This window comes from Schistocerca serialis, chromosome 9, assembly GCF_023864345.2.
Source record: "Schistocerca serialis cubense isolate TAMUIC-IGC-003099 chromosome 9, iqSchSeri2.2, whole genome shotgun sequence".
Lineage (NCBI taxonomy): Eukaryota > Metazoa > Arthropoda > Insecta > Orthoptera > Acrididae > Schistocerca > Schistocerca serialis.
In genome coordinates, this window is record NC_064646.1 from 344,353,772 (window position 1) to 344,482,043 (window position 128,272).

The following is a 128,272-nucleotide window of genomic DNA, read 5'->3' on the forward strand; positions in this document are numbered from 1 at the left end:
AGAAGGGATGAGGGGGTGAGACATGGGTAAGCAGGCAGGGGCGGGGCGGGGCGGGGTGGGGGGGGGGGGGGGGGGGGTTATCGGCATGACTGCCTTCCCATGGTGTGGCACATTCCCAGTACCTTTGACTAGGAGGGTGGTGAAATTTGTGGGCAAGTTGATATAATTAACCTAACTTACATGTCTCATGAACTTCTGACCTTTTCTAGGCATGTTAACACTTTGCTGTTTTAAGCGTTGCCGAGGCCAACTGTGACATCGTAGGATACAAAAAATTTTGCACCATTACGGAGGAAGATTTTAGGCACTTTGAAACCAAATTTTAAACTTTTGCCTCTGAATGCTTGAAACTGGGTGGATTAAAAACATAAATAAATTGGCCCTGTGATTTCTTTGTGCAGTGCAGTAGGGCAATTACAACTGTGCACTTTAATTTCTGGAACATTCCCAGATTGACTTCCTCTTAGTTGATATCGATATGCATTACAAGTATTGTGTTCAGTTTAAAGACTTGAGTTACTGGCCATTTCCAAAAAACATACAAACATGTCATACTCAGTGTAGTGCTGTGTCATGACATCAGAAGTGCGCTTATATTCCTGAGAATCTCATGTGCTATGTCTTATGAGAAATGAACCCTCATTTCCCATCTTTGTATTACAGTGTAAACTGCACTTTATTTCCTGGGACACCTGCAAAATATTTCAAGGCTAATGCTATACTGTCATTGACCATCAATATGCACCTAGAAGCATTGTATTCAATAAAAATAAATAAATGCCATATGGCTCTCATCATGAGACTGGGTGCATCTTATTCCATGAGTTCCCATGACCTAAAATGCAATGCTAGGGAATCAGCACTGTGACTCCCCACTGCTAACAAATACTTTACACTGGTACTCACAGGATTTGTTACAGGGCTTCTGTACTGCCAACACTGGTGTGAGTGATCAAGCTCAAAGGAAATCACTGACTTTTGCTATTAGAGTGTGTGGTGTTGAAGGCCACGTCAGCTTGTTCATAGACAATTCATTGTGAATAGAAGGGCGGACATTGATTGTGACAGAAATCTACTGCTAGATTACACAATAAGTCTTAGTGTGTCACCTATGTAATCACAACATTAGAAACATGTTTATCTACTCGAGATTCTTGATGGTGCATACTTTATGAGAAAAGCCTTGAGAAGGTCATGAGTTTGAGACTAGGTGCCTTCGTGATCTTCCCTATGTCATGTGTGAGCGAAAGTTTTCTATCAATTACATATAGCAATACATAGTACAGGGTGAATACCACCATTACAAATTGGAATTCATGGTTTTTCCCACGGTTTCAAGGTTTAATTTTACTTTTTCCAGCTGTCTTATTCTTGTTGTTGTACACAAATGATAATGCCTTCCAATCTACTTATAATTGGAATATGTTAATAAACAATCAAATATTCTAAAGTAAAAGGTGTCTGTCTGTCAATATCATATATCAAAACTGAAAATAATAAAGAGAAAAGTAATGCACTGTACTAACCAAGTGTCTATAGCTTAACATTTCTTGCTATACTGTACACACAAAATTTCCATGTAAAGTACTTAATAGTGGTTTTATTTTGTTAAGCTAACTCTTTGCCTCTGTATATGTCTGCTAGTGTCTGTATATGGGTGGATGGATATGTGTGTGTGTGCGCGAGTGTATACCCGTCCTTTTTTCCCCCCTAAGGTAAGTCTTTCCGCTCCCGGGATTGGAATGACTCCTTACCCTCTCCCTTAAAACCCAAATCCTTTCGTCTTTCCCTCTCCTTCCCTCTTTCCTGACGAGGCAACCGTTGGTTGCGAAAGCTAGAATTTTGTGTTTATGTATGTGTTTGTTTGTGTTTCTATCGGCCTGCCAGCGCTTTCGTATGGTAAGTCACATCATCTTTGTTTTTAAATATATTTTTCCCGCGTGGAATGTTTCCCTCTATTATATATACTCAGAAAACAGTTTGCCAAATGATTTCAGGACACAAAAAACATCAAGTTCACTCACTTAACAAGATTGTGTTCATCCTGCAAGGCTTTAAAAAAAAGAAGAGAAAGAAATGTTTCTATTATGAAGTGTGATGAAACACACTTTGCAACTGGTTCTTCTATTTCAGCAGCATCCGCTAAACATCTCATTTTCTGAATTTCCAGTTCTTTGATTTGACTTCTTTTGTATTTTTGATGAAATTTCTCCTCTATTCTCTTTTGTTTATTGATCCACCATTTCACCAAATATTCCTTACACTTAGAATGTGCGTTAAGCATTGAATTTATGAAACTTTTGTTGATTGCTATACTTTTCACACCTCCTGCATATTGGATTGAATCACAAATTCACCGTAGTTCCACGGATTCCTTAGCGTTGATTTTCCAGTAAACACTCTTTTGAGTTCACAGAGAAGCCACACTCAATGTTTGCACTGCTATAGGATAAGATAAGAATCTTTTTAACAAAATCCTTAAAATTTTCACAAGGTTTTTTGGAATTGCATAATAAATTCATCCAAAATTTATCAAGAAGAGTTTCAGACCTGTTGAAGTTTCTAAGGACATCCGTTACTTGCAGTTGACTACGAAGATCCATATATTCTTGTTTTACACGGTCAGCTTTAAATGCCAGAGAGTGTAGCATTAGAAACCAGAATTCCTAAACATAAGATAACCATTTTTCAGCTGAATAAAAACTGACAGCAACTGATGAGTCTAAACAGGAAATCCCCTGTCTAAGCTTATTCTTTAAAGGTAAATGTTGTCTTATTTTGCCCAATATTTCTAAAATGAATGTTTGTATTTCTTGTTTCAGATGAAAATATCCTTCTCTGATGGACTATTCACTTTCTTTAATACTTCCTTTGTACTAAAGTCAAAATCAAACTTTATTGCTGTAACGAAATTGTTTTCATCAATAAGATCTATTTTCCAAACAGAAGGAGTAGATTCTAAAAGATCAGGGCTGATTATATGCCACACCAGAGAAATCTCTAAGGATCGCAAGTCACTGTACAGGAATGGAGCCTTGGGATTAGTCATCTGGTACTCTCACAGAAAAGGCTCAACTAATGATGCTGTTGCACCAAAAAAAGCAAGTTGCAAGTTTTGGTCCAAGCATTTTATCGTTGAGAGCAGCAGATATAGTTTTGAAGCTCTGTGAAGTTGGCACAGATTGGTTTTTTATTGATTCAGGATTTTTTTTTTTTTTTTTTTAAATCAGGGAAAGTTTCCAATGCTCTCTGAGCAACATCAATATTCTCTGTCCACCTGAGAGAACAAAATTTTTAGGGAAGACTGTACATTTAGAATATCCTATATATTTTGCCCTTCTAGCAGGAGAACCTTAAATAAAAAAATAAATCGCCCTTAGAACGGCAATAATTTTACAATTAGTTTTTGTTTACCAACCCTGAATGCTTTATGTACCACACTAAGCTCTCAACTACCTATATCAGGAAGATGCATCCCATTAAAAGATTCCTTAATCTCTGCATTTAAATCTTCGAGCACTTAAGTTTACGTTAGAGCCATCCACGGATAATCATAAAATTTCTATTCAAATTACGCATTGAAACAGAAGATTTTAGGCCTTTCAACAAATCAACAGCAGAAGTGCATTGCATAAAAACAGAATCAAAGAATCATTCTGATATTTGAGATGATTCTGGAATCCATAACCTTTCACCGATGTCCATCTGTGCTTACTGTGCAACAGTGTTTAAACTTTCATCGAATCTTACAACTATATCCTCACAACAGTTAAGTAATGTGAGCAATTATTTGGTAAAATAGGCAACAATACCATGGGCTATACTATATGCCAGTTTCGCTCTGTGTAACTGCATCCTTCTTGCTATTTTTAAATCACAAAACATCAGTGGAAATATGGATGCACATTCTGAAGAACTATGTAGTGAGATATAGTTCACGACCATTCAAAGACAGCAGAGTATTTCTGACTTGGTAACATCATCTGATAACATGAATGACTTCGGTGATGTTGATGTTTCATCTTTCAATGACTTTACATCGATTGTAGAACTTGCAGACGTTGAAGTATTTTCAGGGCAACATGCAACTGTAGTGCTTCCTGAAACAAAAGCTCTACATCAGGCTTATCGCACATACTTAATGTAATAATTTTTGCATTTTAACATTTATAAAGATAGTAGCAGTGAGTGGTCAAAGATTATCCTGCAGACACTTATTTAAAGAGATTCCATAGTGGAAGTTATGCAACCAGGGAGAAAAATTTAGATTTTTTGCAATAAAAATTGTCTGCACTTTCTTAAACAATAGTGACACGCCTTGCAAGGTGATCTTCACGCCTTGCTTAAAATGCATTGTGTTTCTTTAGTTACATATACTGGCAACATTGAATTTGCTTATTCTATTGTTACTCGTTTGTTTTTATAGTACATTACCTATTCGGTAAATTTTCACGAATTCGAACAAATCGTACCCCGCATTAGATAGAGAAATGCTGAATGAAATATATTTGGCTGTCAAGAGGCCAATGCGTGAAGTGACTACAGTAGCTAAGAATTGTCAAATAATCTTTCACAAAACACAAAGAAATTCTGGTAGTATGTAAAGGCTGTTAGCGGCACCAAACGTAGTGTCCAGTCACTTGTGAATGAGACAGAAACTGAAACTGGGGGGTAGCAAAGCAAAAGCTGAAATGCTTAAGCCTGTTTTCAAATGTTATTTCAGAAAGGAAAACCCAAGAGACTTGCCCCAATTTAATCCTCGTACCATGGAAAAGATAAGTGAAATAAGTGTTGGTATCATCGGTATTGAGAAACAGCTGTAGTTGTTGAAACTGAACAAAGTGAAAGAGCCCCATGGAATCCCTGTCAGATTCTATACTGAATTTGCAGCTGAATTAGCCTCTTTTCTAACTATAATCATATCTAACTATAATCTATCATGGATCCCTCAACCAAAAAACTATGCTCAGTAGTTGGAAGAAAGCACTGGTCACACCCGTTCACAAGAAGGGTAGTAGAAGTGATCCACAAAACTGGCATCCAGTATCCTTGACATCAATTTGTTGTAGAATCTTAGAACATATTATGAGCTCAAACATAATGAGGTGCTGCATCTCGAACAGAATGATCTACTCCATGCCAACTGGCATGGATTCCGAAAATGTCGATCACACAAAACTCAGCTTTCTCTTTTCTCACATGACATACTAAAAGCTTTGGATCAAGACCATCACATAGATTCAGTATTTCTCGATTTAGGAAATGCATTTGACTTAGTACCACATCTACATTTACATTTATTGTCAAAAGTACAATTGTGTGGGGTATCAAGAGCAATTTGTAACTCGTTTGAGGATTTTTTGGTACAGAGGACACAGCATGTCATCTTGAATGGAGAGTCATCATCAGATGTAGTAGTAACTTGGGCTGTGCCTCAAGCAAGAGTACTGGGGACCTTGCGATTCATGTTGTATATTAATGACCTTGTGGACAATATTAACAGTAACATCAGACTCCTGCAGACGATTCTGTTACCTATAATGAAGTACTGTCTGAAAGAAGCAGCACAAATATTCAGTCAGATCTTGATAAGATTTCAGACTGGTGCAAAGATTGGCAACTTGGTTTAAATGTTCATAAATGTAAAACTGTACACTTCGCAAAAAAAAAAAAAAAAAAACATAGTATCCTATGACCATAAAACAATGAGTCAGTGTTAGAAACAGCCAACTCATAGAAATACCTGGGTGTAACACTTTATAGAAATATGAAATGGAATGTTCACACAGGCTCAGTCATGGGTAAAGTACATGGTAGACTTTGACTTATTGGTAGTGTGCTGGGGAAGTCTGACATGTCTACAAAGGAGACTGCTTACAAATCACTTGTGCAACCTGTTCTACATTATTGCTCAAATGTGTGGGACCCATACCACAGAGGACTAAAAGGGGAAACGAGGATACTGAATACGCACAGAGAAGGGCAGCACGAATGGTCACAGATTTGTTTGATTCGTGGGGAGAGGAGCAGGGTGTCACAGAGATGCTTAAGAAACTGAACTGGCAAACTTGAATTTAGACATAAAGTCTACTTTTTCTAACTAAGAACACTGTCTTGGCACTTGGCAAACATGTGATCATATTCTTCGTTAGTGAGGAATGGAAAATGTTAGCTGATGGACTAGTCTGGCTAAACAGTTGCTACACTGTTTCAATAAGCAGTCTACAGAGTGAATTCAAAGATCAAGGATGGGGCACAATTGATATGCAGCACACTGACCATGACAAGCCAAATTACTCGACATACACACTTTATCCTAATGAAGTCTCACAAAGGACAGTGTTGCTGGGGGAGTACCACAGTGGCTTATTCAATGCATTCAACACACTTCACGATTCACTGGGTGACGGTACATCCATCAATCCAAATCAGGTAACAACACAAATTTATCGCTAAATCATGACAACATTACTTCAGCCAGCATTATACTACAGACAACACACCTACAAGCACCTTCGCCGTGGCATTGTTAGAAATGTATTTAGCCATCATGACCCCCACCCCCGCCCCCCCAAAATTAAGAACAATCTATAAATAGAAGATAAACCACTATCTATGTTTGGGTTGTGTTTGCATTGCATAAGTTGAGGGCCAACATTTCAGTAATTGGCAGCATCCAGAATTAGCTGACTCTCTGTGAGATGTAAATCCAACGGCAGCTGACAAGAGCTACAAAGAATGGTACAAACCCTGTGACCTATAAGGTGTAATGTTAATTTGGATAAGAGTCTGGGGACGAAAAACAACTGCAAAAACAAAGAAGCATGGAGGAAAATTGATGAAGCCAAGATTCATCATGGGTTGTAGTGCTACAGAAGAAGAAGAAGAAGAAGAAGGTGGTGGTGGTGGTGGTGGTGGTGGAGGAGGAGGTGGTTTATTTGCATAGTCCTCTGCTGCTTTACAAACACATACACTTATGAGCCAAAACATTATGACCACTATTCACAACAAGATAAAATGCCACATAATGGCATCGTGGACATGTGACATGGTTAGAAACACATGGAAGCAAACAGCAATTAATGGGGAATCACTATAGTGACAATATGGGCAGCAAACAGGGAAATTGTCTGATGTAAGCAACACTGACAAATACAGATTGTTATGGCCTGAGGTGGTTTTTCTTTTTCTGGACAGACTTTAAGTGATCGATATATTGTGAGATGCCAAGTTTTCACTCGTTCATATATAATAACAGTTACCTTCTTTACCAAATTTCCCGGTCGACAATTTGTTCTCTTTTGATATTGTGATCCTGCTATGTGGTGCCATGTATTTAACTGTGGACTTCGTTTCCAATTGCAGTGGCCAGGGCTATAAGAGAGCTCCTATATTTAAATAACTCACAACGAAATCACAAAACACTGTTTCCATAATTCTTCTACATTCCAATAAGTTATCAACTCACAAGAACTTAAACATTCACTTTTCTTTAGTCCTTGACCATTTTCATCAGGTCCCTTTCTTCTTTGAAGTCCACAGCACACCCAAAGCACAACCATAAAGTGCAAATGACCCCTCATGGCCAGTCCAAATTACACATCCCTTGTCACTTTCAACACTATGCCTATGTTTTTCTTTCTCGTATCTGCACATAAATTCCAGCAAACCCGGGCACAGTAGATGCTCTGTACTCTACTTCTAATTAAAGTCATTTTTTCACACACACATCTTTCATCGGTCCAGTAAAAGGAAAGTGAGATCGGTTGCTATGCTTTATAGCAAAATGTACCACAAGAGGCCTGGCACCTGGGCACAAGAATCTTGCAAGAAGTAAAGCTGCCCATGTGCTACAGTCATGAGCACCTATGAAAAGTTGAAGCATAATGAGACCATGAATATTTGAATTTTTGACAAGATGTTGCACATCCACATTTCATCGCACTGAATGTGGAAATCAGAGTTTGCCTACTTTGAAAACCAGGATGAGTAATGACCTGTGGCAGGTGTGACAACAGAGTACAATAATGATGCAGGCATAAGTGTTTCAGAGCACAACATTCAGAGCACACTGTTTACCAGAGGTGTCTGCAGCAGACAAACCTTCTAAGTCATCCAACGACATCACCAATTACATTTGCTGTGCGCACAGTATCATTTAGATGAGATGGTCAAACAACAGAAGTGTGCTGCCTGGTCAGATAAGTACATTCCTTGATTTATCACACCAATGGTCATATAGGCAAATGACTGTTCAAAAAATGCATTGTGCCCATGGATGCAGGTGGGGGGGGTGTAGTATTATGCTGTGGGGGAGAAGGAGATTCACATGGACTCCCATGGGAATCTGTGATAGTAATGTAAGGCACCATGACAATAGTGGACTATGCAAACATTAGTGCAGATCACCTGCACCCCTTCACGCTTCATGTCTTCCCACATGGCAATGGTGTCTTCCAGGAGAATAACTATCCATGTCATAAGGCTGAAATCATGCTACAGTGGTTTGAGGAGCTTGCTCTCACTGCTGTCTTGGCCACTAAATATACCAGATATGAACCTAATGGAACACAATCTAGGATGATATCAGCCATCATCTCCGGAGCTCTCAAACCATCAGCTCATAATTCGTGGGAATTGCATGACCTGTGTATAAATGTCTGGTGCCACATACCTCCAGAAACTTACAGAGGATTTGTCAAATCCATGCCATGCAGAATCACTGCTTTACTGCATTTGAATGGTGGAACAAAACACAATTAAGCAGGTGCTCAATATTTTGACCCATCAGTGTAATTAAGTGGCAGCTCATCCTTGACATGAAGCAATCTAGTGGTAGCATCCACCAGCATTTTGCAACAACGACATCACACCATACTCAAAAGGAATAAATAAAATTAGATTCAGGACCACTCGAGGGCTTTGAAGACTGAGCATAAGCTCAGACTTGACAATGACGAAAAGGAACAGCTGCTTTGACCTCATTAAAGGAACCAGCTGCTTTGACCTCATTAAAGGAACCAGTATTAATCTAAAATTTAGAGGAACCACAAAAACTTAACTGAAATGGCTGAAAAGGAGCCTGGATACCACTCCTTCCAAATACGACTTTCATTCATTTATTTACTTGCTCAGCATGATCCATAAATCCCATCAAAAAGAACCCTCAGAGATGTAGAATTAGTCTTGGTATACTCCCAAGAAGGAGAAGCAGATCGCAGTAACTTATTAATCTGCACACTGTGTTGACAATATATTATCACTATACTGCTTAATACTGTTTACACATACACCAGCTAAATTTGATGTACCAAATTAAATAGAAAGTTGTTACTTTGAAAAAAGAGTAGCGTAATATTTGTTCGATTGCACCGGTATTTTTCAAAGAAAATAGTTACCTAGATCTGTAAATACAGAAGCCCATTTCCACTACTACCTTTCAAGGGACTCTTCATGTTGCTATTTCACTACGATGATACAATACTTTGTAAAAGAGTGGCTAAGAAACGTATTTTTAACTTTCTTTTAAACTGTCAGAGATTCCAGTTTTCTTGCTGTATTTTACATGGGAGCTTATTGATTATCTTCATACATGACGACACTATGAATCCTGAACAAGTAGGCAAAACTAGTCAGTTTTGATGTCACATCACTTTTCACCTAGGTGCCACTGGAAGATTCCTTAGCTCTACTTGAGGAATACTTCGAAGAGGGCACAGCAAACTTTTTAGATATTGTGATATATTAACCAAATGGCATGGGAAATTCTACATGCAAATTGACAGGGATTTCCCCCCACCCCTCCCCCAGCCTTCCCCTTAGCTCCGTGTATGTTGGAGCACATCAGAGATGTAGCACTGAATACTGCCTGCCTAAAACAGGAGGCATTTTGCACATGCATAGATGATACATTTGTGGTGTGCCCACGTAGCAGAGAGAAAGCTACAGGAGTTCCTACATCATATCAATGGTATTCAAGATGGAGACAAGAGAATGGAAGCCTACCGTTCTTGGACATTTTGATTAAGAGAAAACTGGATGGCACATTGGGCCACAATCTTCACAGGAAGAAGACACACATGGACCTTTAACTAAATGCTTAGAGTTGCTACCACCCAGCAAAAATGCAACTCAGTACTAACCAATTTAATATGTAGAGACAGATTCATCTGGGACAAGAAGAGCATACCAAAAAGAGTTGTGACAACTGCAGAACAATTTCTGCAAAAACAATTATGATAACACACAAATAAGTCATACATTAAAGTAAGATAAGAGTAGTGAGGACAAACCAGAAGAAGAAGAAGCCAAATGTGTGGCATTCCTGCCGTGTGCAAGGCCACCGACAGCCGAGAAAGTGAGAATAATGGAAAAATATTAAAATACTGTTTTCCATGCAACATGGAAAATTAAGACCATGTCTGGTTTGATCAAAGACCAACTAGCACTACAAACAACAGGTGTTTAGAATATAGAGTGCAAATGTGGGATGCAGTACATTGGACAGGCACAAAAATGCATCTCACAGCACCATTCGGAACACATCGGAAACATTCAACTACGGCAGACAGCCAAGTCCACAATGGCACAGCATAGCATCAACAAGGAACACACCTTCGATTTTGAAGGGTTCTGGGACTTGATTGTAACAGAGGTGGTAGAAATACATCTGCACAACAACTAATAAACTGGGATAGCGGGTTTCAACTCAGTACAGCATGGGATTCTGCAATTACTGACCTACAACAGGTGTTGTCGTCCATAGACAGAATGAACAGACACATGGACAAAATGACCGGCACCAGCACCATGCACAGTTCCTCCCCAGTCACCATGAATGCTGCTTACAAAGGCACATGACTGGCTCATCCACGGAAGAGGCCAGTGGTCCAGCCGCTATATAGATATGCAGAACATGACATCCTGACACTCCGCCTGAAGATGAGGGGTATGAAACTGAAACATTGTGACAAGATGACGCCACTACTGGGCTGATCACCCGAGAATATTTTAGCATTAGAATATGTCGATAAATCCTGCGATCCCATGTATTTTAAATTCTAAGCAAAATAATCAGAGCTCTAACATATACATACTTCCAGGAACATATAAGCTCCTCTACCAACAACATAAGAACTGGAGAGAAAGAAAAAGAGGAAATTTCTTTCAGCCTAAATAATGTATTGCTCTTAAAACGTACTTTTATCATTAGATTTCAATATTTTCTCAGTAAATAGCTTACTGTTTCTAAGAAAAGTGTTCCAAAACAAATTTGATAAAATTCAAGAACATCATTTACACACAAAAAAGTTTTGAGTATCACCAACTCTCTCAAAAATAAATGTTCAAATGATCATAATGAAATCAGCATTAAACAATTAGAAGTTGCTTGACTGATCTATGTAATATATTATATTACTTACGTAATGAATCTTTTTCTAGTGCTGTTTCCCCATATGGGCTTTAATATGTAGATGCAATGATACTTACTAAAACGTGAGCTAAAACAATGGAAAGAATTATCAACCAATCTCATTACTGCCAAATTTTCAAAAACTTTCAAGATCATGTACAACAGCATCCAGAAACATTCAGTACAGAAAAACATTTTCAGTAGTAAACAGCTTCAAAAAGGACTGCCAACTGTATAGGCTGTATTTACCCTGATAGGTGAAATATCACAATCAATAAATTAGAAATATCTTTTGGTTGTGTGAACCTTTATGTCCTCATGAAATAGTTAAAAAAATTACGGAATAGTACCATATTTACTCGAATCTAAGCCGCACTCGAATCTAAGCCGCACCTGAAAAATGAGACTCAAAATAAAGGGAAAAAAATTTTCCCGAATTTAAGCCGCATGTGAAATTTGCGACTCGAAATTCAAGGGGAGAGAAAAGTTTTAGGCCGCACCTCCAAATCGAAACAAAGTTGGTCCATTGTAATAAGAGAGACAATTTAGGTCGAATCGAATGAATGACGATATAGCTACATTAGTTTGGTTCGAGTCGTAAGCTTAGCAGTTAAGCTTTACCAGGTAGCCATTGCTATGCGTCAGGCGCTCCGTCCGTATTTATACGGGTACCCTTCCTTTTTCACGTGCTTCGTCTGGTTTGAATCAATTGCTTATTTTGCTTTGATCTGATAAGTGCCGTTTTCTTTGTTATAGGTGTTTACGTCACTCTAAGCTGAAAATGCATTACTGTACTGTGTCATGCATTGCTTGTCGCATTCTGGTAGTGCGTGTTTACGGCCTGTCACCGCTCGCGGCATGGCTTGCTTTTGTGCGCGCTACCGCCGCTTACAATAAAAAAAAAGAAGCGAGGAATAGTCTCATTAGCAAAACAATGGCAAGAGACTGCTATTTGTTGTTACTTACACTGCTGCTTTCTTTGATAATTATCAACAAGAACAAAATAATAGACTGCGTATGATAGAACATGTTCTGAACGAGAGTTAAGCGAAAATTTTTCTCCGTTTGAAAATCTTTGCGGCGGCTTCTTTAGAACATCAAATTCTGCACAGAAATTAGAGTCATCTTAGATTTAAAAATCTAGTCAGTTGCCGCGCTTCATTTCTGACTGTATCACTATTAGGCATAAGAATAATACGAATATAAACATGACACGATATGTATATTCTTCCGTGTTTGCTGTTGTCTCACTCTAGTTTCGCAGTTTATTAGGCAGACAGGATTTAAATGAGATAGCAGCAAACAAGAAAGAATACATGGCATAATGTTTATATTTGTATCATTCTTATGGTGAAGAGAATACCGCAAGTGATTCACATTTCATCAGGTTCCTATTAGAAAACATCTCTTCTCACAGGTAGGAAAAAATTCAGAACATAGAGTTGGCCATATTGACAAACATCCCAAACAGAATGAAATATTCACTCTGCAGCGGAGTGTGCGCTGATATGAAACTTCCTGGCAGATTAAAACTGTGTGCGTGACCGAGACTCGAACTTGGGACCTTTGCCTTTCGCGGGCAAGTGCTCTACCATCTGAGCTACCGAAGCACGACTCACGCCCGGTCTCACAGCCTTACTTCTGCCAGTATCTCATCTCCTACCTCCCAAACTTTACAGAAGCTCTCCTGCGAACCTTGCAGAACTAGCACTCCTGAAAGACAGGATACTGCGGAGACATGGCTTAGCCACAGCCTGGGGGATGTTTCCAGTTTGGAAGGTAGGAGACGAGATACTGGCAGAAGTAAGGCTGTGAGACCGGGCGTGAGTCGTGCTTCGGTAGCTCAGATGGTAGAGCACTTGCCCGCGAAAGGCAAAGGTCCCGAGTTCGAGTCTCGGTCGGGCACACAGTTTGAATCTGCCAGGAAGTTTCATCCCAAACAGTCTTGCCAGTTGGATTTTCGTAGTACATTGAAATTCTGCTACATTCGAAGATGAACAATACGGAATTTGTATTTACTTCGTTGGATAATGTATGAAAATGCAGTGGTTGAAACTCGGGGCGGAGAAAAAAAAGCTCGTCTTCCACCTTTTTTAAATTTATTTACTGACTCAAGAGGTTTTGGCGCCAGTATTTATCTTTGTGCCTACAAAGCATGCCTGTGTAGCGCTACATATATTCGACGGCAGAACTTAGTTGTGGCGGCACCTACCAACATTTTTCAGAACTTCCGCTTGCTTTGCACTCGATTCTAAGCCGCAGGCGGTTTTTTGGATTACAAAAACCGGTAAAAAAGTGCGGCTTAGATTCGAGTAAATACGGTAAACATAGGAAGTTCGCGGTTTTTATTTCAACTGCACGACAGAAAGTAGTGAGCATCTGTTTCACATTTGTTATGTTGCAAAATGGTTCAAATGGCTCTGAGTACTATGGGACTCAACATCTATGGTCATCAGTCCCCTAGAACTTAGAACTACTTAAACCTAACTAACCTAAGGACAGCACACAACACTCAGTCATCACGAGGCAGAGAAAATCCCTGACCCCGCCAGGAATCGAACCCGGGAACCCGGGCGTGGGAAGCGAGAACACTACCGCACGACCACGAGCTGCGGACTGTTATGTTGCATCTGTCATAACTTTTCCTATGGAGACACAGACAGGCGGAAGATACCTTTTCCTCACCTTGTTAGATATGGACTGTTTCTTTGTCCTTCCTGAACATAAGTATAAAATGAATAAAGACGCCACAGAATAATGTAGTCCACACCAATGTATTTTGAGACTCATCATTTATTTCAGCAAATCTGTCACAAAAATGTCAGCGCACATTTCTCTTCGAGTCTGCTCAGCTTCGCAACTTCCAGCATAGGACAAACAGCATATACCTCTTACTCTTTTGATTTATTTCAAGACAAATGAAAATGAGATGGTGGCAGAAATAAAACTGCAGCTAATCAATGATAAAGAGCACTTGATGAGAAAAATAAAGATGAAAACGTTACATAAAATAACAAAACTGTCATAGACAGGGGAGGTGTGATATGTCACGTGCACCAGACACTCGGATTTGAAATAATCAGATTTGGATTACCAGGATTCTATGCCAAGTTATGTGAACTGGTGTTCTATTTTGGGTCTTCTTCTGTTTGCAGATGATACAAGCACAGGAGTGAAAGTAATAACATTATTCTTCCTGAGAAGATAGCCAATGAAATATTTCAGATCATTCAAGCCAATCATAAAATTTTGATAAGACTCAGTACACACAATTCAGAAATTCTCATGAAACTCCGCAAGGTATAAAACTAGTCTACTATTACAATAAAATACCAGAGGTAGATAGTGTTAAGCTTTTGGGACTAGGCACTGATCACAATCTTAATTGGAAAATCCATGATCTAGATTTAATGAAGCACCTCAGTTCACCTACATTTTCATTTTCAGTATGCACGATTACTACTACAGGTGATTTAACAATTGGAGAAATGGGTTTATTCTGCATATTTTCATTTAACTTTTTTAAAGCTCACCTTACAGGAAAAATATTCTCAGAACAAACAAGCATGTTGCACACATTACATAAAATGTTGCTTCTAGAACATCCAGCAGAGAAAACTTGGTATATCAATAACTGTTTCATAATATGCATATTCATTAATGTCCTTTATCAGCAGCAAAATTTCTGTTTTCCCAATAGATAGGGAAAGCACAAATATGTTTCTAAGGTCAAACACAACCTTAATAAAGGCTTCATTGGTGCATAAAGGTATCAGATAGATAAATACACGTTTTCAACAATCTAACAAAACATTAAATGTCGTTGGTAACATAGTCGTGTTTAAGACTATATTAAAGAACTTTTCGCAGACAAACACCAACTCCACTGAAGGTTTCTTCACCGAAACTCAAATTCCCATGTTGGGTAATATAGCGCCCCTACAACAACATTGACACAATTCAAAACGGCAATATCTATGAAAAACTGACTTAAAGAATTCTGTATCACTTATATTGCAATAATAAAAGCTTTGTTTTAATTTTAAGTAGGTATTTTTTGCAGTAAATTACACTGTGTCCTATAAAACAGTAATACAGGCATTTATTCCTGCTCTCGTAGCCGTATTCTCATGTATTGCATTTTTGAGTTTTTGACACTGTTCTTGCCATGGTACAATATGATAATGTAATCAATGTTAGCATTATAATACTTCAATTGTTCATTTCATTAAATGGCACTTAAATAAAATATACAGCCTTGACTTCTTTCCTCATCCCAAAAACTATTCTTCACAGGATCCACTAAAAATGGTCGATGTAGTGAAATGACTTAAGACATAAAGAGGACAATTTCCATGTTAGTGGACTAGGTTGTAGTTTATTAAGCTCCAACATGGTCACTTGCAACAATGCTTTGCAACTGTGTGCAATACATTCATTGAGTTTATTAACGAGTGTGTGACACTTATCCATCCTTCAAGATCAACGAACTTCACCTCTGAAAAAGTTGTGGTACAACACATCTTACAACTGAATCTCACACACTTTCAATACAATTTGTGTTTGGGAAGTAAGCACTGATCCTGAAATGGGAAGAAACAACAATGACACCAGTTCACAGCAGAAGAGAATGTAGCTTACATCCAAGATATTAAAGAACTATTTTGGATGACATCTCAAGTCTGGAACTAAATCATGATTCCTCAGAGAGTAAAATGGATTTGATCTCACTCCCTGTATTCCTCCAGACATATCTTTGGACACTAACATGTTACACTGTTAATGGGACAAACACTGTCATGTGATTACATGGAGAGGTACAGAAGGGACTTCTTGGTATACCTCCACTTCGACAGCTGCCACCCATTCCATACCAAGTAGTCCCTTCTTTACAGCCTCGTCACCTGTAGTCATCACATCTGCAGTGACAAGCAGTCCCTCTCAGAATATACCGAGGGTCTCACTGAAGCCTTCACTGACCTTAATTATCCTCTCAACCTTGTACAAAAACAAATCTGCCATGCCTTATCTTTCCAGTCTCCCACCACCTCCCGAAGTCTCACACACTGCCCACAGAAGAGCATTCCCCTCGTAACTCAGTACCATCCAGGACTAGAGCAACTGAATTACACTCTCCGCCAGGGTTTCGATTACCTCTCGTCATGCCCTGAAATGAGAAATGTCCTGCCCACTATCCTTCGCACCCCTCCTACAGTGCTATTCCACTGTCCACCAAACCTACACAATTTACTCGTCCATCCTTACACAACCCTTGCTCCCAATCCCTTACCTCATGGCTCACACCACTGCAATAGACCTAGATGCAATACCTGCCCCATAAATCCTCCTGTCACCACCTACTACAGTCCGGTCACTAAAATCATCTATCCCATCAAAGGCAGAGCTACCTGTGAAACCAGTCGTGTGATTTACAAGGTATGCTGCAATCAATGTGCTGCATTCTATGTACGTATGACAAGCAACAAGCTGGCTGTGCACATGAATGGCCACTGACAAACTGTGGCCAAGAAACAAGTGGACCACCCAGTTGCTGAACACGCTGCCAAACATGATATCCCTCATTTCAATGACTGCTTTACAGCCTGTGTCATATGGATCCTTCCTACCAACACCAGCTTTTCTGAATTGCGCAGGTGGGAACTTTCCCTGCAATATATCCTACATTCTGTAACCCTCTTGGCCTCATCCATCCAGCCCCCTCCCAATTCTCATTCCAGCACTACACAGTTGTCATTTCATCGCCACGCCCAGTCTTTTAATTTCTTTTTATTTCTCTTTCTTTCTGCTACTTGCCTCCCCCCCCCCCCTTTTCTCTCCTGCCCTCCGTCTAAACTGCAGCACTTCACTTCACTGCCTGCCACCCCCACCATACTATCCCTCCCCCTCCCCACCCCAGCCTCCTCCTTACCCCCACACCCAGTTGCCACTCCCACCATGCACTGGTGCTGTTGCTTGCAGTGTGGTTCAGTTGCCTGAGACTGCAGACGTGTGTGCGAGTTGTGTGTGTGTGTGTGTGTGTGTGTGTGTGTGTGTGTGTGTGTGTGTGTGTCTACTGTTGACAGAGGCCTTAATGGCCAAATCACGACTCAGCATCTCCACTATATGGTGAGCAGCAACTTCCCTTCCCTAATATTGTAACATAATAATTTGTCAGCCTAATCTCAGCGGTACAGCCTTTTTTCTTCTCAGTGAGAAGTTACATGTCCAACAGTTCCAGACAACTTTCTCCAAAAGTGTTATCACGGATTTTTAACACGTACAATAATTTTAACTAATGTATGACTAATTGCCTGTAGGCAAAGGTAGAACACGGGCAGTAGATGTCTCAAGGGTGATATGGCACAAAGGCTGGAAGGAGATGCAGTGCACTGGAACTAGAATTGCTCACGTGTAAATCCACATGGTCGAGAACTGCATATGGTGAGGGAGTAATGAACAGAAAGTTTTACAAAAACAAAACATGTCAGGAAACACATAGTAATAAGGACATCAGGATAGGATGAAGGCTATGTGGAGTGATAAAGCAGACAACGAGAGGTTAGGAAAATGGGCGGAGGTGTTAAGAAAGGTTTCACATAGTTTCGAACAATGATGCATATCTAAATTTTTCACCGCACTCTGTGGCGCATGTACAGCTACACTGTTCTAAAAATGGTGGTTGTACTAAATTTTTAAATGTTGATTCATGTAAAAAAATTGTAATACTCAAGCGTATGCACCAATTTAAAACTTGTTGGTATACGAATTCCTTATGGTAGATAATGGCAACTTTTCAAAGTACTGAATAAAGTGGAATGTGGGTCATTTTGTAATGAGGGTGCATTGTGGTTGAAACTTAATCTGATGAGTAGGTTTCAAATGAGTGGCAAAGCAGGTGTCTGCTAATGTGGTGACAATTGTATGCTGCTGGATTTCAATAGGCACAAAATAATTATTTACAAATAAAACTACAACAAGCAGGTTCCAAGCAATTGTAGATTGCAGTAAACCAGTTTTCAGGCTGAAGACTAACATCGAGGGAAAAGGGGGGGGGGGGAGGGTGAGAGAGAGGGAGAGAGAGAGAAGAAAAAATTTTGCTTCACTATGAGTCCAGACCACAAAACATTTGTCACTGAACGAGGTTAACTTAAAGTATGGATATGGCGTGAGTTCTCAGTATAGAATGAGAATGATGCTGACCAGTGTTTTGCCCAGCTTGGCCTCTTATACCCTTACCTAAGCTTCCATTTTTCTACTGTTCTTGATATTTGATTTTACTTACAGCTGACTGTCACTCTTCAAGATATTTTCGAACTACTTCATCAGAATTATTTATTTTGACTTTGTTTAATTTTTATGTTTTTAATATTTATTCATTTACCAATCATTTATATCTGAGAAATGTATTAAAATTTTGATATTATGCTCTTCCATACTTCTCTCATACTCAATAACAGCTCTCCCTCCCCCAGTAAAAAACACAAATCACGAAACAAGGCTCGACTAATACATTGCAACCACATCACCATTAAATTTCATTTGCTTACTGAAATTTCATATACTGCATTCCAGACAATTTGATGATGTATGGATGTTCCTCTGCCCAAATTATCATAAAAAACTACAGACTTGAGGACTTAAAAAGGTAAGAACTTATTATAAAATGCAAATTAATGGTCTGAATAAATGAATAATTTTTATTCTACCTTCTTTCTGACTTATTAGATGAACCAATATTGACAGTCTTTTAATCAATGGTATATAAAAACAAATCATTGGGACGTGCAACAATCAAAACAAATGCACAACAAATTAATGAGGTATATTCATATGATGCACAGTAACTGATCCGATTTTAAACACAGCACAAAACAAAACAAATTAACTTTTAATCAATGAGGTGGCGAATCATTTATGAAATAGTAATTACTGTTGTATAGAATCCATGCAACTGTTTCACATTAAATAATTCTCAATGATATGCAACAAGAGACATTATCTGTCTAATTCCAAAAGTTCTTCAATGAGAGTGTCAATTTTGTGCAATACCAAACTGTGCCACTTAATACTAAAATAACTGAATAAATGAGATATTGTTTAGTTCCCTATTATAATAGACAAGACATAAAAGTCACTTCATTCTTTTATTTCACTTAGTAATGTCCCTGCTCATTTCCATACATTTAGTATTTAGAATGCACAATATCATATATTTTATTTGATAAACCAGAACATTTAAGTACACTAAAATGAAACTGATGCCTACAACGATTTACAGTGAGGTAACTAATGAGTGAAATATTAATACTGAAAGTCTTCTGTACTCCAAGTCCAAGTGAAGTCTCGGATCAGTACATGTGACAAGTGGCACATACACACACACAACAATAAATTTTGCAAACTATTTTCCTTTATTCTATAACAACCACACAGAAAGATAGCTTATTTGTGCTTTTAAGAATTTGAAGAAAGAAAACTTAAGTTATCACTTAGGATATGTAACACAGCAAAATATCACTTAGGATTATTCTGCTTAGCTGCATGCTGAGGCAAGCAGCAGCTGCAGGGACTCTGCCTACACATACCCACATAATTAAAATTTTCTGACCTCTGATATAAAAGATGCAATATCCAGATCTTTTTTTTAGAAGCGGCTGCACTTTTGAGCAGTATTTCAGTACTACACAACTTTTATCCACCAGCGTGATGACTAGACTCGAGAAGGTTGCTTACTGCAATTAGTCACACAGTAAAAACACATTAACTGGATGTCCACCAGTTTCATCGTCATTTCAACATTCTCAACTGTTAAACTATGTTTAATTTTCAATGGTAGACTTTCCTGGGACATCAATGTTCTATATGAAAGTTCATGTAAATGCACAGTTAGAAACAAACATCCACATACCCAAACTTTTTTTGGATGTCTACAATAGAACCTCAAACAAAAAGATGAAAAACACATTTTTCAATAACTGTAGTGGTGTGGCAGTTTGCAAATGAACAATGAAGAAAAATATTGTTATTTAGTATTTAACTGAGGAAAATTTGTGTACAACATCCACCATCAATGTATTTCACACCTTCAATTCGCTGATAAATTTTAACCGATTAATTCCAACCTGCTCCTACTGCATCATAATGCACTGAAATGCAACAGTCATTTCCCAGATATTAATCTGGCTTGTGGATTTTGTCAAGCCCAGAAGTGTCTATAAACCTCAGTCTAATTTTCTCACTGTTTCCTCAGGCAAGTAGAATTAAAGGGCATAATGTTCCACCAGGATCTAAAAAATGAAAAAACAAAATAAGGCAAAATAAATATAACATTCTTATTAATAACATCAAGCTCAAAGGTTTAACCTAACATTAGTTTTTTGCAACATTTCTTCAATATCTTCTGGCTAGCTATGGCTCACAGGGCAGTGATTACCAAAGACATCACAAAAAGATAGAGAAGATGTGAGGGTGGATGCATAGGAGCTCAACTGAAATTTATCTGTCTGTAATTTGTAAAAAATATAACAGAAAAGTAAGTAAGGGTTATATATAAACTACCAGTGAACGAATGCCTTAAATACAAATAACAAAAATAAGTTACAGTAAAACAGACTGGCTATAAAAGAAGTGTCCTTGTTATTGCTGCTGTAATTTAGGTAATGTTAATAATTCAGATCTGTAGGTGTGAACAATTTATAAAACTTTAGGCACTGAGCTGCTTAAATTACAGAGAGACAATAATGTTTTTCATGAAAATTAATATGGCATTTTCACACTGTGAATCACTGTTTGGGTGTGGTTGCAAAAATTGGGGATCTTATTAACTGTCATAATGTTAGTAACAAATAGAGCTCCTACAACAAATTTAATGATGTATGAGATGCATGCAAGATAAGGACCAAAATATTAGCCACTGTTACGGGCCACATTACAAGGCCAACAGAAGGAATCCAGTTGTATGGAGGGTCCACAACACTGACTAGCTTTAAGCAAAATATTTTGTTTAGAAAGCACTGAAAATAAGAGATGAAAACACCCACATAATGGTAGTATAATCCTTGGAGAACAAATGAGTAAGAATTGTGGCATAAGAGTGTACAATGATTAAATAGACATATAACAAGAAAAAATTGAAACAAAGTAGTTAATAATGGACTATTTGGCAGACTGAAGGATCAACTCCTCACTGAATGGCGATTCTGACCGAATCATAATCGAGAACACAAGATTAAATGGTTCAGCACAGAACCAATAATTTCCCTGAGAGTGTCACTGTAATGGCACTTTGCACGCAAAGACTTTTTCTCTCCAATCTTAATGTTCCATGCCTACAACATTTTCTGATACCTCTCCCACACTTAGATAAAGTTCACAATTGAAGTTACATTTTTGATCTTACTGCTGTTCCTTTATAGATAAGACTATAATTCAGTTCTTTTTCTCCTTTCCATAACCTCCACTTTCATCAAACCTATCATAACCTCTCTTTTGAAAACCTCACTATTTAAACTGCAATTAATTCAGGACCACTGCTGAACAGCAAGAGTTTGGACATAAAGTTAGCTTTAAAAAATAATAAATCAATCAGACCCATGACTTGTTTCCAATGGTTTATCAAACATTAATCTACCTGATACAATAACCTGAAAACGAATGTGTGTTTTTTTAATAATATAGGACCAAGAAAACAAAAATTAGATTGGTTTTGTTATTTTTTTAAATCTACTGTAATCCACTGTTAATTTTGTTTCCCCTCACTTTAATCTCACAAAATGCCAAGTCAACCACTCATACTCTCTAAATTTGGCTCTCTTCACAACCTTCCTGTTACCTTCTCCCTTTTGCTTTTCGTTATTTATGCGTAATGAGGAACATTTGAAATCACATACTAACATTCAGTACCTGCTGCTGCCATAAACATCACAATGGCAGACTGGGGCAGCAGCTGTAATATTACGAAGAAAAATTTTTGAAGGAAGATTTAATAATGCTAATCATCCCTGATCAGCACATTTTCTAATGACAGAGCAAAACAAGGGGACAAAAACAATATTCCTGAGTTTGAATTTTCAGTGATAATAGCATAAAATGCCTTCAAGAGGGAACAACTATGGATTTATAGTGTTTTAAAGTGTATTTATTATTTATGGTAAGTAATGCATTGCAAGGAACACTGATGAAGTTTCACAACAGCTTTCGTATCTAAACATGCGTCTATATTCTCCCTTCGAAAATAAAAAATGCAACAGCCATAATGCAAAAAATAAAAAATAAAGTTTCAAGGAACAATTTGACATTTTGCACACAACACTACTCGTCTGTAAATGGAATATTACTGAATTGCGAATTTAGTATAATTTTTTTCCAAGAATCAATACAAAGAAACTAACAGAAAAAAAATAAAAATAAATTTTTTTTACTAACTGTGACTGTTAATTCCAGTTGTACAAACTGTATCCTCCACCCATACCAATGGGATTATATCGGTTATATGTTTTATCTTGTCTCATGACGCCTGGTTGTCCTCCAGCACTTAATACGCCTGCTCCACGAGCAGCAACCCCCGTTCGTGTTATTAAACCTCCCCGTGCACCACCACGAGCAGTAGTTCCGCCGCCTGCAAGATCACACTTTCAACTTCCCTGACCTTTACATGGTGGAATGAGGTTCAAACACAGAAGCAATTATTGTGGCACTGAGGATGAAATACATCTTATTCTAAAAGAAAAAATAACAAACATTATTTTTTTTCCTTTGGAAAGCAATTGTTTTATTTGAAATAATCATGTACTTAGCACCAAACACAACCAATTTATATCTGATGGCAATGCTATCGCCATCTGTCAGAGAAAATACAATATAATACATTTTATTTACTTTTAGACATAAATCACAGCAACTTCCTTAACCTGAAACTAAAAATAATATGATGAAGTCTAAGGTAATAAATTATACCAAGTTTTTCACTTGCAGAAAGAAGTACACAATGCAAAGTTATGTGAAATGACTCTTCTTTAATTACTATAAGGTAAATTTTCCCATATTTCAAGGACAAAATTCTGTACAATGAAATAATTATAAACACAAATGCTTTTAAGAAAGTTACAAGGCCTATATTGATCAATATCTGTGCATCTATTTTATGATGCAAAATGTTACAGAGAGAAGAGATTTCATTTTTAAGGCCATTTGAGAGAGAGAGAGAGAGAGAGAGAGAGAGAGAGAGAGGGGGGGGGGGGGGGGGGATTTAATTTTTCCCCACCAACTTACAGTCAAAAAGTTCAACAAAGCTCATAACTATAGTTTAGTGGAAATAAAATGCCACAAAGGAAAGTAATGGTCTTCTGAACCCACTAAATGTTGTAATAAGTGCATCTTTATAGCCCGTAAGATGCAATGGAAAACAGCAACAGTCAACAACATAACTGCTATGCAAACTCATAGTGTAATCATAATCTACTTCAATAACAATTACTCTTAAGTTACAGGTTTGGATACATATACATATATATTTTACATACACACAAAAGAAGTTTCTACTATTCACTGATGGGCATATTAGACCTAACACTGATAAAACAAACATAAAAGACACAAAAACTGTTCTGGTAATAGTTGCAATGAATTCTTTTCAAAGCAACTTGTATTGTTCATACATTTGTATGTTCTGTGAATGACACAGATTGTTATATAGGGTAAGAGTGCTGCATATTTTGACAATGGGATGCTTTAAATAATATATGGAACAATGTACAAATATAATGACAAGCAAGAGGTTGCTTACAAAACTAGCTGTAATATGCTACAACTTTTCAAAATGGTTGCATTATTGAACTGAAATACTATTTGTTTCTGGACATAAGTTACATCAAGATTTAAGTCTGAAAATGGTATTTAGGCATTGATATTCTCATCTTTATGTCCAAAGTATACTTGGGGACCATAGGATGTGTAACTTTCAATAACTTCTCTGTTACTGAAAACTAAAGATTTGTAACTGCATCTGGAAAATTCTAGTCTACTAGTTTGCTTTGTGTCCATTATCACGAAAATGTGAATTTATCAATTTAGGGAGTTAATGTTAGTCCTCTGCCATCATTCAGTGAGTTTGGCAGAGTACTGCTAAGGACTGCTAAAACACAGTTTTCCAATGGTTCAAAAGCAAAAGAAAGAACAATAAATAGAGAAGACATCCATTTTCAAGTCATTCTGGAGCAAGGAAGGAATAAATAAAGCAAGAGGGAGAGGAAGAAAGATGGTCTTACTAACATAGGAAGGAATTAAACCAAAGGATTGTTAAGACTTCAACAACCCAAATGAGCAAAGAGCACATGTTTATTTAATAATCTTTCATAGTTCATTTCAAAGTTAAAATTGTATTTATTAACATGACAGTCTTGCACTTTAACTGCTACAGCTATTACTAAAGGATTCACAACTGTTTTCTAAGTTAAGAAGATTCCTAAAATGAAATTTCACCCACATACATTGTTAGAAAGAAAACTTTCTTTAAAATGCTGGGTAGCAGTTCCACTGCAAGAGCATCATTCACACACATGAACACAGTTTTATTTTTGAAATAAACCACCAAAGATTATTGACTACAATCTTTTACCAACCATGGAATCACTCCACATTTTGATTATTAAAGTCTCAACAGTCTTTAAATTTTATTATCTTGTGTTTGCAACACATTTCTCTTCATAAATATTCCTAACCCCCTTGTTCGGATGTTTGTTTGTTTGTTTGTTTGTTTCTTTCTTTCTTTCTTTCTTTCTATCATTTCTTTCTTTCTCTCTAGCTATCTATCTGTCTGTCAATCCACCTATCTTTTCTTTCTTTCTTTCCTCAATTCCTTCAGAACTATTTGCAAACTGTTTTTTCTCTGTACGCTTATGAGCATGGAATAGTGATTGTATATTGTAAAGGAAGATACTCAAAATTAAAAAGCACAGACCACCTTTTTCTGAACCTAAGGTTCATAAACTTTGCTTCTACATGCATAAATGCAAATTCTCACATGTAAGTGCAACCAACACTAAGGGATAATCAAAGATTGAGACCAATTGCAGAAATTCAACCTTTATGATGCCTGGAACCCAATTATTAACAAAGAGGCTTCCAAAACATTCGGTTCACAAGAATAAATACAAGTACATACTTACGAATTTCCAAAACACGAACAATGGAGCACAGCAGGCTAACATAAACAATCTCAGAATAAAAATACTGTCTAAATGAAAATCATGCAAACCCCCATTCTAAAAAAAACTCATGACACTCCACCGCAGCTACTGAATTTCTCTGGCAATAATGAAGCTTGGCGCTCATTTGATATTTAATGGATATTGTTGTAAAAGAGGAAAAGCTGTATATGTCAGTCACAAAGAAAAGGAATCAAATAAATGATCAGTCTAGAAATAACGTTGTGTGAAATATGTCTATAGATTACTTCCAAGCAGCTTTACATATCTTTACATATCTCCAAACTGTATACCACCCCCCCCCCCCCCCCAAAAAAAAATCAAATAAAAAAAATCAAATAAAGCAATACAATGTATTCTTCATAAAATTTGAAAATACATGAGATGCTAATTTGCTTCAGTAATAAGAATTTGCATACCCACACTGTATGTATCACATGCAGTTCTCATTTCTGGCAGCAAATGTAATAACATCATGATATGGACAGGGGCTTTATAATATAGTACAATTCATTTACAAGATACATTTAATAAGAGCTATATTTTACCATTCAGGTACATATTAACTTTCTTAAAGTAAGTGAAATAACAGTGCAGATGACCATAACTCCCTTGTGCAAAAAAGGTATGTCCTACAGTTCACATAGTCTATTATGGGAACTCTCTGCAGAGATTAAAAAGTTTCAAATTCTTCCACATATGATGGGCATGCTAAAAAGATTGCAATTATTCTTCTTGTTCATTTATATTAACATACGAAATGAAGATACCACATTGAGCACACATGGTCAAGTGTTTTCTCTGTATTATAAATAATACATAAATAATTTCATACTTTTCCACAATTCAAACCTAGGTTAATGTCATATTAACATGTTTCAATGTAGCATGTGCAGTTATTACTTTATGTGCTTAACTTTACTTCTAACATGAACTGGATCTTCCTTGAAGTAGATTGGGAAGGTGAGATACCAAAGAAAATTTTAGCAGTGGAATAACACTCAGTAAAGATGAAACAAACTGAAACTAAATGTCAGATGTGTCTGGTATAACTTGTATTCAATCAGTAACAGATACTAATGTTATTAGGTAACTAACAAATGCAATAACAAGGCATTTCATCATAGAAGTTACAACATATATCTTAAAATGAAAAAGTCAAACACACTGAAAGCCTGCAATAGGAAGTGACGAAACAGGTAAAACAAATCAGACTCTCAAAGCAATAGATATCACATAAACAGGATTACATTCTTATGACAGTAAGACTAACTGAGAACCAAGCTAAAGTTCAAATCACCCTGATTAATTTTTTGGGGAGATATGGGAGTTATAATCTACAAGTGAATAGTAATGTAAGAAATAACATACAAGTGAACCACAGCCACAAAATAATTAATCTGAGAAATCAAACACAAACAATATGAAATATGAGAAGAATAATGCTCAAGAATTTGCTGTTGAAGGGCAAGTGACCGTGTAACAAATGACAATTTGAAAGCAGTCAGCAAGGCAGTGAGATGACAAGAATGAGTGAGAACCGAACACATTCAAAAACTGATAAGTGCATGAAATGTACTCGAGATAAATTATTCAAGGACGCAATGCAAGCCAAAGAGAAGGGATTATTTCTAACACATGAAGCACTGGTACAAAACTTCCAGTTATTCAGTCAATTTTTCTAGTTTGTCACTTAATACTTAAATTATTAGTGGCTTCCAATGCCCCAAAACTGATTTGTGTGTGACTTTCCTTTTGTGTGCTGTGACTGTGTAATTATTCTGGTCTTTTCTGCCAGTGGATTTGAAAAGTTTGTGACATAAAAGAAATATACATTTCTGCAAATAAATGGCACAGAGATAAAGAGAGAAGATAATCTATCTAGCACATAATGTAGTCAGAGGTAGGTGTGTGTGTGTGTGTGTGTGTGTGTGTGTGTGTGTGTGTGTGTGTTTTCTGGGTAGGAAAGGGAGTGGGTTAGGGACAGCTGTGTTTGTAGTTTGCACTGAAGCTGGAAGAAGAGCAAAAAGCTAGAGCAATTGTAATTATCTCTAAATGTACCTCTGTACCATCTATCATGCAAGTGCTGTTGAGTGATCATATGCTATCGTCTATTCATACAATGAACTTTCCATTACTGAAAGATCCATCCTAACATTCATGACAAATTATTTACCTCTCAGACTCTATGGCACTTATATGGAAACAGACAATTTATGTTAAGACACTGGTGCAAGTGCTCCAAATGCAGAAAATACAAGGAAACAGTACACAAATTACGTATAAAAATATTTAAAGAGAAAAGTTGAGAAGAGTCCAAGCACAAAGACAGGTTTTGAACTGAACTAGCATTTGCAGAGGGGGGGGGGGGGGGGAATTATCTCACACAACTCACATTTTCAAAATGAGCGAGAATACGGGTCAGAAAACAGAAAATAGAATTAAGTGAAATGCTCATGCACCTATGTTAGTTCTCATCAATAACAGGTCCTTTTATGATAATGATCAAAACTCTATTTTATAAATTAACAATATCAGGCAAAACGAGAGTGTTTTGGAGGAGATCAGTTCATTATAGCCGTTAATAATATAACCGCTACAACACAATCAGCATAGTTAAATATGTATCTAGCACTTGTATAACAAAAATAGACAGAAAAGAAGATCTGATATATAATATAGCCTTTGCAGTATATTAAATCCTTTTAAACAGAATATGAAATCATCACTGCTCGAGCAATGTATCTTGTGCTCAAGTTAAAAACTAATACAAAAATAAATGTCACTGCTCAATTTCATTATCATACAATGCCTCCCACACCTTCCTCAAGGATGCTGTATCCTCTTACTTCACCCACACGATTTTTGAGGAGTCTCTTGCATTTCTGTACTATGACAATGCTGTTCTGTGTTGCATAAAATCACAAGCGTACATGTTCCAGACTAATGTTGTGATAATGGCTTTGGTACGGCCTTAATCTCATAAAAAATGACTATATGATTATTTGAAATATACTGTGGATTCTGCAATATTTAAAATAAATGCCCAATACATGACAGCACTTGTCAGAGATGGTTTCAATAACATAATGCACATACCTCTATAACTATTGGTAAATTGTTACGCAAAATCATTCAACGGATTCTATCAGAAGGGAAAAAGTGGCCCTAGCGTACGACTAACCACTACTTTACAAAATGTATTTCTAACGAATTGCCTATTAATGTAATTGCATTAACATGAGTTATTACAAAATTTATTTTGAATAATCCATTCATTAACAACTGCTTAAAAATTAATATTTATCTCGTACTACAAATGTCAATGTTCTGCAAAAACATCTTTTGAGGACAAAAAGAAATAGGAAGGACAAGAACAAGAACGAAAATTAATGCTCTTCCAGTTATTAAATAAAGTGGATAAATAAAAATTTTTGTCTTTCAAAACAGCTGCAAATCTTTTAAATATGCTTCTTACAGATTACTTAAACCAAGATATTGAAATAAATAAAGAAAAAGTTTTCCTTGTGATATATTACAAAAATACTGTACAGCAAAAACATATGTTTTAAAATTCTCATCACATGTTATGTCACTAAATGTCTCTCTCAGTTCAGTACATAACTGAATACAATGCAAAACCAAATTTTGGTATCTTACTTGCTACAATTCTAATACTTCTGAGTACAAGAATTTCTTTGCACATGATGAAATAAACTCACAATAACATGTAATGAAACATTTTCCTAACAGTTAACAGCAACAAATTAACAGTGCCAGGTGTGCTGTTTTCACATTCACATGAGAGATACCAGATCACATCTTGACAACATATATGTTGTTGCTGACACAAACAGAGAAGCTTTCATTGAAAGTTACCCTAAATCAGAAATTACTGTTTGTTTATCTGTTTCTTTTCAAACTTTGTAGCTGAAGCCAATTACTGAAAGCAGCTGAGCATTGACAAGCTGTAAGAACATTGAATGGAGACTGCAAAATCAATCAATACTCACATTATTTATAATTATATATTTAGAATGTGTCTAATACTGATAAATTCCTTTTTTTGTTATACAAACCATCAGCTCCTTTAAAAAGGCATATAGGGAAAGGAAAGAAAAAAACATAACACATGTAAGTATTTAACACATGTGAAAATAGTTTACTAGATTACACTGTAAATATAATACTAAGAGTTGAAAGTATGTGAATTACTGAAGGACTAAGAGTAATAAATCAAAGATATATTTATACATATCATACATTTTTAAAATAAGGCTATATAAAGTAAACACAATATTGACAGAACCTTAAAAAGCAGACATGTACTTCTAGCTGCAAGACAACATGAAACTATATTACTTATGTTCATGTTTATTATGCAAAACTGATCATATTTTGACTGGACTCTCATCTCCCTGTAGCAACCAGAAGAAAGCCTTTGACAATCTCTCTTAAAGTAAAAATGATCCAAAAATAGTTAACAAGCCTTTGACAATCTCTTTTAAAATAAAAATGAGCATAAAATGTTAGCAAAAATGTCAATCTGCATGAAGATAACGATATAATTCTTGTTCTGTGCCTATGTGCACATATGTTACACATATCGAAACAGAAGAAAAAGTTATAGTTCAGTATTTTGGAGGGAATATGCAGTACAAGAGAGTCATGCATGCTGAATTGACACAATTGGTATATGTTCAAAAAGAGCGTAACTCTTTGGAGTGCAGGCATCATCGTAACCTACCACACATGCAGATGCTTTGAAAAGATGATTGTCACTGTGGCTAACCATATATTTTTCTCAGTTTACCGTTCAGAGGTTCTCTCAACTAACCAACCAATTATTGACTGAAGTTTCACCAGATGACAGGAGAAACACAGTGCAGTACTTTTGCCATGTATTTACAACACGAGCTGATATTTCATGGATTGTCGTTCTTGTTGTTCATGGAAGTGTTTAGTGTCTCTCTGTAGCTCTTATTTATATGGCTGTTTATGGTAGGTAGTTGTTTATACAGAGTGGGGCAAATAAAAGTGGCTTGGACAAGAGTATAGGATTGTGTATGAATTTCTGGCAGCATTAACAGAGTAGGAAAAGGCCTACAGTTACTTCCAACAGGATGGAGCACCTGCCAATGCAACCGGCCGAACCTTGGAGTATGTTTACACAATCTTCACGCCTGACGAAGTTGTTAGCAGAGGTCAGCCTGGTCGCAGTCCTTGCTGGCACTCAGATCAACTGATCAGTCAGTATGTGACTACTTTGTATGGGGAGCCCTCAGGTCTAAGGTGCATCACAACCACCCTCATAATCTTCAAGAACTGCAGGAGAACATTTTGAATGAGAATGCAGCAATTCCAGCAGTTCAGCTTCGATCTGTCTTCAGCAACTTGCTGAACAGGATCCAACAGTGCCAAGAGATGAATGGTGGTCACTTCCAACATCTGCTATAGTTAGATTACTAACCTATTTCCTTTCCTCTGCTGTGGCTTCATGTATCCTGGAGCTCTGCTCTCTGGATCACTTTTATTTGCCCCTCCCTGTATATATGTATGTAGCAGTTTCAGCAACTGAGGTCAACTGGCTGTTGTACGCATCAACAACTTCAGCTGATGATACTGTCTGAAGATGGCCTAAGTATAGGCCGAAATTGGTCATTTTAATAAAGTACCACTGCAATCTAGTCTGTTTTTTCACTGCTTTTATCTGTATTTACGTGTTTACCTTCGATAAATCTACAAGTGGTATTACTTTTTATCCAAATACAATTTTCTCTGCTTCACATATGTATTTTTGGGTGGTTAGTGCTGCTAACTACCACCCTTCTTCTCCATACAGTATGTCTCACCAAAAAAGAAAAACAGAGGAAGAACGTTACCAAATATTTTTGAGGAAATTCCTTCAAATGACAACAGTGGTGACAGTGATGGAAGTGATGACAATGACTCAACGTTCACCACAGGCTGTGCAAGTTCTAATCTTGTTTACAATCGTGTCTCGAACAGTAGTGATTCTGAGGATAACAGTGAAAGTGATGAGATAAGCGAAAACAATGTGTTGCCCCTCTGTTCCATCAACAGTCACAATAAACTGTAACCAAGAAACAAGAGTTAACCAAGTGTCATTATTTATTTTTATTGGACAGGGTGGTGTGGCTGCAAAAATAAAGAACAAGCTGAACCTAAAGCCATTTGATTTACGTTGCAAGATTTTTGATGGAACACATATAAACCACATAATGTTTCAAACTTATTTGTATGTATGCAACACAGGCACTCAAATCTTTCATCCCCACCAACGAACATGAAATAAAAACTTTTATCGAAATAAATCTTTACTTGGGACTCACTAACTAAAAGACCTAGCTACAGAGATTACTGGAGCATAAGCTGAACCTAGGGGATAGTTTTATTTCTATGTTAATACCAGCACAAAGTTAATGAGTAACTTACACCTCAATGATAGTTCGGTGACTCCCGACAGAAACAGTCAGAATTATGATACACTACACAAAGTATGTCCGTTGCTACATCATTTGAACTGGAAATTCCAAGACTGCTACACAACCACACCAGACTTGATGATGCAATGGTTAAATTCAAGGGCAAATCACCTCTCAAACAGCACATGAGAGACAAACCTATCAAGAGAGGATACAAAGTGTGGATGTTATGTGAAGAATCATCATACAACTTAAACCTTGATATTTATACAGGAAATGTTTCACAGTCTCTAGAAGCAGGGTTATGATTGAAAGTGGTTCTAAATTTAACCAGTGATCTTCATGGAAAGAATCATATTATTTTTATGGACAATTATTTTACATCATAACAATTATTTTACATCATAAGATCTGTTAAAGAACCTAAAATCTAACAGTCTGTGCACTTGTGGAACAATAAATCCCAGAAGGAAAACATGCCAAAACTCAAAGAGGAAAACGAACTTGAGAAAGTGGAATTCAATTATAGAATGAGTAATGATGGAATAGTTATCTACAGGTGGAAGGATAACAGGGCAGTCAACATGATTGCTACATATCATGCACCATCGAATGTGTCCACAGTATCCACACAGATAGAAGATGGAACAATAACCAATATCACTTGACCTCTTATGTTGAAAGATTACAATTCCAGTAGGAACTAAGCGGATAATTTTGATAGACTGAAGTCAGACTATGCTACAGACAGAAAAAGCAAGAAATGGTAGATGATACTGTTCTTTCCCTTTGTAGACTGCTTTGCAACAAACAATGCATTCATCATGCCATTATGCACAAGGAGAATGAAATGGAGCAGTTCTCCAATAAAGACTTTCATTGAGTGGCATGCAAAAGTTTGTTGGCTCCAAAAGTAGTTTCAGTGGCTGCTTCTTCTACCTCTGTATACAAAAATAATTTATCATCTCAGATCAAGGTACACAAGCCATACACAGATGAAAGTATTTGCCACAAAAGCACTAAACATTATCCCATTCACTTGTCTAAAAGAAGCGCAATTTCCAGATAAAGAAAAAACCCCAGTCTGAACTCTGTGGATGTGTTCAGTGTGCAAAGTATCTTTGTGCCTGAGAGCCGGCAAGAACCGAAGTTGGACCACTAACTATCAAACCTGTATACCGTAATGGGATGATGGTTATCTGCGGTGCCCACATTTAATGCTAACATTTTTTATTGTTAAGGTGAATTTTTACAAACGTACTATATAAAACATATTACAATAATACAACTTAAGTGTTGCTAGTGGCTCAAATTTGAAACATGTAAATTATTGTTCATGCCCTCTGCGATAAATATTTATGGCGTTTACTTGCCCCTCAAAGCGTTAAAATACAATCTCAATAATATGACTGAATATATACAGATCAAGTTTAACGGATAAGGATATAAACAGAGGGATTACAATGATTAGATAAGTATATCACAAGACTAACATTAATAAACATTTTTACAAGTTCAAAAAATCATTTAGTGTGTAATCACCTTGTAGGCTAGATTGTACATCATTCATTATGTATAACTGAAGTAGCCTACATTAGAGTACTTCATATACTTGTTAAGAGCTTTCCTTTTTTTTTCTTTTTTTTTAACTTTTGGTAACAGTTATACAGAAAATAACATCCGGATTTACATAACTAATAATGCTGCCATAGAATACTGAATGTCAGTGACATGAACCCCATGAATGAAAGACCCTGTCACAGTGGGGTAGCTTGCATGCCACGAGACAGATAGGTGCATTGTAAGTACAACTACACTGAAGAGGTGTCTGTATAGAGACGATACTAACACATGGTTATTGAAGAGGGAAAACACCCTTTTCAGCAGCTGCAGGGGCAACAGTCTTGATGATTGAATGATATACCTTTTAACATTAGTCAACATATATACATTGTGGGAATTAGTTCAGGGAAGCAACACAAAATCAGACAGCAGTAATACAGGAGAAGGTCCAAAATGAATAAGAAAATAGGAATGTGGGTGAGCTACTATGAACAACTTAGTGAATGCATTATCATAGCCAAGATAATGGTAGAACATGGACTGCAAAGCGGAAGATACCTAGAAGAATTTTCACAACAGTTTATTCATTTGTAACACTTGGATTAAGAACAATAAAAGACTTTTTTTATCCATGAAAGAGACCTGGAGACATCACACGGTTTCAGGCAGATTATATAACTTTACAATGAACAATACCAGATAAACTGTTGACAGGCTAATTAGTAATGTTTCTTCTTTACTAAAGCCAAAAAGAAAACATTATACAATGATAATGTATATTTTCTGAAACCAGATTTTAAACTTTAAAAAATTTTCAGAGGCAGATGTGCATTCCAATCATAATGTATTATTGGTTATGAACTACTGATTACAATTGAGTGAACTGCAGAAAGACATGGAATTAAAAAGATGCGACTTGGAAAAGTTGAAAGAACCAGATGTTTCTGAGAGTTTCATAGAAAACATTAGGCAACTATTCATTGAAACAGGGGATAGGAACATAATAGAGGACCAATTGGTGGCTTTGAGAGATGGTAAAGTGAAGATGGCAGACAAACAACTAGGCAAAGACACAAGGCCTAGTATAAACCCTTAGATAACACATGATGCTGAATTTAACTGACAAAAGGAGAAAAATATACAAATTCACCAAGTTAAACAGGCAAGAGGGAATATAAACAAACAAAAAATTAAACTGACAGGATTGTTAAAAGGCAAACAAGAAATGACTAGAGGTGAAATGCAAAGACAAAACATGTGTCACTATCGGAAAGACAGAAGCCACCTATAGGAAATATGAAGAAACCTTTGGAGAAAAGAGATGCAGAATACCAAGATCTTGGACGGCAGGCCAGTACTAAGCGAACAAGTGAAAACCGAAAAGTACAAGAACCATATAGAATGGTGATACAAAGAAATTGAACTTGTGGACAATAATGTGGCTAGTGAGGAGAAAGTGAATGGAGATAATACAGTGACAATAATTTCACAGAGCACAGGAAGACAAATTTAGCAAGGCTCTTTAAGACAACATTCTCCCAGAATTACATAGGTCCCTGGGAGAACACAGCAGATGGCATGAATACACAGGAGGCACCTGACTTACCCTCAGACTATAATAATTCAAATTCCAAAGTAGACAGGTGCGAGTATTACAGAACCATCAGTTTAATAAGCCATGGTTGCCAAATACTGACACACAATATTTACAGAAGGAAGGAAAGACTGGTAGAGGTTGACCTTGGAGAAGACCTGTTTAATTCTTGAGAAATGTGGGAATATGTGCAACAAAACTGACCTAGATTAGAGAAAGACAAAACCTATGATTGTAGAATTTGCAGATTTTAAGAAAGCACTGGAGAATTTTGGCTGGAGCACACTCTTTGAAATTCTGAAGATACCAGGGATAAAATGCAGAGATCATAAGGTTATATCTAACTTGTGAAGAAACCAGACTGCAGTAATTAGAGTCAGAAGTAATGAAAGGAAAAGTGTAGTTGAGAAGGGAATGAGACAAGCTTGTATCCTATCTCCAAAGTTACTCAGTCTGTGTATGGAGCAAGTAATATTGGAAACAAAGGAGAAATTTGGAGAACGAATTAAAGTTTGGGGAAAAGAAATAAAAACCTTAGGCGTTTGTCAATGACACTGTAATAATGTCACAGAAAGCAAAGGATCTGGAAGATTAGTTGAATGGAATGGTCTGTGTCTTTAAAAATTGTTTCAAGATGAACATGAGCAAGAGTAAAATAAGAGTAACGGAATGTACTTTGATTAGATCGGGTGAGGCTGAGGGGAGTAAATTAGGAAATGGGACAGTAAAACAGTTGATAACTTTTGGTTTATGAGGTGTAAAATAACTGATGATTACTGACAGGGAGAAAACATGCTCGAAACACAGTTCAACACGTTAAATTAAACATTAAACAAATAAAAATGACTGGTGGCATAAAGTACAAATAAATAATTATTCCACATGGCCATGGTTCCAAATGTAACCAGTATGGCCACGATTAATTTAATATTAATAAATTATGTTAATTTCCATGGAAATCTGAGTGTTATGTTTTTGTCATTCTTCCTCTTTTGACTTTGAACTGTACTCCTGTTGTTGTTGTTGTTGTTGTTGTTGTTGTTGCTTGTTGGTGGTGGTGGTGGTGGACATAACTGGCAGAAGTTAGTAGGAGCCAGATGTAGGCGGTGTATGAAATGTTAGCTGTGTGCATATTCTAGTCCAATGTTCAGGTCTTGGAATCTTTCTGGAAGTGTTTTGATTGCTTAGGATTATTGATTTTAGAGTAGTGAGGAGTTTAATCCTATCTCATGGATAAAAGCGAAGCTGGACACCCTTCTTTGAGCCAACTGGGTAGTGTGGCTGTTCTCAGACATAATCTCAGGCTGCCAATAAACACTTCTGATTAAATCTGTGGAGCAATCTGTTATGTAATTAGTCTTGCATGCTGTGCACCACTATGGGAGCACGACTTCTGGCTGTAGCACCAACTGAGACTTGGTGTGACACTAGAGAGGCTCCAAAAAACAAATGAAAGAAATGTTTCATACTTTTTACCCAGAAGAGAACTAAGAATTTTACACATGGGCAATGAAACAAAGGAAAGATGTTACAGCAATGACAATAAACATGGAAAAAACTTTCTTTCTTTACCATTAAGTGAAGCATCTACTCAAAAGAATCATAGTGGTAGAATTACAAAAAAAAGCAGTAGAATGAATAATTCCCATTAGTTTCCAAATCCTCAGTACATCTGACTAATTTGTGGTATAAGAAAGAGTTTTCTTAGAGCTGAGATTACTGTCCATTGTACAGAAATCATTAAGATTATGTAACCAATATGCAAATACTTAAAAACAATTTACTGTATGAATTAAGTTTCTTTTACACATTTCCATAAATTTTTATACTGTTTAATTTCATATCTATACTTATTTCATTTTCTTTAAAATTGTGGACATATTCGATAAAACAATGCTTTAGCATTGTATGGTTACACTGTTTAACAACTGTTTCAATTCTATGCTCGAGACCTGCTTCTTTAAGCCCTACTGAAACGGCACCTTTACTGCCTTTACTGTGTTTACCTCTGCTGAATATATATGAGTGAAGACAGAAATGTTTGTTTTCACACTCTGAATGCACATAACACCAATGCCTCATTTGAGAGGAGTATTGACTATGTGAATTAATTGGTGCCTCCAGGATAAGTGAGCAGAGGATTAGCAGCATAGGAAATGGGGGCTGGGACAATTTTATGTCAAAGAGGGTGCATCCTGTCAATCAGGTAGATCAGCTAATCCCACCAAGTGTACAGTGGCGCGCATAACAGAATTGAGCAGCCATTAAAAGAAGTCCCAGAAATTTAATGACAATCACAGCTCCCAGAAAAGCCATGCTGCATGCATAATTTGGGACTTGATGTGCAGGGAAAGATTGCACTTAATTGGAAACCATCCAAATCTCAGGAAACAAGTTCAGTGGTTGGCACTAATGTGCGCCAGTACTAGTGTGCCAAGAGGATATGGAGTAAGGGAGGAGTTTTAGTACCAATATTGAAGCAGCCAGTCAGGAGTAGTTTTTATATGGAAAATATTGGCCAAGTTAGCTGCTATCAGTTAAGATGAATCATTAACATGGAAAGTTGGTGGACAGGGGAAAGTAAGCATGAACAACACTCATGAATTAGGTCTGAGGCCTGCTCTGGTTGGCCAACTGCTGCTTCCAAGGCTGTACACGGAGCAGTCTACGATTGTGGGACATGTAATCAGCATGTTGCCAATCTCTCCAGCTGTTATTGCCAGTAGATGAATGCCAGTGATGCTGCTGCTTCTTTATTCAAAAAGCTCCTGACTTTGTCTCACATGTTGAGTGGTACTAGTACTAGGGTTCCCTAACTCAGAAAAAAATCTTCTGAGTAGGCACCAGTCCTTCCACACCAAAGGCAATGGTACTAACCATTTGGCTATGGAGGCGGTCACAGGAGAAAGTAAAAATTCCAATACTTTTGTAAGAACTTTAAAATTTGGTGAGCATGAACAACACTCATGAATTAGGTCTGAGGCCTGCTCTGGTTGGCCAACTGCTGCTTCCAAGGCTGTACACGGAGCAGTCTACGATTGTGGGACATGTAATCAGCATGTTGCCAATCTGTTGTTGTTGTTGTTCTTGCGGTCTTCAGTCCTGAGAGTGGTTTGATGCAGCTCTCCATGCTACTCTATCCTGTACACACTTCTTCATCTCCCAGTACCTCTTGGTCTCCATCTACGGTTTTTACCCTCCACGCTGCCCTCTAGTACTAAATTGGTGATCCCTTGATGCCTCAGAATATGTCCTACCAACCGATCCCTTCTTCTAGTCAAGTTGTGCCACAAACTCCTCTTCTCCCCAATTCTATTCAATACCTCCTCATTAGTTATGTGATCTATCCATCTAATCTTCAGCATTCTTCTGTAGCACCACATTTCGAAAGCTTCTATTCTCTTCTTGTCTAAATTATTTATCGTCCATGTTTCACTTCCATACATGGCTACACTCCATACAAATACTTTCAGAAACGACTTCCTGACACTTAAATCAATACTCGATGTTAACAAATTTCTCTTCTTCAGAAACGCTTTCCTTGCCATTGCCAGTCTACATTTTATATCCTCTCTACTTCGACCATCATCAGTTATTTTGCTCCCCAAATAGCAAAACTCCTTTACTACTTTAAGTGTCTCATTTCCTAATCTAATTCCCTCAGCATCACCAAACTTAATTTGACTACATTCCATTATCCTTGTTTTGCTTTTGTTGATGTTCATCTTATACCCTCCTTTCAAGACACTGTCCATTCCGTTCAACTGCTCTTCCAAGTCCTTTGTTGTCTCTGACAGAATTACAATGTCATCAGCGAACCTCAAAGTTTTTATTTCTTCTCCATATCTACTCCGAACTTTTCTTTTGTTTCCTTCATGGCTTGCTCGTTATACAGATTGAATAGCATTGGGGAGAGGCTACAACCCTGCCTCACTCCCTTCCCAACCACTGCTTCCCTTTCATACCCCTCGACTCTTATAACTGCCATCTGGTTTCTGTACAAATTGTAAATAGCCTTTCGTTCCCTGTATTTTACCCCTGCCACCTTCAGAATTTGAAAGAGAGTATTCCAGTCAACATTGTCAAGAGTTTTCTCTAAGTCTATGAATGCTAGAAACGTAGGTTTGCCTCTCCTTAATCTTTCTTCTAAGATAAGTTGTAGGGTCAGTATTGCCTCACGTGTTCCAACATTTCTACGGAATCCAAACTGATCTTCCCCGAGGTCGGCTTCTACTAGTTTTTCCATTTGTGTCTAAAGAATTCGCGTTAGTATTTTGCAGCTGTGACTTATTAAACTGATAGTTCGGTAGTTTTCACATCTGTCAACACCTGCTTTCTTTGGGATTAGAATTATTATATTCTTCTTGAAGTCTGAGGGAATTTCGCCTGTCTCATACATCTTGCTCACCAGATGGTAGAGTTTTGTCAGGACTGGCTCTCCCAAGGCTATCAGTAGTTCTAATGGAATGTTGTCTACTCCGGGGGCCTTGTTTCAACTTAGATCTTTCAGTGCTCTGTCAAACTCTTCACGCAGTATCGTATCTCCCATTTCATCTTCATCGACATCCTCTTCCATTTCCATAATACTGTCCTCAAGAACATCGCCCCTGTATAGACCTTCTATATACTCCTTCCATCTTTCTGCTTTCCCTTCTTTGGTTAGAACTGGGTTTCCATCTGAGCTCTTGATATTCATGCAAGTGGTTCTCTTTTCTCCAAAGGTCTCTTTAATTTTCCTGTAGGCAGTATCTATCCTACCCCTCGTGAGATAAGCCTCTACATTCTTACATTTGTCCTCTAGCCATCCCTGCTTAGCCATTTTGCAATTCCTGTCGATCTCATTTCTGAGACTTTGTATTCCTTTTTGCCTGCTTCATTTACTGCATTTTTATATTTTCTCCTTTTATCAATTAAATTCAATATTTCTTCTGTTACCCATGGATTTCTACTAGCCCTTGTCTTTTTACCTACTTGATCCTCTGCTGCCTTCACTACTTCATCCCTCAGAGCTACCCATTCTTCTTCTACTGTATTTCTTTCCCCCATTCCTGTCAATTGTTCCCTTATGATATCCCTGAAACTCTGTACAACCTCTGGTTCTTTCAGTTTATCCAGGTCCCATCTCCTTAAATCCCCACAGTTTTGCAGTTTCTTCAGTTTTAATCTACAGTTCATAACCAATAGATTGTGGTCAGAGTCCACATCTGCCCCTGGAAGTGTCTTACAATTTAAAACCTGTTTCCTAAATCTCTGTCTTACCATTATATAATCTATCTGAAACCTTCTAGTATCTCCAGGGTTCTTCCATGTATACAACCTTCATTCATGATTCTTGAACCAAGTGTCAGCTATGATTAAGTTATGCTCTGGGCAAAACTCTACCAGACGGCTTCCTCTTTCATTTCTTAGCCCCAATCCATATTCACCTCCTACGTTTCCTTCTCTTCCTTTTCCTACTGTCGAATTCCAGTCACCCATGACTATTAAATTTTCGTCTCCCTTCACTACCTGAATAATTTCTTTTATCTCATCATACATTTTATCAATTTCTTCATCATCTGCAGAGCCAGTTGGCATATAAACTTTTACTACTGCAGTAGGCGTGGGCTTCGTGTCTATCTTCGCCACAATAATGCGTTCACTGTGCTGTTTGTAGTAGCTTACCCCCACTCCTATTTTCCTATTCATTATTAAACCTACTCCTGCATTACCCCTATTTGATTTTGTATTTATAACCCTGTATTCACCTGACCAAAAGTCTTGTTCCTCCTGCCACCTAACTTCACTAATTCCCACTATATCTAACTTTAACCTATCCGTTTCCCTTTTTAAATTTTCTAACCTACCTGCCCGATTAAGGGATCTGACATTCCGTGTTCTGATCCGTAGAACACCAGTTTTCTTTCTCCTGTCCTGTTGAGTAGTCCCCGCATGGAGATGCGATTGGGGGATTATTTTACCTCCAGAATATTTTACCTAAGAGGAAGCCATCATCATTTAATGATACAGTAAAGCTGCAGGCCCTCAGGAAAAATGACGGCTAAGGTTTCCCCTTGCTTTCAGCCATTCGCAGTACTACAACAGCAAGGCCGTTTTCGTTAGTGTTACAAGGCCAGATCAGTCAATCATCCACACTGTTGCCCCTGGAACTACTGAAAAGACTTCTGCCCCTCTTCAGGAACCACACGTTTGTCTGGCCTCTCAACAGATACCGCTCCGTTGTGGTTGCACTTACGGTCCGGCTATCTGTATCGTTGAGGTACACAAGCCTCCCCACCAACGGTAAGGTCCATGGTTCATGGGGGGATAGCATCCATACACAAATTAAAATGCAAAGATGGACTGCAGAAAGTAGGAAAGGATTGTACATGAGGAACATACTTTTAGAGAAATTGGAGGTAAGGGAAGAAAGAGAGAGAACAAATGGATGAAGAGAAAATGAGAGAGCAGCAAACAAAAAAAGAGAGAGAGGGAACATAATGACCCAAAAGGACAGAACACAGAGAAGTTAGAGAAGCAAGCAAATTGAGAACAAGAAGAGACTATTAGACAGGGGGAAAGGGAGAATAAAAAGCAGAGAAAGAGAGGGAATGAATGGAAAGTGGAAAGGTGCAAACTATGTTTACAAGAGCTATAACTGAAAACCTGAAGCTGAGGAAAGAGAAATTTAATAGCTTATAATTTTAAATATTTGAGCTTCATTTCCCCTCACCATCATAAAATATGGGGACCTCTCATCCAAGGGTTTTAGTGACTTGTTGCTTCTTTCTTATCTATACATCTTTCCTCCCTGAGGAAGGAACTAACTACTCCAAAAGCTACAATAATGTATTGTACTTTGTTTTGGCAACAGCACTAACATTTCCAGTTTCTGTAAAAGTGATCTGCCTACATCTTTGTCACACAATGTGTGCTTGAGAATGATGGCAGCATTGTGCAGTGGTTTGGAAGAGCGGGAGCTAACTGGGTGCTGAGCACAAATTAAAAGTGGAGTGAATATGACTGTTTTCCACAGAGAAGAAATGCAAATACATAAATGAAAAAAAATTTTACTGATCACAAAAACCTGTTCTAAAAAATACATCAAAATATAAAAACCGACGAACTATCCAATTCTTGTTGCTTTGCACCTTGTTCTCTTATTGTTGTTACTTCTGAAAACAACAGACAGTACCAGCCACGTGGTTACTCCAGTTCAAAAATGTGTCACTGATGCTCTACGCAAACTCTTTGAGCATAATGTACAAATAAATGTGTGTACATATTACTTGGCAAGATGAACTGGTTACCTGGTCGTAGTGGTAAATAACTTGGTCATATCACAAATTACAGTTAGATTTCAATTCAAAAGTAGTGCTTGTTACCTAGCAATGTAAATGTGAAAAATGATCAAGGAAAATATCTTTGTGGGAGACCACAACAACTTGCAATTAATGTCACCTATGTAGCACAGGAATTAAACATTGGCAGTAAATACTTCATTGATGATATACACAAATGTGTTACTAGACATATTTGTGCAGCATTATAAACACCACAAGGAAATACCATATTTGCAAAAACTTCACTGCTGTTGTCAGATGACTCTGGACTTCTTTAGCAAAGAAACTGAGGAAAACTGATCCATCTATGGGATCTGATTTCAAAAAGTGCCATGATGAATGTGTCGTGTGAATGAGAGAATACATTTGCAGAAAGAGCATACTACCTTAGATTTTTTATGAAAAAATGAAGCACCAGGATTAAACACGCCAGTAATTTACCTAGATGAACTTTGGAATCTCACACATTGCACTGTGAATAACTGAGATAGTGTGAAGATTATTGGCAAACAACTGTGCCAGGCAACATTTAGTGACATAAACCGTATATGAACTGTCAACGTAAATGTGGCTATCAATACATGCTATTTTTCTTGTAATGATTAATTACAGTGAGGGCCGTTATACTCACTGTTTTATTATGTAATTTCATAAATTTCATATGTTATGCTACTTTTATTCTTTATATGTTGTTTACAATGCTACTCTTTTTTAAGAACAAAAACAAAAAAACAAAGACAGTCTTACCACTGCTGGCTGCAATTTGCATCTATTTAAAACTGAGCATTGACTTTTACTTTTAGTAATCGACACACTTGCTTGGGAAGCAAGTGTGACAGCCATATGCCAGGGGAGAGGGGCTACCTACATATTTTAAGGTTGTACTTCATATCACAAGTTTCCTATTACAGGTAAAAAATTTGTAAATGTTTCTCACACTAGTATTTTAACTACGTGCTGCGGGTTTTTGATTATAGGATGGCCTGAGGATGGTACTATACTGAAACTGGTAGCCAGTAGGTAAATAAAACATTGCAACTACAGACTAAAACAAATATATTTTCCGCACTGGTCACTGATTCAACCGCCAGTATTTCGAGAATATGTAATGTTCATTGTTGTGAATAAACAGTTTTGTTTCATGTCATTTTTCCTCTATGACTATAACAGAAACACTTTGAACTACTTAAGAACAAGGAAAGCCAAGGGTTTTCTCCTCTTCATTCTTGTGGCAAAATTTCACAAGAAAATGGCTGCCCTCTTACTGCCACCACACCATCCAGACCTAAATCTTATAGTACTGATCTGGAATCTTGCAAAGAATAAGATCCATAGCCTTAATATGGAAAGCATCTCAATCTTTAAGTGGAAAACTAACATTGACACTGCTATTAAATAAATGTCATGTTACACCCAACCTTATGAAAGCATTTCAATGCAATACTATTTTGGCAAATTATTTGTCAATTTCAGTTCTTTTATATTGAAGCAGCTTTTCAGTTAACCTAACGAGACCGACTGGACTTACTTCCACATTTTTCCATCAGGGAAAAATGTGAGGTGATGACCCAGAATCAAATTTGGGACCCTGGCATTACTACTGAAAAGCACTAACCGTTAGACCATGTGGTCAGTTTGCTTATGCTGCTGTGGCATTGATGTCTAATATTGTGGCATTAGAAGACTAGAAAGGCCATGCACTACACAAGAAATGTGTTATAACTACTGGAGGAGAGTTACTTTGGAGCTTTGAAGCATGAAGGAAGTGAAAATACAAAAAATTCAGTCAGCACAGATTTGAACAAAAAGTTGACGTTATCATCCATGAATGAAACAGCAGATGACAAATCAGCTGATGCAGCTGCAGAATATACCAATATCATCAGGAAAGATAGTTAAAAGACTGCTGTTGTAACTTATACTACTGTCTAGTGTGGCGTAAAACTCTATCTGAAGTTGAAACAATAAGAGCAGAATTAAAAGGCAGTGAAGCAATTCATTGAAGACACAGCACAAAAGCATGGGGAAACTCAGCCGAGCAAAGTAATTTCAGCACCTGTAAGCACTATGTAACATGTGTCCAAGTAGACAAATGTCACCTGCAACTGTTCATTAATATAAGATGATGATATGAGTTATGTTTGTAATTAAGGCCATTTCAAAACTCCCTATTTTTCATGAAACGTGGTTTCATCTTAAGTCAAATATGGAAGTAAAGAGCAAAAAAAAAAAAAAAAATCTATTAAAGTAAGAAAGAGAAAAATTGGTATGTGTTGTACAACCATAAAGAGCATACAAATACCTGGGCTTGATTGCTCCTGATAATTTATAGTACTCTGCAAAAGTGTATTTTTTGAGGGTGGATCGAATATAATAGTCCAGTGAAACTCAGAAAAAAAGCCTGTACCTTGCAAAAGGTGGGGTAGAAGATTTTATTTTTTTAACTCGTTCATATTGTTGGAAAGGTTACAAAACCAAGTTTTGCCAACAAAATTTCTCTTGGGAAAACTTTCTGCAGTCAAAAAACTTCGAAAATTTTGGACTTTTTTCAGTTTTTTCAAAATATCTCAGTTTCATTTGCTCCTATCACTTTAACGTCTATTTTCTTTTTTAAAGAGCACAAAATTCTCTACAAATTTGATTATTACCATTTTTTTCTACTCCCAGTATCTAAGGCGCTACAGCATGTCAAAAAATACCAATTTTTCAAATTTCGAGCAAAGTGGCAAATTATCTAATTTTTGAACACTGTTATTTCAGTTTCTATTTGTGTAGTATAAACATATTACTCATCATGTTATTCATTGGAATTTACCATCTCACTCTGCTGCAGGGCCAGGACAAACAGCATCATATTCAGTAACTACGAACAAATTCACGTCGGATTGCGTGAAGTTTATTTATGTTACAATATGTAATACGATTGCATCCAGGTGCCATACATTTTCTACAGTTAATTGACATTAATGATCAGTTATAAGAAAAAGTATGTAGGAATAGTTCTTTAGCGGACAAAAGCGTATTTATTCTTTGGCGGGCGGAAGGCGATTATCTCTGGTGATTGTTCACAGCACGCTGACAGCTATTAGCACACAACAATAAGGGTCCTACAGTTTGGAGTCGCTTCCATTCAGTATATGTTGTGGTGCTGAAAATGAGTATGTCTGACATGAATTTGTGTTTCATTTGCGAAAAAACTGTGGTGAGTGGTGGACGTAATGTGAAAAAGAAGCCGGCCGGTGTGGCCGTGCGGTTCTAGGAGCTTCAGTCTGGAACCGCTACAGTCGCAGGTTCGAATCCTGCCTCGGGCATGGATGTGTGTGATGTCCTTAGGTTAGTTAGGTTTAAGTAGTTCTAAGTACTAGGGGACTGATGACCATAGATGTTAAGTCCCATAGTGCTCAGAGCCATTTGAACCATTTGTGAAAAAGAAAGGACTGAGCACACTTATCGATTGTAGTGCTAAACGCAGGGAGTCTGCCCATCCTTTTTTTGAAAATGCTCAGTGAAGCGATGTTGCATGAAGCATGCTACAAGAACTACATTAATGAGAGAATGATAGCAGCTGGCCTTCGACATCTTCAGGAACCAACAGGCGTGCTATGTCGGTCGCAGGAAAAAGATCAGTTCAATTTCAAAGAGAAATGCTTCTTATTTGCAAAAGGGAATTCTGATGACATTTTAACCAAGCAGTTAAGATTGCCATATGCCAAACGAAATTTTGTTTACAAAGTAATGAAATTGGAAGTGCAATCGACAGTATTAGAACAGGCTAAACGACGTGGTGATGAATTTGGTCAACAAGTGATAGAGCGGATTCAAAATGTAAATGATTTGGTTGCTGCAGATGGATGATACCACAGATTTTGCTACAGAAAGTTCTTTCACCATGTTTCAGCTACTGGACAGAATCGAGGTTACCGACCTGCAACACAAGTAGATGAAGGCATGGAGGCTATATTTGCCTACCTGGAAACCAATACGGAAGAACGTCAATTTTCTATGGAAGATCTGTTAGAGCAAATACCCACATCACCTCGTCCTGATATTCGAACTGTCAAAGTTCGCCTTTTCCAGAAATATGGTGACGATGTGGTGATAGCTGAAACACCTTCATAGCCAGGCACAAGAAGATGCTGACTTTATGATTGTAACATCTGCCATTTCAAGAACCAAAGATTTTGGAGGTGTTGTCATTGTAGGAGAAGATGTTGACCTGCTTTTGCTCATGCCCGGTTTGGGGCAAGGCATTGAAAACTTATTTTTCTTAAAGCCAGAAAGAGGAAATGCAGAAGACAAGTGGTTTTCCACTGCATCTTACAAGTTTGACAGTGAATATATTCTGTTCATTCACGCCTTTAGCGGATGTGATTCAACATCCACTTTTTTTGGTCAGGGAAAAATTAAGTGCTTCAATATTGTTGCGAAAAATGAACACCTAACCTCAGCGCTTTGCACGTTCAATAAACCACATGCTACCCGTGAAGAAATAATAACAGCAGGAGAACAGGTTACTATCGCATTGTATAGTGGAGGTGTCAGCAGTTCCCACACATTAGACCATTTGCGGTACCAGCTATTCGCCAAGTCTGCCACAAAAACAAACTGAATCTTGCATGGTTGCCACCTACACAAGATGCTGCACAACATCATTCGTTGCGGACTTACCAACAAGTCCAAAGTTGGATGGGAAACTGGAAACCTCCTGAGAAATGGGGCTGGAATCACAGTGACCACAGTCCAATATTCGTTATAATGAGCTAAGATTCAGCACCTGAAGCACTTCTTCACATTGTTTCATGCTCATGCAAGCTGAACTGTGGCGGAGCGTGCTCCTGTAGAAAAGCGCGTTTGAAATGTTCTTCAATTTGCGAGAAATGTATTGGGGTCAACTGTGAAAATGTGCCAAAATTTTTATATGAAGACAGTGAAGAAGATGTTATGGAGGATGTTGAGGAAACGGCTGACGAAATCAACGAACTTGCTGAGGCTGACTCACTGTTTAAAGAAGAGGTCAATCTGGGATCAACTTTATGTACAGACCCTGAATCCGTAACTCAAGGTATTTCCGGTGACACTGAGGAACCTGGCCCATCAAAACGTTGGAAGTGATGCTCATACCTGTCTCAAGTGCGCTAAAGTGCGATATTACAAGTATTACACACCCAGAACTGTCAACATTTTTTAGTAACTGACAATGCATTTTAATTGTAATAAAGCTACTTGTTTTTAATGTCAACTGTGTGGCCTTTATGCACAAGAATAATTACCTACCTAATTAGGTTGCCTATTGCACTAATAGTAGTTCAGTTTCCTGAGACAATTTATTGTGTGCGTGTGTGTGTGTCTCTTAATGATGTATTTTTATATTTATAGTTTTACAAGTACCAGGGCTGAGGTGGCCCATAGTGAACTTCAGGTAGTGATGTAAGAATCACAATAGTTGGGTGCCCAGCAATCCTCATGTTGCATGCAGAGAAACTGAATACCTGAAAGTGAGGTGGTAAATTCCAACATATAGCATGATGTATAATGTTTTTATACTACACAAACAGAAACTGAAAAAATAGTGTTCAAAAATAAGGTATCTTGCCACTATGCTCAAAATTTGAAAAATTGGTATTTTTTGACGCGCTGTAGCGCCTTAGATACTGGGAGTAGAAAAAAATGGTAAGAATCAAATTTGTAGAGAATTTTGTGCTCTTTAAAAAAGAAAATAGACGTTAAAGCAATAGGAGCAAATGAAACTGAAATATTTTGAAAAAACTGAAAAAAGTCCGAAATTTTCGAAGTTTTTTGACTGCAGAAAGTTTTCCCAAGAGAAATTTTGTTGGCAAAACTTGGTTTTGTAACCTTTCCAACAATATGAACGAGTTAAAAAAATAAAATCTTCTACCCCACCTTTTGGAAGGTATATCTGCAATTTGACTGGACTATAAATGAGACTTTGTTCTGAGTGTACAAGTTGAAGAGAAAGGTTTGCCTTCACAGACTCATCCATTAGTACTCTTCTCAATCTCTGAGCAGCTCAGGTGCATTGTAAAACTGCACAACACATCATCATGATCAACACATTTTTTACTCATGAAGGTGTGAAACCCACAGAAATTTTGCAGAGATTGAGAGCACAGGTCAGTGATGAAACACTTGCCAATCTTATGAGTTCACTTGGCATGAGTTCAAAAAAGCCATAAACAGGTTGAAAATGACAACCACAACTATCGACCAACAGCATGCCTTACCAATTAATACTATTTGTGATCTATTAAGACAGTATTTAAAATTGCTTCTCCCATCTAATTAAATTATGGCAGCAGTTAAGCTATCATTACAAATGAATACGACACCATAGACTACACATCTGGTGGTTCTCTTAACTTTTGCCTGAATAAAAGAAGTAAAATATGTGAAGTTTACAGAAACATTATCGCCAATGTTTGAACCTGAAGGGTCAACATTTTTAAGACGTAATGTGACCAGTGATAAAACACTGGTTCACCACTACATACCCAAGTCAAAACAGGACAATAAAAAGTGTCGAAGGAAGGGTGAGGCAATGCCAGTGAAAGCCAGCACTATAATGTAACTGGCAAGATACTATGTATTTCTGACCAGTGTGGTGTTATGCATATTAACCTTCGATTTTTTTGTACAAGCACCATATTATCAGCATGACATATACTGTGACCTTTTGAATGAAATTAAACTTCCTTAATTCAACGAATGACATGATCAATTGATACAACATTCCTCTACACTGTTGTATCTTTGCCAAGCAGTGTCAAGGTTATTCCACTGATGGGCAGTGACATGGAGGTGGAATCAATTTGTCGCCTTAGTAGGGGGTGGACAATACACACTGAGCCATGTACATGTAGAAGCTGCCAGAGGGCTCAATTCAGATGGGCAAACCTTATTTTTCTCGGCTGCTTTAAAATAAGCATACAACACAGTCGAAAAGCTGTTCACATACTAACACGAAGCACCTGAGTATGTGCCATTATAACAAATTTTGTGATATTTTGTCATATGAAAGTTGGCAGCTGTGGTTTTTCCATGTTTGTTAGCTGCAATACTTCCCATTAGTAGCCTAATAGCTTTTGTGTGGTGAGCATTGTAGTTTGATGTTTATTTTCATCATGGAGCAGGTGACAACTGAGCAATGTATCCAAGTAACAAAAACTTATTACAAGAACAGTGGAAGTCCCACAGCAACTGTTCATGAATTATGTGTGACACTCGTACGTAATGCTGCTCCAACCAAATCATTAGTTTGGAAGTTGACCCGGAAGTTAGAAACCATGTGTTCTGCTTCAAATGTTAAGAAATCACAATGGCCACATTCTATTGAAACACAAGAAAACACTGCTGTGAGTGTAAGCTCCAGAAAATCGGTTCACCGAAAAGCTCAACAATTGAATTTATCACCAAGTTCACTGCATGAAATCCTTTCAAAAGATCTGAAAATGCATGTCTACAAGATTCAACTCACACAGGAGTTGAATCCTGCAGATCATGGAAAGCGACATCAGTTCGCTCAATGGGTCTTGGCTTGACAATCAGAGAACAAAAACTTCACAAAAGGAATAATCTTCTCAGATGAGGTGCACTTCCACCGCAGTAGGTTCACCAATAAGTAGAATTGCGTAATTTGAGGTAATGAAAATCTGCAAGTGACTGTGGAAGATGAGATGTCTCCACAATGCACGACCGTGTGGTGTGGGTTCTGGGCAGGGGGCGTGATCGGCTTGTACTTTTTTGAAAACGATGAGGGAGCTGCCATCAATGTTAATGGCGAACATTACCGAAACATGCTCTCTGATTGGTTTTTCCTCTTATTGATGAAAATGGCAATTTTTTGTTTTCAACAAGATGGTGCAATATGTCACTCATCCCTTGAAACAACTGCTCTCCCTCAAAAATTTTTTCCATAGTAACCGGGAATGGCCTGCCAGATCATGCGCTCTTACACCTTGTCACTTTTTTTGTGGGGATACGTGACATCAAAAGCTATACGTGAAAAAACCACCAACAATACACCAACTGTAGAATGAAATTAAAAGGATTATTAATGGCATACCACCAGATTTTTGTGAATGCGTCATCGAGGACTTTAATGAACGCATTACTCATTGCTGCGCAGCCTTGGGTGATCACAAGGAGAATATATTTTCAAACATATATGGAAGAAGTTACTTAATGTGTAAAAAAAAAAAAACACACTATTCGTCCCTGCTTTCAGGACACCCTCTAGTAATGTGCTGATTATCTTGCTGTGGGTTCTGATTTCAATTTGTTTAACACAGGGACTAATTCCTCATTGTTTACAACTTGGCATCCATCCTGGAATTAGTTGGCATGCAAACTTCCTATGTGGTGTCGCACATTCCTGTCTCCCAACTTGTACCATTTGTGAATGAGTTCTGCATCAGTCTGAACTTTACTGTAAGCACCTCATTTGTGTTCGTAGCCAGTGGGATACACAACGCCTGTCACCACACTGCAGCTCTCACTCACCAGAAATTGTCAGAGAGAAAATGAATGCTCTTCAACCAACCCCCTTACATCCCAGACCTATGGCTCTGAGATTTTTCATATCTTTGGATCATTTGAGGAAGCACTACTAGGAAAAGTATAGGACAATGACACTGCCATGGAAGACTTCAAGCAGAACTGGCTGGACATGGCCCCAGTCCATTAACGATAATACCATCACGAACATGCAACGAGGTAAGCTAAGTGTATTTTAAAAACAGGAGGTTATACACAAAAGTGATGTATAGATGTATACTTGATTATGTCACAACACCAAATGAAAAAATAAAACCATTAAAAACAAAAATTTCATTTACATTTGATCCATCCTAGTAAAACAAGGATTTCTTGTTGATGCAAAAAGTTACGCACATCATATACTTAATTGAAGAGGAACAGCCGTAGTGCTAACTAAATCAGAAATTATTACACCAGATTTTTAACATCACTTGCATTAAACAAATGATAATTGAAAAACTGATATCTGATCGGACTAGCAACATCAATTTAAGGCTTAATATGTCAACCAGTAGGCAAAAATTAGTTTCTGGCATGTGATTTTCATCTTCTGGAATTTGTGTTGCATGTAAATGTAGCATAAGAAACCCTTATTTCATTCAAGACAGACTGAATTTCAAAACTACGTATTAAGGCAGAACAGGGAGTGCGGGGAGGATCACTATTTCATCCACGAAGGAACTCGGTACACTCACTCGGTGACTATCATTTGCCAACAGATTATTGAATGAAACAACAAATAACAACTGGCTTATTGAGGTCTTCTCCAACAATATTTAAAAAAAGGAAGACAAAGCACTTTTGCTGAATGAACACTGTATTTATTTGCAATTAGTGTCAGGTCCCAGCAGATGGCATATTTCTTGTGGAGATTTACAGGTTTGTCACGAGGAAGCTTGAGCAGAAACCCATATTTTGTGTGCAACTTTGAGACATTTCTGATGAAGTGTGCTATGTTACACAAGACATATATGCTAGGGACTGAGGATGTGGTTCAACTCATAACTAGTTCTGGATAAATAAATCATTCAGACGACAAGCTCTAATCCTGCTCTCTCTTAAGAAAAAAGCTTCGCAGCAGTCTCATGTAACAGCATGTATTATATCATGCCCCATATTTTTTTATACTCCAATAAACTAAATTAAACCTCACAGCCCCTCTCAGATAAGGTTATTCAGTATGTATCACAAATAAACTGCCAGTCTCTTTTATTGTTTCCTATGTGTTCTGTGTTGCATAATATCCATATGCCAATACAATAAGCTCTAAAATTATTAGGCCATTAACTAAACACTACTTTAAATAACAAAACCAAATTGTGTGTGATGATTTCTAGAATTATTTACAATAAAATGCTTTACAACACCCAAAACTGGAGCACTAAGTGTGACAACTACTTCACAAACAGGCAGCAATGACATATGAACAGCTGGAAAACATGAGCAAATGGTAAATCAAAATAATGATTATGATTTACTTGTTATATTCTGCAAAAATGCATTTTAACATCTGTTTATAACTAATGGATCAGGGAGTTTCTCACCTCTGCTTTGATTGAAGCCTGCCTGCCATCCTGCATAATAAGCTGCCTTCTGCTTACCATGCTCTTCAGCAACTTTCACCGTAAGAGGTTCAGTACCATCCTCAGGAATAACACCATTAAGGTTGTTTATTGCCAGCTGAGCCTCTTCACGGCGGTCATACCTGAAACAATAGTCGGTTACTTGTGTCATCATTTCTCTTCAGTTTATTTCAGTATGGTCAGAACAATTGTCCTCTGTCCTAGCAGTCTCAGCATGTTACGCTACACAATAAATGGACTTTACAGCTCTGATGGAAAGATGGTATGCATCATCCCCATGTTACCAAATGTGAGGCTAATCACACAACACCACAACTATCAAACATGACTACAAAAGGCCAGCTATGTATTCCTTTTACACATGGATTCAATGTACATACAGTCTCAATTGTCTGTCAATCTTACTGAATGAAGGAGGAGGAGGAGATTCATGTTTAACGGCGCATCGAGAACAAGGTCATTAGAAAGGGCACAAGCTCAGCCTTGGGAAGGATGGAGAAGGAAGAAGGTAAGACGTCATGGCCTTTCAAAGGAACCATCCCAGCATTTGCCTTAAGTGATTTTGGGAAATCACAGAAAAAGTAATCAGAATGGCAAGAAGTGGGTTTGAACCACTGTCCTCCCAAATCGGAATCAGGTACACTTACTCTGTACTACCCCAAACTGTCAATAGTAGATGATGTTTTCTGTGCTGTCCTCCCAAATGGGAATCAGGTACACTTACTCTGTACTACCCCAAACTGTCAATAGTAGATGATGTTTTCTGTAGATGAACACTTTCTGTTCTGTTAAGAAGTTTACAAAAGAACAGAAAATACAGAGTTGCGTTTATAGGAGAAACGAGGGGTGGATGGGACATGCGTTACCCACATTTAGGGAAACTCTTAGGGGAACGAAACTAATTTACAGTAAAAAGTAATGAGCCACGTAATTTTTTGAGAGGGGAGTGAGTAGAAGGCGTACAAGATGTTGATGATGTCATTAGAGACAATGCATCACTACAGTCTTGTTGACAGAACCATACAAACACTTCCCAGGGCTTTAAGAAAGCACTGAGACTCTTAGAAGCCCCTTTAAGTAACACTTTAAACATAATTTTTTTGCTCCCGATTCATTGGTATGAATATTTACCACCCTATAACTCATGGTAGTCTTAGAAATACATAATGAATTCAGCACTTTTATTCATTACTATTCTCAAAGTGTACATACTGAACGGAATTCATTGTTACGATGTATGTGTGTGTGTGTGTGTGTGTGTGTGTGTGTGTGTGTGTGTGTGTTTGTTTTCAAAATGTGGTGTACTAATATGTGCACCGCACACGCACCACTTACCTACGGGCTCTCTCATTAAAGCAATACATAAACCTGTGCTGGAACAACTGTAAATGGCCAATCTGGCAGAATTTATTAACCCTTTACCTACCATCAGGCATCAGAGGGACGTCCATTATGTTTAATATTTTCTCTATTAGTAACTACACATTTTATTTTTATGAAATTTTATGACTTTTCCTAATTTGTCTAGAGAGTCATAATTTTGGGAAAAAATTATAAAAATTTACCTATGCCTTTTTGTTAAATTGTTGGAGCACATTTCCTTTCGTACAGGCCTCGCAGACCCATGTAGCTAGAAGTAATTTTTCGACAACCACACCAGACTAGAAGATACAATGCTACAGTGTGGAGAAGAAAACAAGATGCTGGCTATTGGTGGTTTTCTTCAATGTGATCGATGTGTAATGAATGCATCCATAACTAGGATAAAGCTGGCTACCAATAAAAAAAAAATGATACATCTGACTTCCATCATCAATTTGGGAAAGAAAGTAGCAGTGGTAAACAAGTCAATTAATTCATTAGTAGCACTGGACCCAGGAAGGGCACTGAAACACCAGCTAAAGAAAGGAGAAGATGTGCATATTCTGTAGGGGGGGAAAAAAAGTCAAATTACACGTTGTAGGTGCAACCAACCTGTATACTCAGAACATTCTGCTAAACAAATTCACTATAAGAATAAAAGTTTCATTATAAGAATAAAACACACCAGTAAATGTGCATTTCTTTTTTAATGCAAATTTTAAAAAAATAAAATTATTTTAAATAATATTTATACCTCAAAAATCATTCACACCGTAAGTAGTCAAAGTAGTGTCAATTTAAAAAACCAGGCCTGACTGGTAGGCAATGCTATACAGGTTTTCTGGTAAGCGGAGGGTTAAGAATGAATTAAGTGTGCTTAGCCTGAATTGTCAATTTCACTGGCTACCTTATTCCTCACTTCCTGCTACTTTTGTGTCCACACAAACAACAGCCTCTAGATTACCCATTACACAACGTACTGTTAATGGATGTCGTAAACTTAAAGCAGCATATTCCTGACAGGCTACTTTAGTTACTACATCAGGCAGCTCATAGCCCTATAACCACATGTCGAAGTACCCAGCATAATACTACATACTTTCTGTTTGGACCACATTAACTCCATAACTTATCCAGGTAAGTTTAAAGCAATTTGTGTACTGATGAGATTTATAGTGATGAACATCCATAAACCCAATTAAGGGCTAATATATTAACCTATTAGCGCCATTTGTAACACTTTTTTAAAATCGTTGATTCCACGACATCAACGAAGCAAGAGTGTTTGCAGCACTGAATTCCGTTCCGCAAGACTGTAAAGATCACTACAATGCAACAGTTTTAACAATACATTTAAATTCTGCAGCGTAAGCACTGTCGGAAGTCGTCGTTTGCTGAATGACGAAGAAAAATGGAGTGGAAGTTCGAGTAAGTATGTTTTACACAGTAACTTACGATATATAATTTGGTTTTTTAGTATGGTTGTGCTTTAAATACTTACATATATATTCGTTGGAAGCTACTGCTTGCTGTGAAATAAATTACGTTCATTTAGGCCATTTGAACATCGGTGTTGCCATATGGCAACACTAGGTGCTTGTACTCAGTAAAAGGACAAATTTTCTCTTTTTTGTTTTAGAAGAGCTTTCTCGCTTTCTGAGGTGCTGGAGATTCTTTATAGTGACGATATTGAAGGTGATGTGTTTGTTGAGCCACAAAATTATTTTCCAAGAAACATCGGCAATATTTTGAGACAGCAATAGAGAAGAATGATGGATTATTGTATGTGCAGTGGCTGGACAACTCAGTTGTCAAAATGATCTCTTCTTCATGTGGTGCACAAGAAGTTGGCCAAGTCAAGAGATTCTCGCAACTAAAAAAAGTGAAATATAATGATTCCCAGACCAAAACTGGTAGCCAAATATAATACATATATGGGAGGTACTGATCAGATGGATCAGAATCTAGCATGCTATCGCATTGCAGTAAGAAGCAAGAAATGGTACTGGTGTCTCTTTACATGGATGTTAGATGTCACCATACAAAACAGTTGGATTTTGTATAATGAAGCAAGAAACAAACTATTTCTCAGCTTGATTTCAAGAGAGAAGTAGCAACAGTGTACTTGCAAAGACACCAAGCTTTACAAAAAGGAGCCGGGAGACCATCTGCATCAAGTGCATGTTCCGACAGCCGCCTATCAGATTCAATTAGATTTGATAAGACTGACCACCTCGTCCAGCACAGAGAAGGAAAGAAGAAGAAAAGGTGTGAGAACAATGTGTTCAAAGTGTAATGTGGAATTGTGTATTGACTGTTTTATTCCATTCCATGTAAAATAATGCCGAGTTCAAGATTTGATTTTTGATTATTAATTGTACTGTGTTATAAAGTATCAATTGTATGAAGAAGACTGAATAATAAATTTGCACATAACTTGTATATGTAATAAGAAATTTCAATAACCTGCTTATTTTAGTTGAAGTTGTAATCCATATAAATTTAGGTAGTGAAAGCGCCTAGCGTTGCCATATGGCAACATCAAATATCTCGCTAATAGCGGTAATGACTTTCATCAAAACAACTCTGTTGTGTAATTTATGCCTTTTACGGACATAATAACACAATTTTTTTTTAAATCACGAAATAATTAATTCCGGCACTAATGGGTTAAGGAAAATGATCAATTTTTGAAAATGCAATGTAAATGGATACATAAAAGTCTACTCACCAAGCGACACATATACAAAGGTCACAGAAATTCGCTAGCTTTCAGACCCAGTGGCTCCTCCTCCTCCTTGTCTTTTCTTCGTATCCTGTCTGCAAGTCTCCCCTGTCCTGGGGTTCTGAGCGAGTTTCCCAATCTCTCCCCATTTCTTAAACCTTGCCAATCCTTTTTCTTCATCCTTCTTCCTTTCCCTTAAACACTTCTGTCAGAAGAAGAAGCCATTTGCCCAGAAGCTTGCAAATTTCCTTAATGGGCGCGTGTGCACGTATGCTCCTGCTCGCACTTTGTGAGTAGGTTCTTTATCTATCTGGCTAAGACAGTTTTGGAGGAAAGACAGCCTTCTACGCCAGGAGATTTATAATAGTAAAACAGAAATGACTAAAAATGCCATTCCATCAGTTGGACCGACAGTAATAAAATAAGATGAAATAAATAATGAGATCAGTAGATAGGTGGGGCCACACAAGTGTCCCCCGGGCTCTGCAAGCATTAAAGGTGGAAGCAGCACCCACTATCTTGGAGCAAGAAAAAATCCAGTTTAGCCATTATTTCATTATCAGCTATCATAAAGGATAAAGAATCCTTAAGGTCATGCCTTCATCATAGCGCTACCACTAAAAAAAAAAGTAGGGTGTGTCAGACACAAGGACGAACTGAATCTAAACGCAATTAACAGAGTAAAAGAACGGTGACCAAGGCAGCTGGCACAGGAGGTAGGGTCGAGGGTCACAAAATATACACTACTGGCCATTAAAATTGCTACACCAAGAAGAAATGCATATGATAAAGGGGTATTCATTGGACAAATATATTATACTAGAACTGATATGTGATTACATTTTCACGCATTTGGGTGCTTAGATCCTGAGAAATCAGTACCCAGAACAACCACCTCTGGCTGTAATAACAGCCTTGATATGCCCGGGCATTGACTCAAACAGAGCTTGGATGGCGTGTACAGGTACAGCTGCCCATGCAGCTTCAACACAATACCGCAGTTCATCAAGAGTTGTGACTGGCGTATTGTGACGAGCCAGCTGCTCTGCCACCATTGTCCGGACATTTTCAATTGGTGAGAGATCTGGAGAATGTGCTGGCCAGGGCAGCAGTCGAACATTTTCTGTATTCAGAAAGGCCCGTAAAGGACCTGCAACATGCGGCCGCGCATTATCCTGCTGAAATGTAGGGTTTTGCAGGGATCGAATGAAGGGTAGAGCCACGGGTTGTAACACATCTGAAATGTAACGTCCATTGTTCAAAGTGCCGTCAATGCGAACAAGAGGTGACCGAGATGTGTAACCAATGGCACCCCATACCATCACGCTGAGTGATACGCCAGTATGGCGATGACGAATACACGCTTCCAATGTGCGTTCACCGCGATGTCGCCAAACACGGATGTAACCATCATGATGCTGTAAATAGAACCTGGATTCATCCGAAAAAATGACATTTTGCCATTCGTGCACCCAGGTTCGCTGTTGAGTACACCATCGCAGGCGCTCCTGTCTGGGATGCAGTGTCAAGGGTAACCCCAGCCATGGTCTCCGAGCTGATAGTCCATGCTGCTGCAAATGTCGTCGAACTGTTCGTGCAGATGGTTGTTGTCCTGCAAACGTCCTCATCTGTTGACTCAGGGATCAAGAGGTGGCTGCATGATCCATTACAGCCATGCGGATAAGATGCCTGCATCTCGACTGCTAGTGATACGAGGCTGTTGGGATCCAGCACGGCGTTCCGTATTACCTTCCTGAACCCACCGATTCCATATTCTGCTAACAGTCATTGGATCTAGACCAACGCGAGCAGCAATGTCGCGATACGATAAACCGCAATCGCTATAGGCTAAAATCCGACCTTTATCAAAGTCGGAAACGTGATGGTACGCATTTCTGCTCCTTACACGAGGAATGACAACAACGTTTCACCAGGCAACACCGGTCAACTGCTGTTTGTGTATGAGAAATCAGTTGGAAACTTTCCTCATGTCGGCACGTTGTAGGTGTCACCACCGGTGCCAACCTTGTGTGAATGCTCTGAAAAGCTAATCATTTGCATATCACGGTATCTTCTTCCTGTAGGTTAAATTTCGTGTCTGTAGCATGTCATCTTCGTGGTGTAACAATTTTAATGTCCAGTAGTGTAAGAGGCAATTGGAGACCATCAGTTCTTGTAGTTTGCACTCCTTCATTAGAGTAATACACTTCGAGGATTGGGGAGGGAGTTTCTACAGCATATCTATTGATTTCTGTCCCATTCAGATAATTCCTTCATGGTGCGTCGTTCTTTATTTTGTCTTAGATGTTTATCCGAAGCACTGATGTTTACAGCACTGCATGGTGTGGGGCAGGGGCCAAAGGAAGGGGCAATTCAGCTGCACATTGCAGTGGTAAACCATGATTTTGACCTCCTCTGGAAACGAATTCCTGACAAAGTGAGGATAACTGCTCGAGTGTCACCCTTGTAGTTTGGCAGTCCTCGATGTGTGAATCTGATTCCTCACTTCTCCAAATGTTCACACAGTTCTTTGTGTATCTGCAGTGTTACATCTTGGTGAAAAGTTAAACTCTGTCCCATGATTAGGCTCTTATGAGGTACAATTGTAACAAGTACATCACTAAGTTGTTTACAAGAGAGTAATGCCTAGGACTGGGAAGGATTTGCTGTCATAATTAATATGGAACCACTTTGTACTTTACTAAGGGAAGAAAGTTCACCAAATATGTTTTCAGTATTCTCCACAAAGGGCATTTGCTTAGTACACAGAAAGGGCCCCACTTGTTTCGGATGCAAACCAGAAACTGAGGGGAGTGAGTGCAAGTCGTTTGATTTTGCTTCCCTGCCACGGAGTGGTCAAAGAGAAAAGGTTACTAGGGTCACAACAATCTGCACAGTCTGTCAATAGAGATTAACGAAGCCTTGCAGCCACAAGCAGATAATTTCTGTCTTCTTACGATGTCTGCCATGATACTGCCTATTCTAAATGAAGGCACACAGTCAAAGCAAAGGCCACCTGGCTCAATGGTCGGTGTCCAGAGACATGATGTCCCCAGACAAACAGACAGACACTGTGCCCCCAGACAGATAAGACTCCTTGGCATGCCCAGGAAAGTGAAAGATCGGGCAACAGTAGTGTGATCCCTGCATGATCATGACACTGTGTCCATGTGAACTGCCTACCATGCTGAGTATTGGGCAACATTCACTGTATGGCCAGGACTTCTATAAAAAAAATTTAGAAAAACTGGAGGCCAAACCCAGATGTGGAGACTGAATATAAATTAACAGATATACATGGGGTAAATAAATGAAGAAAGTGGAAAAAGTCATAATCTACATCCTACAAGCGAGCCAGGTTGTCATTAAGGAGTAGTCTGAAATAGACCCATTCAGAGAGGAAAACTGATGCACAGGAAAAGAAGTTTAGAAATGAATTGGTATCCCACATGTCAGCCACACACACAGAATTTTGAGCCCTACCAACATGTAATGTACTTGTAAGAACATCATTTGGTACTTTAAATATTTCATACACATGTCAGGCTTTTTTGCCCCCAACTGTTCATATAACAAGACTCAACTCTACAGCTGCAAGGGGATATTGCAGGCTGCCACTTTTAAAGATTCTCCGGGTATGGAATTATGTACTTAAAAGTTACAATATGGTTAACATGTAACAGATCAAACTATAGAAAATATAACAAGAGAAATATTAAGAATTACAGAGGATTTTGAACTTATCAGGGAGCTTAGCTGTGATTTTAGTTTTGAATGCTAACTATTTACTCACCTACTTGTGTCATGGTGCCTGAGGCTAGGTACAGGAACGAACTTATGTTGTGTAGCAACTCAACTTTACAGCTCATTAGTGTCGTTCTGCAGTTTACCATACTGTAAACTTACCTTATTACTTTATTAATAGAAATGCTCCCAGATAATCCATCTCTCCGAGACACCTGCCTTACGTCAAAACGCTAAAATGAATTTAGGCCAGAAAAAGGGATTGTTAAGCCCACAAGCACAAACAGAACCACATGATGCTGCCTCTAAATGACTGTCTCTGGACCCAAAGCTCAATGAGCCTTCATGCAAAACCATAAACTCAGAATATGTCCCCTGCACATTCAACACGAAGCTAATACTACCTTCATCTTCACAGAGAATGTGAGCTTAAACTTACTTGTATCAATAACACTCTTAAGTTACTTTCTCTGTCATGCGGGTCTTGAAATAAATTGACTGGAACCCTATCTCTACTACTAGGTTTCACGGCACACACTCTGGCAGCAAGAAGAATGTTACGCATTAATTGACCGCACTACACTGCAACCACTGGGTCATCTGTGATTAAAAATACTGATACAGAGAAACTAAACAATGCAAGGTGAAACATACAACGTAAGCATACGTACTTTATCAGGAGGGATCCAAGAATCTTCAATGCACAGTTCCTTTCCCAAGCATATAATTTGCAGACTCAAAAAATATCTGAAAGACAATGAAGCACATGGACTGAATCAGAAAGCTAACAGCTATTTGATCTGCTACTTTCGCAATTGCAGGACAAACACACTACAAGGCTATTGCGTAATCTGTGTGATCCCTTGGATAACTTCAAGACATTGGTCTCCACCCAATTGCCACTACTGAGTGTCCTCTCGATGTGACACTCAGGGATCCACATGCTATATCTTTCATACTTCATCATTATCATGTCTGATACCACTTCAAGCGTTTCTAAAATATTTCACAGACATCAGCCTTAATTAAGCTATTGTCACAAGGTGTACTCCGATTTTAACAATTGAAAAAAATAACCAGTTTCTACCTCACTCTTTTGCCTTCTACCATCACCCAAGTCGGATAGACAAGTTCATTTACTTACTTGATGCATGTGTTTGCAAATTTACCTATGGAGTTAGCATGCAGATCCACAGAACAAGAATTTTGTCACCAATAGTGATCAAAAAGTAAGGGAATTTTTTTTAATTTCATGGGCTTTGTGCTTCCAGTATAAAATTATTATTATTATTATTATCTTTATCACCCTGTTGGTACACTTGTTCCTGATGTATGTTAGCATTTAGATTTGCATTCAATTTTGCTTCAATAATGGAATGAAGTGCAGCACCATATTCGAAATATAGACTTTGGCCTTTGGCGAATATACTATGAGTAAGACAAGAGTTTACGAGTGGTATAAATATTTCAAAGAGGGTAGAGAGGGCACTGAAGACAACAACCACCCCGGATGCCATAATGTATCAATTACTGACAACAATGTGGAATAAGTGAAGAAAATGGTTCTCGAATATTGTCGAATCACCTTATCAGAGCGGTTGCTGATGATGTCAGCATATCCTATGGCTCATCCCAAGTATACATTATATGAATGTGTCAGACATGTCTGAAAAAACAAGACATCACACAGTATTTGCAGTTGTGAAACATTATATGTGAATTGAAGGGGGATCACTGCTGTCAGCTGCAGCATGAGATTAAGTGGAATCAGCAGTGAGAGTGAAAATGTGTACAAGACCAGGATTCGACTCCGGGATCTCCTGCTTACTAGGTAGGTGCGGTAACCACGGCACATATGGGACACAGCATTATCTAACTGCACAGATTATCTCGGCACACCTCAAGGCCTATCCACACTCCCACCAAGCGCCATCTATCCGCAGTCCCTGTCCACTATACTCCTGTTCACTACCCAGAGATTCCCACAAGACGTCTGATGTATTTGTACATTTACAATTAAAAAGTTGGATCCATTGCCCAGCTAGGCTTATCAATCATATGAATGCATGGTGTCTGTCCTTTTCAACATGTCCAAAATAACAGATACCACACATACACATAACATATAAATGTCTCAGATGGCGCAATGATTACCACATCTGCCTAGTACGCTGGAGATACCATGTTTGAATCCAGATCCTGCACACATTTTCACTCGTCATCACTGTTTCCGCTTAATGTCCTGCTGCAGCTTACAGCAGTAATCCCACTCAATTTACATATCATGCCAAGCAGTTTCTTTGGATGTTTTGGGCATGAAACATGTAGCAGCAAAGTTTGTTACAAAATGGTTGAATTGTGATGAAAAACGACGTCACACAGACACCGCTCACAAATTGCTGAATGAGGTCGACAACAATCCAGAACTTCTAAAGAAGCGATGAAACATGAGATATGGGTATGACATTGAAACCAAGGCCCAATCCTCCCATTTTATTCAATGGTAATGGGACAATTCATAACAAGTTCCTGCCTTATGATCGCATGGTCAATAAGGAATACTACCTGGAAATTGTGTGCCGTTTGCATCAAGCAATCCGAAGAAAATGACCAGAATTGTGACAAAATAATTCATGGAAATGGCATCACGATAATGCTCCCACTCACACTTCGATGCTTGTTCATGATTTTTTGGCAAAAAACCAAACTGTTATGTTGCCTCAGCCACTGCATTCGTCCTGTACGGGGGACTGCAACTTCTTTCTACTCCTGAGGCTGAAGAAAACTGTGAAAGGACATTTTGAAATCTCCATTATATTGGAGCAGGTAACCATGCCCTTACTCAAGTTAAGGGTGTTACGCAAATCAGCCTCAACTGGGCCTTACATCCCAGAAGCTTAGATATTTGGTTGGAATTAGCAGTTTCAACTAAAAGTGTTCCATTACAAAGTCGTTTGAGATTTTTCGGAGACCCAGCAATACCTTGCAATGTCTTGTGAATATAGAAAGGTGAGATCTTCTCAAAGGTTTCCCCTGTTCGCTTGATTACAATGAAAGTGTTATGGCACACTAATGCCCTGTTACTATGATTCTGAGATTCCTTTTCGGGAGGACTAACCAACCAAGCTCTCTCTGAGGAGTGGGTGTAGGTACTGCCTGATGGTACACCCACCCCGTTAGCAGTAGTTGTTTGATGAGACCGTTCTACAGGGATCCCTTGAGATGCTAGGGAAACAAACCATCAACCAAGGCATAGCCCTACATGCCTGAGCAAGCCTTATACAACTGGGGAGTGGCAGGTGCCCCAGAGGTTGCTCGCTAGAGACCTCAACAGCCATTCATCTAATAAGCACATAGCACACGTTGAGGTTGAGGGTGTTTTTATGAACGTGTGTACCTTCCTCATGATCCAGGCAGTGAAGCCAAGACCCCCCCTCCCTCCCCCAAAACACAACATTCCACCACTGCGCCGTATGGTGGTCACTGAAGCATGCCCAGAGTTTACAGTGACAGAGCGCTGGCGGACCTTACCAGTCCCAAGTTAAGGAGCCCCAGGGTTATCAAGCCCGTACTCAGTAAATGAATGCTGAGCCCCCTGAGGGGGGTCAAGAAACTGAGCACAACTCGAAGACACATTCCACAGGTGACTGACAAGAGGACTGGGCTTACTCGTTACACTGATTTAATTAAAATTTATTATATAAGCTGGGTTTGGCCTGAAACAAAAGTAACAGAAATTGGAGCTCAAGGTCGCCTAACATTAAAAAAAATATCTATTTTGGGGTGAATCAGGTGAAGTGCGAGTCATGTATGTTAGTATAGTTTCCAGTCAGCGATTGGCGCAATGGAAAGAGAACAGAACAGTAATCCAAGAGTCTTGGGACTGAATCACTATGTGGAAACTTTCCTTTATTTTCAATTTTTATGTTACTTATACTGCAAATAAACATAAATAATAATCAGTATATTGTATTTATTGATATTTTCATGAAAGTCGTGAAAAAAAAACAACACCTGGGATTGCAAATAAATTTCCAGAAAGAAATTATAGGCTGTACACGATGACTTTGTACATAAAGTTAGATATGTTTATTACTTTACAGCTGCTAATTTACATGTGCTGGAATGATATTCAATGTAATTTATTTGCATACCCAAATTTTCTTTTGGTTTTCCTTTTCATGCCTTTCACAAAAATATTAATAAATACAACATACTGAGCATTATTTCGGTTTATTTGCAGTGTGAATAATGTAAAAACTGAAAATATAAAAGACAAAAATTCAGTATAGGGACTCAAGCCAAAGACCCTCAGATTACCATCGTTATTCTTTCCGACGCGCCAACCGCTGCATTTAGACTACACGAACATGAGGTCTCGTGCCTTACATGACCTGTACAAAAACTGCTATTTCTTCTAAACACTAGGCCATCTGGAGCCACCACTACTCTCATTTTCATTTCTGGCCAAGTCCTGTACATACCATAAATTTGGACAAAATCGGTGATGAAGAGCAGGCACAATCACCTTGTGAGTACAGAATTAATATGGAGCCCCGGTTTTCATAGTCTTAATTGCAGTTTCATCATATCCATGGAACTCTTCACTCTATAGCATTCAATACTTGATTTAATTTCACCTTTGTTCATTTCCTCTAACTACATGTGATAAAATAGTCCTGGAAGACCAGCTTTTAAGAGTTATGCATTTTTAACTGTACAAATAAAATTTTGATTAAACCTGTCCAGAACTGACAGAAAACAATTATTAAATATTTTACACAATTCTGATGGATCACTAACTGTTTCATTCTCAGAGCTTACCGTATTTACTCGAATCTAAGCCGCACTTTTTTTCCGGTTTTTGTAATCCAAAAAACCGCCTGCGGCTTAGAATCGAGTGCAAAGCAAGCGGAAGTTCTGAAAAATGTTGGTAGGTGCCGCCACAACTAACTTCTGCCGTCGAATATATGTAGCGCTACACAGGCATGCTTTGTGGGCACAAAAATAAATACTTGCGCCAAAACCTCTGCATCAGTAAATAAATTTAAAAAAAAGGTAGAAGACGAGCTTTTTTTTTCTCCGTCCCGAGTTTCGACCACTGCATTTTCATACATTATCCAACGAAGTAAATACAAATTCCGTATTGTTCATCTTCGAATGTAGCAGAACTTCAATGTATTACGAAAATCCGACTGGCAAGACTGTTAGGGATGTTTGTCAATATGGCCAACTCTACGTTCCGAGTTTTTTCCTACCTGTGAGAAGAGATGGTTGCTAATAGGAACCTGATGAAATGTGAATCACATGCAGTATTCTCTTCACCATAAGAATAATACGAATATAAACATTTTGCCATGTATTCTTTCGTGTTTGCTGCTATCTCATTTAAATCCTGTCTGCCTAATAAACTACGAAACTAGAGTGAAACAACAGCAAACGCGGAAGATTATACGTATCGTGTCTTGTTTATATTCGTATTATTCTTATGCCGAATAGTGATACAGTCAGAAATGAAGCACGGCAACTGACTAGATTTTGAATGTAAGATGACAAATTTCTGTGCAGAATTTGATGTACTAAAGAAGCGGCCGCAAAGATTTTCAAACGGAGAAAAATTTTCGCTAAACTCTCGTTCAGAACATGTTCTATCATACGCAGTCTATTATTTGGTTCTTGTTGATCATTATCAAATAAAGCAGCAGTGTAAGTAACAACAAATAGCAGTCTCTTGCCATTGTTTCGCTAATGAGACGATTCCTCTTTTTTTTTAAGCGGTGGTAAAACAAAAGAAAGTCATGCCGCGAGCGGCAACAGGCCGTAAACACGCACTATCAAAATGCGACAAACAATGCATGACACAGTACAGTAATGCATTTTCAGCTTAGAGTGACGTAAACACTTATAACAAGGAAAACGGCACTTATCAGATCAAAGCAAAATAAGCAATCGATTCAAACCAGACGATGCACGTGAAAAAGGAAGGGTACCCGTATAAGTATGGACTGAGCGCCTGACGCATAACAATGGCTACCTGGTAAAGCTTAATTGCTAAGCTTACGACTCGAACCAAACTACTGTAGCTGTATCGTCTTTCATTCGACCTAAATTGTGTCTCATATTACAATGGACCAACTTTGTTTCGATTTGGAGGTGCGGCCTAAAACTTTTCTCTCCCCTTGAATTCCGAGTCTCAAATTTCAGGTGCGGCTTAGATTCAGGAATTTTTTTTTTTTCCTTTATTTCGAGTCTCATTTTTCAGGTGCGGCTTAGATTCGAGTAAATACGGTAAATACTGGCGCCAAAACCTCTGCGTAAAAAAAAAAAAAGAGATGTTTGTCAATATGGCCAACTCTACATTCTGAATTTTTCTCTACCTGTGAGAAGATGGTTGCTAATAGGAACCTGATGAAATGTGAATCACATGCAGTATTCTCTTCACCATAAGAATAATATGAATATAAACATTTTGCTATGTATTCTTTCGTATTTGCTGCTATCTCATTTAAATCCTGTCTGCCTAATAAACTACGAAACTAGAGTGAGACAACAGAAAACGCGGAAGAATATATGTATTGTGTCATGTTTATATTCGTATTATTCTTATGCCTAATAGTGATACAGTCAGAAATGAAGCACGGCAACTGACTAGATTTTTAAATCTAAGATGACTCTAATTTCTGTGCAGAATTTGATGTACTAAAGAAGCGGCAGCAAAGATATTCAAATGGAGAAAAATTTTTGCTTAACTCTCATTCAGAACATGTTCTATCATACGCAGTCTATTATTTGGTTCTTGTTGATCATTAACAAAGAAAGCAGCAGTGTAAGTAACAACAAATAGCAGTCTCTTGCCATTGTTTCGCTAATGGGACGATTTTTCTCTATCTCTCTCTCTCTCTTTTTTTTTATTTATTTATTTTAAGCGGCGGTAGCGCGCACAAAAGCAAGCCATGCCGCAATCGGCGACAGGCCGTAAACACGCACTATCAGAATGTGACAAACAATGCATGACACAGTACAGTAATGCATTTTCAGCTTAGAGTGACGTAAACACCTATAACAAAGAAAACAGACCTTATAAGATCAAAGCAAAATAAGCAATTGATTCAAACCAGACGAAGCACGTGAAAAAGGAAGGGTACCCGTATAAATATGGACTGAGCACCTGACACATAGCAATGGCTACCTGGTAAAGCTTAACTCCTAAGCTTACGACTCGAACCAAACTACTGTAGCTGTATCGTCATTCATTCGACCTAAATTGTGTCTCGTATTACAATGGACCAACTTTGTTTCGATTTGGAGGTGCGGCCTAAAACTTTTCTCTCCCATTGAAATTCGAGTCTCAAATTTCAGGTGCGGGTTAGATTCGGGAAATTTTTTCTTTCCTTCATTTCGAGCCTCATTTTTCCAAGTGAGGCTTAGATTCGAGTGCGGCTTAGATTCGAGTAAATACAGTATTATGTTATGAGTACTCTCTTTCACAGATGACTAAATAGTTTCAATTTTTTCAGAGAAATATCTATTCTCTTAGAGTAATACTGTACATTGTTTTAGCTTGCCTGATGACATTCTTCTACATTCTGCAGTGAAGTTCCATAATTTGTCTATGAATGGCTTTCATACTGATACAGCTCCAGTCCCCTTCTATATGATGTTCTAACATAATTTGTTATCCAAACTGGTTGCTCATTAGCACAGAATATCTGCCTGTATTTTTCTTTTTTTAATGAATAAGAGCTGTCGAAGAAAGTGATAAAGGTTTGTACAGATGTATTACATTTACTGTGCAAGCTGTCTGTATTGCAGACTAGCGAAACTATCAATTTCCGCAGCTGCAAAATATTTGTGGGAACTGGAAATATTCCCTAATATCTTTCTGCCTCCCTCTCTGTCTATCACCTCCTCCCCCTCCCTCTCTATGTCCATTTCCTACACTTCCAACCCCCCCCCCCCCCAAATACCTCTGGCCATTCTGGCCGAAAGCTCAATGTGTAACAGTCTTCCACCATATCCATCTGCAACTCACCATGACATTTCTACAGTGAGTAGTAATCTATCCTTTTCATAATATTATTGATATTCCAACCTGGTCTTTCTATAATAGTGTATAAATAGATACAGATTTCTTACCAAGTTCACCTTTTGAGATTGGCTCAAAATATCTGTGCTGCACATGGATTCATGTATCTAAGTTTTTTGTTTGCTACTTTGGAACACAACTTTGTCTTGATTCCTTTCAGTATTTCTACCTGTGTATCATGATCGGAGAGGCTGCTGTGCCCACCAATTAGAGAACAGTCTATGAAGACAATGTCTTTGAGGGTGAAAACTGTATCCAAGAACTCTAGTTGTAAAATAAACTTTCTGTGCCGGGTTGGTAAGATTCAAGTAAATCCACGAAGATTCTTTTCTCTGGGGTATCAGTTTATATTTTGTGTTAAAATCCCCACACATAAAATTACTTTCATGTCTTTCTTAAGGAATGAGTGTCACACAGCACAACATCTGGAAGTAAAACACTATACTCTAAACAGGCTGATCTGTGGTAGTCAAAAATTAAAAGTTTTATCCTTAAAAAATTAAAATCTCCGGCTCGACCTTCAAATATTTCCTCTATACTCTGTTTCAGTATGCCAACTCTTTTGAACTGTCATGTGCAAATGCAATACTGAAAGTCAAATTAAGAAAGTAGAAAACAAAAAATTGCAATGATATAGTCTTATCATGCACACATAGGACCAACTCAAACAACAACATACAATGAACAAAGCATAGATACCTACTGTTTTGCCCTTTAAACAATGCAAGTGTATTTAAATGTTTCTGCAAGCTTGCAACATGATACTTGTTACAGTACTTCACTTACCTCACAAACGCAACACCTCTTGGAAGTCCTGTTATTTTGTCTTTAAGTAAGTTCTTCTGCACAATTGTACCATATTTCCCAAATAATTTATCCAAGTACTCCTCAGTAATGTTTCTGAAATGAGGAAGAACACTACTGCTGAACGACTGAATGAAGAATCATCAAAAAAGAAACAGAAAGTGAGTGCAAAGAAATATAGCTCTACGTTCGTCATACACACACTCCTACATAATATCCTTTTATTACCTCTTACTGATCAAACAGTAATTTAAGCATCTACCGTAAACCTATGAGTAAAAGCATCACTGGTTTCATTAAAAATTAAACAATAGATACAGGCCTTTCAAATCAAGGTAACACTTCCTTGACATTAGTGGCATCAAATTAGATCAGTCAATGAAACACATTACACTTTATGAAATACTAAAAATGTATACTTTTAGTACATCTGGGATTGTCATAAACATAAGGCTAGGGATAGTAAGAAATTATGAACACAGATTTATCATCAATTACAACCTTGTGGACAGGTAGCAACCACTTGTGCTACTTGAATCTCCTAACTACATTGTTAGCCATCAAACAATAATACTTCACACCATGATATTTGAATGTAAGGGTTCTGGGATCTGAGACTTAACAGTTATATAAGGAGCAGTCACACGAAAATAAGTCAGATGGAAAAAAGTAAGGAAACTGTTTATTGTTTCAAAAGTAATTGCTTTAACTGTCTACATTTGTCCCACTGTGACACAAAATGGTCAGTGCCTTAATGGAAAAATGTTTGTGGTTGCCTAAGGAACCATGATTGTACCCTGGTATGCACCTCTTCATCCGAATCAAATGGACAGCCACAAATGTCTTTCTTCATGTCTCAAAAATATGAAAACCACATGGGGAGAGAACAGGAGTCTATGGAGGATGGATATGGGCTTCCCAGCAAAACATCTGCAACATTGCTGAAACAACAGGCATAATGACCATTTTCTTTTGCTGCAAGGCCCCATTGCTTGCTGACTTTCTGGAACACAGGGTCACAATTAATGCACAGCGGTACAAGGACGCTTTGCAAAAATTGAAGTGTGCCATTAAGTCCAAACACCCACGAGTATTAACAGATGGTGTCATTCTGTTGCAGTATAATGACCACCCACATGCAGCCAAGGCTATTTCCAACTCTGCTGCAGAAGTTTTGTTGGAAAGCCGTTATACATCCTCCATACAGTCCTGATCTCTCTGCATGCAATTTCCATATTTTTGGAACCCGGAAGAAAAACATTTGTGGCCGTTCATTTGCTTTGGATGAAGAGGTGCATGCCTCGGTACAATCATGGTCTATAGGCAACAGCAAACATTTTTCCATGAAGGCATTGACCATCTTGTCTCACAGTGGAATAAATGTATTAACACTTATGACAATTACTTTTGAAATAATAAACAGTTTACTTAGTTTTTCCCATACGAATAGTTTTCATTTGACTGCCCCTTACATAAATGCATTGCTGCTAACAATAAAACCATCATGGCAGACTAGTGTTAGGCACATGCCCCATCAGCAGCAGTGTATGCATTACAGAAGACAAAATTTCTTTCAAAATATATTTATCGCTGGTTTATAGTGATTTGTATTGCTTAATGTGACTGCTACTTCTTCATATAATTTAGCTTTCCTCATACACTAGTTTCTTATCACGTACCAAAGGCATTAGGTAATAACAGTCATATTATTACCGAATTATATGACAGTTTTAATTTTGGATGTCAGTGGCAATGCACTTAACATCTAAGAGATAAGAGAGATGGAAGAACGAAAGAAGGAAACAACAGAGGGATGAATGAACATAGGAAAATGACGGGAGCAGATATAATAAGGAGAATAAGTAAATGAAGATGAGAATATGGAAGAGAACAAGTGTTAGGGCTGGAGAAACGACGGATATCTAAACCCTCACAGCTATTGCTTCTAGTACAGTAAGCATTTTAATGCTCGAATAAAAGATAGTGATTTCCAGAGAATCATGTTCCTTGTAAGACAATGCAGCATCTTTTGCCACCTGTTGGTATGATACAGTAGCAGTTCGAACTGACAAGGAACTTTCTCCTCTGCAGCCTTGAAGACTACTTCATACTCGATCTCAACATTAGAAATGTTTTCTCGGAAGTCATCAGAGGTCACAAGAGAAACATGGTTCTGTAGGATTGGAGCTGTTCTTTTACGTTTGCTGCTGTTATTCATCAGATTTTTAAGTCTCGGTGATGGTGCTGAAGCTTCATTTTGGGCTACAATGCCCTGTCCTTTGCCTGAGAATGAATAACTCTTTAACCATTTGAGCACCACAGGCTTCTGCCACAAACCACCATTTTTATTCATTTTATTTCGAAGTAGCAGTGCCTTTAGTATGAAACCACCAATGTTACTAAAGTCCTAAATCAGGCTTTAGTAGGATCAGTGGTCTCATATTAAAAGACACTGGTACATTCAAAACAAAATGAATAAAAAATGGCTCCAAGCACTATGGGACTTAACATTTGAGGTCATCAGTCCCCTAGACTTAGAACTACTTAAACCTAATTAACCTAAGGACATCACATACATCCACGCCCGAGGCAGGATTCGAACCTGCGACCATAGCAGCAGCGTGGTTCCAAACTGAAGCGCCTAGAACCGCTCAGCCTCAGCAGCCAGTCAAAATGAATAAAATGTTGGTTTGCAGCAGAAACCATTGTGGCTCAAAGGATTATCAGTCTGCAGTTCCCTGGTCGTTAGCCACTCAGCAATCCTCCGATCTGAATTTTTGTCAACTAGAGTATTCTGGCAATTACATTTGCAGATACAGGTGCTTCCAGCAACAGTACTTATCATGGACTGTAAATATACAGACATTAGGAGTGGTCAATTTTATTGCTGAGTCCAATGATTCTATAAAGTAGATGGCTTCATTAGGCCTACTTGAAATGCTTTCTTTGTATAACCTGGAAATAACCTTTAGCACATTCTTAGCTATACCAACTCATTTTCCTTAATGTTTACATCTAGTGGAGGGGTACTTTACGGCCACCACCAAAAATTTAAAAAACACAAATTCCTTTAATTTTTGTTGATTTTTATTCACAACACACCTTTTAAAGTTACACATATGTGTAAGAAGAGTCCTGAACCTGAAAATACGAACACAATATTTATTGCAAAAAGTTGCATTCACTACTAAGGCTTCAACTTTTGAGTAAAGTTTTACTGGAATATTTAAAACAGTTACAGGATCTGATATAAGCAATCATTAAAAATAATAAATATTTTTTTCAAAATTTTAAGATATAAAATACCAGACTAGATTACAGTAATTTCAACATATGGGCACAAAGTCTCCGCCCCCCGCCCCCCCCCCTCCGTACATACTAAAACGCATAATTCAGCTTAAAGTGCACATTTGTAAGTCTAGATTCGGTTGTAAATTTTCTTGGAGTACCAGTACTGTATTGTCTCATTTTTGGTTTTTTTATTATGGCATAATACCATACATGCTATAAGTTGAAAACATGCTCTTTTGAGCCGACCGTGGTGGCCGAGCAGTTCTAGGCGCTACAGTATGGAACCGCGCGACTGCTACAGTCGCAGGTTCGGATCCTGCCTTGGGCATGGATGTGTGTGATGTCCTTAGGTTAGTTAGGTTTAAGTAGTTCTAAGTTCTAGGGGACTGATGACCTCAGAAGTTAAGTCCCATAGCACTCAGAGCCATCTGAACCATGCTCTTTTGAAATACAGCAAACAGTTGAAACTAGCCAATAGTGTGGAATTAAACACTTGGTTTCAAATAAATTGACTGCCTCAGTGGAAAAGATTAATAAAGCCATATTTCTTTAGCAAAACCGACAAAAATAACTTCATTGTTCTGCGTGGCGATTAACGCTTGACTGAAATTGCCTCCCGAGGCAGACACTCCGGTTTGCTCCCAGTGAATGTGGCAGCTCGCGCGCGCCAGTATAATTTTTCCGGGAAGCATCTTGCTGCTTGCTTATACAGCTAACAGCCATACTTTTGTAGCCAGAAGTGCATGCATGCGCTTGGGCTCGCTCGCAACTGCTCACACGAATCTAATGTAAACAGTTTTGACGTCATGCTCATCGGAGGCAATTCGTTGTTATGAAGCTTTGCATAGTCTTCCTAAAGCCTTTGACACATTTTTCTACTGGCAGACGCTTGTAGGAGTACTGTGTTATGTTGTGTACATGGCACATTTCCTTTGCAACTTAAGTTTTATTTTATTTTTTTCCCTCATTCATGTTTTATTGCTGCAGTATTATTCTGCAGTAGCGGGATGTAGTTATATCCTTTGTTAGAGTATTATTTCTTACCAGTCAACATTTAAAAAAAATTACCTGAAAACTAAAACAAAACAAAAAGATCCCAGAATTCTAAAAAATTCCCGGGTGTTTCCCGGTTTTCTCCCGGATGAAAAAATTCCCGGGTTTTTCCCAGATCTCCCGGGTCGTATACACCCTGTCTTAGCTTCATCCCAATATAGTTCCAACTTCATGACAGAGCTAAATGCCATAGAAGATACAAATAATTTATTGTCAACCATTTTGGCTATGGCTACCCCTCTGACCACCCCAACCCCCCCCCCCCCCCCCACCTCCCTCTTAATTCCTGACATTTACAGATAATGGTGTGCATTCGTGTATCACAACTGAAGAAAACAGGCAGTAGTAAAGGAAGCTGCAAATACTGAGGCTGCAGTACCTTAAAACCTTCCTTTTCTCTAAGCATAATATTCATTTTGAAATATTCAGCTTCTGAAGAACCTTCTCCTTACCAGACATTCAAAACGTCATACACTTTGGTGAGAATACCAATTGTTACATTAAGTTTGTGAATGTCTTCTCATTATAAGAAAATATCAAATAAACGAAAGCTGACACTGAAAACAGAGCATGGTATCTGGAATACAAGGACAGACTTCCAAGATAGATGTAGTACCCCTCATTTACGTACTGAGGCAGCAGTGGAAATGAGAACAGAAAACTTAAGTTTCTCATTATTACTATTATTATTAGTCATTCCTTGCTGAAAAACATCATAGCTCACAATTCAAAAGTTAGTGTCTGTCCAGTAATCAAGTCACTTCAGTTGAACAAAAATTTTAACAGCACACTAATTTTAAAACTTTCAGTAGATAAATATGAAAAAAATTTCAAAAGAGCATTCATCCAAGTTGGTACAAACTTCGCTCTGCATCCAGGTTATAGTCAATGGTGTCATGTACAAAACATCTGCAAGTTATAAATACATAGGTAGAAGAGTGACAAATACACAGCTAGAATAAACAGCAAAATAAGTGAGCACTGTAACAAGGTAGGAGCAATGTTCACAATTCCAAATAAGTAACTAAGTGAAAAGAGTTTTGCCAAAAATGGGCTGTACTTAAACAAGTTCTGATCTTTAGCAAAATATTTGCTAATATTAGTAAAATTACAATTATTGGGGGAACTAATATATAGTAAAGGGGATAACAAAATCTGGGTGGGGGAAAAAAGACCAAAATGTTACATGAAAAATAGTGTCCAGGAAACCACAAACATGAATGACCTTAAATGCATCTAAATGAAAATGGGGTGACCGTAACTGAAAAGATAAAGGAAAATTGACGAACTTAAAAAAAAGAAAGAAAGAGGACAAACTTCATCTATATCTATACTCTGCAAGATACCTTAGGTGTACTGCAGAGGGTACTTTGGATACTACTATCTTTTCCACCCTTCCCTTTTCCATTTGTGAGTGGTGTGCTGGAAAAATGATTGTTGGTAAACTTCCATATTAGTTCAAATTTCTCTGATTTTCTCACTATGGTCATTTCACAAAGTGTATGCCTGACTTTTCCCTGAATGCACTCTCTCAGAATACAGTAAACCTCTCCTTGCTGCACAACACATCTCTTCTAGTGTCTGCCACTGGAGTTTGTCCAGCATTTCTTTCTACACCAACTTAATGATCTAATGACAAAATGAGTTGCTCTTCACTGAATCTTTGTTATCTCTTCTATCAATCCAAGGTCACGGACTGATGATCAATACTTGTGAATCGGCTGAACAAGTGTTTTGTGTCTCAACAACATTTCCTTCAAATTATGCTCTTGAATCTAAGCCTGGCATCTGTTTTTTTCCCTACAGTTTGTTTTATATGGTCATTCCACTTTACATCACTGCAATTGGTTACTCCTAGAAATTTTACAGTAGGTAATGTTTAGGATGGTTTATTGCCAATAGAATAATCAAACTGTCATGGATTTCTTTGGATATTTATACATAATATATTTATTTATATTCAGAGTCAACTGCCATGCCAGTATGACTCTTCAGTCTTCTGCAGGTCTTTCTGCAATAGGCATCTTCTGGCATTGCTACCGTCTTATACACAACCACATCATCAGCAAATAGCTCAAGGAACTTTCAATGTTATCCACAAGATCATTTAACTATACTGTAGACAGTAATAAAGCTATCCACTTCTTTGTGTACTCCAAAAATTGCTTTTACATCTATCACCTTAGTTTGACTAAGGGTGATGAGCTCTAATAGCAAGAAAGTCCTGAATCAAGGAAGCCCTCAATCCAGTCACAACTCTGGTCTGATACTCTGTAAGCTCACATTTTGTTCACTAAACGGCAGCATGCAACTGTACAAAATTCCTTCTTTATATAAAGAAACATGGCATCAACCTGAGTGCCAATGTCTACAATATTCTGGATATTGCAGCGGAACAAAGGGAGCAGAGTTTCGCAAACCCTCTGTTTGCGGAAGTCATGCTGACTATTATAAAGATTTTTTGTCCTCTGAAAACATCATAATACGTGGGAATACAGCATATACCATAACTCAACAATAGAATGAATTATGTACAACTGTACTATACCCTTCTTGAAAATGGAAAGGGCTTGAACTTTTTTTCAGTTGCTAGGACCCATCGCTGCTCCAGTAACCTATAATATACTACTGCTAGAAGTGGAGCAAATTCTGTTGCATTACTGCTGTACAATCTCACACATAACAAGTCCAGATGGCCCACCACGATCGAGCTCTTTTAGTTGATATTTTTCCATTTTGGCACTCTTGAGAGGTTGGAAAGAAGGAACTGTATGGCGATCTCCACGGCGAAACAGTTCTGGAAGAATGACTTCAATATTTCAGCTCTCTCTCCATCACCTTCCGTTTTGGTGCCAGTATGGTCACTGAATTGCTGAATGAATGTTTTCAATCCACTTACTGACTTTATATAACACAAGTTATTTGGCAAAATTTCACTCTCAAATTCACTGAATGCTTCTTGCATTGCTCTCTATGTAGTTATTTTTGGTTCATTCAGCTTTTATTTGTAAACTAAACTTTGACTTTGCTTAAGTCTGTGATGAAGCTCTCCTTGATTTTGCAGCAACTTTCTAACATGCATTTTCCATGCCCTTAAAACCTTGCTCAGCACATAGTGATATAAAACAGCTAAGCACATACTGGTATAAAGCATACTGAACAACAATTTTGAATCTTATCCATTTGTGCATCACAGCTTCATCATCTGACCTGATTACTTGATGTTTACAACAGGTATTCATGTACTCTGCCATTTGTACCCTGTCACTCTTGTTAAGTAAAAATATTACCTTTCTCAACATGCTTTGTAAGACCCATCCTCATTGAGGCTATTGCAGCCTTGTAAGCACTGATGCCCTACTACATGTTAACCGATTCAAAACACTGGGGTCTGTTTGTTGTTACGAGGTCTAAAACACTGCTCTTATGAAGCATTTCTCTAACTGCTTGAAGTAATTTGCATACAATACATTCAGAATAATCTCACACAAATCCCTGTCTCTGACACCAGGTTTAATCTTATGACTCTCCGATACAATAGATGGCAAATTGAAGTCTTGCCTTATCACAAAAACGTTAACAGGAAACTTACTCGCAACATTCTGCAGGTTTTCCCTGATGCGCTCTGCTACTAAGGCTCCCGATATAGGCGGCCTATAAATGCATCTAATTACCATGTTTGTACCTCCTTTCATGCTTAACTTTATCTAAATTATTTCACAGTAGCTGATAGTGTCCAAGTATTTATTTACTTTGCATTCGTGGAATTTATCTTTGACTTATAAAGCTTCTTTGTATGCTATTTTTGAAGAATTATGAGAGCGGACACAAACGAACAGTTTGTTTGCTTCACCGACAAGAGAGAGAGCCACGTAGAACTGGCAACCAACTAACACTAAGGTCCATGTCCACAACACAACGTTTCTGGCCTTGTGCTTTGTTTATGGTCACGATAAAAACTCTCTTGCTTGTGCCACTACCCATCAAAATTTCTGCTTCCGTAATGTTACGTTGGAGAGGAGTACCTACTGGCTGCTTATAAATAAAGTGCAGCTATTCATGGAGGTACAGTGTGAGCTGTAATTATCATATGGCAGTGAAACTTGGTAGACATCCTAATGCATTAATATAGAATCTATTTCCATTGGAAAAAAATTACTTTCAATTTTGGCCATCAGGTGCAAATTTGGCACTATACAGCATCTCACTGACATCTCTAATGTTCATACTGAATGAAGTGTGTAAGTGGCATTTAAAAATAAAATCAACATTATGCCTTTCTCACTTGTTTGACCTTTTCTGCTCAGGTCTCCTTCCTAATCCATCACCTACAGAAACATTTATATATGCCTCTCCCGCATTCACAGAGCCAGATTTGCATCTGGTGGCCAAATATTTGAACTAATTTTTTTCCAGTGTAAATCAGTTCCTTATTAATGCATTAGAATGTCTACCAAGTTTCACTGCCATATAATAAGTGTAGCCCACACTGGACCTCTGTGCGTAGTAGCACTTTAATTATAACCTCCCAGTATTAGCCTCAGTGAGTGAAGAACTCTGAGAAGTGAGATGATGCATGATGCTCTCAATCAGAGTTACATCATATCTCACTCTTGGAAAGATATACCAAAGAGCAAGTTAAAGCCTGATGTTCTCAAGCCAGAGCAAGTCTTTCCGCATGTCACTGGATTCTCGAGACCATATATTCATAGTGTTTTAGCTGTTCTGTTGCATTCAGAATGACTCTACTGTTTTCTAGGCATATTTACTTATACACAGAACCAAATCAAAATGTTATGAGTAGGCCCACAAACCACAAAGAAAACTTAACAAATTTGTTAACCCTAGCAAAGAATGTAAATGAAACACATCAAAAGGAATAAACCAATGTCATTTTTAATACACAAAGCAAGACCAGTGACTCCGTGTATCGCAGCCAAGCGAATTCGCACTTAGTTTCACAGTCGTAAAGACAAGACTGCATAAACTTCTGAAAATACATCTGTCACTGAGTTGAAAAAACTAACAGCACCACCTATAGGTTCTTTGGTGTACTGCACTGTGAGCAGATTTTTTAGATAAAGACTGTAAACGATGATACTTTTTAATTCATGTTCTGATTTTCATGAAATAAAGTCGTGGGCCAAGCTATACTTAAGTTACCTGTGAAATCCCATTTTTTGAGATAGTGTGTTCGTGTGTTCAAACAGATAGACAGACATAGCAGTTTTGTTATTAGTCTACATTTGGAATCTGTAATAATGTCACTAAACACCATCAAACCTTTCACGGCAATAAATGGGCTGTGACCATGGGCATTTAACCTATTCTTGCAATACAAATTCATTGGTACTTATCCTATTCTTGCAATACATATTCCAATCTCAACTCAGGATTTTGCTACCATCATAACATTGTTACTAAGCAGGTCATATTACCTATAATAAGCAGTACTAATATCACACTAGTATTTTCTCTTTATGATTTGCAATGACAAACATTGTCTGAGAGTAATGTGGATGATCTATCAAGCAATTCATCATCGGTGATCCTAAGGAGAGCTTCCTCTTAACATAAAAAAATAAAATAAATAAAAAAAATTAAAAACAGCCCACATACTCAGCTATCTGCTGACATTGTGCTGTGCTCAACAGACCTATTTGTGTGTATGTGTGTGTGTGTGTGTGTGTGTGTGTGTGTGTGTGTGTGTGGGGCGGGGGGGGATGCTCCATAACTCTCTGGTTGATAACAGGTGTCAAGAAATTCACACATGAATTATCACAAAACTGCCTGAGCCGCTGGTTGAGACCCCCCCACTCAGCACAAAATCAGAGAATCAACTCTGGTATGATGCTGCAAACTATGAACCTTGTTTGCACCCCATATACAATGCTAGTCCAGCCAACCACTTGAAGGAACAAAGGATAGCCTCAGAACTCTAGCAGGAAGCATCATTCATGCAGGTATGAGCTATGATTTGCAGCTGGTAACATCCTGTGTGTTCAACAGACATCTTCACATCTCACTTGAGACGTCCTGTAAACATAAAGGGTGCACACTGGCTTCTTTTGCCAACTTGCCTGCTTTTTCCCTGAGGAGCTTCATTACCCATTTAACACTGGAACTCCTGATAATCAACACACACTGCCCGTGCCTGTCTCGACATGGCTGGAAAACTGGCAACTTGCTCAACATAAAGTAATCCTCTGCTGGCTCAGCTATGTTATCAATGCAGGGCAGCACCTCATACCAGTTGTGAAGGCATAACGGGGCAGCTGTGTAGCCGGTTCCAGAGATACATGAACATGTCACTCTGGCACTCACCCTTAAGTGAGGATAAACCATGAACTGGTCAGATGTGGTGCATCGGAAGACACAACAACACTGGGATTCCTAAAAGCACCGAAAGGCACTCCAATATCATTGTGGCTCAGAAAAGTGGCCTGAAGCCTATAACCAAGTGATAGTTGACCTGGTCCCTACCACCCACTGGTGGGCATTCCAGCTTGCATGGTGGGCAACAGACAAGAGGGATTTGAAAAACATTTACATCTGGTTTTCATAAAATTTTGACAAAGTATTTGGTAAGTAATTATTATTATATGCTTTAACTTGCTGTAAATCTGCTTTATAAATTTTATATAGTACAGTTACTTCCTCACTTTATAAATCACCATTACAGTGGAACTGATGGGCAGTTAGAAAACTTTACTACAAACAGAGATACAGAAGTGGGCAAGTAGGTAAAAAAGGTTGACTACCCCAGCAATAAACCATAGCCAACATCGCTTCTTAAGCCAAGTCTCCTTGTGTTCATACATAACAAGTGCAGTCACTATCCATCTCAAATTACTTTTCAGACATAAGAAATTTTAAAGTGATCTGCATAAATGAACACTGGCATATGAAATACTGCATGGTAACTTTAAATAAACTAAGAAATTTCCTTGTTGCCTATTGCTTTTGTAGATGCAACAAAATCCATGGATTTACCTGCTTCTCATGAAAAGCCTCACCGAACTAGAAAGTTGCAAATAAATTTCATTTGCTAAACAACAAATCTGTATTTGAAATTTATTGTGTGGAATTATAAACAGACTCTATTACAATTATGTCCTTATATAGGACTCAAGGAAGGGAATTAAAAAGATTTTTACCTAAACCTCAATAGGCAATCACAAAAACTAAAAAAAGACAATAAAAAGAAATTTTGACAGCTGCCGATCTTAACATGGATGCGACAAGCATAGTTCCTCAGAAAAGTAAGAACATGATATGCCAAGCATATTATATACCAGTTCTGTTGTGTGCTGCAGAAATCTGAGCCCTAAAATAAAGCAGGGACAAAAAAAAGTGTGATCAATTGAAATGAAGCTTTTGAGAAGTTGGATAGGTGTAATGAAAATGGGAAAGATGAGAAATGAGACTGTTATGTAGGTGCGGAACCTCTACAAGAGAAAGAAGGAAGTAATGGTTCCAAAAGTGAGGACAGGAGCATCACTTTTATGTATCGGCAATACGAAACATTTCTCTTCCTGAAAGTTAGTACTTGCCAACACTCCTGTCTCATAAGTCATTAAATCAAACAATTTCATCTGTATAGAACGTGACAACAAAATTTTGACTCTGGTGCAATGACTGTCAGAACAGTTGTATTTTCATACAATCCATTTACTCTTTTACATTTTCTCTCTTAACTTCAGTCAGTCGAATAGTTTTCTCAACTCTATTTTCCATTCCAGATGGTCCTAGCATGTAAAACTATGCCCTTTCTCTGTGATGGATTTCTATCATAACGGAGTACTAAGCAATTTTGGTGGTTTGTAGTACCCTGGCTACCTTACGACCTCTGCTTACAATAAGAGTGTTCCATTCAATCAGTGCGTGATAAATTTCAGATGTTCACATTCTATGGCTTTCTGTACATGTTCCTTAACAGAAAGCATTAGATGCATGAACATTAACCTCCACCTTGTGAATAAATAGTGACTTGGCATACTGAATTTGTATTTGCAGTCTTTTTCACCGTTATGAATATCTATACTCTGCAAACCACCAGAGGTAGATGGCAGAGGATTAGTCCCATTGTACCAGTTGTTATGGTTTCTTCCCACTCTATTCTGTTCATTCCATTCAAGCACAGATTTAGATCTTCCTGTGGCAATATGCATTTCCAAAAAAAGCTCATTATAAATTTAATAACAGAAAATGTAAAATGTTGCAGATGAACATGAGAAGTCATCTTGACACTATAACTCATCAAAAAAATGTCGTAACAGTTTACAAACCAAACAGCTACTTTGCATCACAATCTGAATGGATCTATTTCATGAAAATCTGTGACAATGGCTTCTTGCTGTCACACTTTACTGAAATATCATTTACATCAATTTACACTAATACCAGTACATTTTCCTTTGCAGCAGTCTTCCATCAAACACTATGTTCACATAGATGAAGGACCAAATACAGTTTCCTTTCAAACAAGAGATGTCATTACAAGCACTTCATAAGAGGACACTATATCAGGTCTGGTTTGAGCACTTCATGGTATAACATTTGAAAAATGTTTTAACAAAGTTTCAGAATAGATTGAGCATAAAGATCAAATCCTGGGATGAATCAGATGATGATTGGCAGCACATATAATCAGTTTCGGGGTAAAAATTTCAAACACTTTCTGAAAGCAATTCATGAAACTACTTAGAAAATCAATTCACAACACATTTCATTTCAATATATCACCTAAGATATATTTTCTGCAGCACTGTACGGCTCAGTACAAGAAGCATTAGTAAATATTTGTGGAGCCACAAAGGTGATTAAACATCTTAATATAAAAAAGTCTTTACAGCATTTTAGATTCTGTGACACCTTATCAGCTCTATTCAATTTTCTTTTCCATTACATTTACAGGTACAAAAATTTATGGACCAGATGGTACTTAGGTATTCTTGCATACATGTGCAAACTTTAACACAATGAAGTGTAGTCTAGGCTACTGTGATTGTTGCCTCTACAAAACTTTTGTACCAACAAAAGAAACAGATACTAGATCGTGCCAGTTAGGATACACTATTACATTGCCCCAAATCCCATAAATGGTCTAATCAAATTGTAAACCAAGGCATAAGCTACTATTAATTCACACTTGCAAATGTCGACCTATTTTGTGAACTTGGACTATGATACCATGGTTTTTCAGTTTCTGTTGGGCATCCTAGTGATGCCACTGGAGACAGCTCTGTATTTTCAATTCAAACAAATGTACATTAAAGTGAAGTCAGGAATTATTAAAGTATTTATAGAAAGTAGTAGTAAAGATTTTCCCGCATGCCAGAAAGAAAGACAATAAAGAAAATTAAAATAAAAGCTTACCGTGGCAAGTTTGTTACATAGAGATTCGTATCTTTAATATCATAACCAGATGGTCGTGCAAAAGAAACTTTCAATCTTTTATTCTGCACCTGGAATCCATTTAGTGTTGCGATGGCACGAATAGCATCCTCAGGTTTTTGGTAATTCACAAAACCAAAACCATAGCTGTATCCAGTCTGCAACACAAACATCCATTACATAAAATAAAAATATATTATCATACATAAAATCCTCATCATGTTATTACAATTAGAAAAGAATATGAACAAACTAGACTGTTCATACAAGCCATTTCTCTATTCTCTATTAGATAAACCAATCACTTTTTCCTTGTGCCACAATTGAATGAAACAGGGTCTGCAGAGTAGCATCTGCTAATGAAATAGTCTCCTTTGCCACATTTTTCAGAAGCAGGAAAGTACGAGTGGGTAAATATGTTAACTAACGTATTTCCTATTTTACTATGAAGTGGAAATCATTACTCAAAATTTAGCATAATTTACCTATTTTAAGTATGATATTTACTCGATTATAAGATGATGCTTCTTCCCAAATTCGTCATTGGTAAAATACAGTCATCTTATACTCATAGATAAAACTACTGCTGCTTAAGTCAACATTTATCTATTGTTTAATACATTAATTCAGGAGTTGTCTTTCATTTAAATATGAAGCTTTGGCTGGTCAGGTCATGTGCAGATTTATTCTGAAGAATTCGGAAGAGTGGGCCTGGGCATGCAATACTCCGTTCAAACAGGCTCAAGATTTTCCGATATACCAAAGCACTCCATACGGTATCAACCTTGCCTGAACAATCATGTGACATTTGAGATGCATGGCATACTGCAAGGGAGCCTATGGACTAGTCACTACAATACTCTATCGTGCTGCTTAAAATCTGACAATTCTGTGAAAGACAGGAGGAAATAGCATTACATTCTGCCATATTACAAACTACTGTTCTATTTGAACATGTTTGCAGTTCTTATATATTTATGGATACGGAATGCAAACTTTTGTGCTGCTTTTTAAGTACAGCTTACATTCAAAGTCAAGAATGTAGTCGTTAAAAAAAACATTAATTGATTCTGAACCCAAGTCAATATTTAGTTTGGTTGTGCAAGAGTTTAACAATTTACCAAATGGTTTGCACATGAGAAATTCGGATGTTGTTCACATATTAGAATTATTATGTAGTATTCTGCCAAGTGGCAGGTGCGTGTCTTTGTATGAATTTCTGACAATAATGTTTTCTGTCTACAGCTTGCGCCTTCAGTCTGCAGTATACTTCCATATTTAATGTCATCCAGATGTTCAAACCTTCTTCCTTGGACTGTAGTTGTTCTGATCTTCCTTTTGATGACATTGTGTGTGAGCCCATCATGCCTAAGTATGCATCTGATCCAGATGACTTTCCTCTACAGCAGTGGTTGCTAGCCTTTGTGACAACAGCATTACCCCGGAGTGCAATATGATATTAGCTATTTATTCCCATCCACACTGTCACCAACATTAGCACCTACATAAATTTTAGAGTGAAAAAAAACTTTCGTTGATCACTCATTTTAAAATCACGAAAGATAAGCAATGTTTAGTTTTTGCGAAACACCTGTGGTTTTATTAAACCATGAACTATTGAGTCAATGAGACTATTGATACTGTACATTTCCAACAACATTTTTTAATAGAATGATGATGCATTTGTCAAGCACAACACGAGTGCTACCTGCAACTCCTCCTCAGAAAAGAAAGCTAATTGTCAAGGGCTGGACACTCGATACAAAACATGCTTCCTCTGTACTACTATTCTCACTAGTGACAATTGCTCAGTCAACTCCATTTGAAATCAACCGAATCAAAATATGTGCACTAAACTTAGGCCCCTGTTTGTTTGTCACTTGATTGCTGGCCTCGTTACTTCTAAACTGGCAGAAATTTAAAGACTTCAGGCTGCCAGTACTTCATGTCAGACCACTGTCACTAAATAATAATAATAACAATAATAATAATAATAATAATAATAATAATACAGTATAAGCCCTGCAACAGGTACTAGTCATTACGAAGGGAATAATGAAGCAATTCCCAGTTTATCCTGGCAACTACCTACAATCCTGCAACAGGTATTTTCATGAGATATTTAAGCAAAAGTGAAGTACAGGTCGCCGTCACAGGTGCATGGTACTATGTACAGAATGCATGTGTAGTGGTAGGGCAATGTGAGGAAGAGGAAGAAGAAGAAGAAGAAGAAGAAGAAGAAGATGATGATGATGATGATACATTCATTTCACAAGTTGTAACCTCCATCATATTGCGTCACACATTAATGCTAGTATTTGAAGAAAATGTAATTGTTGATAACTTATGTAATCAGTATTATAGCCTTGCATGAAACAGAGATTAAATTATTTTTGAAAGTCCATTACCATAAAACTCCTTTGTTTTCATCATTCAGAAAATTACATTTTACCCGTAAGGGGATAATTTACCCCAGGCTGTGAACCACTGCTCTAAAGAACTGTATTCAGAATAATTTTCTTCTCTCCTCCTCTTCTCAGTACATAGTAATGTGTCACCAGATCTGTTCACTTGATCTTCTCTATTCTTCCCCGGCATCACATTTCTAAACTTTCCAGGTTATTTTTTCTTCATTCTTCTCATGGTACATGTCTCTGCTCTGTACAGGCCAATGTTCCACCAGTTTCTTCCTTAATTCCAAGCCCAAGTTGCCGGTCAGCAGAGTCCTATCCTTGTTTCATGGGGACTTGGCCATAGCAATTCTTGCTCAAATTTCATTTGTGTAGTGGGCATTCTTTGTCAGCAAGCTTTCCAAGTACTTGCACTGTATCACATTCTCCAGTTCAGCAGTTATCTTCCTCGAAGGTTCCTCCTGTTTTGATATCCACATAACCATCGATTTCTCAATGTTGAATTCCATGCCATATTTTGTTTCAGTTCCCACCAACCATCATGTGTTACAGCTGTCTTTGATTTTTGGTGACCACTGTTAGGTCACCTGCATACTTGATGGTGCTGATGAGTCGTCGTCCTATCCTGAAGTTTCCACATCCTTTCAAAGCTTCTCTCACCAACCATTCTCCATACAGTTTGAAGAGACTCAGTGACAGACAACATCCTTGCCTGACTCCTCTTCGTATTTCCACAGTGTTTATTTCTCCGCAATTTAGTTGCATCTTTACCCTTTGTCCCAAGTACAAGTTGAAAATACCACATAAAAACATTATCAGCTTTCAATCAACTTTAGAGCAAGATGGCGACATTCAGGAGAAACCAGAATGAGCACTTATTGAGAATTAATTGTTTAACAATGAAATAAATCATATTAAACTAACTGTAATTGTTATCATGAGGCTTAAGAACAGTGGCAAGACCTTTTGTGGAAATACACTCCAATTAAAATTACTTTGAGACTGATGTTTCAACAAGTCGAGTGGTAGGGGTCAGCCACTAGCCAACCATAGTTCCTTCTCGAGCAACACACATTCACTGTGTTGCTAGCTTTGTGGGTACCCACTGCCATTGCAATCTGCCATCCGCAAAGTACTCTTAATTGAAATACAGCACCGACAGACATCACTAGATTGTGGGGTGAGCGAAAGTTTGAGAACAGAACTGAATCATGACTGCAATCTTTTATTTACATATTAGTTACTGTTACTGCAAATGAAACACACACCAGAAGACATTTCAGACCATGTTTCACAGTTACTCAAGTACAGCATTACAGAAAGGTTTCAAGGAGAACAGTCATGCCAGCTTGGCTGAGAACTAGGGTGAATGTGGGGAGGGAGTGGTGATCAGGCAACAGACTTCATCATAGTGTCAACCATGGGAATTTTTGTCGTATACTTTGACTTTTTATGAACAGCTACAATGTTTACACTGTAGTTTACTGGAATCCATTTGTAGTTGGAATGAACTGACTTTAAAATAGGACAGATACTCAAGAATACTATACATTTCTGCACGAGACAGTAGAAGTCTAGACAGGTGCCAGTGGCTACTTAGGTGATGCGTGCATGTTGTTGATTCTCACCATAAGGCATGATGAGAGCAAAAGAAGTGTGTCAACTACTGGTTCCACGCAGCCCGTAAGAGAGCAAAGGGCAGACTATATCCTTGGAAGCAAGACACAATTTGACACTCTCAGCTCAGTATAGAAGAGAAATTTGCTATGGTGTCACAAAAAAGGGCTGTGTTCTCAGTCCCACTGTAACCACAACCTCACCTATTGCAACATATTTGGAAGAAACAACCAAATATTTGGTTCAATGAAGATTTAAATTTCACTGTGTGCTACTTGGATGAGAATGATTGGTTATTACTGTCGTTATTATTAAAAATAGTGATAGCATAGACAACAGGCTTTGTAAGCAAAAGATGTAGTGAGGATAAAAATTAATGTAAATCATTTCTTTTTGTTTATTTTACTTCCCTGTCTTATGAAAATGTAAACAAGCAATAAATAGCATAAATTTATAATTGGTAAATGTTATATAAGAGTCGAGGGACATGAAAGGGAAGCAGTGGTTGGGAAGGGAGTGAGACAGGGTTGTAGCCTCTCCCCGATGTTATTCAATCTGTATATTGAGCAAGCAGTGGAGGAAACAAAAGAAGAATTCAGAGTGGGAATTAAAAGTCCATGGGGAAGGAATAAAAACTTTGAGGTTCGCCGATGACATTGTAATTCTGTCAGAGACAGCAAAGGACTTGGAAGAGCAGTTGAAAAGAATGGATAGTGTCTTGAAGGGAGGATATAAGATGAACATCAACAAAAGCAAAACGAGGATAATGGAATGTAGTCGAATTAAGGTGGGTGATGCTGAGGAAATTAGATTAGGAAATGAGACACTTAAAGTAGTAAAGGAGTTTTGCTATTTGGGGAGCAAAATAACTGATGATGGTCGAAGTAGAGAGGATATAAAATGTAGACTGGCAATGGGAAGGAAAGCGTTTCTGAAGAAGAGAAATTTGTTAACATCGAGTATTGATTTAAGTGTCAGGAAGTCGTTTCTGAAAATATTTGTATGGAGTGTAGCCATGTATGGGAGTGAAACATGGACGATAAATAGTTTAGACAAGAAGAGAATAGAAGCTTTCGAAATGTGGTGCTACAGAAGAATGCTGAAGATTAGATGGATAGATCACATAACTAATGAGGAGGTATTGAATAGAATTGGGGAGAAGAGAAGTTTGTGGCACAACTTGACTAGAAGAAGGGATCGGTTGGTAGGACATGTTCTGAGGCATCAAGGGATCACCAATTTAGTATTGGAGGGCAGCGTGGAGGGTAAAAATCGTAGAGGGAGACCAAGAGATGAATACACCAAGCACATTCAGAAGGATGTAGGTTGCAGCAGGTACTGGGAGATGAAGAAGCTCGCACAGGATAGAGTAGCATGGAGAGCTGCATCAAACAAGTCTCTCAGGACTGAAGACCACAACAACAACAAATGTTTTATATTCCTGACAGTGTCCACCTGGGGACGAGCTGCAATGTATGATAACTGCAGAAAACTTCAAAAGCCGAAACCACTCAAAGGCATTTTATTGGATGGCCAGATTCGAGAGAGCTGTGCTCTCATCATCGGGTCTTGTAGTTTAAAATGTTTTACAACATGTTATCCATCACTGTTGCAAATCGCTTCACACTAAATCAGTGGTTCCCAACTTGTGGTTAATTACCCCCTGAGAGGTAAAACGAAATTTTCTGAGGGGTGAAAACCAAATGATTCTATTTTGTTTCAGTCATAAAACTAAATTATTTTCTAACGATCATTACTATTACCACAGTTCTGTAAGACTAATACTGATGATATAAGTTATCAATAATTACTATTCCTCAATTAGTAGCATTAACATGGTGGAGGTTACACATTCCTCACATAGTCAAGCCACTACACGCATATGTTGTGCTTTGTGCCATACATTGCTGGTGATAAAAGTGAGGCATATACGTAAGAAATGCTAAATATCTGAAGAAAATGTCTTCTCCAAGTTGTAGATAGGCCTGAGTTATACTAGCTACTTTAAGATCCTAGAAAATCACAGCAAACCATTTAATTGGCTCAGTTTTGGCCATACTTCAGTTTCTGTGCAATTCAACTACAGTAAAACTTGCTCAAATTGGCACGTGTAGAATTCGAAAATCTGCCACATCGTACAAGTATTTCATTCCCAACGCATTCAGTGCACTTTTACAGGCTGATTTTTTGCATAAAGCAGAACATGTCTAACCAGAAATGGAAAGCAAATCTTAGAACATATTTAATAATTCATTTATAATGTGGAAAAGAGCCTATACAGTACTATTGTACTACAGTACATTAGTTATTCACGACTCTAAAAGGACGTTACTTTTAACACCTCTCTTAAGTATCGCAAAACGAAGAAGAGGTACAGCACAGTGCAGTGCTGCTGATGTGAACCTAAAATCACACCACTCTGTGCAACAACGAATGAGTTACACTCAGTGTCGGTACAGTACATCAAACAAAACAGTTCATTCGTCAACGTTCTGTTTGTCGGCTTTCTCGTTTTCCTCATTATTGACACATGCTGGTGCATACAGGAACATTGTTGCGCATCTATCAACACACTGCTGCAATGTGTCCAGTGAAAGAGGTGGGTATTGTTCTGTTAAACAACGGTTTTACCCGGCATGATCATAATTTTCTGCCAGTTTCAGTTGACTAGTAGCGCTTTAAGAGAGAGAATAACATGACGTCAAACAAATGGTGTATACTATTACCAATTAATGAAACAATTAATGTAACTGAGGCAAGTGAAAAAGACACTCTCTCTGTGCACAAAATTATGTTGCGTTTCAAATGTGGTAAAACAAATTTATGACACTTTAAGAAATAAGGATAAGTTTTGAGACAAATGGATGAAAGGGAATGGGCAAATGAAAAGAAAGGCAAAGAAGACCGGAAATGAAGAAATTAACGAAATAGTGTGGGAATGGTTTGTAAGTGCGCAGGCAAAAAAACTTACCTTTATCTGGACCCACATTGCGGAGTGAGTCTCTGAAAGTCACTAAAGGGCTTGGAATTACGAAGTTTAAGGCATCCAGAGGATGGCTGGAGAGCTTCAAAGCTAGGCACAACATCATGTGGAATGAAGTATGTGGGGAAGCTAAGGATGAGCTAGAAAGTGTAGTAACAGAATGGAAGACAATACTCTCCAACTTAATTATGAATTACAACTCAAAAAACATGTTCAGTGACAACGAAATGGGACTGTTTTATTGTGCGCTGCCTTTAAAATCGCTAGCAATTCAAGGTGCAAAGTGCACCTCCAGAAAAATGTCCAAGGAAAGACTCACAGTACTGCTGTGTGGAAACATGTTACATGAAATGGAGAAGCCACTGGTGATTGGAAGGTGGCAAAACCACATTGTTACACAAACATAGATGTCAATAAGCTTCCAGTCACATGGCGAAGCAATAAAAAGGCATGGATGGTGAGCGGTCTTAAGGAAGAATGGCTGGACTCTTTCAACGCCAAAATGAAAAAAGGAAATCGCAAAGTTCTCCTTTTCCTAGACAATGCAACCTGCCACTAGAAAGTAACGCTATCAAACGTAAAATGGCTTCGTACCCTCCAGGTTCAACTCGCCTCACACAATCCATGGACTGGAGGGGGGGGGGGTATTTACACTTTCAAGTGTCATTATAGGCGATTATTGATGCAATCTCTTATTCTTAGTGTTGAAGAAGCCAAAAGTGCATTTGCTCTTGCACGATCAGTTTCTGTTCTGGATGCACTAAGTTGGACTGGCTTGGCAGTAAAGGAAATAAAACCCGAAACTGTCACCAAGTGCTTCAACAAAGTGGGGTTTGAGGGCCATGAACAAGATACTTCAATGGCCATTGAAGATCAAAAAAATGCAGCAGCAATTGCTGAATTAATGAAAATGCAGAACATTTCATGTAATGCAGATGATTACATAAGAAGTGATGACTTTCTGTCAACTCACTCTGCTTCCACTTCAGCAACAGATTTAATAGGAATCCGCAACACAGAGGATGATGAAGAAGAAGAAACAAAGGAGGAAGAAGAGGAGCAAAATGATGCCCCTAGAAAAATTAATATGCCTGAAGAAGCCATGGCATACATAAACGATGTTATGCAATTTGCAGCACACACAAATTCTCCCAGCTTGTGGGAACTACTGTATCATGCAAAAAATTGCCTAGAAAAAACAATTTTGAACAGCAAATCAAAACACGTTTCCCCTTTTCATATGTGGCAAAAAAAGTGAAATGTAAAGCAAATAAACATGGGAATAACATGTATGTACATACAACAATAAACGAATTTAAAGTTCAAGTAAAAATATAGAAATGCTGTGTTATTTATCAATTAGTATAATAGTCCAGTGTTCTGTTTTCCAGTGTACAGTAAATGAACTCTAATGTGCTGGAGTGAAGGTACGTAAATACAGTATATGCATAATTAAAAATTTTACTGTACTTTTGTGCATGATACCTGACAGGTTTTAAGTATCCCAGTAGTTTAGCGTAATCTGGAAACTTGTCCAATTTGGAAAACTATTTTAGTCCCAGGCAATTCTGATTTTAGCAAGTTTTACTGTATTTGTTTTGTGAACCTAGTTGGTGCCATTATTTTACTGTGCCCATAAAATTTAAGTCATTGTTTGCTAATGTCACTTTGTATGTCTGTGCATTCTTCTATTTCCTTATTACTTCTCAGCCTATAAGTTTCACCATCAGTAATTTTGGGGCCTAATACTTTCCTAACAATCTTTCTTTCTCTTGGATTTCTTCAATAGCCCTCTCTCTATTTAAAATTAAAGTTTATGCTCCACAAAGATATTTAAGTTTTATTACAGTGCCTATGTTTACTAAATTTAGAAAGTGATTTTTTATAATAAAAATTTGTGTTGAGCTGAATGCAGCTGCCATCTTTTGACACCGAACTTCATTTGCAGCTTTTCCAGACTGTTTTCTTGTGTGATTCTCCCAAGTACTTAAATTGTATAACCCTTTTCATTTTTTGTGTTAAAAAACTTCAGTGCTTGTTTGTTGCATGTCATGTATGCCGTTTTTTCCAAATGATATTTGTAGTCCTAGTTTTTCTGCAACTTCTTTAAGAATTTCAATTTGTTTTTGAGCTGTGGTAATATCCCTTCTTAAAATTTCCAGATCAACTTCCAAGGTGAGACAATCTACTCAATATTACTTCTACCTCACTTGATTGATTGACATGACTTTTGCTCTCACCATTCTGTAATTACCTTTTCCAAAACACAGTTAAACAGTAATGGAGAGAGTCCATCTCCCTATCTAACACCAGTCTTTGATATCAAATGAGAAATTTCTCTCATGAATTTAACTTTAGAGCTAGTGTCAGTTATCATTTCCTTAATCGTGCTAGAGTTTTACTGTCTAGCCTCTGTTCCTCTAAAATTTGGAAAAGAGATTCACAATCAACTGAGTCATAGTCCTTTTTAAAACTCCACAAATGTACATACAATATTGTTACTAAAAATCCTTTGGTGCCAGTTTTAAATTAAGAATTTGTTGCGAACAAGATTTGTTTGGTCTAAAGCCTGCTCGGTATTCACCAATTTTACGTTCTAACTGTTCTCGGGCTCAATCAAGTAAACGTTGCGAAAGAATTTTGTATGTGACCGGGAGAAGAGAGATTTCTTTGTAATTATTAACATTGGTTCTAGTTCCTTTTTTTATGCATTGGATGAATTAGGGCCGTTTTACAGTCCTTAGGTATTTTCTCAGTTTGCCAGGTACGTGCTATTAGCTGAGCAATCTCTTTTATAGTGTTCAGGCCAGCTGATTTTAGTAGTTCTGCAATTATAACATCTTCTCCAGATGCTTTATTGTTTTTAAGTCTTAATTTGTTTAGTTATTTTGGTTTTGTCAGGTTCTTTAGAGCCACGGTTGGTGTTATTAGTTTGCTGTAGTTGGAAAGTATTCTCCAGTTCTGCACAGCTGAATAGTTTTTCAAAATAATTAGCAATTTTCCTGATTTTAAGAGCCAAACTGTCATTTTCATTTTTGAAGCAAAGACTTTGATGTTGGTAACCGGTTAGCTTTGTTTTGAATATTTTATAAAACTTTCTTACATTGTTATTTTGGAAGACTTTTTTGATTTCTAAAATTATTATTACTGTTACTATTAGTGGCTGTGGTTAGACACAAAGCATTAACAGCCTGAAGTCTTCCAATTTCTGCCAGTTCAGATGTAAGGAATGCAGCAATGAACTGGTTTATGAACCGTAAGTATAGTGTGCATATTTTAACTTGATTAATTTTAAATGGGGTGCAGTGTGCAGGTCAGTCAAGTACCACAATGGAGAGGATTAAAGCAGATGAAGTATGTTTTGTAACAAGTGTCTACCTCCATTTTGGGTAGTTAGCTTCCTTATCTGTGGAGGAGTTGTGGGTAGTACTTGCAATGCACCACAAATCCCATTTCCATTTCCATAATATGCCTTATAGAATCAAAGATTGTGACATAAGTGACTTTTCAGTTTTACACTATATATAATAATACTAAAAACAGACAATAAACTAATAATACTTATGGTGTAACATCTTTAAAGAGGTATTTTAATTACAATTATAGTGCACTGTTGCCAGTCAAGAAATCTTCTACACTATAGTAATATTTATCTTTCAGACATTTTTCCAGGTCTCTTTTGGTACCTTTTACATTTGGGCCATCCATACCTTTCCATATTTTATTTACAAATTTCATGCCCATATAGTACAGGGTTTTTTCATATGATTTTAATCGGTGGGTGGGTAACATGTAGCTCGTTCTACATCTAGTATCATATTGATGCAAGAAGCAGTTACCCTCAAAAAATTGTGGGTTTCTTTTTGTGAAAGTGAGAGTTTCATACATGTATATGCTTGGAATGCTCATTAGATCTAGTTTTACAACTAAAGGTTTATAATGTTGCTTTGGTTTTGCTCCCACCATTGCTCAGATGATTCCTTTTTTAAGTCTAAAAGCTGTAAGTAAATTTGTTTTTCAGACCACCAGAATATTATACGATACCTAATGACTGAAACAAAATATGCATTATATATAGTTTTTCTTACAGCTAAATCACTAATACTATACAAGATATTTATAATAGATACAAGGCTATTCAGTTGACCCAGTATGTTGTCCACATGGTGATTCCATAACAGGTTTTTACTGACTAAAACGCCAAGGAATTTGACACAGTCTGCAGTCTCTAATTTTTTTGTCCATATACCTTATTTCACTTACAGACTGTGCAGATTGTTTTGTGGTGACATGAACACTTTATGATTTTGTAAAATTTAATGTCAAGTTATTGTTTTTGACCCATGCCTCCACTTCCCCAAGTGTTTGTTCAATATGACGATTAGGTCTATCTCATTTTTACAACAGACTACAGCTGTTGAGTCATCTGCATAGAGGATAGTATCAGACTGGACCTGGCATGGCATATCATTAATACAGAAAAAGTAGTGGCCCTGATATTGAACCTTGTGGAACACCCAGTTGAGTGTGTTTCCAGCCAGAGAGAAATTTCTTGCCATTGATGTTAATAAGTACTCTTTGTTTTCTGTTTGCCAAATATGATGACATCCAGCTAAGGGATTTGCCTTGAAAACCATAGTGTGCCAATTTTTGGAGAAGCAGGTCATGATTAACCGTGTCTAAGGTTTTGGACAGGTCACAAAAGATGCCTGACACACACATTCTACCATCAAGACATCTGCTGACTTTTGTGGCTAATTCATTTATTGCATGGACTGTGCTGCGGCCTTTTCTGAAACCATATTGATTGCATAAGATAATGCTGTTAGATGAATTGTGATTTTCGATCTGATCACATGCTGCTCTTTCAAATATTTCTAAGAAAATTGGTAACAGTGAGATTGGCCTATAGTTGCCCAATTCATCTTGTTTGCCTTTTTTATGTACTGGCCGAACTTCTGCATATTTTAATCGATCTGGAAAACATCCCACATCAAAAGATTGGTTGATTATGAAAGAGAGTGGATATGCAATACTGTGACGGACTATTTTTATTATTTCAGTGGAAACCTCATTCCACCCCACAGATTTTGAATTTTAGAGGGACATTATGATTTTGATGACATCTGCGATGGAAACATGAGAAAATTTAAAACATGGGCAATTACTGTCTGTCGTATTGGGCTTTGTTTTTGGTGGGGAACAGTCAGCAAATTTGTTACAGTTTATGAAAAGTTCATTGAATGATTCACAAATTTGTTTTTTGCATTTGAAATGAAGTTATTATTCGCAGTACATTTTGCTAGTTTAACTAGTTTGTCAAATGTTTTTTGTATGTGCTTACATACTTAAGAAATTCAGGGCTTCGATTTACTTTTGCCTCCATATGCAGTTTCCTCTTAGTAGCACCAGACACTCTAATTCCTTTTGTTACCCATGATCTACTTTTATGGGACCTGGTCCTCACTGTTACAAAAGGGAAGCATTCATTGAATATACCCAAGAATTCAGCTAAAAAGTTATTGTAATTGTCACTTGTGGAAGTGTGTTTGCTGGCTGTCCACTTGGTTTGGCTTTCATCATTCATCCAAACACAAACACACACACACACACACACACACTTTAAATATCATTCATCTATCATCACTTTAAAAATAAAAGTGTTCCAAGAAAAATGTTTCATCCTAACGTTTATTTAGGTGCTGAAGTTGATGATAATGTGGGGGAGGGGAAGTGCAGGGTACTAGCTGATATCTGATTGCATTCAGAAGTAATGGTCTAAAAAAGGTTGGGAACCATTGCACTAAATCTTTGGCAGTAGCCATTAGAGGTGCCAAGCTTGCCAACAGCTTAAACATCCACGACCACATCACTGCTTTTCAGACACTATTTAGCTCAGCAATGCCACATGTCCAGAAGCAGGCCACACATCAGAAAATGCTAATAGAAAAGGCAGTTTGTGATCTGAGGGCCAAGGACTGTATGTTGCATCATTGTCAAAACTGCCCTGGTGATGATGCAGTTAAACATTACTTAGAAGAAATATTCCAGGACAGGGATGCAGAGGAATCAATTTAATTCAAACAGTGGGTTCACAGCGACTGTGAAACAGTAGAAAATAATGTCTGAACAATGGAGAAATTTATTGAAAAACTCTCAAGCAGGATTTGGAAGCTGACAGGCCATCATTTCACTGTAAAACATCAAATGGAATACTTGAAGTAATTGAAGACTGACTTGAAAGCAACAGGATAGTTCTGATGGACGTTGCCGAAAACTACTCATTTGCAGCCCAGGATGCTGCCCAGGACTTTCATTAGGATAATTCACACGCAACAGTACATCCAACTGTTGCTTATTATGTCGATAACATGGGCTCCTTGCAAGATTTAACTGCTGCATAATTTTCAATGAATTGCAACACAATACAGTGTCAATACGCATTTTTCGAATTTTTGGTGACTTGATCAAACGTTAGAAGCCATGGGAAATTTCCCTATGATGGAGTTGGTGGCATGACTAAACAGTTGATGCACAGGCAAGCCTCCTAAGACCTTCACCTGACAAATATTGACACCAAAGGATCTCTTCGATTTTTGTAATCAAAATATACATGGAATTAAATGTATTTTTGTCACAAAAGCTGAAACTGAAGAAAGCAGGAAGTTTCATAAACAAACATGGCAAGAAAGCAGCACAATATCTGGTATCAGATAGCATCACCAATTTGTACCAGTTGACTCAAACGCAATTTGTGTCCGCCAAGTTGCCAATGACACGATATATTTTGTTGCTGGAAATTTCTGACAACACTATTGCATATTTGAAATTGCCTGAGCTGTCCCCTGGTTGATACATTGCCTGTATTTATGAAAACAACTGATGCATTGGAAATGTTGTTGAAGTTTCAGTTAAAGAAAACTGATGCGCTGATAAAATTTATGCATCCATCATCAGGTCCTGCTCATTCATTTTATTGAGCCACAAAGGCAAGTGATATGTTGGATTCTGGAGTAACACCTGATTTGCATGGTCCCTGCACCTTCAGTTACATCATCTTGCCTATATCATCATTTTCCAGAAACTGTGCTGAAGGAAGTGGCTTGTAAATGTAACAGAATGTGGAGACAGATTACTATCAATTAAAATCAAACTGTGAACATCAGTTTCAGAACCGTATAAGACACCTAGTTTAGGCTTGAGAACCTATGATAAGATGCTCCATCATTGGCATGCTCAATCATTGGCTTGACAACCAGGCAGACACCCATTGGAGGCTTCAGAACCGCAGCTAAGAAACCAAATTACAGGCTTGGGAATCTAGACTAAGAAACCCACCCTAGTATTCCACAGCTGCTGTGCGTGACCCTACGGGGAGTGGAGTTGCCAGTTCAGGTTCTTGAACTGGTAATGACAGAGTCACCATGGACCAGTGCAACAGAATACTGATAGTTTCTGAATAAAAAAGGCATTAAAAGAAGTTTGGAAAAAAAAGGAAAACAGAATTTGAATATTAAAATAAAAATCCTTATTTTGACCCTTCTCTTAGGGAACTGTATGCCAATGTTAGTCAGTCAAATCCACTTTTCTAGGATGTTCAAAACATGCTCTTTCTCATGAGAGTGGTTTTAAAATGTTACTAAACAAGACTTTTGTGTGCAACGTGGGACTGAAAATACCCTAATTTAATGTTTTTGCAAAAATTGTCAACTTAACACAAAATTTGTAAAGTCACAGAAAGAGTTCGCAACTTAAATAAATTTCAAAAGAACAACTTGTAGACGCACTATGCATCACATTTGGCATCTATTACTTAATTATTTATGGAGCTACATAAAACTTTGAACTTTTAATCTTTTCAGAGTGTCAATTTTTTAGGCCAACTATAATTATCTACTTATGGTGCATACAGAAATAACTGTTGCCATTAAACACAGTGGAAAAATTGTAAAAGCTAGCTAAGTTTCATGTTTTAAAACAAATACTAAGAGAGGTATTAGGTCTCAAAGTTGGTGAAATCTTACAAAGTAATGAAACGGTAAGCTGCTACTCACCATATAGCGGAGATGCCGAGTCGCAGATCGGCACAACAAAAGGACTGTCACAATATAAGCTTTCGGCTGCCAAGGCTTTTGTTGAAAACAGACACCTCCCCCCCCCCCCCCCCCCCACACACACACAAATGCAACTCACACATTATTATCATTTATTTTCGACGAAGGCCTTGTTGGCCAAAAGCTTATATTGTGCCAGTCTTTTTGTTATGTCTATACGCAACTCAGCATCTCCGCTATATGGTGAGTAGCAACTTTCCTTTTCATTATACTGTTACATTCCATCCTGGATTTTCCATTGTTTGGTGAAATCTTAGTGTTGGCCTGTACATGGTCAGTGTATGGGGTCAAACAAATGGCTGTATCTCAACACGTAATCCACTGGAGAATCTAAAACTTAGCCACAGTTCGTTTGAGACATGTTGCACTCTACATACAAAATTTCAGCAAAATCCAAGATTGTTGAATGGGGAGCCCTAGACCACTTGACAGGGATGACGCAACAGAAACAACTGTTGATATGGTCAATGGATTAGTTATGTTTTTCAAAAACATTCATTTGCCTTAAAGGAACCAGGAAACGAAAAACTGTTGAAATAATTTTTGTTGTTGTGTTCAGTCATAACCCTTTTCTTCCTGGACAAGAATATGTATGGTCTTTATACGTCTATTGCATACTGATTGGAAAGAGAGAACATTGTTTAATCAGTTTGTCATTTATTCAGCTGTGTTTAACCCAGCAGCAAAGACATTATTTGTCTTTATTCCAATCATTCTTTGACCACTGCTTTTCAAGCTGCTCACCCTTGTGCTGAGTGAGTGTAGGTAACAGCTGAACATCAATTCAGCATTCTGTTTAAGCTTTAGTCATAGTGATTTGAAGGAGACTTTTGGGAAAGTTACGGATTTCAAATGCTTCTCCAAGTACTATATACAAACACAGAGAAAGGAGCACCAGATGCAAGAGAAATTTTGGTGGATACTGTGGAGGAATGGAAGTTACTGGTGCAGGCAACATGTCCAATCTTTCACAGGCGAAGCTCAGTGTACAGACTGCCAAGTATTTGGGTGATGGTGACAGCAAGACTTTTCAACATGTGCTACAACATACGCCATACCAAGGACAGCACATCGTAAAACTTTAATGTGTTGGCCATGTCCAAAAGAATTTATGTTCAAGACAAAGGGAAGTCCTTTAGGACCTGAAGGGGGCAGAAAACTTCCTGACGCTAAGCAAACATCAAGGGATGGCAGCCTAACAGATTCTAAAGTAGGTCTGCTCAAACATATTATGGACAAACAATGTGGAAAAATTGGCTACTAATAATTTAGAAGAAATATGAAATACTGTGTGAGTTACCTTCTTTCACAAGATTGCTACGGATGACAATTCCTATCATTCCCACTCCCCAAAGGGCTCACACTCAAGGTGTAAATATGACAGCTAGTGTAACTGGTGATGAACATACATAGACATGACCACCCCTAACAATGTCAGTAGTATACGCCATAAAACCTATCTATAGAAACTTAAGTTAGCAAAAACTTGCTTCCAAGGGCCTGACCAGATAGAAGGTGGATGGGTGGCATTCCCACTGTGACTCAGTACCACCCAGAACTCTAGCAACGGAATCACATTCTCCGTCAGGGACATGGAGAAAATACACCAAAGAAAAACAGAGGTCAAGAACTAAAATTTAAATGGCCTTCACCATATTGCTATGATAAAAAGTAAAAAACAGTTGACAGCCTGTGCATAGTTTGCTAAAACAGATGATAACTCAGATGGAAAATGCAAGCAGAAATGTAAACGGTTGAAAAATGGGCATTCAGTCAGAAAATGGTAGACAGTTAAAACTTGGGAACAATGTGCACAGAGTGGTGAGGGAGCCCCACTTAGCAAATGATGATGGCTAAAAAGGCAGTGCCCAATACGCAACTTACAAGGGCTGACTGAAAAGTAATGCCTCCACCTTCGTAACTCAACAGTTGGCAGCATTGGTATGCGGAAGGTACTGGCTTGTTCCGTAGCCTCTTCTCTACAACTCCAGTTGGCGGGAAGCCTTAGCACTGAACAGTTGTGTTGTTACAGTGTAAAGTATGGAACCCTGTGCAGACAGTCGGCCAATGCGATTCAAGCAACATGCAGTCACTGAATTCATGAAAGCAGAAGGTGTCACTTCAAAGGAGATTCATCAGAGAATGGAAGTAGTTTACGGTGATTGTGTTGATATGAGTACTGTGTGTCATTGGAAGAGTCAGTTTAAAGATGTTGAGGTGGGAAGATCTGACCTGCGTGACAAACAAAGAGTTCAGCGTCATGTGACAGCAATCACTGAGTTTCACAAGCAAAATGTTGACAGACTGATTCAGGATGATTGTCGTATCACTCAGAGAGAAACTGCAAGCACAATCGGCATTGCACAAGAATGTATGGGTCACATTATTGCTTTGCTTGGCTATCTGAAGATCTGTCCACGATGGGTACCCCCAGATGATGACTCCTGAAATGAAAGTGCACAGACTTGAAATTTGCCAGTACCTCCTTTCCACCATACAGTCCAGATTTAGCACCGTCTGACTTCCATCTGTTTCCAATAATGGAAGATGATCTGTGGGGACATCATTATGCTTCTGATGAAGACGTTGAGAGAACTGTGACATTGTGGTTGCGGAAACAGTGTGTCGACTTCTAAGTGACGGCTTCAGAAAACTTGTTGGTGATTATGTGGAAAAGTGAATATTGGTAATCAAAGATCACATTCTAAGGGTTATTTCTGTGTTTGATTTATTAAAATATTCCCATCCAAACCCAGCTAAGGAAGGGGGAGGCATTACTTTTCATTTGACCCTCGTAGTTGAAATGACCTCCTTGCGGTGGGAGGGCTGAGAGGATGTCGTCCAAGCTGCTAGGAGTGGCTTATCTGGAGCATATTCCCATGAAGGGAGAACCAATGGCGATGCCAAAGTGACACCACCTCCTGACAGACAGCAACACAGAGATCATCGGAGGGAGTACTAGAACTAGTGGGCTGAGGCACGAGGATTGCAGCCTTGGCAGTAGTGTCAGCAAACTCATTTCCTGTCACACCAACGTGACCAACATGAACAGCACAGTGGCTCCATCAAGAGTGAGAAAGTGACAGTCTTCCTGGACCCACGGCACAAAGGGATGGGCAGTGTACAGCGCACAGAGGCTTTGAAAGGCACTGAGAGAGTCTGAGCAGGTGACACAATTGAAAGGCCTGTGTCACCAGATACATGGCAAAGAGCTCTGCTGTAAATACTGAGCAGTGCACCGGAAGCTGATACCAAAAAATGTCAGTGGCAATGACTAAAGCACACCCAACAAGACAGTCAGTCCAACAGCCATCCGTGTACACAAAGGTACAGTCGCGAAGTTCCATGCAAAGGTCATGAAACTGAAGGCAGTAAAGTGGGACTGGAGTAGTGGCCAGGAAGTGAACGAAGGCCAAGGTTGACAATGACCAATGCACGAAGTCTAGTTGCTGAAGGGTTCACACCCACCAGGAAAGTTGCACAGAGTGAGAAGTTAAGCTGTCAGAGCAATAGCCGAAAGCTCTCCAGGAGGTAACAGAGAAGAGGGATGTGCCCTGTACTGGCGATCAAAGGAGTCATTGAAAAAGGAGGCATGGGATGGATCGCCACGCAATGCAAACGGCACATATACCCACTAAAGAGAAAGTCACGGTGGTAGGACAGCAGTAATTCAGAAGCTTCTGCATACAGGTTCTCAACTGGGCTAGTGTAAAAGGCACCAGTGGCCAAACGGATGCCACGTGGTGGACAGTATTGAGACAACATAGGAGAGATGAACATGCAGATGCATAAACAAAGCACCCAGTCTAGTTTTGAATGGATAAGGGACCGGTATAAACAGAGGAAGGTAGTTCGATCTGCACCCCAGAAAGTATCATTGAGGACACGTAGGACACTGAGGGGCCACGTACAACGGACTGCCAGGTAAGACACGTGGGAATACCAAGAGTTTCCTATTGAGAGCATGAGCCATAGGAAGGGAGCCGGAGATGCCTGGCAGGTGACTAACCATTAAGGGCTAATGACAATAGCAAATAGGATGACACTCAGGACAGAACCCTGAGGCACACCGTTTTTCTCGATAAAGGTGCCCAACTGGGCAGAACTCACACGGACCTGGAAAACTCAGTCTGTTAAAATTCTCAAGGAAGACGAGCAGGCGGCCACATTAAGTCCCTCATGCAGAGAGTACGGAGGATACCAGTTCTCCAGCAGGTGTAAGGGGCTTTCTCCAAATTGAAAAACATGGCCACAGTCTGGGATTTCCGTAGAAAACCAGTCATGACATGGATAGACAAAGTGACAAGATGGCCAACTGCAGAATGGCACGCCCGAAATCCACACTGTGCAGTGGTTAGTAAATTGCGAGACTCAAGCCACAATACTAGCCAGGCATGAATCATACATTCCACCACCTTGCAAACACAGATGGTGAAAGAAATGGGGCAGTAGCTAGGGGTAGTTTGCCCTTACTGGACTTAGGTATGGGTATGACAGTGGCTTCACACCAGCGTCTGGGAAATTCGCCCTCTGCCCAGATGCGATTGTACACATGAAGTACAAAATACTAAACCGCTAAAGAAAGGGGCTGCAACATCAGAGTGTGACAGCGTCTGGCCCTGAGGAGGTGGGTCAGGATGAAGTGAGAGCATGATCTCGCTCCTTCATAGTAAAGGTGGCATTGTAGCACTCACAGTACTGAGAAGAGGAGGATATTGCTCAAGCCTCCTCCACTCGTTTCCGATGGAGAAAGGCAGGGCGATAGCGGGAAGAGCTCAAAATTTCCGCAAAATGGCAGCCCAAGGTGTTGGAGATAGCAATAGGGTCCACAATGACATCGTCTGCTACTGTCAGGCAGGAAACTGGGGAATGGATCTTGGTCCCAGAGAACTGTTGGAGGTTGGCCCACATGACAGAGGAGGAAGTGAACTGCTAAAAGAACGAGTGAATGAAATCTAGCTAGCTTTTTTGATATCCCGAATAACGCACCACACTTTGAACGTGTTTGTTTACAATGAATGGAGTTTGCCATCGTAGGATGAAAATTAAAAACCCCCCACCTGGTCATCACAACTGGGGAAATTGTGTTCATCGAAGGGTAATCATGGAGGAGTAAAACCGCCAGTCGGCCTTAGTAAACTGCCATTTGGGTGTGCACGCAGGTGGGGTAGGAGTCAGCAAATGGACAGCACAGGGGAAATGGTTGCTCAAGTAGGTGTCAGAAAGAACGGACCACTCAAAACGATGGGCAAGGTGGGCAGTGCAGAAGGATAGGTCCAAATGGGACTAAGTGTGCGAGGACTTGGAAAGGAATGTGGATGCTCCTGTGTTAAGGCAGAAGTGATCAAGAAGGTCAGCCAAGAGAGCACCTCTTTGACAGGTTCTGGGAGAATCCCAAAGAGGATTGTGTGCATTAAAATCACCGAGCAGCAGAAATGGGTAAGGTAGCTGCCCGATAAGCTGGAGGAAGTCTGCCCTGGTGACATCAAATGATGGAGGGGTACAAATAGTATAAAGGGAGAACGTCAGGTGAGGAAGGAAAAAGTGAACTGCAACAGCTTGAAGATGGGTAGTCAGGGAGATGGGTTGACTCTGAACGTCATCCTGTATGAGCAACATGACTGCCATGAGATGAAATGCTAACCTCAAGGGAAAGTCAAAACTGACCAGGAAGAAATGCCAAAGCTCAAAACGGTCATGAGGACGCAATTTTGTTTCCTGAAGGCATAGTACAAGGGCATGCTGCGATTCTAAAAGCAGCCGTAAATCCTCTTTGTTGCATCGAAGGTCTCAAACATTCCATTGGAGGAAAATCATGAGGAGGAAAAAATGAAGGGTAGTCACCTCAGCGGTTGCCGGGTGCCAGCCTGCAACGACTCGCTGCTACAGGGCATAGAGGCAAGAGGACCCTGCTCCATGAGGACCACAGAAGCATCGGCTTTCTTGTGCTGTTGGTGTGTGGAGTCCAAAGTAGTAAAACGGTTGGTGGTGCGCACCGAGGACACGGAGCTCAGCCAGACGACTGTATCACATGGCAATACTGTCAAAGAGGATCTTCGAGTGAGCAAAGGAGAAGACCGTTCGCTTTTGTTGGACTTCTTTGAGCCTTTCTGGTTAGCAGAGGAAGACTACGTGTTGGTTGGCTGGAGGGATGTAGGAAGCCTTCACAGGAGTACTCCTCCTGTCCTTTCCAGCCTGCTGGTTGTGTGGCTGGCGACTTCACACCTTGAAGCGAGAGTTTGATGGTTTTATGCACAGCTAGACAAGGGGACAGTGATGCTACCTTGACACTGGGCGAATTCACAATCCCAGAGCTGAATTTGAGGTACCATGTTTGTGTGGCTATGTCCTTCATGGAGCGAGATGGGGCGAGAACAGTACTATACATGCCAGACAGTAAACGGAGGGTTTACAACCAGCCAACAACTTGCGAGTAACTGGATAAGGAACTTTTTCTTTTACCCTTATCTACTGGACAGCTCGATCATCAAGAAACATGGAACAACCTCAAGAGAAGGCAGCATGGTTGCCGTTGTAGTTGATACAGCAGGGAGAACGAGGCGGACAAGCGCTCTCGTGTGCATCCCTACCACAGGTTACACATTTGGCCGGGTGTCGACAAGATGATGTTGAAACGATGATACTGGTGGCAGCACATCGGGTTAGGTATGTACAGTCAGACTGTGATAACTTCATAGCCCTTCATAGCCTGCTTCGAGCTTGGACAGAGGCACCACTTTATCAAAGGTGAGAAAAATAGTGTGTGCGGGCACTAAGGAGGAATCTACCTTTTTAATCACCCGATGGACGGCAATGACATCCTGATTAGAGAGGTACGTTTGGATTTCAGCATCAGTCAGCCCAGTGTAAATAACACCATGGGAAGAAGTCACAGTTCTATGGGCCTCAAGACAAACAGGATAGCTGTGGAGAAGCAAACCAACAAGCAGTAGTTGCGCTTGAGAATCAGAAGTGGTCTCCAAAAGCATTGCATAAACGGGAGGAGCATTTCACAGGGCCAGCAATTGCATCAACACCTTTCTGAAACGGATTTACCATTGCATAGGACTGACTGCCTGCAGTACGTGAAATCATGAGTAACCATGGTGCAGCTGGAAGCGTCTTTCAATTGTTTGCATCATACCGTTTACATTTCGTAGACACTGATTGTGAAGGTGATTGACTCACAGCAAGAAAATCCCCCATGGCTGCCAGGGTCTCCGACGGCGCGCTCCTTCCAACTGGGGGTGTCCTCCACAAGGTGGCGCACCCACCTTAGGTGATTATTCACACCTCAGGTTACACCTCCCGAACACCTGACAGATGGAGCAATCGGCAATTTGGGAAAGTAGCAGCTCAGGCAATCTCCCCTCCCTGGGCCTGGCCTGTAGCAGGGGGTACGTGAAAATCCTACCTGTCAACATGTTGCTGGGAATTACATGTTACACAGTCACCTGCGATGAGTCAGACGCATGGGCTGTCCTTCAGGAGCGCACACGGAGGAAGAAGAAAAAGAGGAACCCCAAACGCCGAAGCAGAGGTAAACAAAGAAAGGAAAAGAGAGCAAAAACAGTGGTGAGACTGTTCTTATGTCAGCAATGGACAATGCAGAACATTCCCAATAACATACCAGACGTATTCCCCAAGGAAGGGGAAAAAATAGCAAGAGGATAGACACAGAAGGGAAAAGATGCTGCAAAGGCTGGGGCCCCATGGTAGCCAAGCACAAACCCTGCAAAGAGTGATGAGCCCCTTGGGGAGGCGGAGGAGGAGGGGGAGGGCGGTAGGAGGGGGGGGGGGGGGCAGTGTTTGCACGAGTGTGTGTATATGTTGTCTATTTCCAACTAAGGCCTTTTTGGCCAAAAGCTCACTTTCTAACAGTCTTTTTGTTGTGCCTATCTGTGACTCAGTACCTCTATTGTATGGTGTATTTTATGCTCATCACACAAAAAATTTCAAAGAAAGCAAATTTTGTTGACTGTTCCAACATACTTTTTAAGTAGATACTAATGCGTAAGTAGGGTCCAGAACCTGAAAATATCTTTTAGCACAATCTTAGCAATACCAACACATTTTCCAAGAGTACACAGAGGGAAGGGATGCTTTAAGAAAGCAACAAAAATTTTTAAAAATACAAATACAAAATAAGACTTAAATTTGTGGGTTAAGTATTACTGAAAAATTTAAAACAATTATGTAATTTTGCATAAGAAATCATTAAAACAAATATTTTTTGTTAATAGTGCACAGCAACTACGGTTGAAGTTAAGAACAGTAGCAGTGGTAGCCACACTCATTACTGTCCCAAGAAATGGAACCTCCTCACATTATCCATGTACCTCCTATATCAAGTATCTGGCTAAAATTGAGAATGAAATATACAAAGGACGTGGTCACATACAGTACTGCACATACAGCAGATCATACATATGTGGAAAATTAACACCTTAAAGCAACAGTCCCACACGAATGACATTTTGTTGCCATATTGAACAGATCACACACTATATGGGATCACGATCTCAGGACAATCGTCATGAATAAGGATTACAGCTACACGCATAATCCCCTCTAATTACAGCGTAGTTCTAGAACTGTGCAAGTGATAACAGAGCTGATGGATGTTACCTTGGAGGATAATTTTCAACAAATATTTTACCTTTTGTCACTATTGGTGTAAGGAGATTGCTGCTAAAAGCAATGAAACAGGACAGATCGCAACACACCTCAAAGGCAGCATTGGATGGCAGACAGGCAATTTGAAATAAATTTAAAAGCAGACTAAGCTATCTGACAGAGTGGCTCAAATGGAATTGATCCTAAATGATTATGCTGTGTACAATAGATGTACATGTAATATAGGACATATCAAAAACCGAAAGCATTCATTATCATTTACTTCTCAGTAGCTACAATTTTGATTACACTCTCCAACATTACTGATAGCAAACAACAACATACACAAATTTAATTTAGTAGATACTTTTTAACACTGTAAAATTCCTTTTCCGTCAGGCAGTATTTGGGTTTCTTTGAATAGTTAAGTGTCACATATACTATAAAGCAGATGTTTTGGTAGACTTCTTGGTAGCTTAATACCAGAGTACTATCACACTCTTTCAAGCATTGTCATTCAAAGGAGGTATGCTTCACATATTGTTTTTACTCCATGTGTTTTAGGTATGTGCACTAACATTTATAATAACTCTGAAATATCTCATCACGTATATTACTGTTTTATATGTGTGCAAAGATGTAAAAGCTAAAACGCCTAGCTTTTTAAGCTGTTTCTGCACATTTCAGAAGTCCTCCTTAAAATGATCCTAATTGCTTTTCTTCATAATGTGAACACACTTTTTATTTCCTGGATATTTTCAAGATTTTCCACACCACTACTCCATACTGCACATACAGTTCAAAGTGTCCATGCTATACCATACACAGAAGCTTCTCATCTGCATATTTTGATGGCTGCTTCATTATGAATATGACTGAATTAATATGCTGTTTGCATTTCAGCTCACTGTGCGCAATAATACCTAAGAATCTAGTGGATTCTACTTCTTCCAACTTTGTATCATCCACATCTACGTCCATATGCATAGACTTCTCTTTGTTTCTGAATCCTGCATACAGTTCATTTTCCACGAGCCACTGAGCTGAGATGTTTGCAGAAATATAAGTTCTTCCACCAAGCTGCTCCACATTTTGATCAATGTTCGGTATTGTCATGTCATCTGCATAGAATATTGTCTTCTCTTTCTTTCAAACACCTGTATCATTCACAATAGTTTAAACAGCAATGGCCCCATTATCGATCCCTGCGGCACTCCATTTTTACAGCTTTTGTTTCTGGCTGGTATGAGTTCCCTATTGAGACATTCTGTTTCCTGATCCATAGGTATCATTGCAAATGATGTCAGATGAAGGCGATACAAATATAACAAAATCTTGCATACTTCCCTTACTTTATAAATATAACAAAATCTTGCATACTTTCCTTACTTACATTCTATTATGTCATATGGGATCATATTTTGTGGTAACTCATCAAACTGACCAAAAGTTTTTATAGCGCAAAAGCATGTACTAAGACTCATTTGTGGTATAAATTCAAGAACATCATGTAGAAACCTGTTCAAGGAACTGAGTATTTTAAGCTTTGGTTCTCAGTATATTTATTCTGTCTATTTCCAGACAGTAACTAAATAAATAGTATCAAAACTAGGAATAAGAACGATGTACATAAAGACCTAAAATCACTTATCTAAGTACAAAATGGGGTTCAATATTCAGGAACACGCATTTTCAATAAATTACCAGCAACTATTAAAAAACTGATAAAGCAGAAGCATTTTTTGGTAGGCAACTCCTTCTACTATATGGATGAGTATCTTAACAGGGACTGTTAGACCAACTTAAGTAAAATCTGTGTTACATTTCACTTTTGACAACAATTGGTCACAACAGTCAAGATTAGGTATTCTGAGTATGATAAATTTATTAAAATGCTTAACTATGTTTCATCCTGACAGTGCGTTAATTCTGTAAATATTAGCAGTTCCCGTTTACTGTAATGTAACATATCCTGACAATCTCCTGACAAATAATTACAGAAGTGAATATTATATTCAAATGTTCTATTTTTTATGATATAATTTCTGGCATGTCCCACACCCACGAGAATTATCTCATTTTTGGGTATATGTAACGAAAACTGAATCTAATCTCATCTATTCACTCTCCTACTTGCTCTCAAAAACCATAGATTTCCAATTTTTGTGTCAGTATCTTATGTGCGATGGTGGCCAATGCTTCAGACAGAGCCAGAAACATTGCAGATATAACCCTTATTTTGTCTAAGACTTGTATAATGCATTCTGTCAGAGCCCATCCTCAGCACTGAACACACGACCCCCCCCCCCCCCCCCCCTCAAAACCCCCTACCCACAAATTAGCAACTTGCACAAAAGTAACCACTGTCGTTTCCAGGCACTGAGGCTTGAACACCGTGAGTAGAGATCTCGGCTAGGGTGTGCAAGAGGGTACACAAGAGACATGGTGGAGGAAGGATAGTTGAGTGGGGTCGGATAAAGACAACCTATCCACATTCATCCAGACCAAGCACAAATGAGACCCCCTTTGTGACTAAGTATCATCCAGGACTGGAGCAACTGAATTGCATTTATTATTTTATTTACACTCAAGTTCCATAGGACCAAATTGAGGAGCAAAACTCCAAGGTCATTAAATATGTCAGTATGTAAAATTATAACATAAAAATAACAACAAATGAAAATAAAATGTTTATGAACTCGAAAAGAGTCAATCCATAAATAAAAGCAATCAACTATACAACAAGAATCAGCTTAAGAAGGAGTGACCCATGAGGAAACGCTTCAGTTTCGATTTGAAAGCGTGTGGATTGCTGCTAAGATTTTTGAATTCAAGCAGTAGCTTTTTGAAAATGGATGCAGCAGTATACTGCACACTTTCTGCACGAGAGTTAAGGAAGTCCGATCCAAATGCAGGTTTGATTTCTGCCAGGTGCCAACTGAGTGAAAGCTGCTTATTCTTGGGAATAAGCTAATATTGTTAACAAGAAATGACAGTAAGGAATATATGTACTGAGAGGCCAATGTCAAAATACACAGACTCGTGAACAGGGGTCAACAAGAGGTTCATGAACTTGCCCCACTTATTGACAGAACTGCCTGTTTCCGAGACAAAAATATCCTTTAAAATGGGAAGAGTTACCCTAAAATAAAATTCCATATGACATAAGCAAATGAAAATATGCAAAGTAGACTAATTTTCATGTTGAACAATCAGTCACTTCAGATACCGTTCGAACAGAAAAAATGGCAGCATTAAGTCTTTGAACAAGATCCTGAATGTGGGCTTTCAGAAATTTTAACTGTCTGGTTTTGCTAATCATATGCCCATTCTGCGAAATTAAATTCAGCTCTTGTTGAATTGCGTGTTAGAAACTGTAAAAATTGGGTCTTACTGTGATTTAGTGTTAGGGTGAAGTGGGATAAATGTAACCACGTTCTGGCATAGTTCAACTTTGACACCAAATTGCCAATTTGTTATTGAAGAAAAAAATTATATGGTCAAATAAATGTTTTCAAAATTTTGTGTTGTGAGGTTACACTTGCCCCATGGTACGGGGCAAGTGTAACCCCGCATTGTTGTACCCATACAGAGCATTGTGAAAGAGACTTGGGGTAAGTGACCTGATTACCCAATTTTTACTGAACTTGAGGGTTTTTAAATTATTAAAATATCTTAAATTTTACTCAAGATATGAACTTTTTTGCACACGCTTCTTTTTATATTATGAAATACACAGAAAATGTTAGCTAAAGTAAAAAATAGGTGTTAGCCTAAACCATAAAACACTGACACAGAATGCATCATAGATGATTTATTTTTGTTTTAGACCAGTAATTTATTGGTTTAAATTCTACAAAAGTAATATTTTTTTTCTTTAGTAGGCAATTTAACAAAAATAATAAAATATCTAGTCTCAAGAGAAAAGAAAAATTCACTTTATAAGTTCACTTGCTATTATTTTTCATGGTAATTGAACTAAAGTTGTTGGCAATTTGTGTTTAATGCTAAACTGCCCTAATTGAACTTATTATATTCACACTTAGGCCCTAACTATTATTTAGTCACTGAATGTTGTATGAATCAAATGTAACACCAAATGTCAGGTCTCCCTTGTGACCCAAAGTAGGCTCAGGCAGCACTGAAATGACATCAGAGGATGGAACTTCCGTCTCATCTCTTCTATCAGGCCAGTGGAATGTGGTGCCATGCTTTGTCTTATTTTTGCATCTGAGGAAAATCACTTCTGGATCTCCTAAATCACTAATTTTGGTAACTTGGCCAATACAATGAACTTCCTTACATTTTGTTGCAAAAGCTACCAGAACAGTTTCCATCTGTAATTTTATCTTTGGCTTCAAAAAAGTTTGCCTCTTTTTCTTCTTCTTCTTCTTCACAGTTTATCATTTCTTTCCTGAGATCATCCAGTGTTGTTATGGTCCCATTTTCTTCATCACTACTTATTAAAGATAGGCCTCCTTCAGTTTCACTTTCTTCACTTGTTGATTCAATTTAGTCTTTTTTTCTTGTTACCCATATGAGCAATCAGGGATTTTTTTTCCTACAACATTCTGAGATGCCATTTCGGATCAAGTAACAGCACTTTGTTTGGAAGATTTACTTTTCATTACCAAGCCCTTTTTTATGCCGATAATGCTTTTTTGTTTTGCTTTCTCCTTATTATTCTTGTTTCCTTTAAAATCTTTTTCTTTATAAATGGCATCTTGAGAAGTGATAACTTCAGCTCCTGGTGCAATCCTTTTCTTCGTTTTACCAGTGGGACTACACTGTCGGACTGTTTCCAATAATAAGCTTTCAAATGACAAATCAGAAGTTCCAGAACATAATGAAACATTGGTTAGCTCGGGAATGGTTGAGAAAGAACTCCGACACTGGGAGAACTGCAGGGCTCAGTAGATGTAGGCCTATAAAATTCTGGAGGTTGTTCAGCTGGAAGCTTCCCAAAAATCTGAGTACTTTCTGTTAAAGACATAGCTTCCACACAGTCTATGGCTGCATTACCATTTTATCAATTACTTCTCTACTGTAAGGGAATATTCCTGCTTTTTGAAAACCACTTTTCAACAATTCAGGTGGTGTTTCATTCCATACAGCAGCGAGGAGATTGGAAAAGTCACGTTTGCTAATTTTTACCCCTTGATGATGTGACGAGTTCACTTTTGGTCCCAAGTAGATTTCACACTCTTTAACACTGCTACATCCATTGGCTGCAGGACTAACTATCATGCTCAACATACTGTACTGTAATTGAAATGGTGGCATTCTTTACAGTTCTGTGTCATATTTCATAAAAGGAAATGTGGTTTAAAAATAAAGTAGACTTAAATAAAAAATAAAATATATCTCACACAAACTCAGTAGACCTACAAATCCAGCACATCAGGTATTCTGGTATCCATATTTACAGGAAGGCCAGTTTAATGGATCTAGTGTGATGGCAAAAACAAGGTTACGGCTTAAATAAATAAATATGTTCCGGTGAGTTTGTTTGGGGCAAGTGTATGCAAACAGTATGAGAAAGTCACACTGACAACAATTCTTTTGCTTCTGTATTGGTTTTTGGAATACAGATTGTGGTGACAGAAAGACAGACACGTCATGCAGCCCGAGGTCCCAGTTAGGTTGTAAGGTGAGAACCTGGTTGCAAGTTGGCGAAGCGTGATCTAATCCATTAATTGTATCACCAGTCAAATTTGACGGGTTGTGTCACATTCTTCACTGGCAAGATGGCTTTTCGTAACCAGGACAGCTGGATTTTGGATTGCATTTTGGTAATGTGAGTAGTGTTGTGCACAGACACGATTTTATGTTAGAATACATAGCCCCCACACTAGAAGAAAGGCAACAAGGAGCTGGACGAAGTACTGGATGCATGCTGTACCCATTAATGTTCCACAACAGGTATCACCACTGTATGGACATCATCGGCTACAGCTCCTAGCACCATAACATCTTACGTTGGTGCTGCAATGGGATAGCCGGCCGAAGTGGCCGTGCGGTTAAAGGCGCTGCAGTCTGGAACCGCAAGATCGCTACGGTCGCAGGTTCGAATCCTGCCTCGGGCATGGATGTTTGTGATGTCCTTAGGTTAGTTAGGTTTAACTAGTTCTAAGTTCTAGGGGACTAATGACCTCAGCAGTTGAGTCCCATAGTGCTCAGAGCCATTTGAACCATTTTTTTGCAATGGGATAAACTTTACAAAGCGCAGTCCACACATTGCACTTATTGCAGAGGTTGTCAATGTATCTCTGTATTAAGTTGGAGGCACACCATGGTAGCTGCTGAATAATGTAACTAAGTCAGTCTTCATTTGCTAACACACAAATTAATTGTATTTTGTGGATAGCCTTTCCTTCACATTCCATTTTTGACTAATACTGACGTTTCTGTTACTGATACTGTACATATTTATGTTGAGATGTGTTAATGTTTTTGTCTGAAATATTGCACCAACCTTGATTCAGGTTGCAATATGATTGTAATTACTCGCATTATGTAGATGGACCTTTCTTCTTTCTGCTTCTGCCAAATACATGTGTTTCTTTAACCGACATGTACAGCACTTTTGCACTGTCTGTGTTGAAATAAAATTAATGATTCCATCTCAAAGGCAGAATCTATATTGTAGTGACAGACATATGTCGTGTAGCCTCAAATTCTAAATTAGGCTGGAAGGTAATGGCTGTGAGTTGGCAAAGTGAACAAATGTGAATATTGAAATATAGACTGTTCAAGTCGCAGACTCATCTGTAGAACAGCCTAAGGTACAGGTTAGGTATATGGGTGAAAATTTGGTTCTATGTTGGTGGCAAACGAATGTGAATGTGAAATCTAGGTAACAATGACAAACTGATCTGAGCTTAGGCCAGGGTTCTGGTTATGATGGAAGATGACAAGCTAGCTCCGAGTTGATTGAACCAATGAAAGGAAAGCAAAATCTTCCTTGAGTTGATAAGTTTCATTGCCCATTATTTTCTGTTTACTTGTGCCCAGAGTCCTAAACTGCTGCTCTAACAGTGACTTTGTCAACTGATTGTCTTCACACTAACCAAAGCAGATTCTGTCCTTATAAATCAACATAACTTGGGCCATTTATCCCACCAGCTGCATCTTTTAGTACATGATCAGAGGTATACTTAATGGTGAGATGTGAGCCTATGGGGCAGAATACTCAACTCATAGCTGCCCCTTCTCCATCAAATGGTTCTTGGCAATCGTAGCTGATAATGGCTAAAATACTGGTTGTAATTTATGTTCTTGTTCATCTGCTTGCACATTTGATGTACAAGTGCAGGAGCAAATCTGTACACCACTACTATATGGAAGCAGAACAACTTGGGTTACTCTCCTTGAACCACAAGCATGCATCTGATACCCACATCCAACATGTTGGACATGTTTTCGGCATAACCAATCAGTCTCCTGGAGAATCACAATACAACATCAGTGAAATTCAATTATTTGCCTGAATGCTCAATGACATTGCCCTCTACTATATGGAAGCAGAACAACTTGGGTTACTCTCCTTGAACCACAAGCATGCATCTGATACCCACATCCAACATGTTGGACATGTTTTCGGCATAACCAATCAGTCTCCTGGAGAATCACAATACAACATCAGTGAAATTCAATTATTTGCCTGAATGCTCAATGACATTGCCCTGAAGGTCTTCAGTTTTTTATTACACCAAAATAATGATGCAAGCCCTACTCCAACCTAAGTTTGTTGTTCCGAATGCTTTTTACTGCTATCATTACTCCACGAAAGTATGATATTTCTAAATGTCTTTTAGATGTGTTTTATTCTTTGTTTTCCACTATTGCATTTGATGAAGAAAGATGTCAAATTCATGGGGCACTCTTAATGTGACAAGACTGTGCATTTCAGTCATGTACACTTATTCACAGGCAATATCCAAACAGACTCTGAAGTATGGCCAGACACAACAGCAGGCAAATGCTTAAACTACCAAAGAAGTTTATACACTCCTGGAAATGGAAAAAAGAACACATTGACACCGGTGTGTCAGACCCACCATACTTACTCCGGACACTCCGAGAGGGCTGTACAAGCAATGATCACACGCGCGGCACAGCGGACACACCAGGAACCGCGGTGTTGACCGTCCAATGGCGCTAGCTGCGCAGCATTTGTGCACCGCCGCCGTCAGTGTCAGCCAGTTTGCCGTGGCATACGGAGCTCCATCGCAGTCTTTAACTCTGGTAGCATGCCGCGACAGCGTGGACGTGAACCGTATGTGCAGTTGACGGACTTTGAGCGAGGGCGTATAGTGGGCATGCGGGAGGCCGGGTGGACGTACCGCCGAATTGCTCAACACGTGGGGCGTGAGGTCTCCACAGTACATCGATGTTGTCGCCAGTGGTCGGCGGAAGGTGCACGTGCCCGTCGACCTGGGACCGGACCGCAGCGACGCACGGATGCACGCCAAGACCGTAGGATCCTACGCAGTGCCGTAGGGGACCGCACCGCCACTTCCCAGCAAATTAGGGACACTGTTGCTCCTGGGGTATCGGCGAGGACCATTCGCAACCGTCTCCATGAAGCTGGGCTACGGTCCCGCACACCGTTAGGCCGTCGTCCGCTCACGCCCCAACATCGTGCAGCCCGCCTCCAGTGGTGTCGCGACAGGCGTGAATGGAGGGACGAATGGAGACGTGTCGTCTTCAGCGATGAGAGTCGCTTCTGCCTTGGTGCCAATGATGGTCGTATGCGTGTTTGGCGCCGTGCAGGTGAGCGCCACAATCAGGACTGCATACGACCGAGGCACACAGGGCCAACACCTGGATCATGGTGTGGGGAGCGATCTCCTACACTGGCCGTACACCACTGGTGATCGTCGAGGGGACACTGAATAGTGCACGGTACATCCAAACCGTCATCGAACCCATCGTTCTACCATTCCTAGACCGGCAAGGGAACTTGCTGTTCCAACAGGACAATGCACGTCCGCATGTATCCCGTGCCACCCAACGTGCTCTAGAAGGTGTAAGTCAACTACCCTGGCCAGCAAGATCTCCAGATCTGTCCCCCATTGAGCATGTTTTGGGCTGGATGAAGCGTCGTTTCACGCGGTCTGCACGTCCAGCACGAACGCTGGTCCAACTGAGGCGCCAGGTGGAAATGGCATGGCAAGCCGTTCCACAGGACTACATCCAGCATCTCTACGATCGTCTCCATGGGAGAATAGCAGCCTGCATTGCTGCGAAAGGTGGATATACACTGTACTAGTGCCGACATTGTGCATGCTCTGTTGCCTGTGTCTATGTGCCTGTGGTTCTGTCAGTGTGATCATGTGATGTATCTGACCCCAAGAATGTGTCAATAAAGTTTCCCCTTCCTGGGACAATGAATTCACGGTGTTCTTATTTCAATTTCCAGGAGTGTATAATGATTCTACTCTTTTCAATATGTCTTACTTATTAATTCTCATTCATGAAAAGCCAGATATTGCCTCTATCATGTAGGAAACTGAAAGGCTTACAGAAAAATACTTGTATAAAATCAATCATACCTTGTAATGCTTCATTACTCGACAGCTCTCAACTGGGCCGATTGTTACAAACATGTTGTACAGCTCTTTTTCTGTCAGAGTCTGTGGTAAGTAATTGATGATAAGGTTTGTTTTCGAATCATCTCTCTTTCCTTGTTGATCAGCCATTGATTTGATGTTGAGTTGACCGTTTCTGGATGAAGTTTTGGAGGAGCCTTGGTCCGTCCAACTATGAGAGTGATAAAAAAAAATAAAAACAAACTGATGTCTCTATGTGGCATAAGTGACACAAAAAAATAATAAATAAAGCACGTTTCCATGTCTTCCCTAAAGAAAATAAAGAGCGTAAGTGAGATACCTATTAGTATATCCAATATACTGCTACTCTAACTCAACAAGAAAACTTTAAAGCTTTGATGCTACTGATAACTACATTCCCGGATGAAGTCTTGAGTGATCCTATTAGGACACTGATAAAAAAAATTAAAACGTGTTTTCGAATCATGAGAAATGCTTGGAGTTTGGAATAGCCTACATTGTAGCAATTATAAAATTTGCAACAATACTTGCAAGCTTACTCCAAAACTCCGTATAAGCGATTACCCATCATTATCAATTTACGTAATTTCTGAAGCATTCTAATAGCAGAAAATCAGCAATCGTCAAAACATTCAAACACGCCATAGGATGCCGGTGTCATAATTGTCACAATAAAATGCGTAGTGCAGTTAAATTTACTGATTTTTTGCTAAATATCACACAAGAGTGCAGCTCCAATGCTTATCAGAGATGCAGCATCACAATAAAAACGATATTTCGGAAATTCTTACCTTATAATACACTACAAATAAGGAGACTGAAAATGCTACATTAAACAAATCAAAATAGTTATTTTGTCATTTTCTTATCGCAGAATGTATCGGACGTGTAACTTTCGAACTGATATCCTCGATGTAACCAACAACTGTTGTTTAACAGCTTCTAGAAGTGTATATATTTGCAGATATTGCTCTTTTCAACTACCGTACCTCGTATCTTGGTTAACGTAGTGAAGTGTCCTCGGATAGGCATCCATTTTCAATATACGTAGTTCGACACTGCAGTACGACGTTGCATTGTTTTTCCGTTGTTATTTTGTCATTAATGAATCAGGTGCGTGTTTGAACAGTTTTTGCAGCGGATGAAGGAAATTCTGTGAATATATCCAACTGTGTGAATATTTGCGACGATGAGGCTACCAAAAGCTCTGTTTTTCATTGCGGTGCCTCGACATTATCCCAACATTTCTTCAAAAGAATACTGTTGATTTTAGTGTTTTAACAATAGAAACAGCAATTAAATATGCATATTAAAGGAGACTTCATTATGTCACTCCATTTTCAGGACGTTCTCGAGCGGCCGATATATCGTTCCTTGTTACTATTTTCTGGTTTTTCATTACGTTGCTACTTGATTGCAGTACTGTGCTGTTTGCGTGTTAACTGAATTATTTATTTGTCATGTGCTTGATAGTGTTTGACTCTTAAACTTCTTATCCATTTTTTTAATAATTTCATAGAACGGCATACTAGAAATTGTTTACCATAGACAGCTACATTACACCCTGTAGAATTAGGTTACTATTTACTAATGCTTAGTATTTTGCATCAAAATGTTTCAATTTGGGTTTCGAAATAGCTTTACATTTCGGTGACCGATGGCGTATTTAATTTCGATAATATGTTTTTATTAAAATTTGCAATAACCTGCCTCAGTATTAGCTACACAGATTTTCTTTCTAATCTCCACATTTTTCTTTTTGTGTTAGGAGATATACTGTGTTCTTGCACATAATGTTACGGTACAACCAAATTTTAGGAAGACCACTTCATGGTTCTGTTATGAAAATCAATGATACACAGTCTTCATGGTCCAAGTTCAAATATGTACATACATGCCTATTTCACATTCTATGGATTCCAACATGAAGGAGAACAATTGGGGGATATGTGCCCCAACAGACAGAAATTACTGTAGTACTGTCCCACCACCTGTGATGGTACAGTGATGTAGATAAAAATGACAGTTGAAAGAGATAGTGGCCTATTAGTTGAGAATGTTATGCCTTTGTAACTAGAGTAGTAACAGTCACGGATATTTAGAGTTGTCTAGCACTGGATTATTTTCCACGATAAAATTACTTGCAAAGATTAAAGGACATAGGCCAAGTACAACACTCATTAACATTTGGTTTTTTGACACATCAGTATTAAGTGATTTTGATGTAAAAGCAAAGATTTAGCTGATAATGATGGTCAAATGCTCACAATAAATAATACTGACTAGGTGGGTTTAGATCATAACAGATCATAACATATACATCACAGAATTCTAAAGAAGAATCAATCACAGAATTTAGAGGAAATTGTGGGAAGAGATTTATGATCAAGAATACCCAGGGCCTGAGCTACACAAAGAGGGGGGGGGGGAGGGGGGGGGAGTAGGGATGAAGGCCAGATTATTTCAGTTTTGTGGTGAATGACAAAATAGTTTAGAGATTTGATGACAAATGGTTCTGTGTGCGCATGCCTCTAGTTAATGTATTAATACATGTTCTGGCTTCAAACAAATTCTGACTTGATATGAATGTTCGGCAGGGAGAGCTCAGGCTATTTCAGAGGATAAAAAAAATTATTACCTAAATGAAGCTGAAACTAGAAAATAGCTGTGGCAGATTGGTGACAATTTCCAAACTTTTGGCCTTCAAACTGAATGATTACTTCCTCACAATGACAGCTAACTTTGCACCCACTCATAAATAACTAAATTAACTTACATATTTACTTCAGTAGGCTTTGCATTTCATCAGGTCACCAAAAAAAAAAAAAAATGATAGTTCAACAGGCTGTGAGTTTGTTTCGAGAAAAGTAGTAAATCCTGTGCTGACATGGTAGAACAGACTTTAAGCTATCTTTGTAATCAAACAATGACTCTGGGCGTATTTTCTGACAGATGTAGGTATTTTGTATTAACATTCATATCTAAACTAGAGCAAACCATTTCAAAAGCTTTTATGAAACTGGCGTATGATTCAATACTGGATTCTCTAAAGAAAAGGCCGTACAACATGTAGCGAGTCAAGTACTAACAGAGCTAAGCAAGAAAAATTATCTCATTGGTATAGTCCATGATCATGCTAAAAGCCTTTGATTGCATGGACCACAGAATTCTACTTGACAAATCAAAATCTTATGCCATTAATGGCATCCCTCGCACATAGATAAAATATTTCATAACAGAAATCCTGATAGACTGTACCTCTGGCATGAAACTAGCATCAGAATGGGGATATGTAACTTGTTGCGTACCACAGGGATTGGTACCAGGTCCCACTCTTGTTATTAAGCTACACAAATTATGTCGTAATTACTAAAGGACGGTTCAAAAACCATAAATGACACAGGCATACTGATGTAAAGTCAAGTGTAATATTACCAGAAACAGCTCAAATGACAGCTTAATAGTCCTGCAACTGGTTCACAGCAATCAGTTGAAATCTGAATTTCACAAAGACTTATATTACACAGTTTAAAACAAGCAATAAAGACTAGCAAACACTAGAAATAATAATTGCCATAAACTAGATAGAACACTGTGGAAAATTTATAGTGTACTAACTGCATAATGAAGTTGCAGTGGAGTCAACACACTCATAAACAAATCAAGAAACTCAGTTAAGCTTATTTTGGCCTAAGGAGTTTCTCTTATGAGAAAAGTTAGGCATGTCAAGCAACAAATTAGGAATTTTTTTAAATTACTCTGAGAAAGATAGTTGGTACGAAACTATGTAAGCACAAGACACAAGTGAGACATATGATGCATTTCTTAATACAATAATGCACCATTCTCATTTAGACTTCCCCAAAATGACCAAGGCCACCATAAGGAATGAATTATGAAAAAAATAATCGAACTACGGACTAAACTAAAAGATCTCAGACAAGCAGGGAATCTGGAAAATATTAACAGTGTCATAAGAGGTACAGCCAATTAATAAGAGAAGCTAAGGCAAGTTTGATGGACAGAACCACAACAAATTTCAAAAACTAAAAGTAAAAAAGCATGAGGCATAACTAACACTGAAAGGTAACAGTAAGGAGAAAGCATGCAACAAAAATATTTCCACGTTAAAGAAAACTGAGGACACCATAGCTACAGAAGGAGTAAATATTGCTAATGTACTAAACAACAATTTAATGGACGCTGTAAGAAAATTTAGTGTGTAAAAGGAATCACAAGAGACATAAGCATCCTAGAACACTTGGACAATCATCCAACTCAGTGTTCCTAGAAACAGTGACAAAATGGGAATGCATGAAATAAAGGAGATGGTGAAATATTAAATCAACTTTTAAAGCATGTTAGTGGGAAAATAACTGAGCCATCACTGCATATAGCAAACTGCTTGTTTGGTGGAGAACTTACACAAAAATAAAAAATAGGTGTAGTAGTACCTATGTACAGGAAAGGTGACAAGGACGATTCAAATGACTAAAGACTAGTATCTTTTTAATATCTAGTTTCTCAAAATACGATAAATGCTTGTACACAATAGATTCATGAAATTTGTAGAGAAATACCGTAGTCTGATTAAAGTGCTTCACCACTTCCGAAAAGGGGGAGCTACACAAAAGCTGTCTCTAGACTAACAGAATCTGTTAAGAGAAGCTCAGCATCCATTATGTTTCAAAATGCTGGCAACTAAAAGCAGTATTTGACAACAGCCGAGTGGTATAGAAGGAGGAGCAGTAGTTTCTTTCAAAGGAGCTGTTTTTCTTGTAACATACATATGTAAAGTAATCTAAAAGTGAACACTATAATTATCGATTTGAATAACTAGTGCTTGTCATAATTCGTTGTTAGCATTCTTTACAGGAGTAATCAGCAGCGGTTGCTTCTGCCACGAAGGCTATACTTCATGATGGGATTTGATTTACAAAATACGATGTGTGAATGAATGAATGAATGAAAAAGATACTTGATGCGGATTTGAAATCAAAAATATGATGTATGGTGTGCTTCAGGGGTCTGTACTTCATTCATTGTCATTCAGTAGCTTCTTAAACACTATTGAAGCAGCGAGAAGGAACTAAAAAATAGTGTATGCTGATGAAGTAATATTAGAATACCTAGAAAAAAATCTGGAAACTCTTGAAAGAAGTGCATTTATTTCAACAGATAACGCAGCACAATAGCTTATACAAATGACTTACTTGTTCATAGATAAAAAAGCTTAAGATAACATGGATATATTTATACTGCAAAAAATACTGACCAAACAGGCCATGAATGCCCAATGGTATTGACTGTCGGCCGTTTCATCCTTAGCCCACAGCATCACTGGATGCGGATATGAAGGGACATGTGGTCAGAACACCACTCTCCCGGCCGTATGTCAGTTTACACTGCTGGAAAAAAATGCAAGACCCTCATGGACAAGGTCATTTCATTGACAAGCATTGTGGAATGTAGTTCATCAGTAGGAGTGTATGATAACAAATTAAGCTGAAATGAAACACGTCACATTAAAGCATGTCCATATAATCCCATCAATGCATGTTGTACCCCCCATCAGACAGCAACTCTGGTGTGTATCTCACGTGCGAGTGATCATAAAGATGCCAAATGGCATCCTGCGATAGATTGTTCCAAGCATCCTGTACATTTGTTGCAATTCAACAGTTGTTCGTATAGGCTTTGGAGAGCAAGCAAGTGCCCACTTCATCATGTCCAATATTTGTTCGGATGGAGAGGGCAGTTGTATACCACAAGGAGCGTGTTGCATCACAGCAACCAGATATGCTTTGCCCTTCTGAGAAACCACATAACCTACCAGTCAATTACTTTACCATGCAGAAACACCAAATTTGACCACGAGTTGTAGCTGATGGTTCCCTACCCTATAAAGCCTGGTATGGGACCTGTGTGTAGTGGTTGAATGCACCCTGAAATATGTCACTCAGTAGATCTATGCCTTAACATGTATGTCCATAATTCTCATAGAGACAGAACCTTCTCTCATCACTGAAGAGAATAGAGCATCATGCCACACTCTCGTCAACTCTTTCACGACATGAGAGTAGCCACGTTTGGCGGTGTTGTGGTGTCAGTGATAGGTTGGCCAGAGGCATGCATGATCATAGTCGTGCTGCAAGCAGACAGTTCCCAGTGGTCCTTGGTGACAGTACAGGTGCAACATGTACCCGAATTTCTTCCCTGGATGATGTTAATTCAGGCAATGCTGCTTCTGCATTGTATCAAACTTGACATGCATCCGTAGCACCCAAACATCAAGAACCTGGTCTGCATGTTTGGAAATGTTCTGCAGACAATAGCTGAAAGCAGCAGAATTCCACAGATTCATTGTGCCGAACATGTGTAGCAATCTATCAATACACCCATCCAATGTCCAGCAGGCCCACTATCTGACTCTGTTCAAATGGCTTGAATTGTCCAGTAGGAGCATGTACTCATCAGTGGAGCGTTGTTGTACCCTTGAATGAAAGTTGCAAATACTGTTCAGCTCCAAACTCAATACTGTTTCAACCTGCAGAGTTAAAATAGAGGATGCACAAGCAGGCCTTGTTAGCGGTACCTGGTTGCCGATTATCATGACAAATAAATTATTGATTCTTTGTTTCGACCTAAAAACAAGAATATTACCTTATTTTGCATATTTTCACTCCTTATTCTTTGATGGTATAACCGTCTGGAACAGTGTACCTGAAGTAAATAAAGTGACCTCTAAGAATATTGTGTGATTAACCATACATCATGCAGAAGCATCTTCTATAATTTGTTTGTACGTTCAAATTTGCTCATCAATAGTGTTTCTTCCTGACGATAAAAATAACTTTCAGGTGAACTGTGAGTCATGCCATTATACTGCCAGCAACAAAAATAATGTCCATGTACACTATGTCTACTCATCTATGGTTCAAAATGTACTCTGGTGCAAAGATATTCTTCAAGCTCCCATATAACTTTAAAGCAAACAATTTGGAATCCCAACTAGTTAAAAAGAAAATTAAGAATAGCCAATATTTTTTTACAAATTTCACTGATACATGGAAACATATTTGAATTTTGAATAAATTTAATTATTGTTTGAGAGATCAACACTGTCTTCTAAAAGGGACCAGAGAAGGACAAATAAGTATGTGATTTACCCATGCCAGTCCATGAAACTAGTAACCGGCTAAATAAGGGTTATTATTTACAGACATGTTTATTTGTGTGTGTGTGTGTGTGTGTGTGTGTGTGTGTGTGTGTGTGTTATTTATTTATTTCATTCTTTCATTTATGTGCTTATTATGGGATCATAAGTTGACTCAGGATGTGCAGCCATCAGTGAGAGCATATATATGCTGCTTGTTAATACAGTGGAGAAATCTACTCACCAAACAGCTACGGACGGAAACGATTTTAACAGTATTTCAAAATTTTTTCCCTCTTTTGCCTTTTCGTAAATAAATTTCTCTCTATTCATATTATAAATAGTTCAATGCACTGTTTATATGGAAGCTTTCCTTAGCAACTAGTTAACTGTACTAGCAAAACAAATAACTGATCAATTTATGTTGACATGCAAACAAACAATTTTGTGTTTTCAAGCACTGGTACATGTGTGCAGTGTCTCCAAAATACTGTAATAAAATCTATCAGAGTTGACATTAAACTGAGGAAAGAAAGAATAAAAAAAAGATTAATTTGAAGGATCCAACCTGATATTTCTTTGTATTGAACAAAAAATAATAAATAAATAACCATAAAAAATTGCCACTTGCTTTCAAATTACCAGCAAGAGATTTCAGTCTTTAGAAGAATGTTTAAAGAATAAAATAATAAAAACAAAAATCTCTGCACTGCCAGCCAGATTTATTAAACAATGAACTTTTTAGTATTATACATTACTTCTAAGCCAAATATGATTCCGGAACTGGAATTCCAGTCATGTCTGTTCATGTAATTATACCATCAGTAGTTTTCTGCTTTATCTAATAAGTGGCACTGGGCATTGATTATTTGCTAAAACCAGGAACTAATAGCATTCAGGTCTTTGGGGTATGAAACATTGCTCACATTTTGTCATTCCATTTGTTTTTTCTTCTTCAGTATATTCTTAGTGGACACTAGTGCCACTTAGTAGTTATCATAAAGAAGAACTTATTCACAGGGCAATGTATGTTGGTGGTGATGGCTGTAGATTTAAAGAGACTAAATAACTTAGTTATCAGGCTCAAGAACTTGAGATGTAGGTACAAGTTAGGACTGACCAGGGGTTTTGGGTGACTTTTCTAAACTCTGCCTCTTTTCCTAAACCTCCCCAGCCCCTTTCCTTCACCCTTCTTCGTCAACTCCTCACCAACCTTTCTGCCAGAAGAATAAGTCACTGACACAGAAAGCTGGCAAACTTTAATACTACTTATATGAATGAATGTTCTCTTGCCATCACTTGGTGAGTAGATATTTTATCTAAAAATTATCATCTCAGACTTTTTTGTTTATATGGTGTAAACATACCAAAAGCTATGTGCACATTGAATTTTCCATGTATTGATGCCAATAATGTAAATAATAATTGTGACTGTATGAATGAAAGGAAACACATTTTAGCCATGATCCAAAACCACATTATTACTGTGCAACCTAGGTAGATTGTTACTCATCATAAAGACGACACGTTGAGTTGCAGATAGACACAACAAAAAGACTTACAAATTGAACTTTAAGCCAAATTCTTCCTTAGAAAGGAAAAGGAGCACCAATAAATTCTTACAAACAAGCACCTCTCATGCATACACGACCACTATCTCTGGGCAGCTCATTTTGTAACAGTCTTTTTGTTGTGCCTGTATGCGACTCAACGTTTCATCTTTACAGTGAATACCAATGTATCCTTTTCCTAATATTGTTGATAATGCAACATGGATTTACCATTGTTTAATTTTTGTCATTATCTACTCATGAATTAAGGCACCAAGGTTCTTATCCTATGTGGAGTTTGCAACCTTGTCTAAAGGTCATGAACAATTGAATTACATTTTCTCTTTCAATAATTTCTGTATCCCTTTACTAGTGCATGTGAGTTTGAGAGCACAGGGCCTGGACAGCTGAACTTCACAGCCTTAACAGTAAATGTCAGTTCATCACTGATGCCCATAATGACTCTTATGCAGACTGTGGTGCACAATGCAATTATCTGTTAGCTCTAGACAAGGAAATGCACCAGAAGGCTTTACTCCATGAAACCCTCCCTTTCGCAGAAGTTTTTCAAACAGTATAACATTTTGAAATTTCTTGGACAGCGGGTGACCAAATTGAAGCATGATGTGATGTCACAGTAATGTCACAAGACATGCCCCCTAGGACGACAGATAGTTTGCATAAGGAAGTGGCAGTGGCAGTGGTAAACATGCGGGCCCAGTGCTGAACAGACCAAGGCCGGGCTAAACAGTTGTGACTGCCACAGTGCCAGTGTCAGCATTCTCTGTTTCCATCTTGCCCTTTCTGTTTTGTCCAGCACAGATATTTGGTGTGCTCTATGTGCTGAGCTACATGTAATGCATGCTAAAAGACAGGGTACATCACCTCCATGTGTAGTTTGCTGAAAGTTGTTCAGGTTATGGACTGGGATGTAAACTGTGTGACTCCAATGCTTGTGACTTCTCCCGTGTTGTTTATCAATTTAAATGTTTTTCACCAAGTGATCCAACTACAGGTCAACACAGGTGTCTAATGAATTAGTTGAATTCTCAAACCCGTGAGCATTTAGGCACTTTGCTGTTGACATCAGTCATGCAGAAGCTGGTTAGTTATAATAAGAAAAACATTGCACATTTGGTTCAATTTATGGTATCCACCTCTTACAAGTCAGTGATTTGTTCCTTTACATTTTGGTGGTTGCCTATGTCGGTGTTAAGAACTTGTTCGGGATGGACACATTTCAGACCTTTGGATTTTCTGTCAGTGACACGGTCCACAGCTCGGCCTACTTTTCGACATGTGCAACCTATTTGTGTTACCCTAAAAGATCAATTGAAAGCCGTATTGGACAGATCTCAATCTCTAGCGGTGATGCAATCTGTTGGCTACTGAATGGTCATCTTCACTGGTTGTAGTTTGGAAACTGTCGGGGCCGCTTCACATGTGCTGACTTCAGTACTACTGTCAGCACACAGTTGATCATAGATACATAATCTTTCCCATGCCAGGAGAAACTGTTGGTGAAAATATCAGATGGGCAGTGCTTTTCTAAAATTGGTTTGTCTGAAGCCTATCTGCATGTTCCTGTGGTGAAGAGTTTCTGCTAATTCTGGTTTTGAATACTCCCTTTGGTCTCTATCAATATTTGCACCTTCTAATAGGTCTGACTAGTGTGTCTGCTATTTTCCAATGAGTTTTAGAGCAATATATTATGCCTGTCTTGTGTTACAGTAATTATCTGGATGATCATGTTTCCATGGGCTCCTCCGCAACCAATTTCCCAAAAAATTAGCACACTTTGTTTTCTGTTTTACAGTCTGTAGGCTTACAGTGTGGCCTCATGAACCCTCACTTTCTCAACCTTCTATTGTTTATTTGGGGTTCAAGGTCTTGTGGGATAGTGTTCACTCTCTGCCAGACGACATCTCCGCTGTCTATGTCTCGCCCCTCATCCATGAAGGAGCTTCGGGCCTTCCTAGGGAAGACAGTTGACTACCATAAATTCCTGCTGGGGGCAGCCACATTGGCCCACCTATTCCATGCTTTGTTATGCAAGAATGTACCTTTTGCTGGAGCCTGTATTACGAACATTCTTCCTCTGGACCAGCAAACAGTTTTGGCAGCAGATGCCTCACAGTATGGCCTTGGCATGGTCCTAGCGCACCAATATGCCAGCGGCTCTGAATGACCTGTTGCTTTCACCTCTAAATCCCTTGCTCTGGTCCAGCAGCATTACTCTCAGGTGGAAAAAGAGGCTCTTGCTGTAGTCTACGCTCTCAAGAAATTTCATGTTTTTTGTATGGTTCCAAGTTTCACCTTATCACTTACCATAAATGCTGGGTTTCCTTGTTTAACCCTCACACTCCCTTGCCTGACAAGGCAGCACACCGTCTACAACACTGCGTGCTGTTCTTGTTTCGTTACAATTACGAAATCCATTTTTGACCTATATACAAACATGCCAAGGCAGATGCCTTGTCCCAGCTTCCTTGGGATCCGGTTCCTGACTTTGACTGTAAAGAATTGCTTTGCTTCCATCTTGATACTGAAACACAGGCCATGGTTGAGGGTTTCCCAATTACGAACTCGCGCATAGCAGCTGCCGTTGCTGCTGACCCATTTTTCTGCCAGGTGGTTCTGTTTCTTCAACAGGGCTTGCCATATAAACTGCCAGGTCAGTCTTTAGAAGCCCCTCCACAACTATTTTTTTTTTGCATTACAGCACAAGCTTCTCAACAAGGGCCATTTTGGAGTTTTGTGCACTAAACTGTTAGCTAGGAGACCCATTTTTTGGCCAGGAATTGATGGCAAAATTGTCCGTTTTGTTGCGGCTTGTGAGCAGATTGCTCAACAATGGACGCCTCCCAGGACATCTCTGTCCCCCTGGGCCGCTCCCAGCCAGCCGAGGGCACACATTCATGTAGACTTTGTGGGTCCCTTCTTGAATTCCTATTGGCTCTTGGTTGTGGGTGACTTTTTCTGGTTTCCTTACATTCTTTGGTGTGTGTTGACTTTCGTACACTTTTGAAGAGATTTTCTATTGTGGGCTTGCCTTGTGCCTTAGTTTCTTATAATGAGCCCCAGTTTGTTTCTCACATCTTTCAGTTGTTT

General features: G+C 38.5%; 1 protein-coding gene and 1 long non-coding RNA gene across 6 annotated transcripts; both read right to left on the reverse strand.

The window, feature by feature from the left end:
- Positions 1-3,930: 3,930 nt before the first annotated feature.
- LOC126419025 (protein sex-lethal-like) lies at positions 3,931-117,598 on the reverse strand. Of its 5 annotated transcripts, none has more exons than XM_050086082.1 (7): positions 117,445-117,598; positions 116,438-116,645; positions 83,122-83,297; positions 69,382-69,495; positions 52,640-52,800; positions 22,838-23,030; positions 19,093-20,700 (listed from the first exon to the last, which is right to left on the reverse strand). In XM_050086082.1, exons 1-6 carry the CDS (start codon positions 117,489-117,491, stop codon positions 22,846-22,848), a joined length of 891 nt encoding a protein of 296 aa, XP_049942039.1. In that variant the 5' UTR covers positions 117,492-117,598; the 3' UTR covers positions 19,093-20,700; positions 22,838-22,845. The 5 variants fall into 5 exon arrangements, with proteins under 5 accessions (XP_049942040.1, XP_049942039.1, XP_049942042.1 ...); XM_050086085.1 differs by lacking the exon at positions 117,445-117,598 and adding an exon at positions 117,247-117,433; XM_050086083.1 differs by lacking the exons at positions 19,093-20,700; positions 22,838-23,030 and adding an exon at positions 3,931-4,100.
- LOC126419027 (uncharacterized) lies at positions 26,140-28,943 on the reverse strand. The gene is made up of 2 exons (XR_007575928.1): positions 28,013-28,943; positions 26,140-27,403 (listed from the first exon to the last, which is right to left on the reverse strand). It is a non-coding gene; the product is annotated as an uncharacterized LOC126419027 (long non-coding RNA).
- Positions 117,599-128,272: the final 10,674 nt, after the last annotated feature.

Excerpts from the sequence above, each read along its gene's own strand:
- LOC126419025 (XM_050086082.1), bottom strand. The coding sequence starts at position 117,491 with ATGGATGCCTATCCGAGGACACTTCACTACGTTAACCAAGATACGAG. Across the intron at positions 116,646-117,444 it reads TACGTTAACCAAGATACGAG|TTGGACGGACCAAGGCTCCT; the intron begins GTACGGTAGTTG and ends TCACTCTCATAG. Across the intron at positions 83,298-116,437 it reads GAGTAATGAAGCATTACAAG|ACTGGATACAGCTATGGTTT; the intron begins GTATGATTGATT and ends TTTGTGTTGCAG.